The sequence below is a fragment of the Sorex fumeus genome, unplaced genomic scaffold, assembly GCF_029834395.1.
Source record: "Sorex fumeus unplaced genomic scaffold, SorFum_2.1 ptg000044l, whole genome shotgun sequence".
Lineage (NCBI taxonomy): Eukaryota > Metazoa > Chordata > Mammalia > Eulipotyphla > Soricidae > Sorex > Sorex fumeus.
Window position 1 is genome coordinate 50067422 of NW_026606101.1, and position 135070 is coordinate 50202491.

Genomic DNA, 135070 nt, shown 5'->3' on the forward strand with positions numbered 1-135070 from the left:
TTTTGAGATCCACACCTGGCCCTGGCAGTGCCTTACTACAGTTCAACTTTCTCTTTTTGCTTTTAGGCCACACCTGGTGGTGTTCAGGGGCTACTCCTGGTCCCTGGTAAGGTTCCATGGACCATACCTGGCACTGGAGACTGAAACTTGGGTCGGCTGCATGCAACACAAGCGCCTGACCTGCTGTCCTATCTCTCCAGCCTCCTATTACTGTTTGAATATTTATGACAGGGGCAGATTTCTTTTTGGTTTTCCTTTACTTTCTTGTAGCTTTTTAAAAGTTTCCTTATAGAATGAATAGCATAAAATGTCAAGTTACTTACATGGGCCTTGAGGGCTGCATTTCATAAATAAACACTGTAGAGAAGGAATTTTCTTGCAAGAAGCAAAACCAAATTTTAAAAATAGACTTTATGTTTTAGAGCAACAGAGAGGAAAGAACAGATTTCCCCACACCCCCTCCCCTGAACAATCCCCAACTGTCAACATCCACCCAGGCATGGACATTTGGTCCAGGGAGAACTACTTGATTGACTTGACGGACATGTTCTAATGGCCCAAAGTCCACTGGGACATTAGGGTTATCTTGTGTGTTCTTGGGTTTTGGACAAATGAATAATGACATATATCCATATTTCAGGTGTCACACAGAATAGTTTCATAGTCCCGCATGCTCTTCAGGGGCCTGAGAGATAGTACAGGGCTTATGGCATTTATCTTGCATGTGACCAACCTCAGTTTGATCCCCGACACCATATATGGTCTCCCAAGTACAAGCAGAAGTGGTTCCTGAGGACAGAGTCAGGAGTAATCCTGAGCACTGCCAGGTGTGGCTCAAACTTCATCCACCCCCCCAAAAGAAATTATGAGGTGTTTAGGGTCGGAAAGATAGTACAGCAGATAAGGCATTTACCTTGCATAAGACCAACCTGGATTTCATCCTTTGCACAACATATGGTCCCCTGAACATTGCCAGGAGTGATCCCTGAGCATAGAGCCAGGAATGAGTTCTAAGCATTGACTGTGGCCCCCAAACAAAATAAAGCAAAATGTTCTTCGTGTGTGTGTGGTGTATGTGTATATGTGGTGAGTGTGTTTGTGTGTGGTGTGTGGTGTGTACATAGTGTGTGTGGTGTGTGTATGGTTTGTGTGATGTGTGTGGTGTGTGTGGTGTGTATGTGTGGTGTGTGGTATGTTTGTTTTGTGTGTTTGTGTGTGTATGTGTGTGTGTGTGTGTAGGGTGGGACAGCCTTGGTGGTGTTTGGGGGAGTGCTCCCCAGGAGCATGCAGTGCTGGGAGTGGAGCCTAGGTCTCCCACATACAAACTAGCTGTCACTGAACTCTGGGACCAAGTGTGTCAGCACCACAATGTGATATGTGACCCCAGCGAGCGCCGCAACACTGTGCTGACAATAGCATCCAGACAGCCTGCAGATAACACAACAGTTAGGGTGCCTGTGAGACATGTGTCTGCCCTGGATTCAGTCCCCCATGTCCCCACCTGGTGTGACCCTGGTGGTCCCCAGCACCATAGGACCCAAGCACACCACATCCGTGGGTTCTAGCATTTGGGAGAGGGCTTTCAGGGTCACACCCAGTGATGCTAAGGAATACTCCTGGGTCTGCACTTAGGAATTACTTCTGGCGGTGCTCAGGGAACCATATGGGTTGTCAGGGATCCAGCCCAGTTGGCAGCATGCAAGGCAAACGCCCTCCCCGCTGTCTGTCGCTCCAGCTCCGGGTTCTAGCATTAAACTACTAGCTGGGCAAGTACCACAGGGAGGAGCCCCTGGGCCCTGTGAGCAGCACTATGGAGGATTGTCTTCAAAGAAATCAACAACCAGGGGCCTGGAGCAATAGTACGGGAAGGACCTTGCATGCGACGGACCCTAGTTCAATCCCCCAGCACTGCCAGAAATAATTCCTGAGTGCAGAGCCAGGAGTACCCCCTAAGCATCGTCAGATATGGCACCCTCCACCAAAAAATATCGATAACCTAAGAAGAAAGGCCAAAGAGGGGAAAGGATAAAAGAAAAAGAAACAACAAAGGTCACCACATGCACCACCGAGTTGCTTAGAGGAAAAGAAAAATAATCCTCCTAGTGGGAGTGATAGTGCAGATGGTAGAGCCGCTAACTTAGGTTCGATCTCCAGTACCTCATACGGTCCCCAAACCTGCCGGACTGATCTCTGAGCACAGAATCAGGAGCAAGTCCTAAACACTGAAAAAAAAATTCTTCTTTGGTTTAGACACCATGTTGCAAGGCAAACACCCTGCCCCCTGGATTACCACTCCAGTCCCTCTAAATCAGTCTTTATCTTTTATGACCTGAACGAAGACAAAGAGCACAGGCCGTTTAGTCTGTACCATGCCCTTCAGCTGGGCGGGTCTGGAGTTTCCTCCTGATGAGATTCAGGCTGTGCCGGGCCCCTCCCTGACGTCTTCCAGGCTGCCTGATCGCTGGGCTGCGGAGGTGGTGGCTGCCAGGGCTCTGCACTACAAATCGCTGTTTTCCCCGTTGGTAATGAATTAGCAGCATGTGGAAGGGAAATGCTTCATTTTGATGTAATCAGGATCGCCAGTGTTCTGTGACAATTTGTTCTTTCACGGTGTTTAGGTCCTTCCCCAGCCCAAGGTGACTGACACTTTGACTTGGAATTTTCCTACGAGTCGTCCAAGTTTCTCTTTCTTGCTTTCCTTTAGCTTTGTAGGCTTTCTTTTTCTTTTTCTTTTTTTTTTTTTGAGTGGGGGAAGCATACCTGATGATGCTCAGGGGATGCTCTGGGGTATGTGCTCAGGAAAGAATTATTCCTGGGCTGCTCAGGAGAACCCTACGGGATGAACCTGGGGTCAGCGTTGGTGTGCAAAGCAAGTGCCGTATCTGCTGTACTATCTCTCCAGCCCTACATTTTTTTCTTTTGTTTTGGGTTGGGGAACCCTCTCTGGCGGTGCTGGGGTGACCCTCTGAGGTGCCAGGGATAGGGCAGGAGCCCTGTATATGCCCGGTCTCTCTCTGCTTAGACCTCTGAGCCCTCTCCATGGCTTTCCTTTCACTTCTTTACCTTTTATTTTATTTTATTTTTTTATTTTTGGGTCGTATTCAATATGCCAAACACAGTAACAATAGTCACAATGGAGACGTTACTGGGCTTGCTCGAGAAAATCGATGAACAATGGGAGGACAGTGACAGTGAATTTTGGGTCACACCCAGCTATGCTCAGCAGTTACTCCTGGCTCTTCACTCAGGAATTACTCCTGGTGGTATTCGGAGGACCGTATGGGATAGCGGGGATTGAACCCAGGTCGGCCGCGTGCAAGGCAAATGCCCTCCCTGCTGTGCTATTGCTCTGACCACCTCTACAACTCTTTACACTCTTCCCGAATAGTCAGCCCATTCCTCACCTGTACCTTGGGCTGTTTCTTGCTCTTGATTTTTGTTTTGTTTTGCATTTGTAATGCAACCCGGGTTCGATTCCTGCCCCTCCTGAAGAGCCGGAGAGCCCGGCAAGGTACCGAGAGTATCGCGACCGCACAGCAAAGCCTGGGAAACACAGTAACAACAAGTCTCACGATAGAGATGTTACTGGTGCCCACTCAAGCAAATTGATGTACAACTGGAGGACAGTGCAGTGCAGTGCAGTCTTCTGTGACCTTCTTTATTCCACCCTGTCATTCCCTAATTCATAAAAAATTTCTTTGTGTTGGTGGGGGCGATTGCTTCTAAATATTGCTCAGGGAGTCCATGCAAGCACCCGGGGATGTGGTGTTGGGGTTCACTAGGGCAACCCCAACAGTTCTCAGAGGACTCCAGGGTGTCCAATCTCAAACTTGAATTTTCTGTTTTGCTTTCTGGGCCCTACTTGGCAATGCTCAGGGGTTATTCCTGGCTCTGCACTCAGGGATCACTCCTGGCGGTGCTCCGGATGGAATGCTGAAGATCAAACTTGGGTAAGTCACATGCAAGGCAAATGCATGACTCCTCTGTACTACTATCTTTCTGGCCCCGCCTTTTCTTTTTTATATTAAAAAAATACCCACATCCAAAAGACCAAAAGCAACTGGTGTTGGCGCGGATGTGGCGAGATAGGGACTCTCCTTCACTGCTGGAATGCCGACTGGTTCAGCCCTTTTGGAAAACAGTATGGACTATTTTTAAAAAATTAGAAATTGAGGGGCTGGAGAGATAGCACAGCGGGCAGGGCATCTGCCTTGCACACGGCCGACCCGGGTTCGATTCCCAGCATCCCATATGGTCCCCTGAGCACCGCCAGGAGTGATTCCTGAGTGCAGAGCCAGGAGTAACCCCTGTGCATCGCCAGGTGTGACCCAAAAAGCAAAAAAGAAAGAAGGAAAGAAGGAAAGAAAAAAAGAAAGAAAGAAAGAAACAGACAAACAAACAAACTTTGGTATATCTACACAGTGGAGTACTATACAGCTGTTAGAAAAGATGAAGTCATGAAATTTACATACAAGTGGTACTACATGGAAAGTATCATATTAAGTGAAATGAGTCAGAAAGAGAGGGACAGACATAGAAAGATTGCATTCATCTGGAAAACATAAAGTAACAAAATAGGAGACTAACACCCAAGAGTGGTCGAGATTAGTACCAGGAGGTTTGCTCCATGGCGTGGAGACCAGCTGCACACGCTAGGGGAAAAGGCAGCTCAGATAGAGAAGGGAGCACCAAATAAAGGGTGTTGGGAGGTTCCTCCCAGGATGGGAGATGCATGATGAGAGTAGACTATAGACCGAACTTGATTGCCATTCAATGTCTCTTTTGCGAACCACAGCACTCAAAAGGAGAGAGATAACAAAAGGGAATTCCCTGACACAGAGGCAGGGTGGGATGGGGGTGGCTGGGGGGTGGGAGGGATACTGGGATCCGTGGTGGTGGAAAATGGGCACTGGTGGAGGGATGGGTATTCGATCATTGTATAACTGAAACCCAAACACAAAAATTTGTAAGTCTACAACTGTACCTTATGGTGTTTCACTAATAAAAGGTAAAGGTAAAGGCCCTCCCGTTGTTCGTCGATTTTGCTCGAGCGGGCCCAGTAACGTCTCCGTTGGAGACTTTGTTGTTACTGTGTCTGGCATATCGAATACTCTCAGTAGCTTGCCGGGCTCTCCGAGAGGGGCGGAGGAATCGAACTCGGGTCGGCCATGTTGGCTGCGTGCAAGGCAAATGCCTTACCGCTGTGCTATCGCTCCAGCCTTATGGTGTTTCACTAATAAAAATTAAAAAAAAATAAAGGGGGCTGGAGTGATAGCACAGCGGGTAGGGCGTTTGCCTTGCACGCGGCTGACCTGGGTTCAATTCCCAGCATCCCATATGGTCCCCCAAGCCCTGCCAGGAGTGATTCTTGAGTACAGAGCCAGGAGTAACCCCTGTGCAATACCCAGGTGTGACCCAAAAAAGCAAAAAAAAAAAAAAAGCAATATAGTGTTTCATTTTGTTTTCTGGGTTTTTGGACCACACCCCATGGTGCTCAGGGTTTACTCTTGTCTCTGCACTCAGGAATTACTCCTGGCAGTTCTTGGGGGATTATATGGGGTGCCAGGGATCCAACTCGGGTCAGTCACCTGCTAGGTAAATGCCTTACTCCTTGCACTATCTCTCCAGCCCCGAAGCAAAATTATTTTTATTGAATGAAATTTACTTAGAAAGATGTGAATGGAGGAGAAGGAAGGAAATACGTGTTCATGAGAGAACATGAGCTTGAAAGCAAACAAAGCAGTGAGACATGAGGCATAGAAATATACATACGTGTTCAAGGGGGAACATGGACCTGAAGAACAAGCCCACACAGAGGAGAGGCACAGAGACAAGCAAGCGTGTTCAGGAAAGAAGACAAGGCTAAGAGAGCGAGACTCGAACTTGGGTCCTGACAAACGCAGAGCACCCGCCCCTGTGCCCTGAGCTCTCTCTGGGGCCCCTGTGAAGGCGTGCACTAGGGCACACTCCTTGTGCTATCACATCCTTCTCTTCCCATGCTGCTCCTTCCTGACCTGGTACTCCAGGGTCACTCCTGGCGATGCTTGGTGGACTCTGCTATGCCAGGGGTCAAGCTCAGGCCTCCTGCAGGCAAAAGCCGTGCTCTATGGGACTACGGCATAGAGAAAGGACCACTATCACAACGATGGTTTGAAGGAACGGCTCTAGGTGGACATTGCATGCTGAAAATGGGTAAAGGACCAAACGTGATGGCCTCTCAGTACTTGTATTGCAAACCATAACTCCCAAAAATAGAGCGGAAAGAGAGAGAGAGAGAGAGAGAGAGAGAGAGAGAGAGAGAGAGAGAGAGAGAGAGAGAAGGAAAGTGCCAGCCTCTGGGCTGGGAGTAGGGTGGGGATGTGGGGGACGGGAAGGAAACTGGGGACATTGGTGGTAGGAAATGAACACTGGTGGAGGGGTGGGTGCTAGAACATTGTATGACTGAAACAAAAAAAAAGTTATATAGGTTCCCCCTCCCTTAAAAAAAAATCCAGCAACAGCCACCACCAAAAAAATAGCTCTAGGGGGCTGGAACGATAGCACAGCGGGTAGGGCATTTCCCTTGCACGCAGCCAACATGGCCAACCCTGGTTCGATTCCCAGCATCCCATATGGTCCCCCGAGCACCGCCAGAAGTAACCCCTGAACATCGCCGGGTGTGACCACAAAAGAAAAAAAAATAGGAGCTCTAGCAGTTGGATACTCTCTCCCAGGACCTGCACTGTAAAACCTGTGGGTTCTGACAGATGTAAAGTCCTACTGGTATTATTATAGCATCACAGGAAATGCTTCACTGCACCCCAACTCCATGTGGCATCAACTCAGCCTTGCCTGCGTCCTCTCCTCCCCTCAACCTCTGGCACTGCTGTTTTTCCCTTCTCTAAACCTTTGTCTATTCAGGATCTCACTTACAAGTGACACTGCATGGTCAGAGGCTGTTTCAGGTTTTCTTTTTACTGGGCAACATGCATCACTAGGTGTGACCCCAAAAGCAACAAAACAAACAAACAAACAAAAAACAAAGAAAATTTCCTTTTCTTTTAACTGCTCGGTAATGATACAATACAATGAATACAGATTATGTTAGAGAACATAGCTAGTATTTGTAAAGTGCTTTAAACTATGCCCGACACAGTTTTTAGTTCTCTATCCCCTACCTCTTCCCTGTACCTGACAAGAGCAGACCCCCCGGCTCCAGGCCACTCCCCAGCCCTGCCAAGGATCTCCTCCCCTCCTGGAACCTAGATCAGGGGTTTCTGGGGCTGTGTGGTTCATCTCCTGTGATTGGCACCTGTCTCTCCCTAACCCCCAGACCCCTAACTCCTGGGTTTCCCAGGGCCTGCCCTGCACTGCAGGAGTTCCTGAGCCTCTCTGGCCCAGCTGCTGATCTTTCTCCCAGTGACTCAGCTAAGACACCCTCCCCAGAAGGGCCACAGAGCGGTCCAACTTTCAGCTCAGCTCCGTTTCTGTCATCTGGTCTCTGACAGAGTCACCATCTTCCCTCTTCCCTCCAAGGGCTCCTCGGGACCAAAGATGAGGACCAAAGACACCCCTGAGCCCTGAGGACACACAAGGTTGATCCTACAACAAGGGGAGGGATAAAGAACATGTTCTGTGTGTTTGAGGGCCCCTGATGACAGGGGGGACAGAGCATAAATACCCACGAGGGAGTGGGGTACTGCCTAGATTTTTGTGGGGTCAGAACTGGCCCCTCCTGGAGACCTGGACCCCAAATGTGTTCCTTAGGCCACTCACAGCACCCCACTTCTTTCCCCTTACGAATGCTGCCTAGGGGCTGGGGAGGGCTCAAAGAACCCAACACCTGCTTTGTGTGCAGGGGGCCAGGTTCCAGCTCTGGCACTGATGATCCTCAGAGCACTAAACCCAGAGTAGCTGCCCAGTGCTACTGGCTGTGGTCCCCAAACCAAGGAACGTCAACAAGGTTGCCGCTGAGAACCCCAGGGTGCAAGAAGCTCCCCTCCTCTGCCAAGAGACTCTCCTAGGTGTGTAAAACGCCCCCATTTGCAGGAAGGACAGAGCAGGGGAGCTCAGAAGGGAGTGGGGGTTGGAACTGGGGGAGCTCAGGGAGGAGGGAGGGTGGGGCTGGAGCTCCCCTTGGGCTGCATACTTGCAGGCACCTCTGCCTCTGCTCATCATGCACCTCCATCTGTCCATGCTACCTACTGGAAAGCCAAGCTCACTCCTTCATGCTGGTGGGATGGACAAGGAAAGAGTCTGGTGGCGAGCTCAGGGGTTCAAGAATACAGGGGATCCCCTGGGGCTGGGGGAGTGAGGGTAATGGGAGGGGACCCTGGGGACTCCTCTCTCTCAGCTCAGCTCTCCTAAGACTTCTCTCTTCTTTCTCTCTCTCTCTCTCTCTCTCTCTCTCTCTCTCTCTCTCCCCCCCCCCCCTTTGGTTTTTGGGCCACACCCAGCAAAGCTTAGGGCTCACTCCTGGCTCTGTGCTCAGGAATCACTCCTGGCAGGTCTCAGGGGACCATACGCAGTGCCAGAGATCAAACCCTGGTCAGCATATGCAAGGCAAGTGCCTTACCCACAGTACTAGTCCCTAGCCCCTTTTAATGGGGGCTGGTGGGGGGGTGCCCAGGGACACCCTGGGGTACTGGGGATCAAACCTGGCACTTCCCCAAGCAAAGCATTCGCTCCACCCTTTCAGCGTCTCTGTGACCCCCTCAAACAAATCTGTAGAACCAGAGTGTAAGTCAGTAAGATTGCATAGTGACCCCCTAAATACATGGTGCCCACCCAGGCCCTCCTGCAGAGCCCCCCAAAATGGTTTTATGGACTCCTCCCTCATCTTTGCAGCTCAATGGATAAAAGTGCAGGATTCCTGACAACAGCAGGGAGCCTGGTGGCGAAGGGAGGCTTCCTTTTGTGCTGCCCTAAGTGGGGGAGGCAGCTGTGCTGGGGACTTGCAGCCTGGAGGGCCCCTCCAGCGACAGCATGTGTCCCTTCCAAGGCGGTGCAGCACATAGAACAACGGGGAGGGCACTTGCCTTGCTCATAGCTGACCTGAGTTCCATCTGGGCACCCCATAGGGTTCTCTGAGCTTACCAGGAGGGACCCCTGAGTGTGAGCCAGTAGTGAGCTCTGCGCATTCCGAGGCATGGCCCACAAAATCAAGGCTGGTGGGAATGGAGAGCAAGGAGCTGTCACCCGACAGGGTCCCTCCTAGTCTTTTTTTTTTTTTTCAGCAACAAAGCTCATTTATTGGGTCAAAAATACTGCAAGGAAAAAGCAGGAATATCCAGGTAGCTTTCTTTTACACTTTCAAATCTACTAAAAAGGATACAGAAACCCTAGACAATACACAGACACTCATGAAGTTGGCAATGTTTCCAATAAATTGTAATAAGTATATATGGAATGAGGAAATTTTGGGAAGTAGCTTTTCCCATCGGCTTCAATGTACACTGCACCCTAAAAGTGTTACAGCCTCCCTATGGTTCATAGTCATATGCCATACTTTGGCTGCACTGATTTGACATCTTTCTTCCCAACCCCAGAAAAAAGGGGGAGATGGGAAAGCTGGCTATGTGGGGTGGGGCGTCCGTCGTGTCACTGCAGCAAGAAGGGGTCCCTGCTTTGCAGTGGTGCACGGGCACAGGAACTTGGGGTGCCTGCAGGGATTTGGGGGGCGCTGAAGGTGTCTACAGCAATGAAGGGGCACTCTGCGGAGGAGAGGAGCTGGCTTCTGGGCTCAGGGTTCGGGAAAGGGCGCTGGGGCTCGCTGCAGTCCTCCGGCCGGTCGCATGGCAGGGCTGGGAGGGGCGCCGGGCACCGTGACGCCGCGCTAGCGGGGTGGGGGGAGAGGTCCCGCACGGCGGGGGGCTGCAGACGCCGCGGCTCTGTCGCACTAACCCGACGCCTCACTCGCAGGAGGACGGGAAGGGTGGGGCCTCGGGGCCGCCGTCCCGCACTGCGGAGCGCAGCACCGAAGCAGCCGGTGGCGCGGGCAGCAGCGGCGGGCGGAGCCGGGGCGGGTCCCGGGGGAGGTGTGTGTGTGTGTGGGGGGCGGCCTCCGGCAAGGGGCGGACCCGCGCCGCAAGGCCGACGCCCCTGGACCACTCCGAGCCGCCGCGGCGCCAAGCCGGAGCCAGAGCGACCCGCGGCGCCCGCAACCCGCTTGCAGCCTGACCCCGGCGTGGCGACTCCGGCTCCGCAGAGGGCGCGACGGTGAGGCCGGGGCTGTGCGCAGAGGATGGGGGGCCATCGCCCGAACCGCAGCCTCCCTTGGCATCGCTGCAGCCGCCCCCACTCCCAGATCAGCCTGGCCACTGGGGCGTGGGGGTACCCAGGAGGGTCTTTCCGAGGTGGAGGGCGGGAGACTACTTCTCTCTCTCTCTCCTCCATCCCATTTCATCGCACCGGCACCCTTCCCCGTCACCCCCAGGGACTAGGCGGCTGAGGAGGCTGCAGCCCTCGGCCCGCACCCCTGCTGCCCCGGGCTGGGTCGGTGGTCCCCAGGAAGATGCTGGCCCTTTCTTCCCTTTTTCGGCGGCGCTCAGGGCTTACTTCTGGCTCTGCGCTCAGGGCCCACTCCGGGAGGGCTCGGGCGTGGGGAGACCTTCTGGGGAGGGGCGGGGGGTCGAACCCGGGTCCCTGCCTGCTGTTGCATCTCTCAGGCCCCGAGGAGGCTGGCCCTTTAAGCCCGGGCTCCCCACCCCAGCATCCTTCATCGCAGCTTCCGACAGCTGGCAGCCGCGGGGAGCCCCGGGGGGCCGGCAGGTAGGAGGCGGCGGGGGGGGGGGGGTGCCCGGAGGCGGGTATCCGAACAGCTGTGACCCCCACCCCCACCCCCGATCCCCCCAGCAGAGGAGCCGGCGGCGGCGGGACGGGACGGGACGGGCACCCCCCGCAGCGATTAATCATTAACACCCTCCCCAGCCCCCCCCCCCGGGTGCCCGCGCCGCTCGGAGCTTCCGCAGCCTCCGTCCCCGCTTCCCAGGTAACCGGCCCCCCCCCTCCCATCCCCGCCACCTGTCGCCCCCTCCTCCACCTGGCGCCCCCTGCAGGTGAACGTCGGGGTGCGGCGTTGCCTGCTTCCCGCTGGAGGGTGGGGTGCCCCGGGGAGCCTGTCTCCGAGCCCCCGGCCGCGCCCCCTCCGTTCACGGAGCGCCCCCCGCTCCCGCAGGGGCACCATGCCCGGCCTGTACTGCCCCTCCAGCTGGACGCCGCTGCCGCTCACCGACTCGTGGGTCCGAGCTCGCGCCAACGGCCCCTGCCTCAGCCTGCGCGCGCGGCTCACCTACCGCAACCCGCAGCCGCAGCCGGTGGACGGTGAGAGCCGCGGGCGTACGCGGGGACCGGGCGGGCGGGCGTGGGCCGGGGGTGAGGGCGCCAGTGACCCCCCCGGTCCTGTCCCAGGGGTCTTCGTGTACCCGCTGGCCGAGGCCGAAGTGGTGTCTGGCTTCGAGGCGGAGGCTGCGGGCCGGCGCGTGTCCTTCCAGCTGCAGAGCCGGCGCCGATGGCAAGCCGCCTGCTGCCGCGCCCTGGGCCCCAGCGCGGGGGCCCCCACGCCCCGCCGCTGCGCGCAGGGTGAGTCCCCCGCACCCCGCGCCCCCTCGCGCCCTCCCCGAAGCCCGCCGCGCTCGGCTCCCGCACCTGCTCTGGCCGCCCCGCCCCGCTGATTTTATTTTTCCTTCTCCTCATTCATTCATGGATTCATCACTCTTCAGCAGTCGGGGACCGGCCACCTGCTGTGCGCCGGCTGCCGGGGCCGTGTTACCCTGCCCTGAGGTTTGCAGCCGCCAGGACGCTCAGCGGGCAGTCCACCTGCATGTCTGTCCCCTGCAGTCCCACAGACAGCCAGGGGCATTGATCATAGGACCCCCAGCATCTGGCCCAAGAAGGGCCCTGGGAAACAGGGAGAGGAAACCAGTCCTAGTCCTTGTGGCTTGAACTTCATTCTCTGGTTTCTTTATTTGCACATTCGTTTGACTTCCTGGGCATGGAAGTGCCCATTCAGTCAGGAGAGTGACAGACTCTCCTGGGGCTGAGACTTGGCATAAGCCTGACAGGCCGTGTAGACAAGAGGCCGGTGTGCGCTAGGAGCGTTCCTGAAGGCAGTGAAAGCCACTTCTGATGAAAAGGAGAAGGATCTGTTGAAGTGGGGAGAAGGGGACTTGAGTAGGAGCAACGGTGTGAGCAAAAGTTTGGAAGTAAGTTCCATTGGGCGGGGGTGATACAATGCTTCCTACTCAGTGATGTTGCAGGTGACAAAGCCCAGTCACTGTGTCACCTCACTGCATCCAGAGAAGCATGTCGTGTAAGTGTTCTCCTCCCCACTCCCTTCCTTTTTTCGGAGGTGTGTGGGTGCCCACACCTGGTGGCACTCAGGGTTTAGTCTTGGCTCTGAGCTCAGGGATCACTCCTGGTGGGGCTCAGGGGACCATGTGGCGTGGCGGGGTTAGAACCCACATGGGTTCCCTGCAAACCAAGTCCCCTCCCCGCTGTCCTATCACTCCAGTCCCTCCTGTCTTCTTTCACAGGTGATGGGATTAACAGCAACAGTGTCTTGTGCACTGGAGGCTTTGCCTGATCCCGATGCAAGACTCACCACATACCCTGTGGCACACGTGCAGTTGTTTTGACACACACATTACTGCCATCAGGTCTTTCTCAAAGGAATAGATGCCTGAGCCTTGAGGGCAAAGGAGGACAAGCAGGGCTGGACCAGACCACACCGGGGATGGGGGTGGGGGGCTTGATCACCTCCGCACGTACCCGCTCCTTTCCGCTCTGATCGTGGCGATCCCCCTGGCCCCACTGTTCCCCAAACTCTGATCTGAGTGAGGTGCTTCGGGTACTAGTGCTGCCTTATCTCCTCTAGTCTGTTTCTAAGAAGGTGCTTGAGCCTAAGCTCTGCTTGGTGGAAAATTCTAGAAGCACTCTGAATGGGCCATGGGGAGCCCCTGAGTACTGATGAAGCAGAGGACTCAGGAGCAGGGTGGGCCCCAGGCTATAGGAGAGGGCACTGCACAGGGAAGAGGATGTGCAAGGTGGGCAGTGCCAGCAGAAGGGGGCATGGTGCCCAGGGGATCTTGGACAGGAACGCCACCAGCCCCTCTCCTTGGCCTCCAGAAGGAGAGATATCCCTACTGCCTTTTTCCCCATTCCTGGGGATATCCTTTTTTTTTTCTTTTTGGGTCACACCCGGTGATACACAGGGGTTACTCCTGGCTCATGTGCTCGGGGGACCATATGGGATGCTGGGAATCAAACCCGGGTCAGCCGCGTGCAAGGCAAATGCCCAACCTGCTGTGCTATCACTCCAGCCCCCAACGATCCCTTTTTTGAGGAGGGAAGCACTCCTGGCAATGCTCAAGGCTGACTCCTGGCTCTACGCTCAGGGCTTGCTCCCGGTGGGGTTTGGGGGGCTAAATGGGATGCTGGGTCCGAGCACGAGTCAACCGCGTGCAAGGCAAGCACCCCATCTGCTGCACCAACATCCAGCCCACCCTGTCACTCAGCTCATGCTCCATCCGACGTCACCAACACGTTAGCCCGGCACCTTTCCCGTCTCCCAGAGGCCCTGGCTCGGCCCCCTGCCCACTGCCCGCTTGGCTCCCCGCCCCACCCGCATCTCTGCTTGCAGCCACCCTGACCCGGCTCCTTACGCCTCACAGGTCACCTTGTCCTGGACCTGGTGCAGGCCCAGTCGGCACTCGTGCTGCCCACGGGCCTCATCGGCGCGGCCAGCACCATGACGGTGACCCTGCAGAGCAGCCGGGAGCTCCCCTCCAGACCTGACGGGGTACTGCACGTGGCTCTGCCTTCTGTGCTCACCCCGCTGGTCCCGCCAGGCGCGCCGGGGCCCCCCAGGCCCCCGGGGCTCTGTGACGACAGGTTGGGCCTATGGTGATTCTCTTCGTCCCTCCCTCGTCTTCTCTGGGTCTAGTGCGGGTGAGGGGGCTTGGGCAGGGCCCCTCTGGGGATAGGCGGGGTGGGCAGGGGCAGGGGCTGGCCAACCAGAGGGGCTCCTGGCTTTGGGTTTTTGCTTTTTGGGTTCGGGGGCCACTCCCAGCGGTGTTCTGTGGTCACTCCTGTCTCAGACTCAGGGATCACTCCTGGTGGTGCTCAAGGGACCACATGTGATGCCAGGGATTGAACCCGGTCAGCCACATGCAAGGCAAATGCCCTGCCCACTGTACTATCACTCCGACCCCAGGCTCTGAGCTTTGCGAGGTGACTCTCCTTCTGCTCACTTTCAGCCCGACCAGCTGCTTCGGGGTGGGGACGCCCCAGGAGGAAGGACCGGCCTGGGAGGAGCAGGCTGCCCCTCCAGATGTGTTCTCAGGCCCTGCCCGCTGCCCTGCCCCCTACACCTTCTCCTTCGAGATGCTGGTGACCGGGCCATGCCTGCTGGCAGGTGCGAGCCCTCCCCGGGGAGCTGGGTAGGACCTCAAAGCCTGGGGCTGTCACAGGACTAAAGGGAGACAGGCACCTTAGGGCTGTCCAGGTTCCTCGTGGGAGGATGCCCCAGCCGCCTCTAGCCTTGCACACCTCAGGGTCTTTGATTACTGTCCCATTCCGTGGGGACAGAGAGGTAACAGTCTGACATCCCCCCACCCCACCCCAGTGCGGGAGGTGGCGATGGAACTCAGTGGCCGGTGGGCAGTGGCTGACGTGGACGCCCAGAGTCCACAAACTGGCTCAAGCCCACCTCCCGTGTGTCCCACAGGCCTGGAGAGCCCCTCACATGCCCTGCGTGCTGACGCGCCCCCTCACGCCAGCTCGGCAGCCACCATCTGTGTCACGCTGGCGGAGGGCCACCGCTGTGACCGGGCTGTGGAGATCCTGCTCTACCCCAGTGGTGAGAGGTGGGGGCTCGCGGGGGGCTCCCTCAGCAGCTCAGGATGACACTGGACCTCTGGCCCCGGATGGAGTTGTGTGCCCGGGTGTGGGGCCTCAGTCTGCAGGGTCCCCCCTTCGCCGGCCATCCCCCTGCCCTGGGCACTTGGGGCCCAGAGACGAGGGCTGTGTCCCCTCCTGCCCAGAGCCCCACCAGCCCCACCTGATGCTGGAGGCCGGCAGCCTGAGTGCGGCTGAGTATGAGACCTGGGTCAGGGCCCGCCGGGACTTCCAGAGGCTCCAGCGAAGGGACAGCGATGGGGAGCGGCAGGTATGTCTGCCCGGCGGCCTGAGGGGCAGGCAGGCCCAGATGTGGACAGGGTGGGTGGCAGGATTCCCACCCTCAGGAGGCCTCGGGAGCTGCCAGCATCACCCCAGAGGCTGAGGCTTGTCACGAAGGGCTGGTCTGGTCTAGCCTGGCCACAGCCACTTGCCTCTGCCCTGATTTATTCAAATGAGTGTGGAGAGGGTCCCCGAGAGCCAGGAGAGGGCAAGGGGCTTCCCTCGCACATGGCTGGTCCAGGTCCGAGTCCCGGCACTGCGTACGGTCCCTGGTACCACCAGGAGTGGCCTCTGAGCACAGGGGGAGGAGTAAGCCCGGGACACCGCTGGGTGTGGCCCCCAAACTCAAACCCAAAGCCCCCAGTGACTCGGTGTGCTGGGCGTGGATCTGGGTGGGGGGGAGTAAACACGCAGTGGTTTTGCACAGGTGTGGTTCCTGCAGCGCCGTTTCCACAAGGACATCCTGCGGAACCCCGTGCTGCTGCTGAGCTTCTGTCCCGACCTGAGTGCCCGGCCTGGCCACCTGGGCATGGCCACCCGGGAGCTCCTCTTCCTGCTGGACAGCAGCGCTGTAGCACACAAGGCCTGTGGGCACGGGGTGGGCCGGCGGGGGCCAGTACATCTGAGGTGGGCTGGGCAGCAGCCGTCCTAACACACACACACACACACACACACACACACACACACATTTCTTTTGTGTATTCAGACATGCCTGCACCTCTAGGAATCCTCCCGAACACACAACTCACACACACATATTTACAAACACACTTGGAAACAGACATACACACAAACACACTCGCACACATATTCACAACACTCAAACACAGACTTACACACACAGACTTACAAAAACACACATTTATAAACACACAAACACACATGTACAGTCACACAAACATACATGCACCCATACACATACACGTGCACATATGCACACACCTGCTTCTCTTTGTGTACTCACACATGCCTTCACCTCCAGGAATCCTCCCAAACACACAACTTACACCCATACAAACACACACATCCACTCACACACAAACGCACACACTCGCAAACACGCAGGCACATTCACACACACATAGACACGTAGCCACAACTATACACACACGCACACACCCCTGCCTCTTCTCACTTGCACACGTGCCCGCACCTCCCGCAGTTCTCACACACAAACACACACACACACACGCGCGCGTGCCTCTCTCACGTGCCTGCCCTCGGCCTCCCACAGGACGCCATCGTTCTGGCTATCAAGTCCCTCCCGCCCCAGACCCTTGTCAACCTGGCACTGTGTGGCGTGTCCGTGCAGCCAGTCTTCCCGGAGAGCAGGCCCTGCAGTGACGTGAGTGTGGCCGGGGTAGCTGGGGCATCTGGGTGTGGCGCCCAGATCTCTGGCCCAGGACAGCCAGCCCCTCTGCCTCCCCCCAGGACACTATGCGGCTCCTCTGCGAGCATGTGGACACGCTGCAGTTGGCCGGCGGCCCCCTGGATGTGCTGGCTGCCTTGGACTGGGCCCTGGGGCAGCCTCAGCACCGGGCACACCCGCGGCAACTGTTCCTGCTTGCCGCCGCCTCGCCCACGGCCACCGTCACCCAGCGAGTGCTCGGGCTCATGAGGGGACACCGGGGGACCGCCAGGTATGGGGTGAGCAGAGCCGGGGGCCTGAGGGGGCGGCCCCGAGTGGGCCCTGCGGCTGCCACTTGCTTCTTTCTTCCACCAGGTGCTTCGCCTTTGGGCTGGGGTCGTGCTGCCGCCAGCTTCTGCGGGGTCTGGCCACCCTCAGCCGGGGTCAGGCCTTCTTCCTGAGGCCTGGGGACAGGCTGCAGCCCCTGGTGAGCCGGGGGTCAGGGGAAATCTGAGTCGGCCCCCCACCGAGGTCTCCTCCAAATTCCAACCCCAACCTTCCCTCGATGCCCCTCAGGGAGGCTGCCGCGAGTCCCCCAGGGGGCCCGGGGCCTGGCCTCTGACTGTTGTCTGGTCCCACGACCTCTGTCCAGCTCCTTCCCTGATGGAGTGGCCCCCTGCCACCTGGTCCTTCCCCATCCCCAGCCCTGAGTGGCCGCCTGGCACCTCCTCTCCCGTGCTCTCCCTCTGGCCGCCTCACAGCTGGTGCAGGCCCTGCGGAAGGCCCTGGAGCCGGCCCTGAGCGACATCTCCGTGGACTGGTTTGTGCCCGATGCCGTGGAGGCCCTGCTGACGCCCCGGGAGATTCCCGCACTCTACCCCGGGGACCAGCTGCTCGGCTACTGCTCTCTCGTCAGGGTGGATGGCTTCCGGCCTCACCCCCCAGCGGTAGGCCTGGGCTGGGGGGGGAGGGGGCAGGTGGGCTTGGAGGGCTGGTGCCCGCACAGCTCACTCGCTCGCTTCTTACAGTCCTGTCCCCCGAGACTCCTGATCCCCGCTGGGTCCCCCTGAGTGACTGTAATCTCTGTCCCCTCAGCCGTCCCCCACAGGCCTTCTCCTGAGCTATCCTGTCACAGCTGCCCTGGGCTTGGTCACAGAGCACAGCCTGAGCAGCAGCAGCTGCAGGAGGCTCTTGTTGACATCTGCTCACTATGCCCTATGCGCTATGCAGAGCGGAGCGTCCTCTGAAAAGCACCAGCCAGGTCCGGAGGGACAGTTCAGTGGGGAGGGCACTTGCCTTGCACGTGGCCAACCCGGGTTCGATCCCGTATGGTCTCCTGAACACCGCTAGGAGTGATCTCTGAGGGCACAGCCAGGAGCTCTGAGGGCAGAGCCAGGAGCAACCCTCGAGGACCCCCAGGTGTGGCCCCCAAACCAGTTGGGTCTTTTTTTTTTTTCTTTTTTGGGTCACATCCGGCAATGCACAGAGGTTACTCCTGACTCTGCGCTCAGGATTTACCCCTGGCGGTGCTCAGGGGACCATATGGGATGCTGGGACTCGAACCCGGGTTGGCCGTGTGCAAGGCAAACGCCCTACCTGCTGTGCTATCGCTCCAGCCCCCCAGTTGGGTCTTTTGTGCCCCCTTCAGGGCAGTTGGCAAGGACAGCATCGAGAAAACGCTCAACCCTGCCACCTACTGGCCACTTGACTGGGGGAGGGGGGGTGGGGGGGTGGGGGGGGTGGCGTTTTAGTTTCCCTCCCAGGTCCCGTTTCTTACCGTCACTGCGGCGATATCCGCAGTGGGAGTATGGGAAGTGAGTTTGTAGGGTGGCGCGTGGCTCTCTCTAGAAGATCCATGGGTGCCTCCTCCTTCAGGACTCGGGAGATCTGGGAGGGAGGTGGGTGCCCCTTTGCCAGCTGCCAGGAAGCTCAGCTTCTGGGGCTTGGGGTGCTGTGCGTGGCCTGTGCGTGGGTTCCCTCAGCACTGCTCTCTCCTGCCTGCTCCCTGGCCTCGGTGCCGCATGCAGGGCTCGTGCCCGCGAAAAGCCCCTTCTGTGCCAATGCCACCACTAGCCGCTGTGCTTCCTTCTCTAGGCCCCGGAGCCTGGCTGGCAGAGCCTGGGGGGCTCCGTGTTCCCGTCCCCGGAGGAGGCACCATCTGCCACCAGCCCTGGCACGGAGCCCACTGGCACCTCGGAGGCCCTGGGCACGGGCACTGTGTCGGCAGAGCTGTCCAGCCCGTGGGCCGCTGGGGACTCGGAGCAGAGTGAGTGCCCAGGCCCTGCACGGGGCCGCCGGGGGGGGGGGGGTGGGCCGTGGGGAGCCGGGGCTGAAGTCTCTCCACTCCTGCCGCCCAGCAGGCGCGGAGGCCCTGACGGACCCCGTCTCGGACCCGGGGCCCAACCCCTCCGCAGACACGGCCATCTGGCGCCGCATCTTCCAGTCCTCCTACATCCGGGAGCAGTACGTGCTCACTCACTGCTCCGCCAGCCCCGAGCCGGGCCCCGGCTCCACGGGCAGCAGCGAGTCCCCCCACTCCCAGGGCCCCGGCTCCCCGGAGGGCCCCGCCCCCCCGGACCCACCGTCACAGCAGGGCTGCCGCAGCCTGGCCTGGGGAGACCCTGTGGGCTCCCGCTCCTGCCCACTGCCTCCTCCCCCTCTGACCCCCGTCAAGGTGAGCCCTGGGCAGCTGACAATGGCTCGTTTGGGACTGGGGGCCATGGCAGGCGGTGCGCAGGGCTTACTCCTGGCTCTGCGCTCTCTCCTGGTGGGGGGCTCTGGGGACCCTATAGGGTGCTGGGGATCAAACGTGGGTTGACCAGGCCAGTTTCTTAACCCCTGGACCACCTTCGGCCCATGCTCCTTAACCCTGTCACCACTGGCTTGAGGATTCCTGGCCAACCTGAGTGAAGGGAGGGGGGCCCCATCCCAGCTGCACCCTGCACCACACAGGGCGATAGAAGCCCGAGGGCATGGGGCCAGGGGAGGCTGGTTCAGCGTCTGAGCTTCCAGCCAGGAGAGCCAGAGCCATGGTCGGGCAGGGGGCCCCAGCAGGAACCAGCACCCGCCTGGAGTGGAAAGCGGGGGGCTGGGAGGATGAAGGGGGTGACGCGGAGCTCCGCGTTCCCTGACCAGCAGGCAGGTGCCACCCCTCTATGCAGGCTGGCGCCCTGAGCGCCGAGGTGCTGGGTAGGCGACGCAGAGCCGCCCTGGCGGGCCGCAGCCTCTCATCCCCGCCCGGCCGCCCGAACCCTGCCCCGGGCCGGCCCCGACAGCCTTCTCTGGGGGCCGCACCAGACGAGCCGGGCTCAGAGCCAGCACAGCAGCTGGGCCAGGGCCTGGATGACTCAGGTAAGGGTGGGACTGGGGAGCTGGGTCTGCAGACGGAGGGGACCCTCGGGAGGCGGGACCTGGCAACCCCTCGTCATCGTCTCTCTGCAGGGAATCTGCTCTCCCCGGCCCCCATGGACTGGGACATGCTGCTGGACCCGCCTTTCTCATTCTCGGCTCTGCCCCCCAGCAGGGAGTCGGCCCCTCCAGCCGTGCCCTCGCCCCCCCAGGCCCCGCGCTGCCACGTGGTGATCCGGGCCCTGTGCGGGGAGCAGCCCATGTGCTGGGAGGTGGGGGTTGGGCTGGAGAGCCTCTGGGGGCCTCCTAATGGGGGCCCCCTGCCCCCAGCAGCCCCTGAAAGAGAAGGTGCTTGGGACCCAGCGCTCCACCGGCTGACAGCGGCCTCTGTGGTCCGGGACAACGAGCAGCTGGCACTCCGCGGAGGGGCAGAGGCCGTGGCCGACAGCGGTGAGTTGCGGGGGGTCTCTGCTCTGCGTTCGATCCCTTGCTTACAACAGCAGGGGGCTTGCACACAAGACAGAAAAAGCAGGCAGGGCATTGGGGGCAAAAGGGGTCCTCACCAGGGGAAGTGGAGAATGAAGTTCTATGAAAGAGGTCTGCTGTGAGGTCAGGCACTCATATATATATATATACATATATATATATATATAGAGAGAGAGAGAGAGAGAGAGAGAGAAGCCCAAGTTGGCAAGCTTCCTGGCAGTCACCTGACGGAACCTTGATTTGGGTGGTGATTGCAGGCCCCTCCACAGAAGAGCCTGCCTTGGGGCTGGAGTGACAGTACAGTGGCTAGGGCGCTCGCTTTGCATGTGGCCCACCCACGTTCAATCCCCGGCATCTGTTACAGCTCCCTGAGCCCACCAGGAATAAGTCCTGAGCATTTCCAGGTGGGCCCTTCCCCACTCCCCCAAATTTTTTTTTGTTTAAGAAGAGCCGATCTTTCAGGCAGGAAGATTATTCCGATTCAATGAAGTGAACACATCAGCTCTCCAGGTGCTAAGGCTGCAGCTCAAGGGTTTTAATAGTCCTATGTGACCAGGGGCTTTGTACAGGCATACAGGATGGGGCAGAAAGAACATTTCACTCTGTAGAAGATTCTGGTGGACAGAGCTGAAACAAGCAGATGAAGAAAAAAAAAAAAACAACAACCAACCCTGAATCAGTGCTTCCCCGGGTGGTACCCCAGGGGTTCCATCCAGGGGGGCAGAGAGCTCAGCCACCTGTCAGTCAGAGCTGGGGAGTCCTGCTGAGCTCCCCTATTCAGAAGCGGGCGGGCGGGGGCTGGAGAGTCCCAATGGGCCCAGTGCACGCCTGGCATGTGGAAAACCAGGGTCTGGCCCCCTGCACTGCACTACATGCCCCTTTCATGCTGAACAATAGCACAGCGGGTAGGGCGTTCGCCTTACATGCGGCCAACATGGCCGACCCGAGTTCAATTCCTCCGCCCCTCTCGGAGAGCCCGGCAAGCTACCGAGAGTATTCGATATGCCAGACACAGTAACAACAAAGTCTCCAATGGAGACGTTACTGGGCCCGCTCGAGCAAATCGACGATCAACGGGAGGGCCTTTACCTTTACCTTTACCTTTACCATTGAAATGAACCCCACACCACACCCCCAAGGACAGAGCCGGGCTTTAGCTGCTGAGCAGAGCCAGGTGTAGCTAAGAAAACAAGCTGCCCCAGGAGGTGACTCATTGATAGGACACACGTATCTCTCACTTTTGGGTTTTTTCTTTCTTTTTGGGTCACACCCGGCAATGCACAGGGTTACTCCTGGCTTTGTACCCAGGAATTACTCCTGGCGGTGCTCAGGGGACCATATGGGATGCTGGAATTGAACCCGGGTCACCCGAGTGCAAGGCAAACGCCCTACCCGCCCTGCTATCGCTCCAGCCCCTTTTGGATTTTTGGGCCACAGCCAGCATGAGTAAGCTCGGGGCCGCCTCCTGGCTGTGCACTCAGGAATCAGTCCTGGTGGGCTCAGAGGATCATATGGGATGACAGGGATGGAGCCCGGTGCAAGCCATGTGCAAGCCAAGCATCCTATGCGCTGTATTATCAACATCTTCCATGTGTGAGGCCTGGATTCCATCCCTGACTGTCCCCCCAAGCCAACAAGAGTCTAGAGAGAAGTGGCCAGGGGTCCTCAGATCCTTCCAGAAAGCCCTCACTGTCCCTGCAAGCACTCCACCCACTCAGCACTGCTGCCTCTCCGTGCTGCAGGCCCTGCCCGGAGGTCCTGGCTGCGGGCCGTGCAGACCAGCAAGGCCAGCTCTGCCCCTTCTTGCTTCACCTGCCCGGTGGCCGTGGACGCCACCACCCGGGAGGTGCTGTCCTCGGGCCTGCAGGTGCGCAGTGCAGGTAGGGACCCCCGCCCAAGGCCTCCGGGGGCAGGGGGACTCACCGGCCAAGCTCCGGGACAAACTCACTCCTGCTTCCTGCACCCCTGCAGAGCCCATGGAACCCCCGGGCAGCCCTCTGACCTCTCAGGGCCGTCTGTCCACGGCTGTCTACTCCCAAGGTACCGCACCTAAATCTGTGGTCGCCAGGGGGGCCGCAAGCTTGGAGACGGGAGACCGCCACCGCCCGGGGTTCTCTGGCAGGTGGCCCGGACCCGAAGCACAACGGCAGCCCCAAGACTGAGTGGGGGGCCCCCGTGGGCCCCCCGCCCCCGTCGCGGCCCCTCCCGGGCTTGCGCAAGGCGCGCGGCGCGGCGGGCCCGGACTGCCGCGAGCACGACTACCTGGCGCTGGTGAGGACTCGGGAGGTGGAGGGAGGCGCGGCCCGGCGCGGCCCGGCTCAGCGGCTGGTCCCCCCACCTCCTCTCTCCTCAGGTGCGGCTGCAGGAGGCGGCCGGCTCCTTCCGCCTGGACGCGCCTTTCTGCGCCGCCGTGTCCATCCCGCGGGAGCGCCTGGGCCGCGCCTCGCCCTTCGCCGCGCACCGCGCCAGCCTCAGCCCTGCGTCGGCCTCGTCCCCCTGGGCCCTGCTGGGCCCCGGCACGGGCCGGGGCGACGGCACCACGGCCTCGTGCAGCCCGTCCGCCAGCTCGGGCTCCGAGGGGCCGGGCCAGGCGGACAGCGGGCGCGGCTCCGACACGGAGGCCTCGGACGGGGCAGAAGGGCTGGAGGGCAGCGATCTGCGGGGCCGCAGCTGGGCCACCGCGGTGGCCCTGGCCTGGCTGGAGCACCGCTGTGCGGCCGCCTTTGGCGAGTGGGAGCTGGCAGCGGCCAAGGCGGACGGCTGGCTGCGGGCCCAGCGCCTGCCCGACGGCCTGGATCTCGCAGCCCTAAAGGCCGCCGCCCGGGGTCTGTTCCTGCTGCTGCGCCACTGGGACCAGAACCTGCAGCTGCACCTGCTGTGCTACAGCCCAGCCAACGTGTGAGGGGACGCCCATAACCCAGTCACTGCCGCCCAGGGCCGCCAACGAGGCTGGGAAGGGCCACGGCTCCTCACTCCCTCCCGGTGTCCCCGGCTGCCACAGAAAGTGCCTGCCAGTGCTCTCCAGCTCGCCCACCCTGGGCCCGGCCCCAGGGCTCCCAGGCCATGCAGGAGCAGGAGAGACACAGCCCCCAAATCCTATGCAATAAAGTGCCTCTTAGGACTGTCCCCCCCGCGCTGCTGTCTTTGACTCGTTCACTCCTGAGCCTGGCCAGGGCACCCCCATGTAGCCACCCCACGGAAGTGGACTCTGCAAGCGATGGGCGATGGCTCTCCAGGGTCCTGGGGACAGAGCAGCACGGAAGAGATAAGGATCTCCAAAGGTTTTTGTTTATTTTTTTGCTTTTTGGGTCACACTTGGCGAGGCTCAGGAGTTACTCCTGGCCATACTCAGGGACCATTGGGATGCTGGGGATCGAATCCCGGCTGGCAGCATACAGGACAACCACGCCGCTGTCCTATGGCTCCAGCCCTCAGTGGGCCTTCTTGCTGTGCGGGGTGCCCCGGACAGGCGGCTGGGGGCCCAGCCAGAGCTGCAGCAGGATGACGGCGTGGCATGCGTGCAGCGCGGCCGAGCTGTAGGACGTGGACGGGTACGTATTCCAGGAGAGCTCGATGAGCCCCAGCACCAGCAACCTGGAGACGAGACAGGCAGCCCCGCTCTTGTCTGGCCCACCAGCAGGGCCCCAGAGCCCGGCCCACTCCCTGGGGGGCCCAGCCGGTACCTGAGCAGGTGTGTGAGCCAGCGGGCTGGCGTGGCCCACAGGAGGTAGGGCAGTGTGTGGAAATACCAGACGTAGAACTGGTAATGGAGCGAGCGGCTGAAGCAGATTCCAATGAAGTTAGAGGTGAAGAGGGTGGAAACGATCTGTAGGCGGCGGTCAAGGACTAGGCGGGGGCGGTAGGGGCACAAGTGGACAGGCCACAGTTCCAAAGCACGGGCGGAGGTCGGCGGGGAAAGACAGCCCCCTGGCCCGGCCATTCCTAGATAGACCTCCGGCCTCCAAACCTCTTTGGCTCTGTTCCTCACGCTAACTCAGAAGGCCCCAAGGCCTCGTGAGTTTGAACCCCTTCCTTCCCGAGTAGCTTCAGGAAGTCAACCTCTTCCACCCCTAATTTTGCCTTCTACATGAGGAGGAAAACAAAACAAAAAACGCCCCTCTCTTGGCACCCCTTCTGAGCGCTCTCTCTCTCTCTTTCTTGGCCTCACCCAGCAGGGCACAGGGCTTACTCCTGGCTCTGTGCTCAGGGATCACTCCTGGTGGGGTGCAGGGTGGCCTGATGTGCTGGGGATCAAATGCAGTGCGAGGCAAGTGCCCGACTGGCCCTCTTATGAGTGTCCAATATCGGCTCTGTGTGTGAATATCTCAGAACAGAGGCGGAGGCTGAGCACGCTGATTACTTGGTAAGACGGAGAATCAGGGAGCACAGAGGGTCAGTGCTCGCACGTGTCTGCTGTAGGCCGCAGAGCGGGGTCTTGGTGCATGTGCCTGTGTGAGGACCTGGGTCCCTGGCCGTTCCCCTCCCCCAATCTCCCTGCCACCTAGGAGCCCGTCTGCTCGTGGACAAGGCAAGACTCACCTGTCCTTGATTTAAAGGATATGATTGGGCTTGAGGGGTTGGGGTGGAACCTTCCTCTTGGCGGGGTCCTTCAGCAGTGATAGGATACTCTCCCCCGTCCTGCGGAGAAGCCCACGGACATTTATCCAGGCCCCCTCCCGCCCCACCCATCCCTGCCTGCCCCACACCCCGGCCCTCCCCTTTCTCACCGGTGCCACCTGTAGAGGGCGAAGAGCAAGAGCAGGGTGAGGTGGGCGCCCAGGAGCCCCAGGTGGAAGGCGCGGTGCAGGAAAAAGGCCTCGGGCAGGAAGCGCCAGTTCACGGTCCAGCGGAAGAGAAACTGGCGGCCCAGGTCAAAGGAACGGGACAGGTAGCCGACCGGGTTCTCCAGCAGGAAGGGCAGCCCCAGGACCACCTGAGGACAGGGGTGAAGTTAGGGAGCGTCCCGCGCTTACCCGCAGTCTGTGCTAGAAACGGAGGGGAGCGGGAAGAGGTCGTGGGTTCCCTGATCCTGCCACCAGGTAAGCCAGCCCTGTGCCACCTGCCCCAAGCCAGGCCAAGATGCAGAGGAGGCAGCATCTCACTGTACTTTCAGTTTGGATTCATTGAGCTCCTTTGGGCAGAACGAGGAAGGCCGTTTGGAGACCGGCTGGTTCCACAACTTCCTTTACAGCTCAAAAGACTGAATGCCCAGCCCAGAAGTGACCCCTAAATGGTTTCAGCTGGCTTTTTTTTTTTTTTTTTTTTGCTTTTTGGGTCACACCCGCCAATGCACAGGGGTTCCTCCTGGCTCATGCACTCAGGAATTACTCCTGGCGGTGCTTGGGGGATCATATGGGATGCTGGGAATCGAACCTGGGTTGGCCGCGTGCAAGGCAAACGCCCTACCCGCTGTGCTATTGCTCCAGCCCCTCAGCTGGCTTTGAGAGAGCCCAAGGGAAAGGGGACTGGACAGAGAGCACAGTGGGTAGGGCACTTGCCTTGCGTGTGGCCAACCTGGTTCAATTCCTGGAATCCCATGTGTTTCCCCAAACACTGCCGGGAGTGAATTCTGAGCACTGAGCCAGGAGTACACCTGCGCACTGCAGGCTGTGGCCTCAAAACAAACACTAACCAACCCAGGGCGGAGAGATGAGGTACCTGTAGGACAGCACAGATGGCCAGCTTGGGGAGGGCCCCACGGAGGCCAAACTGCACGAGAAGGAGGAAGAGTAACCCGGGGGCGAAGAGGAGGATGTTCATCTTCACGGAGACCGCCAGGCTGCGGTGAGGACAGAGGAGGGACACAGGTCAGCCCCAGGGCCCAGCCAGCAGCCCCGCCCCAAGGCAACTCCACCCCCGAGGCTCCTGGGGAGAGGGTAAGGCAGCTGGAAGGGGGCGAGGGGAGAGGGCAGACACCTCTTCCCGACACCCAGACCCAGGGAGCAACTTCCCCGACTGCTGGGGACTTGCAGCTCGCTGGCAGGAACGGATGGACGGACGGCTGCAGGGGCCAGGCTGAGAAGCGCGACAGAGACTTCCTGCAGCTCCCACCCCAGGGGGCCCCTCCCTGCCTCCCTCCTTCTGTAGGCAGAGGCGTGCAAAGAACACGATGGAAGGAACAGCGGGCACTGGGCCCGCGGGGGTGACCTGAAGCAGCCGCAGCCCCAGCTCCAGCGCTGGGCCAGCAGGAGGTTGATGCTGAGGAAGAGCAGCGCCATGGCCACGGGGTCGTTGAAGAGCCGCAGCACAAAGATGGAGTGGACGCGGTAGGAGGCACAGCACATGAAGAAGAAGACGAAGGGAGGCACCTGCGAGGCGGGCACAGTGGGAGGGTGGGCGCGCGCCCCCCTCCCCCCCAGCCCACTCCAGGTCAAGCACTCCAGGCGGAGCACTCCAGGCCGGGGCTGTGGTCCGGCAGCAAGCACTCACCTTGCATGTCTGGTGGTAGATCAGAAAGACCAGCAGCAAGGTGGCCAGGTAGAGGACAGCAAAGATGTGCTGGGCCATGCGGATGTCAGTGCCCTGGCCAGTGGCGTAATAGAGCCCCATGAAGATGTACACAAAGCCAGCAGGGTACCTGAAGGAGGTGAGGGAAGGTGGACCTGCGTCAGGCTGCCCGGCCTGGCCCCCCGCCCCCCTGGGCCAGCAGGCCATCAGCCCCACAGGCCCCTGCCAAACCTTCTACCCCCACTCACACGAGAGGCCCAGTGTCGCCCTGCAGTTGGGTGTAGTCATAGGTGCCATTGATGACGCCTTCCACCTCGGCCATATAGGCCTTCCAGTCAATCTCTGTATCTGTGAAGGGACCAGACGGGGGTGGTGTCGGGACTTCCGAGTTCAAAACCCTTCTGCCCCCACCACACCTCCAGTTCCTCCAAGCCGAGAGTTCTGGTACACTCCTATTAGGACTTGTCTCACCGCTCCTTACTCTGCTGACCCTTGGCCATTCTTTGGGGTGAAGGGAGGGGTATTCAACCCCTCAAACTCCACGTCTGCGGCTGATTCTTACGTGATCTCCCATTCCAAATCTGTTCGTCTTCCTGGCTCTGTGAAGGGTGTTGTAAGCCCCAGCTACACTGGTCACAAATCTGACAACATCTTTGTTATTTGGGCCACACTTGACATTGGTCAGGGATCACTCCTAGTGGTGCTCAGGGGATTGAAGGAGGGTAGACTGAGTGCAAGGCAAGAACGTTAACCTCTATACTATCTTTGTCATTTCTAGTAAATCTTGAGTACTTCCATTTTCTACTGCCCCAGATAGCAAATCGTGTTTGTTTCATCTAAAATATCTTAATCGTGCCTTCCTTCTCTGATAGTGTACTTGTATACCCATATACAAGTACGGGTATACTAATTAAAGTATATGCCCCATGCTTGAATTTGGGTTGTTTTTTTCTTTTTTGGCTTTGGAACCACTCCCAGTAGTTAACAGGGCTTAGTCCTGGCTCTGTACTCAGGGGTCACTCCTGGTGGGCTCAGGGGACCATATAGGGTATCAGAGATCAAGTCCAGGTCAGCTGTGAGGAAGAGAGTGCTCTACCTGCTGTACTATTACTCCAGCCTCTTAAATTTGGGTTTAATATTCTCTCTGTCACTGTCACTGTCCTCCGTTGTTGATCAATTTGCTCGAGAAGTCCCAGTAACGTCTCCATTGTGACACTTGTTACTGTATTTGGCATATCAAATACGTCATGGGTAGCTTGCCCGGCTTTGCCGTGTGGGTGAGATATTCTCAGTAGCTTGCTGGGCTCTCCAAGAGGGGCAAAAGAATTGAACCTGGGTCGGCTGGGTTGGCCACGTGCAAGGCCAATGCCCTACCTGCTGTGCTATCGCTCCAGCCCAATATTCTCTCTAGACTCAAGTAATTTACAAACTAATTTACAAATTAGTTTACAAAGTAGGTTCCCAGTTTCCATACTCTACCCACAGCCATGTTTTTCATCCTGCAACCAGGGAGTTCGTCCAAAACAAATAAAAACCAGTGAGTTAGGAAAGACAGGACTGAGAATGGAACCGATGGGTTCTAAATCCTAACTAACCACCATGCTTTTTTTTACAAGGCCTAGAGACCCCCTCATGATCTGGTCTCAGTCTCTGTCTTCTCACTTCATTTCTATGTTCTAGCTTTGAAAGGGTTTCTTCAGTTTCTCAAGGGACCAGGCTTTCTCTGGCGTAAGTGCCACATTCCTATACCCTATATAGCACGATGTCTTACTACTAACACCATGAACACCATCCACTTTTTTTTTCTGCTAACTTTTCTTGGTCCAAGCCCACACACCTAATTAGAATATACTTATTTTCTCCTCTACTTCACTCCTAGCACCCAGTACATGAGACATAAGCATGCAATGTATATATATATACACACTCGGGCTGAATTAACTACCTTTAGCAAGAAAGTGTGGTATCTACACTCAGCCTGGAAAGGAACCATGAATAATACCAAAGGACTCAAGTGATGACCAAATGCCCTTGCTTTCTTTTTGTTGTGTTGTTTGTTTGCCTGGATTTTCAGGGAAGGGTCACACCCAGTGGTGTTGAGCAATCACTCCTAAAGGGGGTCCAGAGACTACACCGTGCTGGGGGATAGAACCCTGGTCTGCTTCATGCAAGACAAGCGCCTTCCCTGCTGTACTATCTCCAAAATGCCCCCAAATGGCATTGCCAAGTAGCGACTCTCTAGAGATCTCAGAATTAACCAGATGAAAAAACTGGGACCCTGCCAGGAGGGGACGTGTCAAAAGCCACCGAGAAAGGCAGCTCCTGCAAAACGGCACACTAAGTCCCATGCAGGTCTTCTGCCATTCCGGGATGCTTCGCTTTCTGAGCTCAACAGGTTGTAGATTCGGGAAGAGACGGATGTCCCTCTCTGGGGCCTAGGAGGAGTTAAGAGCTGGTTTGGTGGCGGGGGCTGGAGCGAGAGCATAGCAGTTAGGGTGTGTGCCTTGCACGCGGCCGACCCAAATTCAATCTCCGGCATCCCATCTGGTCCCTTCAGCACCGCCAGGAGTATTTCCTGAGTGCATGAGCCAGGAGTAACCCTGAGCATTGCCAGGTGTGACCCAAAAGCAAAAGAAGGAAAAGAAAAAAGAAAGAAATGGGCGAATGCTGTAAGTCTGAGATGTTTTTTCCCCCCTTCTTTACATGCTGGGGATGGAATGCAAGCTTCACACAGGCCAGGATGAGCTGGACCACTGAATCACACCCCCAAACACCCAGGCCATTTGTGTTTTCTTTCGTCTTGCGGGTAGGGCGTTCGCCTTACAAGCGGCCAACCTGGCCAACCGGAGTTCGATTCCTCCGCCCCTCTCGGAGAGCCCAGCAAGCTACCGAGAGTATTCGATATGCCAGACACAGTAACAACAAAGTCTCCAATGGAGACGTTACTGGGCCCGCTCGAGCAAATCGACGATCAACGGGAGGGCCTTTACCTTACCTTTACCAAAGTCCCCTCGAGGGCAGGAGCAATAGTACGGCGTAGGTAGGACACTTGCTTTGCAAGCGGCTGACCTGGGTTCAATAATTACATCCCTAGGGGTTGGAGTGATAGCAGAGCGGGTAGGGTGTGTGCCTTGCACGCGGCAGACCCGGGTTCGATTCCCAGCATCCCATCTGGTCCCCCGAGCACCGCCAGGAGTAATTCCTGATGCAAAGCCAGGAGGAACCCGAGCATCGCTGGGTGTGACCCGGAAAAAAAAAGAAAAAACCTGGTTTCGTTTTCTGCAGAGCAGATGCCAGTAAATGACTACAATCTGCAACTAACTGATGGCTCGCTGGGCCCGCGCCCCCCGAATCTCGGTGCCCGTTCAGGCGGCGGGGGGCGACGAGCTCCCCTCCCTCCGCCCTCCGCCCGCCCCCCGCACCCCTTGCCCCACGGCGCACTCACATGCCACCCTGTGAATGACCCAGAAGGTGATGCCCACCTCCGCCAGGCAGAGGCAGGCGGCCACCAGCAGCGTGTAGCGCGGCTCCAGCAGCAGGCGGCGCCGCTCCTGCCAGGCGCGGCGCAGCCACTGTCCGCAGCGCCCGGCCGCGCGGGACGCGGGCCCCGCGCGGGTGCGTTTCCGCACGCCCGCCGCCATCTTGACGGTGCGCCGCGCGGGAGGGGCCGCCTGCCCGGAAGCGCGGCCCCACAGCACTTGGGTTCCGCCCCAGCCGCGGGCGGCCAGCCCGCCGAGCCCCCGCTGCGTTTCGCGCCTCCGCGTGTGCCCCCACACGAACGGCACTAGCGGTCCGCCTGGGGACACGCTCAGCCCAGGCTGGACACGCAGTGCTCCTGTCGGTGCACGTTTACCCGGCCAAGCAGCCTCCCCCTTCCTGCTCCCCTCCCCGATTTCTGCATAGTATTCCTCGGGTGCCGAGATGATGCGTTCAGGTCAGTGTCTCCTGGAGAGCAGACCTGTCCGAGCCCCTCCCGCCTCCCCATCGGCCTGACCGGGTTAGTTTAAACCAGAGAATTAGAGAATCATTCATCTTCAGACTTCTAATGGAAAAAAAAATCAAAAAAATACGAGAGGGGCCGCGATGGACCCGAATGAGTTCGACCCCGAGACCGTGGCGTTCAGAAAGAAACAAGGCCGACAAGCGTAGGGTTCACGGGCAGGACCGCAGGGTCTTCCCACCCGGAAGCTTCTTCCGAGAGCGCCGAGGGGGGACGGAAGTTCCACGTGTTCGTGTTGAGCAACTGCAGGCGGTGGGCGGAGCCAGGGAGGCCGCGTCTCCCGCTTCCGATTGGCTGGGACCGCTAAGCCCCGCCCACAGGTGCTGACCCGCCTCCTGCGCGCTCCGCCGCTGCGAGCATGTCCTCTCCCCGGGGTCTCGCGCCCTCGCCGGAGTTGCCAGAGCAGAACCGCGGGTACCGCGAGGTTCAGTACTGGGACAGGCGCTACCAGGGCGCGGCAGACGCCGCCCCCTACGAGTGGTTCGGAGACTTTTCTTCCTTCCGTGCCCTCCTCGAGCCGGAGCTGCGGCCCAAGGACCGTATCCTCGTGCTAGGTGGGTAGTTCCGGAGCTGCCCGGTCCAGGTGGAGCCGGGTCCGCTGTCCTTCCAGGCTGTCAGTATCTCTCCCAGGACTCTCCTGCAGGGAGCCGGGATCCCTACTTTCCCAATCTCGGTAGATGCTGAGGCAGGGTAGACGGGAGGCCAGGGAGGGTTAGTCTGGTGCCCCCGCCCCCCACCCCTGGAGGGACAGCCTCTGAGTCTGTCCGAAAGTGGGGGGTGACGGCAACACCCCTTTCCCGATCTGCGGGAGGCAGCCTCCAGCCCGGGGGAGCCCAGTGCGCCCGGTTCAGCGAACGATTGCTGTAAGACTTAAAGACGAGACGCGAGCCCGTCCAGAGCTTCAGATGCGCTCCTGGGAACAGGACTGCGAGCTCAAGTGACATCCTTAAGGTATCTGCAGACACCTGGAGCACAATTGCTGGCGCTTTTTTTTTTTTTTTTGCTTTGCGCCGATGGGTTTCAGGAGCGAGTGTCAGAGCAAATGATGTCATTGCGCTCTCAGCCCTAAGTGAAACGGGTGTCCCACGCGGGACGATGCGGGACAGCGCCCTCTAATGTCAGAGCGGTAGACTGCAGCCGAGGTTGAGGAGGGGCTCTGCAAATGAGTCAGTGCTGGGGAGCTGGGTGCAAAGTCTGTGCAGCTGAGCCGCCCTCTGGGGGTTCTCGCCCTCTGTCAGCCTGGATGGCTCAGTGCTCAGTTTGGAACTGAGCAACAGATTCCTTCCAGACAGAATTTGAATGTGGTATTTGTAAAAACATACATATGCTTAAGTAAAATATTTCCTATGCATAAGACATCTGTCAGACAGTGCATATATGAGGTAAAATTAATAACTGCATTAATAAGGCTAATGTATATGTATAACCTGCTCGGTTTGAAAAATTAGAAATATTTTTATCCTTGTCTTCTTTTAATCTTAGGTTTTTAGTGTATAAGTGCCAACAGGCAAAAATCAGGGGAATAATTCCAGCACCCTGATAAACTCTTTAGATTCTTTGGAGCAAAACAGGCTCTCAGTATAGAAATTTTTCTGAGTTGCCTGCACTCCTTGTTTCTCTCCTGTATTTTCTCACTCAGTCTGGGCTGCCATCAGCAGATGGAAAACACTAGGACACTTTTTTCTTGCATCTGTGGCAGAATCCTTAGCAGTACGCAGGCAACTGTTGCTGAGACACAGAACATTTTTGTTTGTTTGTTTTTATTCTGGGGCCACACCTGGCAGTGCGTTGGGTCTCCTCTTAGCTCTTGCTCTGTGGTGCTTGGGAGACCATATGCAGTAACAGGGATCAAACCCAGTTCTCCTGCATATCAAGCATGCACTCAGACCATTGAGCTCTCTCTTGTTGAGCTCTGCACCCTTGAACATTTTTAAAGTCTTAGAACTAGTGAACTGGAGAGACAGATTGCAGGGAGGATGCTTGTCTTGCATGCGGATGACCAGGGTTGGTCCCTGGCACCCCGTATGATCCCCTGAACGATGCCGGGAGTGATTTCTGAGTGCAGAGCCAGGAGGAACTGTGAACATCGCCAGGTTTGGCCCCTCGGAAGGAAAACATTTAAGATTAAGACTTAAATTAGAATTTAAGAAGTAAGACTCTGGAGTCAGTTTAATTACGTTGAAGTATTGGTTAGTGTAATCTTGGTTGTGAAATCATGGACAAATTCATGGAATCTTAGTTATGGTATCCTGGATAAAATGTATTTCAGAGCCTCCACTTTTCTGTCTTAAAATACTTATTTTTGAGCTTTTAAGATGACAGCATGAAAGATACCTATAGCAATGCCTAACAAAATGAAAAGCGCTATGTAGGGCTAGAGAGACACCACAGGGGGTGAGGTGTTTGCCTTGCATGTGGCCAATCCTGGTTTGATCTCTGGCATGCAGTTTCCCAAGTGCTGCTGGATATGACTCCATCCACCGCCACCCCACCCCTCAATAGCCCCATATACAGTCAAAATTTTCCATTTGCTCCCCCAAGGTTAAACAAAAAATATGTTAGACTTTATCCTTTTAAGCCATTGCGTTTATGTTTATATTTATCATAGATATATGCATTGGGTGTAACGGGGTACACCTGGTGGCTCTGAAGACCATGTGGTACTCAAGATTGAACCCAGGGCTCTTTAACATGAAGCATGCAGTCTAGCCCTGGGAGCCATCTCCTAACCCCTCCTAAATGTACCTTTGCAAGTTTTAGTGCGCATCAAAATCATCAGGAAGGAAAGCTGGAGCCCATCCTTAAGCCAGGGGTGGTTCTGATTTCAGGGATGGTCTAAGTTAGTCCCAGGAGTTGCGTTTTCAGCAAGCTCATCACTGGTGTTCATGATGCTGCCAAGCAAAGGAACACTGCCTTCCAATCAGCTTGAGGGGCTGGAGTGATAGTACAGACGGTGAGCCGACCAGCCTTGCATGGGACTGACCTAGATTCAACTCCCAGACCTCAAGTAGTCCTCCAAGAGCCCCACCAGGAGTGATCCCTGAGATCAGAGCCAGGAATAAGCCCTGAGCACTGCTACATGTGGCTCCCTACTGCCATAAAAAAAAAAAAATCTGCTTGGGAGTTAGTCTTATCTGGGTAGAGGAAAGGAAAATCTGAAAATCAAAAAGGAAGGGCTGGAGAACTAGTACGGGGGTAAGGTGCTTGCCCTGCATGTGGCCGACCACTGCACCAGCCAGGCACAGCCGGGAGTGGTCCCTAAAGTGTAGGCAGATGTGGCCCCCAAGCCCAAAAGTAAAAATAGAAAAGGAAAATCTTCCAGCTAGGATTACTGAGCTCCAAGAACAGAATCTACAATTTGGGGAGTACCCTCTATTTCATTCATCTCAACAGACACATTGGAACACCTTACAGATGCTTGGGACTGTTCTGGGCCTTTTCTTTCTTCCTTTCTTTTTCTTTTGCCTTTTTGGGCCACACCCAGAGGTGCTCAGGGCTTACCTTTGGCTCTCAGGAATTACTCGTGATGGTGCTCAGGGGACCATTTGGGAAGTGAGGATTTGAACCCGGATTGGCTACATGCAAGGCAAATGCCCTACCCGCTGTACTATCACTCTGGGCCCTGTGCTGGGCCTTTTCTAAGTTATTTAATCCTGGGACAATCCTCAGAGGTGTCACTATCACTGTCCTCCCCTTATTCATCAATTTGCTCAAGTGGGCCTGTAACCTCTCCATTTTGAGACTTGTTGTTACTGTGTTTGCCTCATGCTAGGCAAACACCCTACCCACTGTGCTATAGCTCCAGCCCTGATAAGTATACTTGAGTCTCCTTGAGGAGTCAGTGAGCCTTTTCTGAAAAAGACTCAGATAGTAACTGTTTCAAGTTTTGAGAACTCTGCTCTTTCTATCACTGCTACTTAGTTCTGTTAATACCAGAAAGCAGCCTCTGACCATAATCACAAGTCGGTGAAAACAGCTATGTTCCAATACAACAGAACTAGTCAGCGACATAGATTTTGTGACCCCTAGTCAGGGTCATTGTTCCAGATTGGGTTCCCCAAAAGCTCATCCGGAGATGGAAATTCCTGTCTCTGTCATTGAGTGATTCTGTTTTGGAGGCCACACTGGGCAGTGCTGAGGGTTGGGGAGCTACCTCACACTCAGAGGTCCACGTCATGTCAGGGACTGTACCCAGATCCTTGGCTCTGAGCTCTCACCCCGCCTCTGTTTCCCCATACGTTAGGGAAGTGCTCCCAGGGGAAACTGACAGAGAATGGGGACAGGGGCACTGCCAGCACAGGCCAAGATTCCCTGCAGGTAGTCTCTGCCTTGAGTCACCAAAGCAGACCCCGGGGCCACCGCAGTGGACCATGTCAGTCCTGGCTGCCCACTGCTGTCCAGCAGTGGGAGGCAAGTCTGGCCACCTGCCACATCTGCAGCTTCTGTTTCTGCAGCTGCATCGTGAAGAGGGGCATGCCCCGCACCAAGAACTCTGCCAGCTGGTGGAAGTGCGGGGCAGATGCGGCCTGGTGTCACGTCGTGAGCACCAAAGATGGACTGTGCCTCTTGAGAACGGGGAGAGAGGTCAGCCTGGTGACCAAGGGGCAACGGCTCTGGCGGGACACATCCAGGTCCTGGCTGCACCCCAGACCTGGCCAGGTGACTTTGGGAAGCTCCTTCTCTGCTCCAAGCTGACCCATCTTCCTCTCACACAATGCATGACAACACCAGGATCTTCCATCTAGGGCCACCACGATGATAAGCTGGGATATCTGATAAAGTTCTTAGCTTGGGATGGGTGTTCAGGGTAGGTTAGCTGAAACCATTATAATTGTTCAGTTTTGTTTGGGTGCCACACTGGCAGTGCTCAAGGCTTACTTCTTTTTTTTTTTTATTTTTTGCTTTTTGGGTCACAGCCAGCAGTGCTCAAGGGTTACTCCTGGCAGTGCTTGGGGGACCATATGGGATGCTGGGGATCGAATCTGAGTCGGCTGCATGCAAGGCAAACGCCCTACCCGCTGTGCTATCACTCCAGCAAGGGCTTACTTCCTGGCTCAGGAATCACTTTCTGGCAAGACTTGGGACCATACGGAGTGCCAGGGATAGAACCCAAAACCCCAGGGGCTTGCGGCTGTGTGCAAGGCTGTTTTCTCTCTTCAGCCCCCTGCACGACTGTAATTGAAAATAGAAGTCGGAGAGACACTTGCCCCAGAGCTGGTCAGAGGACGGAGTGAGTGCCTGGCCTGGGGCCCAGTGTCTGGTGGCCAAGTATCCCATCACTCACCTGGCTGTGCTGTGGTACTTACCGGATGCCATGGGCCGCAAGGATCTTCTCAGCCTCCTCAGGCCTCCCAATCCGTGCCCATATAGAGGGGAGCACTGGGCTACACCTCTGACCACTCAGTCCCACGATGGTGCCTTTCTCTGTCATGCTGCCTGGGGGCTCCCACCTCAGTCTTATGCTATTGGGACAGCGCCTGCCTCACTCTGCTTTCCCAAGGGTGGCCTAGGGTTCTTGACTGAGACCCGCTGGTCCAGGGCTCTGCTACAGAACGCCCCCAAGCCACCCTCTCAGTGGTTAGCGCCCAACCGTGGAGGCGGTCAGCTTAGAAACTGTGGTCTTATAAGCTCAGCGGGGTGGGGGGGGGAGGCCCGGGTTTGCTCACCCGTCATCCTTGGTAAAGCTCTCTTTATACACGAAGGAGAACCAAGGAGGGAAATTGGATTTGACCCCCAAGAGCCCAACATTTAAGGTGTAGGGGTGAAGGGCCAGGGAGCCCCTGGGGTTTTGGCGCCTGAGGCAGGGACACCAGGTCAGCCACTGTTGCCTCCTGCTCCCTGCTGTGGGTCCCCAGGAGCTTGTCATGGCTCCGGGCCGGGGTAGCACACGCTGGATATTTCCAGAGAGGGAGCTCAGGAAGGAACTGAGGACCAGCCTGCAGCCCCCGCATGTCCCCTGCGAGTGCCAAGCTCTGCTAGATCAGGGCTACCCCGACAACTGATCTGCTGATCCCCTTAAGAGAGGGAAATGGGGATTAAAGGCCACCTAATCCCCAAAGCATGGGCCCCTCACGCCCGTGGATCCATCATGAGCTGTCACGTGTCCCAGGCCCAGACTGAAACTGAGCACAGAATGTCTGCCAGGGGCCAGATCTTCAAAGGGTATGTGAGTCACTTCTCCAGCCCTCCGCCCCTCGCCCACCCTGCAGCGCCCAGCCCTGGTCTCTTTGGCACGGAGCCCCAGGCATTCCCTATCAGGCGCTTGTGATTCTTCAAGGCTCTGCTCATCGGCTTCCCCAGGACCCCCAGGCAAACTCCCCAAGGGAAAGTGAGGACCCATCCTCTGCGCTCCCACCAGCTGCATTATGGAGCAGTTGCCTGGTGAAACCTCTGTCCCTTTCACGGGGGCATCCAAGGGTGAGGACTCGGGTTCAGCAGCTGCACCCAGCAGGGCCACGCTCAGTAGGGACATGAAGGCATTCCCAGGGATCCACTCCATTCTGCCCTTAGTTTCTTTCTCCCTGACGCTCTCAGTGGGCCTTAGGAACGGACCCAAGGCGGGGGGCAGCCCTGGTGCGGGTCTCCCGGTGCTCATCACATCCCAGGCTGGCTGAGCGCTTCCCTTCACTGCTCCCCTCCTCAGGCCAGTACGGTCCTCATGGTGGCCACCTGATCCCCTTTCCCGGTCTAAGGAGGCTGGCGACGCTCAGAGACGCATGCTTTGCCTTAGCCGGGTGCCGGGTTAGCAGAGCCTGTGCCTCTGAATTAGACTCGGGGCACCCTCAGTTCTCTGCCATGTGGCTTCTGCTTGCACACGCCCCATGTCACATCCTGCGTGGAGGCCGGGGTGCGGTCATCCTCGTTCTTCTACACCGGGAAGCACGGTTTTGGGGAAAGCACCACGAGACCAGCGGAGCTGGGCTCTGTGCCCAGGCCCGTACGGGCCGGAGTTGGTGGTGCCCCACTGCTCCTCTTGGCGCGGGAGGGTGGGGATGGTGGAAACGTCGACCAGGAAGGGGAGAGGGATTGAATAACTGGGGTGGTGGGACTCTCGGCTAAGCTGGCCCTTTTGCTGCCACCCCAGGCTGTGGGAACAGTGCCCTGAGCTACGAGCTGTTCCTTGGGGGCTTCCCTGATGTGACCAGTGTGGACTACTCCTCCGTGGTGGTGGACGCCATGCGTGCCCGCTATGCCCACGTGCCCAGTCTGCGCTGGGAGACCATGGATGTGCGCGCCCTGGATTTCCCCTCCAGCTCCTTCGACGTGGTGCTCGAGAAGGGCACGCTGGACGCCCTGCTGGCCGGAGAACAGGACCCCTGGGCCGTGTCCTCGGAAGGAGCCCACACCGTGGATCTGGTGCTGAGCGAGGTGAGGGAGCCCACGAGAGAAGTGGGACCCAGAGGTAGCGAGAGGCGGGGAGCGGAGGAGGCAGAGAGGGCTGCCCTCGGGACAGGGTCCCTGTGGGACAGGAAGCCAGGGTAGATGACAGAGAGGACTGGAGTGACGATGGGACACTAGGTTGACATACCAGCAAGGCAGCACACGGGTACCACTGTGTCTGCCACCCCCCAGCTGTGCCCATGCAGTGACCAAGGGCAGCAGAGCCGGGACGTAGGGGAGTCCCTGCCGTTTCACTGGTGGGGCAGCCACAGCAATACTGACCTTTGAGAGCCCCAGGATAGATGCCTCACTGGGGCTTCTTTGTCTGCCTTGCAGGTGAGCCGGGTGCTGGTCCCTGAGGGCCTGTTTGTCTCGCTGACCTCTGCCGCACCTCACTTTCGGAGCAAACACTATGCCCAAGCCCGCTACGGCTGGTCCCTGAGACACACAACCTACGGTGACGGTTTCCACTTCCACCTCTACCTCATGCGCAAGGGCGGAGAGCTCAGCGGGGCCCAGCTGGCGCTGGGGGCCCAGCTACTCTCACCCCCCAGGCCCCCCGCCTCGCCGGGCCTTCTCCAGGACTCAGACCATGAGGACTTCCTCGGTGCCATCCAGCTGTGAGGCAGAATATCGGTCCTCCAGAACCCACCCTGCCCTGAGCACCTGACTCACCTTACTCTAAGTCCTGACTCAGAGCGGCCAGTTGGATCCAAGGTGCTCACACCCCGGGGGGTTGGGGGGGCGTCCATGCAGAGCTGGAACGGGCAACTGCACCTCAAAACACTGCAGCCTAGGCTCTGATCTGTCTCTGATGCCAGCTTCCTCCCCACTCCCCCCCATGAGGACTGCCGGGGAGCAGCTGGTGGTAGGGAAAGGCTCTGCAAGCCCGGCAGGCTTGGAGGTGAGGGGGAAGAGAAAGGACCCTGCACCCCCCCTCGGCCGTCCCATCCCCGACCCACTACCAGCCTGGAGTTTCCCCACCGGAGGTCTAGAAAATCTGCACTGATGACAGCTTCAGACCCCAGCACAGCCCACTGATCTCCTCTGCATACATTGTTGTACGTTTCCCAGAGGAGGCCCCTGGCAGTGAGCTTCCCGGGGCCAGGCCAGCCTTACCACACTGTCCAGGGAGCTTGTCCCTGGCAGCAGCGGGCACCTGAGATTCCCAAACACCTGCCTTGCCCTTCCCCCAAGGAACTGGAGCCATTTTGGCCTGGCTGCCGAGCGGAGTGACGCAGTGGCCACACACATCACACACACGCACACACACAGAGGGAGGTCTGTGTTTATTCACACACTCCTGGTACAGTGAGGATGGAGGAACATTTACAAAGGACACCCCTGGGTTGAGAACATCTCCAGGGCCACAGGTGTCGACTGAGGTGCTGGAACGGTCCCCGTTTGGGTTTCCGGGGGGGCAAAATATAGGGGTCCCAGGTAAAATCAGACCGGGACCCTTTTGGAAGGTGGGATCTCTGGAGGGGAAGCGTCTGCCCTAAAGCCGACTGGGGTCGGGCTTGGGCAGACTGGCCGTGTAGGTTGGTTACCGTGTTGGGGGTTTGTCCCATCCCAGACTCAAGGCCCAACCCATCTGCCAGGCGCAGAAGAGGCGGCCGAGGCCATGGGGGAGGGCGCGAACCGTGAAGGGAGCCAGTAAACAAAGAATCGGATATAAAAATACAAATGTGCTGCGGTAGTCCCTTAGAAAGAGGCTGAGGCCGGAGGGGGGGGGGGGTCACGTCAGACAGGGGCAGGGGAGGGGAGGGGCGGCCGAGTGGGGGGGCCGGGCTCGGATGGGTGGGAAGCTCATGCAAATACGCAGCCACACATCCCTGGCCGCCGAGCGCGCGCGCGCGGGCGCTTGGGCCGACACCGCGCCGGGTCCGCAGACCAGAGGGGCGGGGCGGGGGGGGAGGGCCGTGCGGGACGGGGCGGGCCGGGGGCGGAGGGCCGCGGGTCTCCGTGTCCGTTCCGTTGTGCGGGGTGGGGCTGCGGCCCGAGGCGCTAAAGTGCATGAGCGCGGCGGCGGGCTCCGGGCGGGTCCGCGCCGCTGCAGCCGCCGCCGCCGCCGTGGTGCTGAAGCGGACAGCTCCGGAGTGGCCGGCGGCGGCGGCGGCGGTGGCGGCGACTCTCACCCGGAGGCGGCGCGGCCCTGCAGCCCCCGCCCGCGGGCGCCGGGGCCGGGGCGGGGGGCGCCGGCCGCCGCATCGCCGGCCCCGCGCTCCTGGCCGCTGCGGGGCTGGGCCCGGAGCCCGCCGCCCGAGCCGGCGCGTCTACACTCCGGCCGGCGGCTTCTCCCCCATCCCCTTCAGCACGTCGTCTATCCGGTCATCCTCGATCACCACTGCGCGGGGAGAAAGCGCGTCAGGCGCACGGCCTCGGGGGGCGCAGTGAGAACGGTCCCGGCGCCGCGCTCGGCTCCCCGCCCGCGGCGTCCGGTGCCGCGGCTGCCCTCCGGCCCACCCGCGTTCTCCGACACACTCAGCTTCCCACGGGCCCCCTCCCATCCCGCCGGAGGAACGCCCCCTCTCCAGGGCAGCGCTGCCCGCGCGCGCTCCTCCAGCCCCGCAGCGCCGAAACCCCTGGTTCTAGGGACCGCTCTCCCTCGTCCAGCCCTTCCTCGCAGCCTCCGAAGCGGGTGAGACCCGGTCTCTGCCCGCTCGAACCCCACTTCTGAGCCGAGCACCAAACACCCACCTACCTCCAGGCCAACAAACCACCGGGACTGACCGAACCCTGGGGACCCGCTGCCCTCCCGCCTCCAATCGGGGTGTCCCTTCCCGCTCCAAAATCGGGGCGTCCCTCCCCTCTCCAAGGCTCCTCCGCAGCGTCCTCCGACTCCTTCCGATCTTCAAGGGGGCGACCGTCGCCCCGAGCTGCCACTTGCGGGCAGCCCCCAAGCGCCCCGACGGCCCCTCCCCCTCGCCGGGCGCCACTTTGCAGAGGTGGCGAGCATGGAATCCGGGGCACCGCGCTCCCAGGAGTGGGGAAGAGGAGGACACCACACTGCGGCAGGGAACACCCCCCTCCCGCCTCCCGCCCCCCGCCCCCCAAACAAAAAGCCCCGCCGGAGCCGCGGGCGCTCGGCGGGGGCTCCCGGCCCGGGGTTTTCTGGGTCAGCCACAACTCCGGGCCCCGACCGCGTAATACCTCTCTTGGCGCGGCCGATCTGGCCCAGTTTGGGGGGTCGCTTGGCCTGGTTGCCCGCGAAGAAGGAGTTGGTGTCCTGCAGGCGGCAGCTGAAGGAGAGGTCGGAGCCCTCGGAGTCGGCGCCGAAGCGGCCCATCTTGTCCTCGCTGTAGGGCAGGATCTCGGACATGGCGGGCGCGGGGTGGGCGCGGGAGACTGCGGCGGGGCGCGGGCGGCGGGCGAGCTGCCGGACCGGCCCTAGCTCAGCAGGGGAGCCGGCGGAAGGATGAAGTCATGCAGCATCCGGGGCTGCGGAGCCAAGCGGGGCCTCCTCCCCCGCGCCTCCGCCTCCCGGGCCGCTGGGCAGGCGGCGGCGGCGGCGGTGGCGGCGGGGACCGGGCGGGGGCGGGGGGCGGGGGTGGCGGCGGCGGCGAGAGCGGAATGACGATGAGCGCCCCGAGTGCCGCAGCGCGCGGCGGGCGGGGCGCGGGGGAGGCGGGGCGGGCTCCGGCCAGGGGCGGGGGGCGGGGCGCACGGGCGCGCGCGCCCCACTGTCGGGGCGGGCCGGCCCCGGCGCTCCGAGGGTCCCGCGCACCGGGCGGGAGTGGCGGCCGGGCGGGGACGGCGGGAGCGAGCCCGCGGCCGCGGTGGGGGCGAGAGAGTTTGGCCGCCGAGCGAAGCGGCGCGATCAGGAGTGGGGGTGGGGGGCGCCGACCCCAGGTGACCGGGGACGCGGGCCGCGCGGCGAGCTCGGGCCGCGGCGGGGCGGGAGCGCGAGACGGCGCGAAGCCGCAGGACGCGGGAACGGCTCCTCGGGCCGGAGGCGGTGTCCCGGCCTTGGGCGCGCTCCTCGCCTCGCTGATCGCGCTGCACTTCTGATCTGAAAGCGCCCCTCCGGAGTCCGCGTCTGTCCCTGCGCGTCTCAGGGTCAGTCCATCTTTGGGGCTGCCCTCCCGTGGCCCCGTCTCCGTGTCGCTCTGCGCACGGCCCCCGTCTGCGTCTGAGCGCTTTTCCCCCCCGCGTCTCCAGTCCCCGGCCTGACTCTGGGGCCAAGTGCCGCCGCGTCTCCATCCATCTCTTGAGCCTTTGTGCATCTCCGTGTCTCCCGGAGAGCGAAAATCTCCGTAACTGGGTCGTTGCGCGCGCGCCCCAGGGCAGACCCCCCCACTGCTCCCCACCGCAACACACACACGCCCGAGTCGGCTGCTGTCGCCCGAAACTCGGGGTTCGTGGTTCCCGCCGCACCCTGCGGTTCCCCGGAAGCCCGCGCCGCGCCAGCCGAGCGGGAGGGAATGAATGGATGGCGGCGGCGGCGCGGGGGGCGCTCCGGCTGCAGGTGACGCGGGGAAGCCCGGAGCGCCTGAGGACGCCGAGTGTCTGATGGGAAGTGGGGGGGGGGTGGACGAGGGGCGCCCCTCTGCCCTGGTTTCGGGAGTCACGTGTCTGCTCTCGCCCACCCCGACGGGAACACGCCCTCCTCTCGGCGCGGGCTCCCGCGGGCCGCCGGTGGTCAGCGCCCGCGTCACCAGCTCGCTGGCGCGATCGCTGGCCCGGGGGTGTGCGTCTCACACTGGGCGGCGTGACGACAGCACCGACAGCAGTAACGATCGTCGGTCGGTTCCGTGCCTGCCGCTGACGGAGGTGTCCCCGCGGGCGCTCCGACACTGACTTCCCCGCCTCGACAGATCGCAGCCTCGGCGCGGGCTCTCCCTACCATCCCGCCCCACGAGCGCGCGTGGAGCGCAGTGGTGGCTGGCTCTCAGGGCCCAAGGAGCGGGCGTGTGCTCGGTGCATGCCGCCCTCCTCGAGCCCCCCTCCCTCATCTGGGAGTGAGCGTTGGCCAGACTTCATGAGGTCTGTCCTCGTCGCTGGGGAGAAAGCAGTGCTGGCCCAACTCCAAGACCTGCGTGGACAAGACAAACTGGAGCTCGGGGGGGACACCGGGAGAGAGTCCGGGAAATCCCACACACCCACCCACGATGGTCTCTCAAGTGGGTTCCAATTCTGGCGCTGCCACTTTCTGGGTCACCTTCAACTGGAGTTCCTAGCCTTATAGTTTGTTTTCTTTGGGGTCACGCTCGGCTGTGTCCAGGCCCCCTCCTGGCTCTGAGTTCAGCATCACTCCAGGCGGGGCTCTGGAGACCATATGGGATGTCCGGATGGAATATAGTCAGCAGCATGCAAGCCAGGCAAGCACCTTACCTACCCTACGTACCACTCCAGCCACCAGATACAGGTTTCTTTCTTTCTTTGTTTTTAATTTGTACTTGTAACTTTTGAGGAAATATGGAAAGCCACACTATATATTTTTCAAGTCCTTTTCCGTGTGCATTTACATAATATGCATGCTTCTCAGAATAGCGCCCTGGCAGAACCTCAGACAGTTTCACCCATGAAAGCCTTGTCCTGAGCTGAAGGGGTTATGTCAGGGAATGATGAAATGCCTCCCACCAGAAAGTGCAAGAGGGGCCCAGAAAGTTCTTGCCGAGGGTATTTGTAGGAGCAAGTGAAATAATTCTTTCTTCTTCCCACAATTAGAAACATTAGAGGTATAACACTTTAGGGTTCATTTGGGTTACCTCCTTTTTTGTGTGGTACTTAGCCAAGCAGCCTGTGATTCAGGCTAGGGCCTGAGGAGGAAGTGTCAGTCCAGTGCTGGGGACCACCAGGTCTCTCTTGTGTTTGGGGGTGGGGGGAAGTAGGCCATTCCCAGTCAAGCTGCAGAGGTCATGGGGTGTCAGGGATCAAACACAGGTCAGCGATTTCCTCGCTCTTTCTTCCTCACTTCCTTTTTTCCCCTTTCTCCCTCCCTCCCTTCCTTTTCTTTCTTTCTATGCCGTTTTATTAAGTTTCTAAAGCAAAACATTCCCCCAGAAGAACAAAATGATGATGATTAAGTTCTTTACTCAGCTACCATTTAAACAGGAAGGGCTTTTTTTTTCTTTCTGGATTTTTTTTTTTCCCACACTGGCTTACTCCTGACTCTGCTTTCCAGAGATCAATCCTGGTGGGCTCATGGGACCAAACAGGGTACCACAGATCGAAGCCAGGTCAGTCACATGCAAGGCGAGCACCTTACCTGCTGTGCTATCTCTCCAGCCCCCTAAGAAAGGTATTTTCTATTATCATCCTGTCAGAACAGGAAAAACAATTCTTTTTCCGATGGGAATGAATCTGCTGGATCTGTAAAGTGTATGTTTATTGTTTTTGTTTGGGAGGCATGCCTGGCTGTGTACAGGGCTTACTCCTGGCTCTGTGCTCAGGGACCATTCTTGGTAGGGGTCCGGGGACTGTATGTGCTGCTGATGATCAAGCTAGGGTTAGCCACATGCAACGCAAGGGTCTTACCCATCGTATGATCTTTCTGCCCTGAAAGCTTTGAATTTTCTGATTAAAGGTTCCCCAAACTAGAGCTGAAGAGATAGTACAGTGGGTAAGGTGCTTGTTTTGCATGCATCTACCTGGGTTTGATCCTCGACATTCCTGAGTAATTCCAGGAGTAATTTCTGAGAACAGAGCCGGGAGAAACCCCCGAGCACTGCTGTGTGTGGCAAACAATGAAGTTTCCCAAACGATTCTGTGCCTAATAGAATAATAAGCCTTTTGAAAATTGATTACTGAAGGCACTTTTAGGACCAGGGAGATAGGCATTGTGTGTGGACAGACCTGGGTTTTCTGCCAGTTCACCTGATCTGATCACTTGAGTACCTCTGGGAATAACAACTATGCACCAACAGGAAGTAACTACAGAGCACCGCTGGGTGTAGCTGGAAAATAAAATTAAATTAAGACACTTGGATTTCAAATGGAAACAGGCGAATTATGTTAAACCATTTTCTGACTGGCCAGAGAGGTAGCATAGGGCTTAAAGTACTTACATTGGAGCCTACCCCAGTTCAACCCTTGGTACCATGTTTCCATGTGTTTCCCCTAAGTTCTTTCTGGAGCAAGCCCTTAGCACAGAGCCAGGAGTAGCCCCTGAGCACTTCTGGGTGTGGTTCAAGTATCTCTTTTCCCCCAAAAAGAAGAAAACAATTTCAACATTCATATCTAACTGTGACCCCAGAATGTGACCTTATTTGGGGAGGCCAGAGAGATAGTACAGAGAGTAGGATACTTGCCTTGCACAGAGCTGACCTGGGTTCAATCCCTGGCACCACATACGGTCACCTGAGCCTCTTCAAACATGATCTCTGAGCACAGTGCTGGGATTAAGTCCTGAGAACAACTGAGTGTGGTCTCTAAAAACCAAAATGTAAATAATGTGACCTTATTTGGGAGGAAAAAGGTGCTTTCAGATGAAATTAGTTAAATTAAGATGAATTCAGGCCAATCTCTGGTGTCCTTATAGGAATAGGACAGACACAAAGACAGTTACATAGAAAAGCCGAGGACCCCCAGGGATCATTCTTGATGAGCCACAAGAACTAGAAGAGACAAACATTCTTCCCTGCCACGCTCGCAGGGAGAATGTGCTTTTGGACTTCTAACCCTTCAATGTGAGACAATGGATTTACTAACTCATCTACTTTACGATCCTTTTTTATTGCAACTCTAGGAAAAAGACAGAACCTGCTATAGGTACTGCTTTTTGTTCTTTCTTTCACTCCTGGCTGGGCTCTGGGGACTCCATGGGGTGCCAGGGATCAAACCCAGGTTGGCCACATGCAAGACAAACACATGGCTATACTATCTCTCCAGCCCTAGACCTGAGATTTTGTAACTCTTACTCCCCCACTTTACTGTATATGAGAATTATTTCTGTGTAAGGGTAATTCTTTGAGGGGGAGGGGGCACACACAGCAGTGCTCAGGGGTGGCTCCCAGCAGGGTTGGCCGATCATGCAGTGCTGTGGATTGAGGAATCCAACCTGAGCCTGCAGCATGGGAAGTATCTCACACTAGTCCTTCGTTTTCATGGTTTGTAAATGTTGCACTGTCTCCCATCAGACACATATTTGATTCACTCGACAAATCCTCCTTCGCTCCTAGACATTGAAGCCCTTCTCTCATTTTTTCCCTCTTCTTGTCAGTGCAATGACAAGAAAATGTTGCCAGGGAAAAATAGCCTTGATTTTGTTTCGTTTTGGGGCCACACTTAACTGTGCTCAGAGCTTTATCCTGGCTCTGCTAGGATAACTCAGGGATCACTCCTAGTGGGACTTGGGGGACTACATGAGGTGCCAGGGATCCAACACGGCTTGGCAGCGTGCAAGGCAAGTGCCCTACCTGCTGTGCTGTGTTTTAAGCCTCTAACCTTAATGTTTTGGTCTCCTCCAAATCAAGAAGTCGAGTCTGTTTCTCTATCTCTGAATCTGAACTTAATCTCTAGCTTAGCTCAATAGGAACATTAGTAAATGGGTAACAAACAGAGGTTTGAAAAGTATTTATGTAAATGTTAACACTATTGGAATCATATTACCTAAACTACAATTTTAAAAACTGGGAAGGGGGCTGGAGCAATAGTATAGTGGGTAGGGCATTTGCCTTGCACACGGCTGACCTGGGTTCAATCCCCAGCATCCCATAAGGTCCCCCAGCACCACCCAGAGTGATTTCTGAGTTCAGAGCTAGGAGTAATTCCTGAGCATTGCTGGGTGTGACCCAAAAAGCCAAGAAAAACAACAACAAAAAACTGGGAAGGCTGGAGTGATACTAAAGCAGGTAGGGTGCTTGCTTGTATGTGGCTGATCCAAGTTTGATCTTCAGTATCTATATGGTCATTCAAGTCCCTCCAAGAGTGATCTCTGAGCACACAGCCAGAAATAAGCCCTGAGCACTGCTAGGTATGGCCACAAACAAACAAACAAACAAACAAAAAATTGAGGGGTCTATGGACCACACCTGGCAATGTTCAGGGGTTTATTCCTCACCCTGTACTCAGGATCACTCCTAGTCTTGCTGGGGGATTATATGTGGTTCTGAGGATTGAACCTCTGTCCACTGTGCATCAACTAAGCACTTTAATCCCTATTCTATCTCTCCAGTCCAAGTAAATTTTTTTCTTTTTCTCTTTTTTATTTCTAAAGCCACACCCATTGGTGCTCAGGACTTACTCCTGTCTCTGTGCTCAGGGATCACTCCTGACAAGCTCAGGGGGCCCATGTGGTACCACGGATCAAACCCAGGTTAACCACATATAGGACAAGTGCCACTGTATGAACTCTTCAGCCCAGGTAAATTATTTCCTTTATATATAAATATATATATTTAGGAACTGGAGCAATAATACAGTGGGCAGAGAACTTGCCTGGCATGCAGCCAATGCAGCCAACCCAGGTTTGATCCCTGGCATCCCCTTGAGCTGAGTGCAGAGCCAGGAGTTAGCTCTGAGCACCACCTGATAAATAAATAAAAATATATTTATTCTGGGGCTTGCCCTGTTTTTTATTGTGGGGAATCCTGAGACCTCTGTAAACAGAAGCCTGGGCTGGCTTACTGAGGAGCGCTGCCGTCTCAGCTTGGAAACAAACCCATTGACTAGAACCTTGTTTCTACTGAGCTCACCCTGCTCTGGCTCTGAGAATGACCCAGTCAGAATAGGGTACCGCTGGTAAGAGAAGTTGTACACAGGGAATTCAGAACTGATATATAAAAAATTCCTGTGTATCTGTAAAACATACGACTAAAGCATATTAAATGATACCCAGAGGTGAAAAGCTTGGACAAAGATGACACAGAAAGAAAAGTGAGCATAGCCTGTTTCCAATGTTCCCAATCTCTATCCTCTGCAGTTGGGAAAGTGGCTTGCCCCCAATTTTAACCTTCACTTGATCACTTGATATCCCATTACTCATCAATTTGCTCGAGCGGGCGCTAGTAACGTCTCCATTCATCCCTGTTACGTGCTAGCGTAGCCCAATGGCATCTGCTCATTCTAGGAACACAAAGAGCCTCAAACCTATCATTCAGGTTCTTGACAAAGAACCTGACCATCTCGTAGGTGGGCAGCCACGTGATCTTTTGACGTTCCATGGAATCTGGTCAGTAATGGTTCTAGTCTAGCAGTCGTCTCTAAATCTCATTACGTGTCCAGCCCATCTGATTTTCGATGCCTTGGCAAACGAGACAGTGTCCCTGATTCTTGAGCGTTGATGGAGGTCGGAACTCTGGATTCTTTCTCTCATTTGAGTGAAGTGTGATAGTCCAAGCATAGCTCTTTCGATTCCTCTTTGAGAGGCCCGAATACCATTCTCATCCTGTTTTTGTAGGGCCCAGGTCTCTGAGGCGTATGTTAATGCAGGAAGAACAGTGGAATCGAAGAGACGTGCTCGGAGCTGGAGGTTTTTCGTCCTCTTAGCTATTTCTTCGAGGCTCTTGAAGGCATTCCAAGTTGCTCTCTTCCTCCTGCGCAACTCAGGTGCCAGGTCATTCGTCATGTTGACTTCTCGACCTAGGTACACATAACTGTTGCATTCGGAGATGGTCGTTCCGTTGAAAGCGAATGGAACATCAGGAACAAGACTGTTTCTCATGAACATTGTCTTTGTGAGATTCAGCTATAATCCAACCTTTCCACACTCATGGTCGAAGTAGGTCAGCATTTGTGCTGCTTGGCTGATGTTTGGTGTTATTAGAACGATGTCATCAGCAAAGCAGAGGTGGTGTAGTTGCCGACCATCTAGCTTCACTACTATTCCTTCCCATTCCAGTCGTCACATGACGTTCTCGAGGAAGAGTTTTGGTGAAATGGTATCACCCTGCCGAACCCCTCTCTTGACATGGATGATCTCTTCTTTGTAGAATGGTGAGATCCTGGTAGTGAATCTGTAATACAGCTCACGGAGGATCCTGATGTATTGAGTTTGAACGCCCTGTTTGGCTAGGGCTTCGATGACCACTTCCATCTCAACAGAATCAAAGGCCTTCTTTAAATCAATGAATGTTATAGCAGCATCTTGAACTCCCGAGAAACCTCAATGAGCTTGATTATTATTGTGGGTATGGTCAATGGTGCTGAATCCTTTGCAGAACCCCGCTTGCTCGCGTGGTTTTCCTTCATCTAGTGTTCTGCCAATCCTATTCAGGATGACTCGAGTGAACAGCTTGTAGATGACAGACAATAGGCAGATTGGGCAATAGTTTCCAATGTCGTGGATGTCTCCCTTCTTGTATAGTAGTACAGTCCTGCTGGTTTTCCATTGGGATGGAAACTTGCATTCAGACAGGCAGTGTGTGAAGAGCCGAGCCAGTGTATTGATGAGGAGTGACGGTAGGTTCTTCAGTTGTTCAGGTCTGACCTTGGCTGGTCCAGGTGCTCTTTGTTTCTTTACTGACAAGATGGCGTGTCGGATTTCAGAAGGGAAAACGTTGGGAACAACATATCCATCCTGAGGAATTTGGTATGTGGGCAGGTGGACGTGGCTATTAAAGAGATCTGAGTAGAAGTCATGAATAATCTTCTCCATTGCCCTTCTGGAAGATGTGATAAATCCATCAGGACATCGGAGGGCAGTCATCTTGGTCTTGTAGTTGGTGAAGGACAGGCGGGCATTATGAATGCTTTTTCCAGCTTCTGCCACATCTACCAGCACTGCTGCTCTTCTCTGAGGTCTTCCTTGATCGCATCTCTGCACTGCTTTGCGAGCTCGGACGTTCGCTTGCGGTTGCCTGAGGCATGCGCCAAACCATGTTGGCGAATAAGCTCAAGAATAAGCTCGAAGACAGGTGTTTTTTTGTGGCTATCTCTCTCGGAGTTCCTCACAAAATCATGGAGGTGCTGAACCAGTCGATCGTATTCCTTGTCAATGTTGTCAACGACAGCATCTTCCCATATTGCAGCAATAGTGCCAAAGAGCTCCCAGTTGGTGGTCGTTGTGGGAGTTCTCTTCTTAAACTTTGCAGCCCTTTCTCCCTGCTCTGTGAAGTAGAATTTTGCATGAAGGAGATGGTGGTTCGATCCTGTTTGGAATTTTGGGACAACAGTGACATCGGTCAGGCAAAACCGTCGATTGAATATGATGTGGTCTATTTCATTGTGGAACCGTCTACCGGGAGACTCCCATGTCCAACGTTTAGATTCGGCCTTCTGGAACTGTGAGTTACCATGGATGGTCTTGGTCGACATGATGAACTCAGACAGTCTGTCACCCTGTTCGTTTCATTCTAGGCCACGGGTCCTGATGTGGAGTTCTTCAGCTGATCTTCTCGGTCCTATCTTGGCATAAAATCACCAACAATGATCTTGTAGAAGGTGTGGTCTTCTTTATAGAACTTCTCCAGCTCCATGTAGAATTTCTCAATTTCTCCTTCATCATAATTGGATGTTGGTGCGTAGACAACAAAGACAGAAACTGCCGGCAGTGAGCCACATCTCTCCAAGTATAATCGTCCAATTCGGGTTGTTAGGAATTCGAATGAATCTATGCTCATGGCTAAGTTCGTGTTGACAAGGACACCAACACCACCGATGCCTCTTTTGTCACATGTTCCAAGGAACAGTTCTTCTCCAGTGTCGAAAACGGCGTGATGTGATTGATGCCTTCTCCTCTTGGTCAGACCAATGATGTCATACTTGATCTTTCACGCTTGTACCATCAGGTCCTCTATGGATGCATCAGATGCCAGCGTACGTGCATTGAAAGTACAGTCACTTTTGTCTTTCATTTTGGAAGCCTAGTTCAGCCTTGAGATTTTATCAGCCTCTCCTTCCACATCTTTCTCAACGCTGTCATATTCAGAGTCAGGGGAATGAGACCCATTAATTTTAACCAAGAACAGTATTTTTTAGAAGTTAGTTTTGATGTCAGATGACTTATTGTTTCCCTAAACTGCCTAAAGGCTGAATTACCAATCCAATTCTTCTCACCCTAAATGAAAAAGATCCCATTCTTCCCTGATTTAAAGGAAGTTCCTCTGGGGGGGAAGGGACAATGGGACAGTGGTGGAGGGTGAGTAACTCTCTGGTGGTGAGGCGGTGAAATCGCATTACAAGAATAAAGCAACAATTTGGGGATCAGGGAGATACTACAGTGGTATCATGTTGATTTATAATGATGCATGCATGAAACATAAAGTTGTAATGCAGAGTTATTTCAATAAAAGTTCTTAATTGAGATTCTGTGGTTTACAATACTACTATACCAGTGTAGCGTCTCCCTCTCCCAAGGCCCCAAAAGCCCTCAATAAAAATATTTTTAAAAAAGAGCTTCCCAGGGAACGATCATACTGAACAAGATCTGAGTGTTAAAAGTAGGTAAAAGGATATTCTTGCTAACCTTTCAGTATCAATATTGCAAACCACAATGTCCAAAGAGAGAGAGAGAGAGAGAGAGAGAGAGAGAGAGAAACAGAGACAAAGAGAGAGACAGAGACAGAAGAAAAGCGCCTGCCAAAGAGGCAGGCTGGGGGGTGGGGGATGGGAGATGATGAGAGGGAACCTGGGGACATTGGTACTGGGAAGTGGAGGGATGGGTGTTGGGACACTGTACGACTGAAACCTGTATGACTGAAATCATGAACAGCATTGTAAGGGTCTATCTCACAGTGATTCAATTTTTTTTTCTGTTTGGGTCATACCCAGTGATGCTCAGAAGTTACTTCTGGCTCTGCACTCAAGAATTACTCCTGGCGGTGCTGGGGGACCATATGGGAGGCTGGGAATCGAACCTGGATTGGCCACTTGCAAGACAAATGCCCTACTCACTGTGCTATTGCTCTAGCCCCCTGATTCTTTTTTTTTAAAGAAGGGAAAAAATAAGAGCATCCCAACCAGGGTCAGGGTGGGAAAGGGCTGGAAAGAATGCATGAGCTCTGAATGAGCTTCATCTGTAATTGAAACTGCAGAAAAATCCAGGTATGGGAGACTTGTGACTGAAAACTCCAGGCTCAATGGAGTCAGGAATAGGTGACCTTCCTCTATGTCCCTCTGTTTCCTGCAGGTTGGCAGTCATGCCCACAAACTGCCTCTGGTGCCATGTAATCTCATGAAGGGCCATGATCTAGAGACTCAACAATGAATCTCTCGGAAAAGAGCGCAGAGCAACATGCCATAGAGATGCCTCCAGACCCCATGTCAGGCTGTTTCATTCAGGGCAACCCCAGAGGGCTGTGGGTGAGGCCCCTCCCCGCCCCAACGAAGGCATCCCTGGCAGCCGAAAACCTTCAGAACTCAACCGCTGCCATGCTTGTAGCTGTCTCCACACCCTCGGATGAGCCTCACCCATGAGTGAACCTACTCCTGGACATCTTATGCTTTACACCACCAATATACCAAGAGCAGCACACCACATTTGATGGGATTTAAAGTAGAAGGCAACCAATCTTAGGGAAAAGTATATTTATACAGATACAGATATAAGCACACAGGGCTCAACCTTCAACAACATGTTACTAATCTCTTATAGAAAGGCTTACTGGCTCCTGTGTAAAATACAACAATCTTCACACACATTCCTCTAAGAAAAATTTTGGGATAATTTTAAGCGAATTATTCATAACAAGCAAAACAAAATAAATTACTTCACTTCTGCCTTGGGGGCAGAGTTTGGGGTTCGGGATGGAAACATTCAAAAAGTGGTGGTGGGAAGGTGTAATGGTGATGGGATTGGTGTTCTAATAGTAAATGTAAGGCTGGAGTGATAGCACAGTGGGTAGGGCGTTTGCCTTGCAAGCGGCCAACATGGCTGACCTGAGTTCGATTCCTCCGCCCCTCTCAGAGAGCTCGGCAAGCTACCGAGAGGATCCCGCCTGCTCGGCAAAGCCTGGCAAGCTACCGGAGACGTAGTCAATATGCCAAACACAGTAACAATAAGTCTCACAATGCATACGTTACTGGACCCACTTGAGCAAATCGATGAACAACAGGAGGACAGTGACAGTGATATATATATATATATATATATATATATATATATATATATATCATAGCAGTAGGGCATTTGCTTTGCATACAGCCATATATATATTTGTTTCTCTCTATATATATTTCTCTCTATAATTTGTTGCCTACTGTCTGAACTCCATCAAACATACATGGTGTGATAATTATGAAAAATGGGTAGGAAGCGGCTGCACAGTACGGAATGCAGCCTGTAGCGTGGTTGGGTAGTGGAGGTCAGCTGCCGGGGCTGGGTACCCTGGGGTGAAGAGGGCTCTCGTCCACCCACCCTCTGGGACGACCCAAGTGAAAACAGCCCAGTGCAAAGTCTGGTGGCATGGTTATGGGGGCCTCATTTTATATTCCCATCTGGGAGGAGCAGCTGTGAGTTCTGGAGGGTGGTCGATTATCTGGTGCCGGCAGAGGAGTGGCTTATGGGTGTGACCCCTGGGTCACCGGAGACTGGGGGAAGCAGGCAGAGGATCTCTGCTCCCAGGTCCAATGAATCCAGAGTCCAAGGTCACAAAGTTCTGCATTACCTGGGTTCCGTGAGACTTCACTCCTGCGTGAGGCTCGACCCGAGCATCCGGAAAGTGACCTGGAGCATGGCGGCAGTTGGGTGGTTTTATTTCTATACATTTATTTATTTTATTTATTTTGGTTTCTTGAGTCATACCTAGCAATGCTCAGGGATTATTATTGACTCTGCACTCAGGAATTACTCCTGAAGGTATTCAGGGTACCATATGGGATGCCAGGAATTGAAACCTGGTCAGCCACATGCAAGGCAAATGCTCTACCTGCTGTACTGTTACTCCAGACCCAGGAAAAAGCAATTAAACCCAAGACCAGGCAAGTGACTCAGTAGTATAATACTTGCGTATTTATGTGAAGCCCTAAGTTTGTTTTTGTTTTTTTTATGTGCTTTATTCTTTTTTTTAATGTATCAGTGTGAGGTACAGTTACAGACTTACAAACTTCCCTGCTTATGTTTCAGTCATACAATGATCGAGTACCCATCCCTCCACCAGTGCCCATTCTCCACCACCAATGCTCCCAGTATCCCTCCACCACCCCTACCCTATCTCCCCTTCCCCCGCCTCTGTGGCAGGCACATTCCCTCTCTCTCTCTCTCTCTCTCTCTCTCTCTCTCTCTCTCTCTCTCTCTCTCTCTCTTTCTCCTTTTGGGTATTGTGGTCTGCAATGCAGGTATTAAGTGGCCATCATGTTTGGTCTATAGTTTACTTTCAGCATACATCTCCCATCTCCCAGCATCCTTTACTTGGTGGTCCCTTCTCTATCTGAGCTGCCTTTTCCCCAGCATTTGAGGTCAACTTCCAAGCTGTGGAGCAATCTTCCTGGTCTTTATCTCTACTATCCTTGGGTGTTAGTCTCCCCTTCTATTAATTTATATTCCACAAATGAGTGCAATCCTTCTATGTCTTTCCCTCTTTTTCTGACTCATTTCACTTAGCATGATACTCTCGACTTTGATCCACTTATATGCAAATTTCTTAACTTCATCTTTTTTTAAGAGCTGCATAGTACTCCACTGTGTAGATGTACCAAAGTTTCTTTAACCAGAGAGGCCCTGAGTTTTATTCCCGGCAAAAGAAAATAAAATTTTGAGGTCAGGTTTTCTGGTCTTTTATTTTTTGGGGGGGTCACACCCAGCTATGCTCAGGGGTTACTCCTGGCTCTGCACTCTGAAATTTCTCCTGGCGGCACTTGGGAGACCATATGGGATGCCGGGGATTGAACCCAGATTGGCCGCTTACAAGGCAAATGCCCTACCCACTGTACTATCGCTCCAGCCCAGATTGATCTGGTCTTAAAACTAGTATTTCCCTAGGGTAGGAGAGATAGCACAGCATGTAAGGCACTTGATTTGCATATATATGGCTGACCCGGGTTAGATCTCTGGCACCATATGGTCCCCTGAGCACCTCCAGGAGTGATTACTGAGAACAGATGCAGGAGTGAGCCCTGACCATGTCTGGGTGTGGCCCAAGAAAGAGAACAAAAAAACTGATGTTTCCCCTTGTATGCTGTTAGGGCACACCTCCCAAGCAATGCTCAGGGGACGCAGTGTCATTCCCAGTGAGATTTGGCTAGCAGCAGTGGGAAAGAGACCTGTGGTGCTGGGAACCAAAGCTGGGACCTCGTGTGCATCGAGGGCATGTGCTCCAGCCCTTTGCACTCTGTCCCCAGGTTCCCCTTATTCTTCTAGAGAGGCTTGGTAGAGCAGTGGTCACTGACCTTAGAACACCGAGGACCTTCTCATCCCTATTGCCAAACTGCTCTCCGGCAGACATTGCCGGCTTGTGTCTAAATCCCAGCTCTGCTATGAACTAGCTGTGTGACCCTCAGCCACTCGACGCCTCAGTTTTCTCATCTGTGAAGTGGCTTCCTGAATGCCAGGAGTGGGGACCAGATCAGGTCAGGTACTTGCCTTGCACATGTCCAACCTGGCTTTGATCCTCAGCACCCCAGATGGTCTCCCAAGCCGGCTAGGAGTGATCTCAGAGCACAGAGCCGGGGTGATCCCTGAGCACAGCTACTTGTGCCTCCCCTGCCCCCCAAACGCCAGGAGTGCATATGAGTGTGTCCACGTAAAGGTCTTAGAAGAGCAAGGAGCGGACAGGAAAGGGCTGACTTAGCTAGGTCTTCCCCGATGGCATTTCAGCAGCCCTGGGACTTCTGCAAATAAGACTGTTGCCAGGAGCTGTGTAAGCAGATTTTTTTTTTTTTTGAGGAGAGGGGAGGCCAGGTGGCTTTAACACCTGGCAATGCTCAGGGGTCACTTCCTGCAGTGCTATGGGGACAATGCAGTGCAGGGGGTCATCAAACCCAGGTCTCCTGTTCTCTCTCATGTGTATGCAACCCCTATGCATGTTGTTGGGTTTTGTTGTTTCTGTTGTTGGTTTGGTTTGGGGACCATATCTGGTGGTGCTCAGGGCTTACTGCAGGCTCTGCGCTCAGGTATCTCTCCTGGTGGACTTCAGGTACCATATAAAGTATGGGGGATGGCACTCCCTAGGTTGGCCATATCTCTCCAGGGTTCCCGCACCCAGCAGTATTTTTTTTAGTTAAACAATAATTTTATTGCTTAAATACACAATTTATGCGACCAAGGTAGAGGCTGTTGATGATTCATATTTCCAATTGGGGGGGAGGACCAATATTACAATTTGGTCTTGTAATAGCGGAAAAAATAATGGAACGCTTCACGAATTTGCGTATCATCCTTGCGCAAGGGCCATGCTAATCTTCTCTGTATTGTTCCAATTTTAGTATATGTGCTGCCGAAGCGAGCACCCAGCAGTATTTTAGACCCTATTTACATGGCTCCATTGGGTGAAACCCACCCCAGGGCAGGAATCACCCTGCGGTGTGCTTCCTTTCATCCATGCTTGGAGGCAGAGGGGCAGAGGTGCATGCTATGGTGCTGCACGGCCATCAGCATGACCATGAACTGCCTCAGAGTCGTGTCTTAAGTGGACGTCCTGAGACCCTGATATGGCTGAATAGGAAGCGTGTGATGGAACCTTGGTTGAACATAGAAGTCCTCTGCCCACCCTACCATTGGACAGAGTCAATTTTCACAGTTCTCAACTCTACAGAGAGAATTTGAACCAGTTCCTCATGTAACAATAATATGCCCCGCACTGTCTCAAGCACTTTGCATATATTATCCATGGAATGGCTTTATCATTATTATTATTATTTATTTATTTTGCTTTTTGGGTCATACCTGGCGATGCACAGGGGGGGTTACTCCTGACTCTGCTCTCAGGAATTACTCCTGGTGGTGCTCAGGGGACCACATGGGACGCTGGGAATCGAACCCGGGTCGGCCACGTGCTAGGCAAATGCCCTACCCGCTGTGCTATGGCTCCAGCCCGCAATGGAATGCTTTTGAAAGAGGCACTCTTGAGGCTGAAGAGGTAGTGCAGGGTTGAAGACTCTTGCCTTGCAGGCAATTGACCCTGGCACCCCATATGGTACCTCAAGCCCTGCCAGGAGTGATCCAAGGAGAAAGTCCTAAGCACTGCTGGGTGTGGCCCCCAAACCAAACAAATGAGAGAGGGAGGGAGGGAGGGAGAGAGAGAGAGAGAGAGAGAGAGAGAGAGAGAGAGAGAGATTCTTCTGATTTCCATTTCCCCAGGGAAGAAAATATGAATCAGAATCTGGAATCTCCTATGTGAGAACAGGCAGCTTTGGGGTGAGAAATGCCATCCAACAATCTCACCTCGCTCCCCCTTTGCCAGATGGAGAACAAGCATCCCCTCAGAACCCCTGGCAGCCGGCTGTCTGAGAGCTGGGGTGAGAACCAAGAGAGAGATTACGGATTGGTCCCCAAACCTCAGCCTTCCCTGGGTCAAAATCTTGTACTGTTGAGGAGGGCAGGGGAAAGGGCGGCAGCACCCCCATTCCAGGAGGCAGTTCACAAGACAGCCGACTGGAAGCCCAGGAGGCCTGAGTGAGGAGTGACGGAGGCAGATGGCAGCTGCCTGCATCCACGCTGCTGCCTTTCGGATCATTCTGCTTGGGTGTGTGAGTGTGTGTTTCTGGTAAACCTCCCAAATAAAACGGTTTGCTTTCCTCAAGTTAGAAGTGTTAGCACATCTTTTCTTTAAATATCTGTGCATGGCTGTTTTTTTCCCTGCCAATTTGTCACCATCTGTAACCCTCCCTTTAGGAGATGCTCCGATGACAACAATTATCTCGAGAGTAAAAGTGCAATCTGGAAGCAGTGCGAGCCGCGTTCAGGAGGTGCGAGGCCGCCTGGGGGCCTCTGGGGCGCGGCCTGAAGGTGTGGGGTCTGTGGGGACCCCCGCGCGGTCCTTCGCGCGTGGGCGCAGCGGCGCACCCCTGCCCGTGGGAGTCCGCAGTCTGGCCGCTGGGCCGGGCGCCCGCTGCGTCCTTTGGGTCCTGTCCGGCGCTGAGCGTGGACCGCCAAGACGTGGGCCCCCGTCTGGTGCCCCGCTGCGGGCACCTTCTCCTCCTCCTCCACCTCAGGGCCCGGGTGCAGGGAGCGATTTCCCCAGAGGGTCTGGGGAAGGCCGGCGCTTTGGGGTCCAGGGCCAAGAAATTGCGAGGTCTGAGCCTAGGCACGGGGAGGTAAATGAGGGGGTGTCTGCGGCTGGGGCTGGGGTGGGGGTGGCAGAGGGCGAAGGGGAGGATGCGCCGGCCCGCGGAGCCGGTGGGGTGCAGGGCTGCGGCGCGCTCCTCCCCTCCCCCACCCCACCCCGGGGCGCGGCGCCGCGGCGGCGGCGGCGGCGGCGGCGGCGGGGCCGGGCCGGGGGGCCGAGGCCGAGGCGGCCGGGGACGGGGCCGGCGGCCCGCGCGACCACCATGAACGTGGCCCTGCAGGAGCTGGGCGGCGGCGGCGTGAGTGCGGCGGGGACGGGCGCGGGGCGCGGGGCGGGGGCGCGGGCGCGGCGGGCCCCCCGCGGCCTGAGCCCCCCGCTCCGCCTGTGCGGCAGATGGTGGAGTACAAACGCGCCACGCTGCGGGACGAAGACGCGCCCGAGACCCCCGTGGAGGGCGGGGCCTCCCCGGACGCCGTGGAGGTGGGCAGAGGGCTCCCCCTTCCTCGCCAGCCCCCCGCCCCCACCCCGGCCTGGCCTGACGCGCCCGGCCTCCCCCGGAACGCGGGGCTGCCCTGGAGGTACCTGGTCCCCCTCCCCCCAGCCCGGCTCCCGCACCTCCGGCTCTGCGGCCGGGACTCACTGGGGAGCCGCATCCAAGCCATGACGTTGCACAAAACCTGCGAGGGCGCCCCTGTTCCTGCTCGCGTGTCCTGGGGGCCTCATCCCCAGGGCCGCATCCCTGCTCCCATACTCTCGGGACCCCCGCCCTGATCCCATACCGCGGGGACCTCACCCCTGGTCCCAATACCCTGGGGACCCCATCCCTGCCCTCATACTCTGGGGATCCCATCCCTGTCCCCATACTCTCGGGACCCCATCCCTGGTCCCATACCCTGGGGACCCCATCTCTGCCCTCATACCCCGAGGGCCCCATCCCTGCTCCCCAGCCCCAGGGCTCCATCTCTTCCTTCTGCCTGGGGTCTCCATCCCTCCTCCTATGCCCCAGGATTCTGATCCCTGCTCCCATACTATGTGGTTGCCCCCTTGCCCTGGGGTCTCCATCCCTGCTCCCATCCACTGGGGTTCCCCCCACCCCGTCCTTGCTCACATCCCCTGGGGGCCCCACCCTGCTCCCATCCCTGCTCCCACCCCCTGGGGCCCTGTCTCTGCTCCCTCAGGGCCCAGTTTTGTTCCAGGCTTCTGGAAACTGCCCATGGGTGCCCCCTCCCTGCTCCCCAGTGCTCCTGGGCCCGCGCCTGCCCCTGGCCAGCTCTAACCCCCCCTGTGTCCCACAGGTGGGGTTCCGTGAGAGGACCCATGGGCGCTGCGGCCTGCGCACGGCCCTGGAGCGCAGCCTGGCGGCGCTTGCTCTCCTGCTGGCTGCGCTGCTGCTCGGCTGCTTCATGGCGCTCGGCCTCCAGTACCACAGGGGTAGGTGGGCCGCCAGGCACCAGCCCTCCCTCAGAGGGTGGAGGGGCTTGAAGAGCTTTTCTGCTTAACACCAGCCTTCCTGGGTCTCGAGAGATAGGACCGCGGGTAGGGCGCTTGCCTTGCATGAGACAGACCCAGTTTAATCCCCGGCACCACCCTGAGCCCGACCAGGAGTGATCTCTGAGTGCAGAGACCGGAGTCGACCCTGAGCACAGCAAGGTGTGGCCAACACCACTCCCCCAGTAGCACTGTCGCACTGTCCTTCTGTTGTTCATCGATTTGCTCAAGCGGGACCAGTAACGTCTCCATCGTGAGACTTGTTGTTACCGTGTTTGGCATATCGAATACGCCGCGGGAAGCTTGCCAGGCTTTGCCGCACGGACGAATACTCTCGGTAGCTTGCCGGGCTCTCCGAGAGGGGCGGAGGAATCGAACCCCGCTCTGCCGGACTAGGCTGGGCTCAAGGCAAACACCCTACTGCTGTGCTATCGCTCTAGCCCTCCATAATAAAGAAGTCAACCATTAAATACCAACATTTAGCCTTCCCCCGCTGGAGATAGTACAAGAGTTAAGGCATGCGCCTTGCACACGTGCAACCCCAGTTTCATCCCCAGCATTGCCTTAGGGCCCCCCAAGCACCACCAGGAGTGATCGCTGAGCACAGGGCCAGGGTGTGGCCCCAAAACCAACTCCCCACAAGAGATCAGCCCTCCCCCAGCTCTCCTCCCACCTCCGGCTTTCCTGCTGTCGTGACCCCGCCCAAGGTATTTGCTGCCCCCAGAGTGATGGAGTTCCCGCGCCCCACCCGCCCACAGACCCTTCCCACAGCACCTGCCTCACAGAAGCCTGCATTCGCGTGGCGGGGAAAATCCTGGAGTCCCTGGACCGTGGTGTGAGCCCCTGTGAGGACTTTTACCAGTTCTCCTGTGGGGGCTGGATCCGGAGAAATCCTTTGCCTGACGGGCGTTCTCGGTGGAACACCTTCAACAGCCTCTGGGAGCAGAACCAGGCCATCCTGAAGCACGTCCTGGGTGAGCACCTTCAGGGCCGTGATCTGGAGGGGTGCCATGCAGAGCACTGTCTGGATCTCCCGAGAAGCGGAGGTGGGCGGAGATGACTGTGAGGGGCCCCAGGGCAGGGGAGAAGCCCCACTTTGCTACTTACTTCCTGGGTCTCTGTGGGGAGCACTGCCGCTTGAGAAGCAGTACAGTGGGGAGGGTACTTGCCTTGCACGTGACCCACCATGCTCAAGTCCTGTTACCCCATATAGCCCCCCCCCCCCGAACACTGCCAGGAGTGATCCTGGAGCAAGAGCCAGGAGTAAGCCCTGAGCACTGCTGGGTGTGGCCCAAAGACCCCAAAAAAGAGATGGTGAGGAGAGAGGGAAAAGGGGAGAAGGGAGGGGGCTGGAGAAATAGCACAGTGGGTAGGGCATTTGCCTTGCACGCAGCTGACCCAGGTTCGATTCCCAGCATCCCATATGGTCCCCTGAGCACCACTATGGGTAATTCCTGAGTGCAGAGCCAGGAGTAAACCCTGTGCATTGCCGGGTGTGACCCAAAAAAACCAAAAAAAAAAAAAAGAGGAGAGAAGGGAGAGGGGAGAGGGGAAGGGAGAAGAGGAGTGGGAGGAGGGAAGGGGAGGGAGGAAAGATGCCAGCAAGGGCCTGTCCCTTCCCCGGAAGTCAACATAGTGGCCCCTGGACCTTACTGTCTGGATTTGGGGCCTCATTTGCTTGTTGCCCCATCCCTAGCGGTGCTCAGAGCTCCCCAGGCTCTCCCCAGTGGCGCTCAGGAGGTGCTGGAGACTTGAGCCCAGCTCCCAGTGCATGCTGGCTTTGACTCCCTTTGAGCTCTCCCTTTGAGCCCCTGTCTTCTTCCCGCCCCACAGAAAACACCACCTTCAACTCCAGCAGCGAAGCTGAGCGCAAGACCCAGCGCTTCTACCTCTCCTGTCTGCAAGTGGAGCGCATCGAGGAGCTGGGGGCGCAGCCGCTGCGGGAGCTCATCGATAAGGCAGGGAGGGTCCTTGGTGGGCTGTGGGGCAGGGCAGGCCTCAATGAGGTGGTGGCCTGAGAAATTGCTGGGGCAGGGCCAGAGCAGTAGCACAGCGGCTAGGGCGTTTGCCTTGCCTTGCCTTGCCGACCTGGGTTCAATCCCCAGCATCCCATATGATGCCCCAAGCATCTCCAGAGCCAGGAGTAGCCCCTGAAGATTACTGGGTGTGCCCCCCCCCCAAAAAAAAACAATGCTGAGGGCCCCTGGAGCAAGCTTCTCTTTCTGGTCTGGACTCAGATTGGTGGCTGGAACATCACGGGGCCCTGGGACCAGAACAACTTCATGGAGGTGCTAAAGGCCGTGGCCGGGACCTACCGAGCCTCTCCGTTCTTCACGGTCTACGTCAGTGCCGACTTGAAGAGTTCCAACAACAACGTTATTCAGGTAGAGCGGGAGGCATGAAGGGAAAGATCACCCATGGCTAAGTCCATCCTAGCTCCCCCTGGGTCGGGCAGGCTGGGATCTCCCCCTCCCCATTCAACCCAAACCGTTAAGGAGGTCCGGAGCGAGAGAACATTGGGTAAGGCATTTGCCTGGCACAAAGCTGACCTGGCTTCTGTCACTGGCACCCAAGTCCATTGGGAATGATCCCTGAGTTCAGAACCAGGAGTAAACCCTGAGCACACCGATGGTGGCTTGGAAACCAAAAAACACAGGTGATGGTCTTAGGTGAGGAAGACTCACGCTCGTTCCTTTCTGTCGCAGGTGGACCAGTCTGGGCTCTTCTTGCCATCTCGAGATTACTACCTGAATAGAACTGCCAACGAGAAAGTAAGGAGCATGCCCAGAACATGAGCCTGCCAGGGCTGGGCCTCGTTCACGCTCCCCTTTCTCCTCTTTCCCCCTCTCTCCCTCCCCTCTTTATCTTCCCTTCCTTCTTTCCCCTTTTCCCCCCAGGGGAACATTTTATAGGCTTCTTTTGTGTGCCAGGCACAGGGATCATTCTGAAAACAGAGTTTCAGGACTGTGGTCATAGGAAGCTCTCAGGGTACCTGGAACCAGGTTCAAAAGAGGGTCTTGGTGGAGTTCATGCACAATTCAATCAGCTAATCAATGGCTGAATAAATAGTAGTACTCCTACATAAAAAAAAAAAGGGGGGGGAGAGAGAGAGAGAGTCTTGGGACTCAGGAGACACTTTGGTCACTGAAGATTTCCTAAGGAGATTGCATTGAAGCTGGACTCTGAAAATGTCCAGGCTTGGGGGACTGGAGCAATAGTACAGTGGGTAGGGAAATTGTCTTTCATGCAGCTGACTTGAGTTCTATCCCTAGCATCCCACATGGTCCCTTGAGCACCAGTAGCCCCTGAGCATCTTTTGAGTGGCTCCCAAACAAACAACAGCAACAAAAGAATTTCTAGGCTTAAAGAGACAGAACAGTGGTCGGTAAGGTGCTTGCCTTGCACGTGTCTAAACTGGGGTTTGATCCCTGGCACCACATATTGTTTCCTGGGTGCAGAACCAGTCGTGATCACTGAGTGCAGAGCCAGGAGAAAGCCCTGACTCTCAAAAAAATAAGTAAGTAAATAAATAAAAACAAAACCTCCAAAACACTGCAAAAGTGCGGAGGGCTGGAGTGATAGTACAGCAGGTCAGGCATCACATGTGTGACTCCTTCATATCATCTCCAGCACTGCAAAAAAAATGTGTTTTTTGAGACCGAACAAAAGTCTAATCTAAGTAAAAAATAAAATGTTCACAAATGCATGGAAGGAGGAGAAGCTAAGGCATATTTGAACCAGGGGAAGGAGTCCAGGTTGGCAAAATGGAGAGTGTACTGCAGAGAAGCCAGAGAGGTCGGTAGGGGCTAATTCTGGGGGTGATCGTGAATGTTCCCTTGTGGAGCAGAAAGTCGGCAGCCCTTGGCTGCCAGCTGCAGATGTGTTGGTCTCTGCAGTGCTCTGGCCTCTGAGTCTGCGGGACCGAGTGGAAGGGGCAGCAAGGGAATGCCCGGAAGAGAAGGACAGACGTGATCAGCCAGACCCGTCCTGACTGGAGGCTGAGGGGCTTAGGAGCGGCTGGAGAAGAGCTAAGGAGAGCAGCGACCTCAGCCTGAGAGACCTGTGAACGGGAGGGAAGGGTCCTGGGGGATGCAGCCATGGCTAAAGACAGATTTCATCCCGGCCTGGCTGCCAGGCGCTGCCTTCCTCTGCCCACAGGGCTCAGAGCAGCCGCTGTGGGGCCGGCTGTGGGGCCGCTGAGCTGGCAGGGGGCAGACACTCGGGGTGACCTGCTGGTGTTGGACAGGGGCCGTGGGGCCACTGTGGAAGCAAGAATGGAGAGAATTCTGCAGAGATGGGGGTGTCGCCTTAAAAACACAAAGGCTTAGCAGAGGTGAGAAAGGGGGAGAAGAGAGAAAGGAGGCAAGGCAGCCCAATGGGGGTTGATTTTGTTTATTGGCTTAGGTTGGTTTGGGAGCCCCATGGGCAGTACTCAGGGCTTCCACCTGGCTCTATGCTCAGAAGTGACCCCCTGAGGTTCTCTGAGAACCACCTACAGTGCTGGGGATCAAACCCAAACCCAGGTCAGCCATATGCACGGTAAGCACCTTGAACCCCTGTCTGACTCCATTGTAATAGCATAGGGAGGACTGGAGCTGTAGCACAGCAGGGAGGGCATTTGCCTTACACACAGCCAACCTGGGTTCAATTCCCAGCATCCCATAGGGTCCCCTGAGCACCACCAGGAGTAATTCCTGAGAGCAGAGCCAGGAGTAACTCCTGAGCATCACCGGGTGTGACCCAAAAAGAAAAAAATAATAACAGCAGCATAGGTTTTTTTTTGGGGGGGGGGGATAACTAACAGTGCTCAGGATCACTCTTGGTGTTGCCCAGAAGACCTTGTGTGCTGGAAACCAAAACTGGGCCACACGCAGCAAAGCAGGGAACTAGCCCTTTGAGCCATCTTCCTGGCCCTGGTCATTGTAATTTATTTATAATGATTATTTTGTTGTTTTGTTTATTGGGGACCCACACTGGACAGTGCTCAGGGCTCTGACTCCTGACTCTGTGCTCAGGGATCACTTCTGCTGGACTGGGGGGGACCTTATAGGATACCAGGGATCAAATCCGGGTCATCTGGGGCTGGAGCAATAGCACAGCAGGGAGGGCGTTTGCCTTGCACACGGCCGACCTGGGTTCGAGTCCCAGCATCCCATATGGTCCCCTGAGCACTGCCAGGGGTAAATCCTGAGCGCAGAGCCAGGAGTAACCTCTGTGCATTGCCAGGTGTGACCCAAAAAGCAAAAAAAAAAAAAAAAAGAAAAAAAAGAAAAAAACCCGGGTCAGCTACAGACAAGCAAGGGCCTTCCCCCTCTGTACTACCTCCCCAGCCAAGTTCTCCTGTGTTAAGTTCTGCGAGAGAAAGAGCTAGTGACAGCCATTGCTAAGGCAAGGATATCTGGGACAGGCTCTGTCCTCTCATTAGTCACAGACACCTGGAAGGAGGTGCCACGTGCCATTGAAGTTGGGGAGTAGACGTGAGATGCTGGACACACTGGTATCCTGCCTGCAGGAATTCACACTGCTCTAGAGAAGTGTGACTTCCAGGAGTGAGTGGAACAGGGACCCAGCCTGCTCCCAGCAGGCTCTGAGAAGGCAGAGGGGCTTTGGCAATGGAACAGCGGTGGTGGTGGTGGTGGGGTGCATATAACCAATTGATGGAGCAGAGGGGAGAGCGGCGTGGTACCTGGACAGATATGGACCAGTACCTATGCTAAGCTTATGGGTCAAGCTTCACATTTATCCCCCAAGAACTGAAAAGGGCCACTCAGGGCGACAGGACAGCGGGCAGGGTATTTGCCCATGGCTGACCTGGGCTCATTCTCCAGCATCCCATATAGTCAGTCCCCTGAGCCCCACCAGGAGTAACTTCTGAGCTCAGAACCAGGAATAACACCTGAGCATCGCCGGGTGTGACCCAAAAACAAAAACAGAAACAAAGCAGAAAGAAGTGGCGAGTGTAGTATGGACAGCCCCTGGGTCATGGGGGTGTGGGGAGAGACCTTGAGAATGCGGGAGAAAAGCACGGTACTCCCAGCTGCGGAACGGCGGGGAATCGCGGGATCTGGCTCTCGCCTGTCTGTGCTCCTCCCAAGGTGGGTGATACACGGCCCCGCCCGCGGGGGTGCTGGGTCGATTCGGGAAAGGGGGAGCAGCAGCAGGTGCGGTTGGGGGTGCCTTCTTTTTACTTGCTTAAAGAGCGGGGGCTTAAAGGGCTGAGCTCTGCCTAGCATCTAGAAGACCTGAGTTCCCTCGTTGGCACTCTCTGGTCCCCGGAGTGCCACCAGGTGTGGCTCAAATGCCAAAAACTACAGCAAGACAAAAATGAGACAAACAACCCAACAGCCACAACAGAGGCATCCCATGTGCAGTCTATGCAAAGGGAGTCAGATGTGATGGATTTGGGAACCCTGTCCGGTGCAGACAGAGGGACAGAGATGGATAAAGTGAAGGAAATAGGAGAAGTTTTTTGGGGTGCTCTCCCGGGCAGACTCTACGAACCAGAAGTGAGGCTGGGGCAGAGCGTGCCCTGGGAGAGACGAAGTGGGATTTTTTAAGTTGTCTTCGGGGGGGGAAAGGGAAGACTAGTAAACAGGTATGTTTGGTCTGGCTCCCGTTATCTTGTGGGGAAGGGGCTGGGGGTCGATGGTGAGGAAGCATGGAAGGCAGCCTGGTGGCCTCCTGGCACCCAGGTGGGTCATAAGTCCTGTCTTCCCTGCTGGGGGCACCGTGATCTCCAGTTCCAGGAATGTTGCTGTCTCCTCAGCCAGTCCTCATCTGGTCCCAGTTGCCATTTTGTCCAGCAAACCTCACAAGAAACAGTTGTGTAATGTTGCCATTAAATTCTTCCTCACTGCACTTTTCTCCCCCTGGGAGGCCCCTGGGAGGGGAAAGCAGCAGACAGGAGATGTGGGGAGTGGGGGGTGGGGAGGTGGGAGAGAATCGAAGCCACAGGATGGCAATTCCCCCCCACCCCCACTCCATCCCCACCTGTGGTCCTGATGGGCTAGGAGCCGAGACAGCAGAGCAGGAATGAGGGGCAGCCCCTGCACCAGTGAAATGCTTGCAGGAACTTCTTCTAGGCCAGGCTCCAGGGGTGGGGCAGAGAGTTCTGGAATGCTCCTTGCCTTGGGGGAAAGAGATGAGAAAGCCCTGAGAGCTAGCCCAGGAGACACGGCGCTTGGCTTGCACGCATGCCCAATACCGCTTATGATCCCCCAAGCATAAAGAAAGACAAGGGTAGCTAGGCCCTGATCGCTGCTGGCTCTCTCCCAAATAACCTTCCCCCCCCCCAAAAAATGTAGAGACAATGGGGCTGGAGTGATAGCACAGCGGGGAGGGTGTTTGCCTTGTATGTGACTGACTCAGGTTCGATTCCCAGCATCCCATATAGTCCCCTGAGCACCACCAGGATTAATTGCTGACTGAAGAGCCAGGAGTAACCCCTGTGCATCGCCGGGTGTGACCCAAAAAGTTAATATATATATATATGTGTGTGTGTATATATATATATATATATATATATATATATGTACACCCCAATAGAGACACGCTCGCCACAGCTGGTAGTGGACCCAGCAGGGAGTCGGTGAGGCTGACCCTGGGGACGTAGAGGAGGGAGGATGCTGATGCATGGGGCTCCCTGCCAGGTGCTCACCGCCTACCTGGACTACATGGAGGAGCTGGGGCTGCTGCTGGGCGGCCGGGCCGCCGCCACGCGGGAGCAGATGCAGAAGGTGCTGGAGCTGGAGGTGCAGCTGGCCCACATCACGGTGCCCCAGGACGAGCGGCGTGACGAGGAGAAGCTCTACCACAAGATGAGCGTGGCCGAGCTGCAGGTGGGCCGGGGGGTTTTCCTCTCTGCCCAGGGAAGGCTGAGGGGCACCCCCGTCGGGCTGCAGTCCTGGAGGGAGATGCCACAGCACCCTCAGGCAAGGAAGGGAGGGAGGGAAGAAGGAAGGAAGGAAGGAGGGAGGGAAGGAAGGAAGGAAGGAAGGAAGGAAGGAAGGAAGGAAGGAAGGGAGGAAGGAAGCCTCTTCCTTTGGCCCTCTAGGGAGTCGGTGCTGGTGCTTGGTGGGGAGGGTCTGTGGGCGGCCGTGTCCCCGCAGGCAGGGAGACGAGTGTCTGGCTTTGCCCACAGGCCCTGGCCCCCTCCGTGGACTGGCTGGAGTTCCTGTCTTTCTTGCTGTCGCCCCTGGAGCTCAGTGACTCGGAGCCCGTTGTGGTGTACGGGACGGATTATCTGCAGCAGATGTCAGAGCTCATCAACCGCACAGAGCCAAGGTGTGGGGGTGCAGCTGTGAGGGAACAGGATTCCGACAGGTGCTGGGCAGAGGGCACAGGTGTGACTGAGAGACAGCACGGTGGGCTGGGCACTCGCCTTGCACGTAGCCGACCCAGGTTCAATCCCCGGTATTCCCAGTGGTTCCCTGAACCCCACCAGGAGGGATCCCTGAGCACAGAACCCAGAATACCACTAGGTGTGGCCCAAGAACAAAAATGAAAGCAAGAGGGGCTGGAGGGGGCTGGAGCAATAGGACAGCAAGGAGGCGCTTGCCTTGCACCTGGCTTGATCCCTGACATCCCATACGGTCCCCCGGCCACTGCCTGGAGTAATTCCTGATGCAGAGCCAAGAGTGGCCCCTGAGCATTGCCAGATGTGCTCCCAAAACAGAGAGAGAGAGAGAGAGAGAAAGGCAGAGAGGGAGGGAGGGAGGGAGGGAAAGAGAGAGAGAGAGAGAGAGAGAGAGAGAGAGAGAGAGAGAGAGAGAGAGAGAGAGAGCACTGTCATGGCTAGATACAGTGGTGTTTGGAAAGGCCTGAAGCCTTGCAAGCATGGAAACAATGCTTCGAGTCCGGGGCTGCAGGGGCCAGCTGTGGGCTCTAGCCCTACTTCGGACTCTCCCTAGACTGCTTCAGGTAGCTGTGTGGTCCCGGTGGCAAGGGAGCTTCTGGGAAACCCCACCAGGCTGCTGGCACACCCCTGCAGCAGCTTGGGGTGGAAACGTTCCCTTCCTTCCCTCTTCCTCTGTGCTGGCCCGGACACCAGCATCCTCAACAACTACCTGATCTGGAACCTGGTGCAGAAGACGACCTCCAGCCTGGACCGGCGCTTTGAGTCAGCGCAAGAGAAGCTGCTGGAGACCCTCTACGGCACCAAGAAGGTGGGCTCTGACCCTACCCCCTCCTCGCTTGCCCACATCAGATCTCAGGCGCTGTTTGCCCCCGGAGGATCTAGTGGTTTGGGTTCCAATACCAATTCCTCCTCATATTTCTGGGAACTGGGGGTACATCTCCCGGTTCCTTTTACACTCTGTTCTCAACATTCCCGTTTGGGGGAGGGGGACCACAACCCAATAGTGCTCAGTGGCTACTCCTGCCTCTGCATTCATATATTACTCCTGGTGGGGTTTCAGGGGACCATCTGGGATGCTGGAGATCGAACCCGGGTTGGTCACATGCAAGGCAAACACCCTCCCCACTGCCCTATGGCTATACTAGCCTCTTGACCTGCTGCTCCGTTTCAGACCTGGGTCAGTTCACCCCTCCTTAGGCAACCTGGAGTCCTTCGCTCCTGGGGGAGGAGGGGGTCATCATATTGATGCTGAACTTAGTGTAGACACCAAATTGGCACAGCGCCCTGCAGCCCACAACTCCGGCCACAGTCTCCTGAGTACCTGGGACTCCAGGCACGCGTCATCACACCGGCTGTGTGCAGACGCTTTTTTCTCTCTGTGAGGCAGAACTAGGGGCCAGGGAAGCCTTGAAAACCACTGGAGGGCACGTAAGTTTGCCGGGCTGCAGTCGGTACTCAGCCCTGCCAGAGGAGTGATGAAGAATGTGCTCTTGGTCTCAAGGTGCTGTCAGGTAGGAGAGGTGGGTGCACAGCCAGAATGCGTCAGGTTTCTGGGGGTTGTGTGCACACTATGCCTGAGGGATCTTTGTATTCTAGAACAGAGGAGGGGACAGTGCTTTCCACCTGGGGATGGCAGGTGAGGGGCCGGGAGTCCTCAGGAAAGTCTTCTTTGAACAGGTGGCATTAAAAGAACACATTTCGGGCCGGAGCGATAGCACAGTGGGTAGAGCGTTTGCCTTGCACGTGGCCGACCTAGGTTTAATCCCCAGCATCCCATATGGTCCCTCAAGCACCGCCAGGAGTAATTCCTGAGTGCAGAGCCAGGAAAAATCCCTGAGCATAGCTGGGTGTGACCCCAAAAGCAAAAAAACAAAACAAAAAAAAAAACAGAAAAAAAAACAAACACATTTCCCGAGATTTCAGAAAGAAAGAATCACGATGTGCAAATGCCAGAGGCCAGGAGAGTGCCACAGGTTTGCACATTTTCTGGCTGGTGCTTAAAAACAGGCAGCTGAGGGGCTGGAGTGATAGCACAGCAGGTAGGGAGTTTACCTTGCATGCAGCTGACCTGGGTTCAATCCCCAGCATCCCATGTGGTCCCCTGAGCACCACCAGGAGTAATTCCTGAGTGCAGAGCCAGGAGTAACCCCTGAGCATCTCCGGGTGTGACCACACACACACACACACACAAAAGGCAGCTAAGGGGCTGGAGAGACAATAGAGGGAGGAGGGTGCTTGTCTTGTACGTGGCCAACCCGGGCTCAATCCCCTGCACCACGTATGATCCCCTGAACCCCACCAAGAGTGATCCCTGAGTGAAGAGTCAGAAATAGGCCTTGAGCTCTGCCAGTCTGCCAGTTGTGTCCCTCACTCCTTGTCAAAAATAAGATAAAATAAAATAAAGCAATGCCCCTGTATAGCTTGCCTTGCACACAGCCATGGCAAACCCTGTTTCAAATCCCGGGCTCTGCATAGGGTCCCTCCAGCCCTGCCAGGAGTGATCCCTGAGCACAGAGCCAAGAATAATTCCTGAGCACTGCCGGGTGTGACCCCCAAACAAAACACCAACAAAATAGGGGATGTCCCTGATGGATCAGAGAGTGCAACAGGCTGTGGGCAGGCTCTGCGTGCAGGGGACCTGGGTTCGATCCCCAGGCATAGAGCTGAGAAAACAACCCCTGCACCCTAGCAGGTGTGACCTCAAGATGAATCCTTTTTCGTAGGGGGTGTTTGGGTCACTCTGGCGCTTGTAAGACAAGTGTTGTACATCCTCTACTATCATTTCTTAAGCCTCCAAACGGGTTGGAGTGATAGCACAGCGGGCAGGGCATTTGCCTTGCATGCGGCTGACCCGGGTTCAATTCCCAGCATCCGGTATGGTCCCCTGAGCACCGCCAGGAGTAAGTCCTGAGTGCACGAGCCAGGAGTAACCCCTGTGCATCACCAGGTGTGACCCAAAAAGGAAAAAAAAAAAGGATTAAGCCTCCAAACAAGATTTTTTTTTTGAGATGGAAACAGCGGGTGGCTTTCTGAGAAGTAGCACTGTAGCACTGTCCTCCCATTGTTCATCGATTTGCTCGAGAGGGCCCAGTAACGTCTCCATCATGAGACTTGTTGTTACTGTGTTTGGCATATCGAATACATCACAGGTATCTTGTAAGACAGTTAAATTCATGATTAGTTCCTCTTAGTTCTTCCTTCTGGCTGTTAAGTGGAAGACAGCGTGATGTGGGGTTGCGAATGGAGTTAGAGGCAGAGAGGAAGCCAGGGCAATTTTCAGACAGATGGGGATGTTGTAGGCTGGAGGGGAGAAGGTGAAATGCAGCGGACAGAAGAGATGTGGAGGCAGAGCACAAGGTCCGGGGTGGGACTCAAGCAGTAGCTCGTGGCTGGCTTGTGAACTGTCGCATCCTAAGGCCCCTGAGCACTGCCGGCTGTGTTCCTCACAGCCCCAGAGTGTGGCCACTCCAGACAACTAACAAGAAAGTGGACTTCATTGGAATGGAATGGCTCCAGGGTGCCTCTGGAGCTGGGGTGATGGGTCAGTGGGGTTGCCCACTCACAGGGCATAGGGACACACCAGGGTTAGGAGGGGGACATGGAACCACACCAAGAGAAGCCTGGGAGGAGGCGGCAGCTGGGGCTGGCACACATGGGGACTTGCCCTTCATTTTCCCCGGAGAGAGAGACGGAACCCCAGGCCCAGCCCTGCTGTCAGGCTCTAGCTCGGAGCGGTTCCTGGGAGGCCTCTCTGTCCCCTGACAGTCCTGCACGCCCCGGTGGCAAACCTGCATCTCCAACACGGATGACGCTCTCGGCTTTGCGCTGGGCTCCCTCTTTGTGAAGGCCACGTTTGACCGGCAAAGCAAGGAAATTGTGAGTCACCCTCAAAGTCCTACTGCCTGCCCTGGTTTTGGTTACAATTCACTCTTGGGAGGAGGGGCAGAGAGATAGGCCAGGGGTTAAGGTGCTCGCCTTGCACTTGGCTGAGCGGGTTTGGTACCTTGGGCGCCCCCAAGCAGTGCCAGGGAGGATCCTTGAGCACAGAACCCAGAGTATATCCTGATACCACTGAATGTGGCCCTCCTGCCAAAATATCACAATCAAAACTGAGCGATAGTGCAGTGTGTCGGCAGTTTCCCTTGCACACAACCAATCCAGGTTCAATCCCTGGAACCCGATATGGTCCCCCAAGCACTGCCAGGAATCAGCCCTGAGCATGGCCAAGAATGGCCGAAAAACAAAATAAATAAATAACAGGGGTTTGGAGAGGGCTCAGTGGACTGAAGCAGTTGTTTTGGATGTAGGAGGCCCAGCTGTTAGCTCTGACACCCTATGGTACCCTGAGCACTGCCAGGAGTGACTCCCAAGCACTGGCTAAGAGCAGCCTCTAGCCTCAGCACTGTGTGTGTGGCACCAAAATAAGAGTTAAGAGGAGTGAGGGGCCGGAGTGATAGGACAGTGGGTAGGGCTCTTGCCTTGCACGTGGCTGACTTGGGTTCCACCCCTGGCATCCCATATGAGCACCACCAGGAGTGATTCCCAAGTGGACATCCAGGAGTAACCCCTGGGTGTTGCCAAGTGTGGCCCCAAAGCCAAATGATTAAGAATTAAGAGGAGCGAGCCAGGGAGACGGCTAGAAGGGCTGGAACACATCCCTGACATGTAAGGATGCTGCCTTCAGTCCAGCACTGCACAGTACCCTCCCACCCAGCACCTAGCACCTTGGAAAGGGCTCAGAATAAAAAACAAGGGGCTGGAGGAATAGCACAGTGGGTAGGGCGTTTGCCTTGCATGCGGCCAGCCCGGGTTCGATTCCCAGCATCCCATATGGTCCCCTGAGCACTGCCAGGGGTAATTCCTGAGCACAGAGCCAGGAGTAACCCCTGAGCATCGCTGGGTGGGACCCAAAAAGCAAAATAAAATAAAATAAAAATAAATAAAAACCAATATAAATAGCTAAAGGGAGTGATCTTTGAGTGTTAGGGCCGATTGGGAGTCGCCTCTTTACTTCTCTGGCTCTTAGGTTTTGCATTTGCGGTTGATGCATTCTGCTAACTATAATATTAATTGAATTGACTCACGAACTTGCATGGGGTTCTGTTTATTTTGTTTTGGGGTCACCCACGCAGTGATGCTCAGGGGTTACTCCTGGCTCTGCACTCAGGGATCCCTCCTGGTGGTGCTCAGGAAACCAGATAGGGTACTGGGGATCGAACCCGGGTTGGCTGCGTGCAAGGCAAATGGCCCTATCACTGTACTGTCTCTCCAGCCCTTCAACTTTCGTTTTTGATTAATTAGAAAGAAACGGTCACCCATAACTCCAGCACCTTCACAGACCCTATTTCCACCCCACCCTCCTAAAAATGCCCAATCTCGTCCCAAGAGCCTGGACACTCATGGATGCTCCTTATACAAGACAGGCTTGGGGCCGGGGGCACGGGACGGACAGCAAGAAAGGAAACATGCCTGAGCAGACCAGGCTGACTTGTGCCCCTCGCTCCCAGGCAGAGGGAATGATTAGTGAGATCCGGATGGCTTTTGAGGAGGCGCTCGGACAGCTGGTTTGGATGGATGAGCAAACCCGCCTGGCAGCTAAGGAGAAAGTGAGCCGTTGCCAGGGCTGGGGCGCCACCTGGAGGTGGGGATGGGGAGTACAGAGTTTTCCGGTGTTCGCTGGGTGCCTGGGGAATGAAACCCCGAAACGGGTCTTTTCAGGCAGATGCTATCTATGACATGATTGGTTTCCCAGACTTCATCCTGGAGCCCAAAGAGCTGGATGATGTTTACGACGGGGTGAGTACCCATGTGAACTGCAGCCCGAGGAGGGGCTCTTCTCGGGCTCTGTGATGGGACTCAAGCTCTCAGAGGGAAGGACGCGGTTGATGCTTCCTTTCAAAGGCAGGTGAGTGCAGGCCAGGGGCACCTGGGCCCCGCTGCAGGCCAGACAGCAGCGGAAAGCCGTGCTAGCAAATACGGGGGTGCAGTAAAAGCCCCCTTCCTACTCCTAACCGCAGACACTTAGAGAAATCAGTCTCCTCCTGGGACTTCAGTTTGGGGGCAGTTTGCTTCTTTGGGGGCGAGGGGTGGCCTCGGTTTCCTCATCTGTAAAATGGGGATCCCATTAATTCATACCTTCCTCACTGCTGCAAGACTAGAAGGAAATTAATCAAAAACGAAAGTTGAAGGACTGAAGAGATAGTACAGTGATAGGGCCGTTTGCCTTGCTTGCAGCCAACCCGGGCTCGATCCCCAGTACCCTATCCTGGTGGTGCTCTGGTCCTCTGAGCACCACCAGGAGTGATCCCTGAGTGCAGAGCTGGGAGTAACCCCTGAGCATCGCAGTGTGGGTGACCCCAAAACAAAGCACCACACCCTAAATCTATAAATCTGGGCTATTTACAAGAAAAAAATAGCCTCATGGAGGGCTGGAGAGATAGAACAGCAGGGAGGGAACTTGCATTGCACGTGGCTGTCTCAGGTTCTATCCTTGACAGCCCATAGGGTCCCCTGAGCACCACCAGGAGTGGTCTCTGAGTGCAGAGCCAGGAGTGAGCCCTGAGCATCGCCGGGTGTGGCCCCCAAACCAAGACTGAAACAAAACCAACAACCAAAAAAATAGCATCCTGGAGTTGGTGGCAACTTGGATGGAACTGGAGGGTGTCGTGATAAGTGAACTAAGCCAGAGGTGGAAGGACCAATACGGGGGATCAAACTCATCTGTGGTGTGTAGAGAAACAAATTAAGGGCATGGACCAAATCAACCGGTAATTAGCCCTGGGCAGTGGGTTATAGATCGGGAACACCAGGCTGGGAGTGGAGTAGAGCGGGTAGCGGTGAAGTGGGCCAGAGGGGGCATAGATGGAGCATGTGGTGGCGGTTAAGGGAGGCGACGGCACGACCCAAATCAGAACAGCGGGGGATGGGTGGGGGAAAGAAGGTCTGTCCAGAGGTGACTTAAGGGACGGGGCTGGAGGGTCCCAGGCACTTTGGGGCAGGGGTGTGCAATGACCGTATACATCAGTTCCATAAACTCCAGCACTATTGTAACCCTCTGACTGAACAAGACTAATAATCAATAAATATTGGCCCTTTAACTAGGTATTTAATTCCCATTTTATAGTTGAGGAAACTGAGGCTCAGAGAGGCTAGCCAGGACCGACTGTCCTTGCTAACACGTTCTCTTGCTTGCTTCCTACTTCCCATCATCCCCCTGGCCCCGCAGTACGAAGTCTCTGAAGATTCCTTCTTCCAGAACATGCTGAATCTGTACAACTTCTCCGCTAAGGTGATGGCTGACCAGCTCCGAAAGCCTCCCAGCCGGGACCAGTGAGAATAGGGGCCGGACTCGCTTGGGGCAGCCGGAGAGGTAGGGGGAGGTTTCCAGAGGGGACGGGGCGGGCCAGACCTAACCCAGACCAAAAGCCCATGGTCCTGGCAGGAGGTAGGTCAGGGCTGAGGCTGGGGGTGGGCGGGCAGGAGGGGCAGCACCCGCAGGGTGGGGAGCCTCAGCCCTGCCCTCGCCTCCCCCAGGTGGAGCATGACGCCCCAGACGGTGAACGCCTACTACCTGCCCACCAAGAATGAGATCGTCTTCCCCGCCGGCATTCTGCAGGCCCCCTTCTATGCCCGCAACCACCCCAAGTGGGTCTGGGGAGGGAGGACCCGGGCCCGTGTGCGAGCTGGGAGGGGACTGGATGGGGGAGCCGGAAGTGTCACCACGGCGGGCGTCCTCACCCTTCGCTCCTCATCTGTCTCCTAGGGCCCTGAACTTCGGTGGCATCGGTGTGGTGATGGGCCACGAGTTAACACATGCCTTTGATGACCAAGGTAGAGTCACCCTCCACCGCCCCCTCCCCCCACGCTTCGTGAGCCAGGGGCTTCCTCCCGCGGGGCTCTTGTGAGCTGCAGCTTCCCAGGACCCTGGCGGCTACAGGATGGGGCCGAGGGGGCGCTCCTGCCCCCTGTCCCCAGGGTGGGTTGCAGCGATCAGGTTCTCAACCTCAGGGCGAGAGTACGACAAGGAAGGAAACCTGCGGCCGTGGTGGCAGAACGCGTCCCTGGCTGCCTTCCGCAACCACACGGCGTGTGTGGAGGAGCAGTACAGCCGGTACCGGGTCAACGGGGAGAAGCTCAACGGCCGCCAGACGCTGGGGGAGAACATCGCCGACAACGGCGGGCTGAAGGCGGCCTATAATGTGCGTGAGGAGCAGGAGGTGGGGAGGGCTGGGGGGGGAGGCCCAACTGACGTCCCTCCCCTGGGCCCCCCCACCCCCACCAGGCCTACAAAGCGTGGCTGAGGAAGCACGGCGAGGAGCAGACGCTGCCGGCCGTGGGGCTCACCAACCACCAGCTCTTCTTTGTAGGATTTGCGCAGGTACTGGCCCCCCCGGGAGCCCTGGGGCCTGCCCCCCTCCCCAGCACCACCGCCCCCACCTGGCCCCCGCAACACCCTGTCATTATAAACCTGGGGCACTCAGGCCCGCAGCTGGGGTGCAGGAGGCAGAATTCCCCCCCCCCCCCCCGAAGCGGGTGCAGACCTCACAGGGCAGATGGAGCTGCCCTGCTTGCAGGGGGCGCTGGGCTGGGGCTGGGGGTGCGGGATGGGTTCGTGCGAGGCTCTGGTGAGGCTGTGGAGGAGAAAACTGAGCTCGGGGACCAAGGGGCTCACCCAGGAATGAAGTAAGTGGCAGAGCGCGACTTAGCCTCTCCTCCCGGCTCTTCGTGCTTCTCCCCCAGACCCCCACACACCTACCTGGGCCCCCCACGCTCCAGGACAGCGGCCCCGAGAGGCCTGCTAGGGACTGGGGAGGGCGGAGTCCATGCTGCCCCCCTGGTCTGACAGCAAGAGGCGGGCCGTGCTGCTGCAGCCCCCCTCGGCGCGGGGGCAGTGGACGTGTCCCCCGTGCCTGCCTGCACGAGACACCCTCCGTCCCCGTGTCTGTCCTGGCCTGCAGGTGTGGTGCTCGGTGCGCACCCCCGAGAGCTCTCACGAGGGGCTGGTGACCGACCCCCACAGTCCTGCTCGGTACCGCGTGCTGGGCACTCTCTCCAACTCCCGGGACTTTCTGCGCCACTTCGGCTGCCCGCTCGGCTCACCCATGAACCCCGGGCGGCTGTGTGAGGTGTGGTAGAGCCCCGGGTGGGGGTGGGGGCGGCCGGGGCCGGGGAGAAGACATCTATCCAGCCGCTAGAGGCCACAGGTGACATGCACCCCCCCCCTTCTCAACCACCGTGCTGTGCCTCTGCTCTGGGGGCGCCTCCAGCAGAGGTCCCGCCATTCACTGTGACTTCCTTCCGTGTCCCCCTGCCTGGAGGAGGCCTGGCCGGGGAGGGCACTGGTCTCCCCCCGCAGACGGAGTCCACCAGATCCAGCTGGATCTGAGTTCACTTTTCTGGGGGGCCTCCGGGTCTGCCCCGCCTGCGGCTCTGAGCACACAGGCCTGGGCCAGGGCCTCTCACGCTTGTTGGGAGGGTGGATGTGGCTCATTTTTCTGGCCCACCTTGGGGGGCGTTGCCCTACCCCCCACCCCTAGCTCCTCATGCTGTTCGCTGCCCCTCACCCGTCCATGCTGCTGCCAACCCACTCACGGTCAGAGCAAGGCCCTTCCCAAGCCTCCCTGCTGCCTCCTGCCTGCCGTGGGCTCAGAGGGCCAATGTGTGCATGGAGGGCGGGCCAGGGCCTGTGTCACGGGCACCAGCCTAAGCGGGGACAGCTGCTGTTCAACGCAGCAGGAAAGCAGAGAGAGGGGGGAGAGGGCTTATTTTCTACAGAAAGGCGGTGGGGCCAGTGGGCTCGGTTCTGTAGGACTCTGTGCCAATAAATAGACCCGCATTAGCCAGCCTGTCTCTCTCATGGATCATTCATGGACTCATTCCACCTGTATTTATTGAGCACCTAGTGTTTGCCAAGTTTGGTTTTTGATTTGGGGGGCCGGGGGAAGCATGGAGAGGCTTCCCCACTGGTGCCAGGTGGCACCTGGACTTTACCCAGGGGTTCTCTGCAGACCACGTGGTGCTGGGGACCCAGCCCCCGCTCTGTGCATGCCGGCAGCCCTGTGCGCTTTCTCCCTGGACATACTTCTCTACACTCATGGGCTCTCTCATCGGACACAGGGAGAGATTGGGAGCCCCAAGGGGTTCGAAAGGGACTCAAGAGGGAAGAAGCGCGTAGGCCGAGTCTGGCCGGGCTGAACACAGCCGGCGTTCACCAGATCCCTTTGGTGGCTGTGCCCCGGCTGCTATGACTGGCCAGCGTCCAGTGGTGCACAGAGCTGGAACTGACGCTGAGTTTGCTGGCTAGGGGGCCGGGGCAGCGGGGAAGAAGACTCCCCACAACAGTGCTCCATGAAGGGAAGCGTGGTAGCGGCTGTTCCCCAGAGGGTCTCCTGGCAGCTGCCAAAGCTCAGAGCTCTGCTGGCTCGGTCTCCATTCAGTGAGACCCAGCCAGGTGCCAGACATGGCAGCCCCGTGGCCCCTCCACAGCCAGAGGGAAGGGGCGTTTCTGAACACGGCTCCTGGTGCGGGCACCTCGGAGGGTGCTCCTTCTTTACTGCATTCTTTTATTAACTGACATGGTTACGGGTTGGCTGTGAGTCAGCTGTGTGAAGGCAAGCACCTTAGCACCTGTAATCCCTCTCTTCTGCAACCTCTTTCTGTTGTTTTTGTTTGGGGGCCACAGCTGGCTGTACTCTGGGCTTACTCCTGGCTCTGTGCTCAGGGATAATTCCTGGTGGTGATGCAGGGACCATAAGTGGTGTCAAAGGGGCGTTGCCTTGCATGCAGCTAACCCGGGTTCGATTCCCAGCATCCCATATGGTAAGAGTAATTCCTGAGTGCAGAGCCAGGAGTAACCCCTGTGCATCACTGGGTGTGACCAAAAAAAACAAAACAAAACAAAACAAAAGTGGTGTCAAAGATCAAACCACGGTAGGCCTAAGGCAAGCACCTAAAACCCCTGTACTGTCTCTCCACCCCCTTCTTTTTTTGGGGGGGGAGAGGAGGAGGGACACAGGGAAGAAATTAATTTCCTGAAGGGTGGATAGTGCAGCTTCCCAGAGCGATGATGCTAAACTGGGGTGCAAAGATGGGAGAACCTGCCAGCTGCAACCCGTGAAGGACATTTCAGTCAGGAGGAATAGCACTGTGAAAGGCTCATTAGCTTGCAGGGCCATGTTCGGAAATTGGGAAGCACTGGGGGTTCAGTCATAGTACAGTGGGTAGGGCAATTCCTGAGCGCCGAGCCAGGAGTAACCCGTGAGCATCGTTGACTGTGGTCCAAAAACAAAAACAAAAATTGGGGAGGTATTTAGGATGATCCTGAGGGGCAGGTGGAAAAGACCTACAGAGGGAAGGGAATTTGTAACAGTAGCTATGGAAAGGAGGGAGCTTGCAACACCTGCTGTCAGCCCTGGGCATTAGCAGTCAAATCCCACAAAGTAGCAACCTGGGGTAGGGGGGGAACAATCCTTAGGGTGGTGAACTCTGCAGCCCAGCTTGGGGCCAAAATGAGATTTGTGTGGCTATCATTTGACAGAAGGAGGTAGGAGGGGCGGGGCCTTGAGGCAGCTTCTGGGAAGGGAGGGAGAGGGGGGTGTTATCACACTTCCTGGAAAACATCTACCATCTTCCAGAGGCCTCCTGGAAGATAATACAGCAGGAAGGGTGCTTGCCTTGCGCTGGGCCACCCGAGTTTGATCCATATTATCCCCCGACCCCGGCTTCAGTGATACCAGAGCTCAGAGCCAGAAATAAGCCCTGAGCACCAGCAGGTGTAGAAAACCAACCAACCAACCAACCCAAAAAACCCAAAAGCCAAAAAAACAAACAAAAAATCGCCCAAAATATCAAAACCATCAATCAGGCATTTACACTTGGGTAGAGAGGCTTGGGGGTTGGGGGATAGAATGGGGAGCCGGGGACTAGAAGATCTGGGAACTTCCTGCCATAATAGTTGCGCTCCTGCTTTTTCTGTTAAGCTTCGCAGAGCAGTTGTATTCCACTCTTGAAACCATCAATAGGCGTAGAAGCTGCACCCGTGGTGCTGTGCAATACTGTCCTTCGGCTCTGCAAAGTTGAGGAAGCTGGAAAAAATGACAGGTGTCTCCTCTCGAGTTGCCAGGCTCCTGGCGAGGTGCTGTGCACACACTGTCCCTTCATTTGCAGAGCAACTTGCCAGGGAGGTGGTTCAGTACCTACATTTCTCAGAGGGAGGAATCAGGCTGAACACTGAGAAGTGTGCCCACATATCACAGCTGGCAGATGGCGGGCTTTGGCTCTAAACACCAGGTCTATCACTCTTCGAAGCTGTTCTCCCGCCTACCGCAGTTGCATTTACCTTTGTGTTTGGGGTTTGTTTGAGGGTCATACCTGGTGGGGACGGGGGTTGTATGATACTCCCAGCAGTGCTTTTGCGGAAAACATGCAATACCGGAGATCAAACAAACACATGCAAAGCACGGGCTCAAATATTGAGCTCTTTCAAGCACATTTATTTGGAATATAATGATATTTGGGGGCCATGCCCAGCACTGCTCAGGGCTTACTCCTGGTTCTGTACTTAGGGATCATTCCTGGTGGGGCTCAGAGGGACCATATGGGGTTCCGGGAATTGAACACAGCTTGACTGTGTGTATGGCAAGCACCCTATCCACTGTAATATTTCTCCAGCCCCTAGAAATATTTTAATCTTCTGAGGGGGCCACATGCTGAGATGCTCAGGGACTACTCCTGGTGGTGCTTGAGTGATCAACCATATGGCATGCCAAGGATCAAACCCTGCCTCCCTGAAAATGTATTTTTAAAACGTGTGTGAGTGTGTGTATATGGTACTGGGGACCACCAGGACCACATCTAGCAGCACTCAGGGGCTATGGGGTTTTGGAGATTGCACTCTGGTCTCCATACGTGCAAGGCATACCCTCCAATCACCTAGCTATCCCCCTTTATAATCTGAAGTACTTTTAAACCCACAGAAAAGTTGGAATAGTGGAACCGAGGTTCAAAAACCCTTCTCCTAGAGTCACCAATGATCAATAGTCTGTGTTTTATGCTACACCAACACTCCATCTTCTTAAAGGGGGCTGGTTGGGATGTGACTGGTATAAAAGACAAAATCTGAGGTATAATAGAACGATGTCACAGAGAGACTTAGGAGAAACCTGCCTACAAATGACTGAAGAAGAGCATGACAGTATAAGGACATTCAAGCTGAAGATAGAATAGGCAGGGCACTGACAGAACCTGCAATTTCCACCAGCAAACCAGGTCTAGGAAGGAACTGGCTACAGAAATGGAAGTCATTCCCAGAATTCACGCACTGAATGGAAAAGAACTCAGGTGCGTGTGTGTGTGTGTGTGTTTTAAAAAGTTAATAAAAACTTTCTTCCTGGGGGCTGTAGCGATAGCACAGCGGGTAGGATGTTTGTCTTGCATGCAGCCAATATGGCCGATACAGGTTCGATTCCCAGCATCCCATATGGTCCCCCGAGCACCGCCAGGAGTGATTCCTGAGTGCAAAGCCAGGAGTAACCCCTGAGCATCGCCAGGTGTGACCCAAAAAGCAAAAAAACAAAACAAAAAACTTTCTTCCTTTCAATAAGAAAGACATTGAGAAACATAAAAAGAAAGAAATAGAGAAATATATACTCAAGAGAGAACACAGGCTTCTCCAGAGTGGAAAAAGCAGAAAAAGTTTTAAAAACGGGTTTCAGGGGCCGGAGCAATAGCACAGCGGGTAGGGTGTTTGCCTTGCACGCAGCCAACCCAGGTTTGATTCCCGGCATCCCATATGGTCCCCCGAGCATCACCAGGAGTAATTCCTGAGTGCAAAGCCAGGAATAACCCCTGAGCATCCCCCCCCCCAAAAAAATGGTTTCAGAGGAGTCACAGGGCAATGTGCCTTGCACGCGGTTGACCTGGGCTCTATTCTCCAAATGGCCTCCCAAGTCTGCCAGGAGTAATTCCTGAATGCAAAGCAAGGAGTAACCCCTGAGCATCGCCAGGTGTGTCCCTCCCCCACAAGCAAAAAAACAGAATATGTACCATTTAAATCAACCAAGAGATAAAGAATGTAGTTCACACCTCCAGGAACCCTTTTCAGGGTAAGAACTAAAGACAAACTGACTGCAAAGATTTGTTTTTGAGAGGTGTGGGGGGAGGCGGTGGTGGAAGACTGGGAGACACCCGGTGATAACTCGGGTTACCGGGTTAGTCCCGGCTTCGCACTCAGGGATCACTCCCGGAGGCGCTCGAGGGACCCTATGGGTTGCGGGGGATGGAACTAGGGTGGGCCAGGTGCAAGGCAAGGGCCTTACCCGCTGAACCATCTCTCCACCCTGGGGACGGGATTTTATGTCCTCGTGTAGACTCCAGGAGCCAGGTGGACTGAAGGACCATAGCCGCATCCTCACCCTCCCTAGGGGGAAATGCTGCGGTTCATCATTTACAGCGGTGTGGAGCTGGACACAGAAGACGCAGTCTTGGGGCTGGAGAGATAGCACAGCGGGTGGGGGGGTTCGCCTTGCACGCGGCCGACCCGGGTTCGATTCCCAACATCCCATATGGTCCCCTGAGCACCGCCAGGGGTAATTCCTGAGTGCAGAGCCAGGAGTAACCCCTGTGCATCGCCGGGTGTGACCCCAAAAGCCAAAAAAAAAAGAAGACGCAGTCTTTTGGCTCGGACAACAAAGCGAGGCGGATGTCGAGAGTGCCGTCCACGTGTCCCGCCTCGCCGCCGACAGCCTCGCAGCCCACAGGGGTGTTGCCGCGGGTACGCTTTGCACCGCCATCAGGAAATCTGAGAGCAGCGCCTGGACGCCACCAGACCACGAGCTTGCCTTGCACGCGGCCCAACCCGGGTTCGATTTCCAGCATCCCATATGGTCCCCCGAGGACCGCCAGGAGTAATTCCGGAGTGCATCTCCGGGGTGTGACCCAAAAAGCAAAAAAAAAAGAAAAAGAAAAAGAAAAGACCGCCTGTGCCACCGAAGGCCACTTAGCAGACGGCGGGTAGGGCCGGACGGGACGACCCGGAAACTCCCGGTCGGGGCGGGGGCGGGGCCTGTGGCGCGCGCGGACGTCTGGGAAATGTAGTTTTTCGCGCGACTTCCGCGGGCGGGGGGCGGGCAACTCCCAGGCCGCGGAAGTGGCGGCGAGGCGGGGGCGTTTCCGGCGGCGGGCAGGTTGGGCCCGGGTCGAGGCCCCGCCTCGCCCCGCCCCGCGCGCGAGGCCCCCTGGGAAACGGGGCGGGGCGAGCGGTGCGCGCGCACCTGACGGCAGCGGCGGCGGCGGCGATGGAGGACGGTGGCCGGGATCCGGTGCCCGCGCAGCCCCAGCAGCCCCCGGCCACGGCCCCCGGCGGCGCGGATGACAAGCCGGGCGGCAAGGAGCGGCGGGATGCCGGCGACAAGGACAAGGAGCAGGAGCTGGTGAGGCGGGAGGCCGGGAGGCGCGCCGGCGGCGGGGGCTGAGTCACGGCGGTCCCCGCAGGCCCCGAACTCGCGTCGCCACGGCCCGGCCGCGCGGGGGGCCACGGGGGCTGCGCGGGGCGGCCCTCGGGGCTTCCTGCACCCCGCCTCCGGCCCGCAGCCTCGCCTCGTGGGTGCACCCAGGGTGCGGGGGGGGGCTGTCCACCCCGGTTCCCGACCTGGCCTTCCAGTCCCGCGCCCAGTTCCTGGCCCAGGGTAGAGGGGAGGGGGCGGTGCCGGCTCTTTCTGAACTGCGTCTTTTTCTGGACCTGCCCAGTCCGAGGAGGACAAACAGCTGCAAGATGAGTTGGAGATGCTCGTGGAACGTCTGGGGGTGAGTCGCAGCGACGCCAGGGCCAGGGGTGGGCTCCTGTCTGGTCTCCCCGGGGCCTCGTCCCCAGTGGGTGGGGACGCCTCTGCGGGGTGGCAGTGGGAGCGGTGGATCGCATTTTCCTGCGAGTGTCTTAGGGTGATCACGTCCAGAAGGGGGGAGAGTTAGAAGGGATTTTTGCAACGTGAGCTAGAGCAGAAGCCCACCTTGAACTCTTTAGCCCTGGTGGTTTGTCATCCTGGGAGGAATCCCAAGTGAATGAAAACAAAGTTACCAAGTTACTGATTCGGTGCTTGGGACTTGAGACCTCAAAGAAATCAAAGAAGTGTGAGGGGAGGGTGTCCAATGCCACGCTCTGAGTCCTCACATCTTTCCCATCAGGAGAAGGACACATCCCTGTACAGACCCGCGTTGGAGGAGCTGCGGAGACAGATTCGGTCCTCCACCACATCCATGACCTCGGTCCCCAAGCCTCTCAAGTTCCTGCGTCCTCATTATGGCAAGCTGAAGGAAATCTATGACAACATGGCTCCGGGGGAGAATAAGGTGAAAGGATTTCTGGTGCCGCGGGAGGTCTCCTTGGGGGATGTCTTCCTCCCGAGATGACCTGGGGCTGGGGGGCAGGTGGGTCACAGGAGGCTTGGTGGAACTGTGATCTGAGCTTGTTGAGCAGAGCTCATCGCTGTCAAAATACCTAAGCGGTAGAACTGCCTTCTCAGAAGGCACTGTCTATATGTTGGACCTTCAATTTTTTTTTGTTTGTTTTGTTTTCTTTCTGGTTTTTGGGCCACACCTGCCAGTGCTCAGGGCTTACTCCGGGCTTTGCACTCACACATCACTCCTGGAGGGTTCAGGGCACCATACCCAGGATCGAACCTGGGTTTGCTGCGTGCAAGGCAAGCACTTTACCTCCTGTGCTTTGGCTCCAGACCCTAGAATTTAGACTGAGTTTTATTTGTTTTGGGGCCACACCTGGGCAATGCTCAGGGGCTACTCCTGGCTTTGCACTCAGGAATCACTCTTGGTGGTGCTCAGGAGACCATACGGATGCCGGGGATTGAATCCAGGGTTTCCATGTTCAAGACAGGTGCCCTATCCGCTGTACTGTCTCTCCGGCCTCAGAATTTAGGCTGAGTTTTTAATTTTTTCCTTCTGTCTCACATGTGTTAATTCATTTAATGTATTTCACTTTTTTTGTTGTTTGTTTTTTGTTTTGGGAGCTACCTCTAGCGGTGCTTACTCCTTGCTTTGCACACAAGTATGACTTCTTAGGGTTCAGGGGACCATGTGGGGTGCCAGGGATTGAACCTTGGTCAGCCACCTGCAAGATAAGTACCCTGCTTGTTGTACTATCTCTCTGGCCCCAATTTTCCTCCCCTCCTTTTTTTTTTTCGGTTGTAATGGGGGTGTGGAGGTGGGCACTGTTTGCCATTTGGTTGCTTGTGGTGCTCGCTGTGATGTGGCACGTTTATTTGGGGGAAGTTTTTGGTTTTTAAGAGGTGTTGGGGAATATCTAACAGTTCCTCAGGGGTTACTACTCCTAGCTCTGCTCAGGGGTCACTTTTTTTTTGCTTTTTGGGTCACACCCAGCGATGCTTGGAGGTTACTCCTGGCTCTGTACTCAGGAATTATTCCTGGCAGTGCTTGGGGGACCATATGGGATGCCGAGGATTGAATCCAGGTTGACTGCATGCAAGACAAACGTCCTTACCTGCTGTAATATCGCTCCGGCCCCTCAGGGGTCACTCTTGATGTTAATCCAGGGACCATGTGGTGCCGGGTATCAAGATTGGGCCTCCAATGTGCAAAATGTGTGCTCAGACCATTGCACTGTCTCTCTCGGGAGGTTGCTCCATTTAGATGCAGTACCCACGCCTGTTGGTTGTGGTATGCTAGAGACCCCACACGTCTGCAGTTGCCAAGGATCCCATGCAGCTGGGGTCACACTGGACACCCACGCCAGACCTGAGAACAGAACTGTGCCCTTGTGCCTGTAAGGTAGATGCTCTCTCACCGAACCATCCGCAGGTCCCCACTGGTTGGTTTGACCTCTAAAATATGACCCCCAGTTCAACCTCTTATTCTATTTGCTATAACTTTAATTCAGGAAGTCGTCTTCAGTTCTCACCTGCACTGCGGCACCAGCCTCCTAACGTGCCTTTTTGGTTTTGTCCTTGACCACTACCATTTGTCAAATGGAAGGTGTCAAAAGTCTTTCTAGGTTGTGAGTTTTTTCGTCTTAAGGTCTTTTACTAGGTGGCTGGAATGATAGTACAACAGGGCATTAGCCTTGCACATGGCTGACCTGGGTTTGATCCTCGACATCCCATATGGTCCCCCAAACACTGTCAGAAATAATTCCTGAGTGCAGAGTCAGGAGTAATCCCTGAGTATCACTGGTGGGACCCCAAAAAGCAAAAAATAATAAAGTGATAAATAAAACCGTTTACTACTAGTTCATTGGACTGGAGTGATAGCACAGCGGGTAGAGCATTTGCCTTGCACGCGGCCAACCTGGGTTCGATTCCTCTGCCCCTCTCAGAGAGCCCGACAAGCTACCAAGAGTATTCTGCCCGCACGGCAGAGCCTGGCAAGCTCCCTGTGGTGTATTCGATATGCCAAAAATGGTAACAAGAAGTCTCACAATGGAGATGTTACTGGTGCCTGCTCGAGCAAATCGATGAACAGCGGGCGGACAGTGCTACAGTGCTTCTGGTTCATTACTGTGATCAGAGTGAAATTCTGAGTCTCAGTCTTTCTCGCTCTCCGCTGGTCGTCACCCTTCTGCTGTCTGGGTTTAAAGTAGAGGGGGAGATGGCGTTACTGAGGGGTGTCATGGGCCTCTGAAGTAGCCCATGTGCTGGTGTATGGTGAACATTCAGTTTAGGGGGAGGGCGTGAGTGTGACACCACTGCCTTTGCTTTGAATTGGATTCCAACCAGCTGGTTCTTTGTAGCGTTTCGCAGCTGACATCATTTCTGTCCTGGCCATGACCATGAGTGGGGAGCGTGAGTGCCTCAAGTACCGGCTCCTGGGCTCCCAAGAGGAATTGGCCTCGTGGGGTCATGAGTATGTCAGGTGAGACCTTTCCTTTCTTCCTGAGGGTCTGGAGGCAGGGCGGGTATGATGCCGGCTCCGAGGTGCAGGTGGAGGCCATTTCCCAGACTGAGTTTCTTCCCGGCAGAGCCGCACTTCTCTTGACACTCTGCGCCTTTCTGCAGGCATCTGGCAGGAGAAGTGGCCAAGGAGTGGCAGGAGCTAGACGATGCCGAGAAGACACAGCGGGAGCCGCTGCTAACGCTGGTGAAGGAGATCGTCCCCTACAACATGGCCCACAACGCGGAGCACGAGGCCTGTGACCTGCTCATGGAAATCGAGCAGGTGGACATGCTGGAGAAGGACATCGATGAGAACGCCTACGCGAAGGTCTGCCTCTATCTCACCAGGTAGGTGAGCGCGGCACCAGGCCTCCCCGCCCACAAGGACCACGTCTGTCTCCCAGAGCGTCGTTTCAGCATTCAGTCTGGTGGTTGCTACTGTCTTGTGACGCAGCTTGTGAGGACAGACGTTGTGTTCTCTGAGTAGATCCAGCATCTACCCTGGTGCTTGGTACATGGACATTGAGTATTTATTTGGTTGTTTTTTTGTTTTTGGGTTTTTTTTTTTTTTTTTTGGTTTTTGGGTCACACCCAGCGATGCTCAGGGGTTACTCCTGGCAGTGCTCGGGGACCATATGGGATGCTGGGAATCGAACCTGGGTCGGCCATGTTGGCTGCGTGCAAGGCAAACGCCCTACCCTCTGTGTTATTGCTCCAGCCCCTTATTTGGGGTTTTTGTTTTGTTTGTTTTTGCCTTTGGGGGTCACACCCGACAATGCACAGGGGTTACTCTTGGCTCTGCACTCAGGAATTACTCCTGGCGGTGCTCGGGGGACCATATGGGATGCCAGGGATTGAACTTGGGTCGGCTGCATACATGGCAAACGCCCTACCCGCTGTACTATTGCTCCGGTTCCTGAATATTTATTTTTGGGTAAATGGGGGTAAGTGACTGGAATTTTCTAACCTTTTTCTTTTTCTTTTTTTTTGGGGGGGGGGAGTGCTGGGGCCACGCCCAGCTGTACTGCAGCCTTACTCCCCTGCTCAGGCAGCAGTCCTGGGGCTTGGGAACCATCTGCGGTGCTGGGGGTTGAGCCAGGTCAGCTGTCTGCCAGGCAGACGCCTTACCTTCTCTCGTCCTGTGTCCTTGGGCCTTCGGTGACCTGCTCTCCTCCTTGCAGTTGCGTGAACTACGTGCCGGAGCCAGAGAACTCGGCCCTGCTGCGTTGTGCCCTTGGTGTGTTCCGAAAGTTCAGTCGCTTCCCTGAGGCTCTGCGCTTGGCCCTGATGCTCAACGACATGGAGCTGGTGGAAGATATCTTCACCTCCTGCAAGGACGTGTGCGTGGGTGGATGGCGGAGGGAGCGGGGAGACCGGGAGTCGCCAGGCCTGGTCCTGGCGTGGGTTTCTGTGCACTCGGTGCTGGGGGCCTGAGCGGACGGGCCGGCTCTCCCCGCAGAGTGGTACAGAAGCAGATGGCGTTCATGCTCGGCCGCCACGGAGTGTTCCTCGAGCTGAGTGAGGACGTGGAGGAGTATGAGGACCTGACAGAGATCATGTCCAATGTGCAGCTCAACAGTAACTTCTTGGCCTTAGCTCGGGAGGTGAGACTCTCCATTGCCATCAGGACTCTGGGCTGTCGGGGCAGGAGCAGTAGTACAGCGGGAGGGCATTTTCCTTGCGTGCGGCTGACCTGGGTTCGATCCCCGTCATTCTCTGTAAGGTCCCCTGAGCACCGCCAGGAGTGATTCCTGAGTGCAGAGCCAGGAGGGGAACCCCTGAGCATCGCTAGGTGTGACTCAAACAACAACAACGAAAAGACTCTGGGTTGTAATCGTACCTAGCATTTTACCTTCTCCAGAGGACACCTCTGTCTGGATTCTCCTGTTTTTTTTTTTCTTTTTTTTAAAAAACGGTCCAGGACCAGAGAGGTGGTATGGGGAGGAGGGTGCTCACTGGGGTTCCATCCCCAGAACCAAAATGCTTGCCAGGGTAATCCCTGAGCGCAGAATAAGGGGTAAGCCTTGAACACAGCCAGATGTGACCCCAAAAGAAAGTTTTAGACTCCTCTGGTTATTCAGGGCCACGGAGATAAACTCAAAGGGCTGGACCACCTTTTTTGAGGTGTTGATATTAAAGACCCAGGTTCAGTTTCCACTACTGCATGGTCCCCTGAGCACTGCCAGGAGTAGTAGTTCCTGAGTACCCAAATAGGTGTGGGTCCCAAAATAAGTATGTTGGGCTTGCGTGATAGTATAGCAAGTAGATGTTCGCCTGGCACACAGATTTGATCCCCGGCATCCCGTATGGTTCCCTGAGCACTGCTTAGAGTAATTTCTGAGTGCAGAGCCAGAGTAACGCCTGATCATCACTTGGTATGACTCCCCAAAAAACCAAAAAAAATCTGAAGTAGGTGTATTAAAGAGTTTCCATTCAGGCGCCAGAGCAAAAGTCCAGTGGGTAGGGCGTTTGCCTTTCACACAGGTGACCCAGGTTCCATCCCTGCTACCACATGGTCCCCTGCGCACAGGCGAGAGTGATTACTGAACTCAGACCCAGTAGTATAGTAAGCCCCGAGCCTTGCTGAGCCTGCCCTCCCCGCCCCTCCCCCCCACACAAATGCTTGCATTCAGCCGGGTAGTGAGGGACAGCTAGGAGCGAACTGGGAGCAGATGTGACCGTCTGACTTGTCTGCAGCTGGACATCATGGAGCCTAAGGTGCCCGATGACATCTACAAGACCCACCTGGAGAACAACAGTGAGTGGAAGGGAGGGACTCCCGAGGGGCCCCTGGGGTGGGCCCAGCCCTCCACCCTCCTCCCTTCCCTCCCCCACAGGGTTTGGGGGCAGTGGCTCGCAGGTGGACTCTGCGCGCATGAACCTGGCCTCCTCCTTCGTCAATGGCTTTGTGAACGCGGCCTTCGGCCAGGACAAGCTGCTCACCGACGACGGCAACAAGTGGCTGTACAAGAACAAGGACCACGGTCAGTTCTGGGCCTGCCCAACTGGGTGCTGTCCCGGTCCTCACTGTCTTTACTGGGGCACGGCCTGGGACGTGCCCGTTTTTGAGGCGGGTGACAGATGAGACCTCCTACTCGCCAGGGAGTCCCCCCGTCACAGAGCTGAGCTACCTCCCCGACCCCACAGGGTGTTAGTTCTTTGTGTTTGGGCACTGCTCAGGGCTTACTCCTGACTCTGCCCAGGACTCACTCCTGCTGTGCATGGGGGTCTGTTGGGTGCAGGGACGTAGCTAGCGCCTGCCAGGCAAACGCCGTGCCTGCTGTGCTGCTGTACTAGGGCTCCGGCCCCATTGCTCGAGCTGTCTTACAGTTTTCCTGGGGGAGGGCTCCGAAGGCTGACGGGGTTTCTGTGCACAGGGATGCTGAGTGCAGCCGCGTCCCTTGGCATGATTCTGCTGTGGGATGTGGACGGAGGCCTCACCCAGATCGACAAGTACCTCTACTCGTCTGAGGACTACATCAAGGTTGGTGCGGGCCTTCCCCGAGGCCTCCCCCAGCTTTCCCGTGGGCCCTGTGTTGTGGCCCAGTGCGAGGGGGTACGGCGAGGCCGGCCGGCGACCCCAGCGCTGAGCAGGGCGGTGCTTTGCAGTCGGGAGCCCTGCTGGCCTGTGGCATCGTGAACTCGGGCGTGCGGAACGAGTGTGACCCGGCTCTGGCGCTGCTCTCAGACTATGTGCTCCACAACAGCAATACCATGAGGCTCGGCTCCATCTTCGGGTATGCGGCGCCAGGCCCCTTGGCTTGGCTCTGCGCGGGTGGGCTCCGGGCCTTTGGGGACCTGTGCTGGGGAGGGCTGGCGTGGCTGTGGAGCCGAGCTTCCCGCTCCCTCCCTCACCTCGGCTTGGCGTGTGTGGGAAACTGTGTCTGCCTCTACAGGCTGGGCCTGGCCTATGCTGGCTCCAATCGCGAAGATGTTCTGACGCTGCTCTTGCCTGTGATGGGCGACTCCAAGTCCAGCATGGAGGTGAGTCAGGGCTGTTGGTCCCGAGAGAGAGCTGGGAAGGTGTTCTGCATCCTGCCGTTCTCCGAGGGAAGTAGTGGAAAGAGGAGGGGGGAGGGTGGAAGAGATTTCAGTGGGTAGGCGCTTATCTAGCCTATGGCTCACCCCGGTTTGATCCCCGGCCCTGCAGGTGGTCCCTTGAGCTCTGCCCCGAGTGATCTTTTTCTTGTTTTGTTTCGTTTTGTTGCTTCATTTTGGGGCCACACTCAGAGGTCTTGAGTATTGCTCCTGGCTCTGTGCTCAGGGATTGTTCCTGGGGGTCTCAGGAGACCATGTGGGATGCCAGGGACTGAACTGAGGTCTGCTGCATACTAGGCAAGCACGTAACCTTCTGTACTATTGCGCTGGCCCCAGGAGTCGTCCTTGTTGGTCGAGTTGTTTCAGTGATGCACACAAATCGAACGTGGGGGCCGGGGCGGGGCTTTCTGTTGTGGAGGCCACACCTGGTGTTGCACCAGAACCACTTTCAGCCTGGCCCTAGTGTGGGGCAGGGCTTCTGCAGCGGGAGCCTGGACTCGGCATCCCACCTTATGTCAGGGCCTAGGTCTGTGTGAGTCTGATGTTAGTTTAGAGTTGCCACCTCTGCTCTCCAGGGAGAGACCCTGGCCACCTTTAGTCACCGCAAGCTTTGGGGGGTTGTGGGAGCGAAAGGGTAACAGCATGCAAAGCGGCGGGCACGGCAGGAACTGGGTAAGTGGCTGTGAATGGCCACGGCTTCTGGCCTTGGGCTGCGGGTACCGACTGCCTGGCGCCAGGAGCGGTGAGTGCGTGCTAGTCGCCTGCTTCTCTCGTCTACAGGTGGCAGGGGTGACGGCCCTGGCCTGCGGAATGATCGCGGTGGGGTCTTGCAACGGCGACGTCACTTCCACGATCCTTCAGACCATCATGGAGAAGTCGGAGACTGAGCTCAAGGACACTTACGCCCGGTGGCTCCCTCTGGGGCTGGGCCTCAACCACCTGGGTCAGGCGCGGCACGCTCTCGGGTGGGAGGCTGGGGGCTGAGCTGGACGCCGGTGGATGTCCTCTGACCCCTCCAACGAACCTGTCCTTTAGGGAAGGGCGAGGCTATTGAGGCCATCCTGGCCGCACTGGAGGTGGTGTCGGAACCGTTTCGCAGTTTCGCCAACACGCTGGTGGACGTGTGCGCCTATGCAGGTCTGTGTCCTGCTCCCTCCTGCTTCCCAGCCCCTCCCTGTTCCTCGCTGGCCTTATTTCCGACGCTTTAGAGTCTCTGGTTTCCGAGAGAAGGAGCGATAGTGCAGGGAGAACTTTGACTTGCGGCTTGCCCGGGTTCGATCCCCGGCACCCCATCTGGTCCCCCAAGCACGGCCGGGAGTAACTCCTGAGCACCGCTGGTTGTGGCCTAAAAACAAAACACGCACGACAAGCTGTTAGTGTCCCCTGTGCAGCGGTGACTTGGCCGTCTCGTGTCTTAGCCTCTCCCCGTCCCGACCCACCACAGGCTCCGGGAACGTCCTGAAGGTGCAGCAGCTGCTCCACATCTGCAGCGAGCACTTCGACTCCAAGGAGAAGGAGGAGGACAAAGACAAGAAGGAGAAGAAGGACAAGGACAAGAAGGAAGCCCCGGCCGACATGGGGGCACACCAGGTGCCGTGGGCAGCTGGCTGGGCATCTGGGCGGGCGCGGCTGGCACACCCTGTCTGTGCCAGGCTCCCTCCACAGGGGCTTTCTGCTGGCAGCGGTTCCTCAGACAGAGCTGGAGCTGGGGGCTTGGGGGACCCACTCATGGGGCCCTGCTGTTCCCTGCAGGGCGTGGCTGTGCTGGGCATTGCCCTGATCGCCATGGGGGAGGAGATCGGTGCGGAGATGGCGCTGCGGACCTTCGGCCACCTGGTGAGTGTGGCGTGGGGAGGATTGGGGAACGCGGCGTGCGGCCTGGGCGTTTCCAGAGCACATGTTCCCTCTGGGGTGTCTGGGAGAGGCCCACTGCTGTGCTCTGCCCGTGTTCATTGTAAAGTTGGTGAAAACTCTCACCCCCAGCAGCTGGAGCGATAGCACAGCGGATAGGGCGTTTGCCTTGCACGTGGCCAACATGGGTTCGATTCCCAGCATCCCATGTGGTCCCCTGCACACTGCCAGGAGAAATTCCTGAGCATCGCCAAGTGAAGGAGCGATAGTGCAGGGAGAACTTTGACTTGCGGCTTGCCCGGGTCAAAAGGGGGATAAACCCCAAACCTCTCCCCCCCCCCCCCCCAGTCTGTTCTGTAAGGGAGCCTGCTTCTGCTGCATTCTGTGATCACCTTGTCCTTTGCCGGCAGGGGCTAGGGAGGAGCTTGGGCTGCACGCGAGGTGTTTGAGGGCCGTTCCAGCTCTGCTCTGGAGTGACTCCTGGTGGTGCTCAGGGACCGTGCGCAGGGCGGTCGCCTGTGATACCGCCTCTCTCACCCTGCTGCCCTGACAACGTTTTCTGTTTGCCCCAGCTGCGTTACGGCGAGCCTACACTCCGACGGGCTGTGCCGTTAGCACTGGCCCTGATCTCAGTTTCAAATCCACGGCTCAACATCCTGGACACCCTGAGCAAGTTCTCTCACGACGCTGACCCGGAAGTCTCCTATAACTCCATCTTTGCCATGGGCATGGTGGGCAGTGGTGAGTAGAGGTCTGCATCTTGGGAGGGGGCTGGGGGTCCCTGCAAGCCCCTGCAATGCCTGCCCTTCTCCAGGCACCAACAATGCCCGGCTAGCTGCCATGCTGCGACAGCTGGCCCAGTATCATGCCAAGGACCCCAACAACCTTTTTATGGTGCGCCTAGCACAGGTAAGGAGAGATGCTTCTTCCTTGGGTGTGCCCAGGTGTGATACGAGAGATGAGGCGATGTGAAGGGCATGGCGGGGTCGGCCAGCAGGGAGGCAGAGCTGGGGGCGGGCAGGGCAGGGGGGTGGTGTGTGTGTGTGTGTGTGTGTGTGTGTGTGTGTGTGTCGGTACCCCTCAGAGGCCACCCTCACTTCCACTCTGCCCTGTCCTCCCCAGGGCCTGACACATTTGGGCAAGGGCACCCTCACCCTCTGCCCTTACCACAGTGACCGGCAGCTCATGAGTCAGGTCGCAGTGGCGGGGCTGCTCACCGTGCTAGTCTCTTTCCTGGACGTTCGCAACAGTAAGTTTCTTTCAGAAATACTCTGTCACCGTGCGCCCGGCCCGCGTCCTGGCCTTACCAGGGCCCCGGTGGTCACCGAGGAGCACAGCTCCGGCTCCGTGGGCCCTCCACCCCCCACCCCACGGCCTCCTGAGGTCCTGTGGGGCAGAGGGGAGCTGGAGGGGGCGCAGAATCCTTACTTGCCTCTCATGCTTTTCAGTCTGGGTCAGAGAGATTGTCTCCGGAGCGCGAGGACCCGAGTCCGGAGTCTGCTCCTGAGAGACTGGGGCAGTGATGGGCAGGGCAGGGCAGGACAGGGGTCTCTGGGTGCGGGATCTGGCCTGGGGGAGGAGTGGGCTTGGCGTGCGAGGCTGGAGGCCGGCCAGGGTTGGGTCTGGCGGCCTCACATACTGCTCTTCCCCGCAGTCATTCTGGGCAAATCCCACTACGTCCTGTACGGGCTGGTGGCCGCCATGCAGCCCCGCATGCTGGTAACCTTCGACGAGGAGCTGCGACCCCTGCCAGTGTCCGTCCGCGTGGGCCAGGTGAGGGGCTGCAGCCCGGACCTTGGGGGAGGCCCATCCGCCGGCTCTGCGGAGCTGCAGGGCCGCTGGCTGTCGCTGTCCCCCGCCAGAGCCCCTCCATTTCCACTCTCTCCCCCTGCAGGCGGTGGACGTGGTGGGCCAGGCCGGCAAGCCCAAGACCATCACGGGGTTCCAGACACACACCACTCCGGTGCTACTGGCTCACGGGGAACGGGCAGAGCTGGCCACTGAGGAGTTTCTTCCCGTCACCCCCATCCTGGAAGGTTTTGTCATCCTGCGGAAGAACCCCAACTATGACCTCTGAGTGGCCACCAGGGACTCTGAACTGCGGCTCTTGTGTCAGGCCAGGCTTCTGGCTGCCCGGAGTGGAGGCTGCTCCACACCTTTGGGGAAATGGTTCTCTTTTCATTCTTTTGTTACTGAGCGAGGAAGGTTGCTGAATAAAGGCCTTTATCCCCGAGGCTCCTCTGTGTCTGGTTTTTTGGGTGTCCTTCTGTGAGACCAGGCCGAGTGTGTCGGGGGGTGAAGGAGTGGCAGGTGGTGGTCCCAAGCCTGGGCCAGCAGGGAGGTGGCCTCCCCAGCTGCGGAAGCCTGCCGGGCATGAGCTTGTGCCCACGGACCAGTAGAGCGGGCCTTCTCTCAGGAGACGCAGACACACGTGCTACTTTTTGTTTGGAGAGGGGAGCTACACCCAGTGATGCTCGGGGGATCAGAGGGGATGCTGGGGATCAAACTCGGGTCAGCCGTGTGCCAAAGCAAGTGCCTTACCCCGGTAACTTCACTTCGGTTCCACGTTACACTTTTTGATTTGATTTTGGGGGTACATCCCCTAGCAGTGCTCGGGCTATACCTGGCTCTGTGCTCAGGTATGATCCCTGTCGGTGCTTAAAGGACCATATGTGGTGCTGGGGGTCCACACTCAGGTCTGCTGGGTTGTGTGCAAGCTAGCTCCCCACCTCCCACATTTCTCTGGCCCTGTATTTATACACCTTTACACAAACTCTTAGAAAAATAGCTTTTTAGGGGCCGGAACCATAGCACAGTGAGTAGAGTGCTTGACTTATACAAATCTGACCTGGGTTGATTCCCAGTGCTCCGTATGGCTCCCTGAGCACCGCTGGCTGTGGGCCCCCCTCCCCCCTCAAAAAAAAGACTTTTCAGGGACTGCGGACATGGTTCAAAGGGCTGGAGCACATGCTGGATGGCGGAGATCAGGTTCTAGCCCTGCTATCACCTGGAGTGACCCCAAGCGTCAAACCAGGAACAATCTCTGGGCACTGACAGGTGTCACCCTCCCAAACAATAAAGGTTTTGAAGGTCCCGTGGATCCTTCACCCACACCAACCGACTGGACCTCACACCACCATTTCCCGACTGGGTAAAGGACCAGCTCTCTTGAGTCAGTGGCATTTGCTCTAGCTCACCTTCCGTGCTGCCTGTTGGCAGGAATATCTATGAGGGAACATGGTGCTGGACAGACTGGTTCCCAGCGGCACACAAGGGACTGAACCCAGGGCTCTTGCATTTACAGGTGCCTTTCAGTCCTTTGAACCTTCCTCCCAGCCCCAGGGAAAAAAGTCTTCACCTGTGTTTACCTCCGTTGGGGAGGCTGCTTCAGGAGAGACTAGACTTCTGCTGGGCTGTCTCTGTCGCCTTCCTCCTAGCACAGCAGTGGGGAGAGGCCTGACCCTTATGGGACTGCTGCTGTGACCATGCTAGGCCTGGCCTGGGTGAATACAGTGGACAGTAAGTGGCCCCCACCAGCTAACTGGGTTTCACCTCCCAGCACTGCCCCCACTTGATGGATCTCTATAAAGGCTGGAAGTGTAATTGTTTTGCATGTTTTGAGACGCCTCCCCACAATAACGGGTTATTGTTTTGGGGGGTTTGGGTTTTGATTATTTGGCCACACCTGGCTGTGCTCAGAGCTCACTCCCGGCTCTGTCCTCAGGGATCACTTCTGTTAGGGCTGAAGGGGACCAAGTCTGGTGCCGAGGATCAAACCTGGGTTGTCTGCACCTTACCCACTGTATTATTTCCCGGGCCCAAGATATAGGCAGGTATTTCTATGTTTTGGTCAAGAATGTACGGTTTAGGGACTGGAGCGATAGTACAGTGGGTAGGGCATTTCCCTTGCACTTGGCAGACCTGGGTTTGATCCCTGGTATCCCATATGATCCTCCAAGCACCGCCAGCAATGATTCCTGACTGCAGAGCCAGGAATAACTCCTGAGCAATGTTGGTTGTGCCTCTGACACACACACACACCCCCACATCCCCCAAAGAAGAATGTAGAGTTTAGGGCTGGAGAGATAGTATAGCAGGTAGGGCATTTGCTAGCACTTGGCTGACCTGGGTTTGATCCCCAGCCATTCAAATGATCTCCCAAGCCCTCTGAGGAGTGATCTCTGAGTGTATAGTCAGGAGTAAGTCCTGAGCACTGCTGGGTATGCCCCCCCGATATATAGATAGATAGATAGATAGATAGATAGATAGATAGATAGATATCACTGTAGCACTGTCCTCCCATTCATTGATTTGCTCAAGCGGGCCCAGTAATGTCTCCATTGTGAGACTTCTACTGTGTTTAGCATATCGAATACGTCACGGGTAGCTTGCCAGGCTTTGCCATGCGGCCAAGATACTCTCAGTAGCTTGCCAGGCTCTCTGAGAGGGACGAAGAAATCGAACCTGGCTTGGCTGGGCCGGCTGCAAGCAAGGCAAATGCCCTACTGCTGTGCTATCGCTCCGGCTAAATATATATATATATATATATATATATATATATACACACATACATATATTCATATAAGTATGTATATATTACTTTTATTTAGTTAAAGTCATTTAGACTTAGTGTCGTTTAGGGCCTGGAGCAATCATGCATGGTGGAGTCAACATTGAAGTCTCAGGTGGATCTGACTCAAACCTCTGTATTTATTCTCACTTTTCTAGTCTGTGTCTGTCCTTGGGTACTTTCTGTACTCTCCCTCTGGCCCCTGACAAATACAAATTTAAAGTACCTCTTAACCTTTCATATTCAGGCAATTATTTAGTCACTGATTTGGGGTTTGGGCCACACTCAGAAGTGTTCAGCGGCTATTCCTGACTCTGTGCTCATGAGTGACCCCTGGTGGGGATGGAGAGATAGCACAGCGGGTAGGGTGTTTGCCTTGCACATGGCTGACCCGGGTTTGATCCCCGGCATCACATATGGTTTCCCAAGAACCACCAGGAGTAATTCCTGAGTTCAGAACCAGGAGTAAGCCCTGAGCATCGCTGGGTGTCCAAAAAGGAAAAAAAAGTGACCCCTGGTGGTTCTTGGAGGGACAGCATGTGGTGATGGGAATTTAAATCAGCTTGGGCCCCACCTTACCCCTCTCCAGGCAAGCACTGGATATTAATTCTAGTTTGGGGAGGTGCAAAGATACAGGCGGAATATCCTATCTTCAGAATTATTTATTTATGGGTTTTGGGGCCAGACCCAGCTGTGCTCAGAGCTTACTCCTGGCTCTGCAATCAGGAATCACTGCTGGTGGGCTTGGGGGACAATACAGGGCTGGGTCCACAGCATGCAAGGCAAGCATCTTACCACTCTACTATCTGTCTGATTCATAATTCTCTTGTGCTTGTCCTATGTGCGTTACTAGCTCTCCAGCCCCCAGTTCATAATTCTTATGTAACGGATCAGAACAATAGTACAGCGAGGAAGGATTTTGCCTTGCATGCAGCCCACCCAGTTTGATTCCCAGCACCTCAATAGTACCTCGAGTCCCACTAGGAGTGATCTTGAGTGCAGAGCTGAGAGTGAGCCCCAGTGTGCTATAAAACAAACAAACAAAGAAAACCAACTTATGTAATGGGAAAGAAAACAATTGTTGTACTGTATTGTACTGGAATGTGAACAAAGTATCAGAGTGTCATTGAGATACAGAATCTAAATGCTTGGATAAGTCAGGGGAAATAGACTTGGAGGATGATAAGGAATTTGTCCAGGAAAAAGCTGTATCCAAGGAAGTAGCAAGTACAGGAAGTTTAAAAAGCTATTTGCTTTCAGAAACCAGGTTTGGCTGTGTGTATAAGGTAAGGCCTGGGTGTGGTAGGAGATACTGTTAGAGACATAGGCCCAGAGCAGGTTTCAGGAAGCTCTGTTGTGGGGCCAGAGTAATAGTACAGTGGAGAGGGCACTTGCCTTGCACACTGCCGACCAACAGGGGTTTGATCCCTGCATCCCTGAACACTGCCAGGAGTGATTCCTGAGTGAAGAGCCAGGGCTAAATCCTGAGCATTGTTGAGTGTGGCCCCAAAACCAGAAAAAAAAATTAAAAAAAGCTTTATTGTGCTGAGAAATTAACAGGGCGTTTTAGTAGGACTCCTGAGACAGGAAAGAAATCAACCGTGGGTTTTTGTTATTTTTTATTTTATTTTATTTCATTTTTTTGCTTTTTGGGTCATAGCTGGTGATGCACAGGGGTTACTCCTGGCTCAAGTATTACTCCTGGTGGTGCTTGGGGGACCATATGGGATGCTGAAAATTGAACCCGGGTCTGCCGAGTGCAAGGTAAATGCCCTACCCACTGTGCTATCGCTCCAGCCCCTTGTTTGTTATTTTTGCATTCAGGAGTTACTCCTGGAGGTGCTTGGGGGACCATATAGGATGCCAGGAATCAAACTCAGTGGGTTTCATGGAAGGCAAACACCCAAGCCACTGTCCTATTGCTCTGGCCCCAAGAGATTAACCAGCGGAAGACAACCCACAGAGGAGTGGCAAGGGAAATGAATGCCCGGACAGAGGCAGTAGTTAAGAGGAAAGGCAAGAGAAGGAATTCCTTGGTGCCACACCCAGTGACCCTTGGGGGCCTCTCCCACCTGTCCTGTGACCAGGCTCTGCGGGTGATCCAAACCCAGGCCTCCCATTTGCATGTGCCCCAGCACTTTGTGCTCCCTCCAGGAGTCCAGGAAGAACTGTTGAAAGATAAAAATTCGTAGGACTTGATCTTGATCTAAATACCAGTAGGACCTGGTACCAGAGAAGATGTGGCTGGGAAGGAATGTAGGAGAAATCCCAGATGTTCAGCATGTGCAGTGTTGAAAGAGAATGTGAGCAGGCCTGTGGAGGAAGTATGTGACCTGTATGCAGGCCTGGGTGGACCCCCACCAAGCACTCCCAGGAGTGCCCAAGTGTCCAGCCAGTGAGCAGGGACTAGCCCCTGAGCACTGCTGGGTGTGGCTCCCTAAACAGTCCAAAACAAAACAAGCATATGTGAGCAATCTGGCGGAAGACGATTGAAGAGGGACAGATGACAAAGTGTATATGAAGTTTAGGGCATACCAAAGGTAAGGACCTATGGGTCAAGTCAAGATGTCTCTTAGATACTATCTTGTTTGGATGAGTTTGTCACCGCGGTTTCTGAGTCAGGAACTGATGGGCATTTAGGCAATAATAGAATAGATTCTTGTTTGTTAATTTGCTTAATAATGTGAGGCCAGAGCGATAGTGGAGCATGGGAGGGATGCTTCCCTTGCACACGGCCTTCCTGGGTTTGATCCCTGGCATCCTCTTTGGAGCAGCACCAGGAACAAGCCCTCAGCACTGCTGGGTGTGGCCCCAGAACAAAACAAACAAACATAAAAAACAACAAACAAGATTAGGGAAGGGTAGAGAAAGTAGCTTTAAGTGATGGTCACAATATCTACTCTGCTCTCTTTCTGTGTTTAGTTTTTGAGCCATGCCTGGAGTTGTTCAGGGGTTATACCTGGCTCTGTATTCAGTAATCACTCCTGGTGGGCTCAGGGGACCATCTGGGATGCTGGGGATTGAACCTGGGTCGGCCATGTGCAAGTCAAGTTTCCTATCCATTGCACCTATCTCTCTGTGCCCCTCATCTGCTCTCCATTTTTTGCATTTATTGCAGTTTCTCATATACAGTGGGGATAATGCAATCTATTTGTAAGAAACTGTGAAGATTAAATTATATCATATATAGAGTACAGTGTATATATATGTATGTATATATTTATGTGAACAGAGAAGGGATGGAGGAAGAGATAGAGAGAGAAGTGTCTGCCACAGAGGAAGGCAGGGTGGGGGTGGGAGGGAAACTGGGAACATTATAGTAGGAGATGTACACTGGTAAAGGGATGAGTGTTGGAACATTATATGACTGAAACCCAAACATGAACAACTTTGTAACTGTGTATGTTACTACCATTCATTAAAAAAGTTAATAAATGGGGGCTGGAGAGATAGCACAGCAGGTAGGGCGTTTGCCTTGCACGCGGCTGACTCGGGTTCAATTCCCAGCATCCCATATGGTCCCCTGAGCACCGCCAGGAGTAACTCCTGAGGGCAGAGCCAGGAGTAACCCCTGTGCATTTCTGGGTGTGACCCAAAAAGCAAAAAAAAAAAAAAAGGTATCATATAGGTTACATATGACCAGTTTCTGGCTGCTGAGGGTATTTGTTTTATTTGGGGGCCACACTGATGGCTTCTCCAGCTCAGCGCTTAAGAGGTAGCTCTCTCTGCACTTTGGATCGCATCTAGGCCCCACATATGAAAGCCTGTGCTCCAGCTTTATGCCATCTCCCCAGCCTCTGAGGAAATACATTCTTAGCTTGTGAGAGTACATATGTGTGTGTACAACAGAGTTGGGGGGGGTTGTAGAGAGAGAGGGCCTGAGTCGTTGCTAATAACTTAGTTTTAATAAGCACTTTCACGTATTAACTTCACCCTCACTGGATGTTTTATTCTGAGAATTTCTATCATTAATAGAGAAAATGTGATTTTTTCGCTCATAATGATAGAAATTGGGGCAAGACTTAGGGCCAGAGAGATTATACAGCAGGCAAGGCGCTTGCCTTCGTCCCGGTGACTTTCCCAGCAACATACATGGTCCCTGAGCCCACCAAGAGCCAGGAGTAAGCCCTGAGCACCGCTGGGTGTGACCTAAAACCAAAAACTGAAAACAAAAAAGTTCAGGCTTGAGCTGCACTGGTTTCCGCTAGTTTCAAATCGTCCTCATTTTCCTACGGGTAAACGAAGTAGGTAGTAAGTATATTGTCAGGGAGTTGAGTGCTGAGTTGGGTGACACACCCAGCAATGCTCAGGGCTTACACCTGGCTCTGTGCTCAGGAATTTCTCAGGGCCCATATGAATTTTTTGAAGACCTGAATTTGTCTCTAGGCCGTCTCTTCTGGGGTCAAAAGTCTTTTGGGAGGGCAGGTCAAGATAATAAACGCAGGTTACTTGCCTTGCACGCAGCCACCCCGGGAACGAAACATAATCCCAGAACATCACCAGAAGCGACCCAGAGCCTAGAGCCAGGAGTAAGCCCGAGGCAAGGAAGGGTGCGTGGCATCAGGACGAACCACCGCCACCGCTTCAAATCAGTCTTGTGACCGCGAGCAGGGGGTCTCTGGATTTCTCAAGTGTTCGACTTTTCCCGGGAGGGGGGCCCGGGTCCCCAGGGGAAGCGTCTGTGTGATGCTTGCAAAACACGAATCCACCAACCCTTCCCCACCCCACGACTTTCCCGGTTCGAATGTCTGCAACCCGTTTCGAGGGGCGCCCGCGCGACCGCGACCTCCAAAGGCCTCCAGCTCGGCCCCCTCCTTGCCTCGGGAGCCCCCCTAGAGGCAGGAGGGGAGGCGCCGCCGCCAAGTTCGGGAGGGGACACGGGGGCGGGCGGGGCCGGGCGGGGCCCGGAGGGCGGTCACGTGACGGGGCGGGGCCCGGCCCATGTGCGCGGCGGCGGCGTCGACTCCGCCCCCCGCGCGCCGGCGGCTCCGCCCCCCGCGCCGGTCACGTGGGGGCGCCGGCTGCGCCTGCGGAGAAGCGGCGGCCGCCGAGCGGGAGCCGTGCGGGGAGCCGGAAATGGTCGTGGACTGCGTCTGTGCGGCTGCGTGGGGCTCGGCCGCGCGGACTGAAGGAGACTGAAGGTAAAGCCGCCATGTCCGGGCCCGACCCGGCCCGCCCGCCCCCGCCCCCCGCATCCGCCGCCATCCGCGCCGGCCGCGGCCCCCGCGCGCCCGCCGGCCCGGCGCCCCGGCCCCGCGCCCCGCCAGGCCGCGATCGGCGGGCCCACGTGTGCGCGGCGCGGCGCGGCGCGGGGCGGCGCGGCCGGGTGGGGGCGGGGAGCGCGGCGCGGGCCCGGGGCCGCCCGCCCGCCTGCTCGCCCGCCGGGCCGCCGGGAAGTGACACGTCGTGCTCTGGCACTGGCCGGCGGCGCCGCGCGGGGCGGGCGCGGGCGGCGGCGGCGGCGGCGGCGGCGGCGGCCAGGGAGGAGCCCCCGCCCCGCCCGGCCCGGCCCGGCCTCGCCCCCGGGGACCCCCGCCCGGCGCCCAGGCCCCGCACCCGGCGTCCCCGGGCGGGGGGTGGGGGGGACGCGCACGGGGCCCGCGAGGCCGCTCCTGCCCCGGGTGCGTGCGTGCGAGTGTGTGTGTGTGCCAGTGCGAGTGTGAGTGCGCGTGTGCGCGTGTGCGCGTGCGAGCCGGGCGCCGGGTGCCAGCGAGACCTGGAATTTCCGGTCGGGTCGGTCCGGGGCCCCGCGGAGCCAGCTTGATAGCCCCTCGCCTCCCCAACCCCAGGCCCTCGGATGCCCAGAACCTGTAGGCCGCACCGTGGACTTATTCTTAACCAAGGGGGTGAGTCAGGGGGCTGCGGGGTGCTTTGGCCGTGCTGCTGCTGCTGCTGCCACCGCCGGGTTTTTGGGTTTTTTTTCTTTTTTTTTTTTGACAAATGCCTTGGGGGGGTGGGGGACGGAGACAGAAGCGACGTCGCTTCCTGCTCCCTTCTGTACCCCCGTGCTGCGCCTGCTCCTCTTCCTCCTCCTCCTCCTGTTCCTCCTCCTCCTCCTCCTAGGCCCCGGGTGGGGGGCTGCTCGCGCGGGACCCGGCCCCTCGCTTCGCCCCTAGGCCCCTTCCCCCTTGCCGAGCCCCACTCTTTCCCAACAGGTGCTGGGGGGACCCTGATGTGGCACCAAATGAAATGAACAAACCTCCACAGCCCACAGGCCCCCCACCCGCCCCGTCCCCTGGACTCCCACAGGTAATTAGGGGGAGGAATCGCCAGGCAGAGGCCCGGGTGGGGGTGGGGGCCGCCAGCCAGCCAGCCAGTCAGCAAACAGGCTCCAACCTCTGGATTTTTCCCACCCCCATCGGTGTCAGGGCAAAGTGCAGCTTCCTGCTGCCAAATTGAGACAGGGCCCCTGGGCTGTTCCCAGGGGCTGGCCCGGCCGGGGAGGGGGCATGTGGACAGCAGGAGAGGCAGGCCCCGGCCAGAGACCTCCGCCCCCTGCCTCACCGCCTTGGGTTTCTGCCCCACCCTGGTTTCTCCCGCTGAACTCTGGTCTCCCCCCTCCCCTTCAGCCAGCGTTTCCCCCGGGGCAGACAGCACCGGTGGTGTTCAGTACGCCACAAGCGACACAAATGAACACGCCTTCTCAGCCCCGCCAGGTGAGGGGCTGCGGGGAGGGGAGTAGGGGGCCTGGGTGGGAGCCCTGGAAAGCCAAGGCCACTTGGGCCCCTAGGATGGAAACCATGGAGGCCCTGGTACCCGGTGCCCCATTTCCCCTCTGTGGATTGCTTACTTCTGCTGGCCCCGTGGGGCAGTGTGTCATCGAGGGGGGTGGCGTGACTAGGGGTCCCGATGCTCGGAGAGTTGGGAGCAGTGTTTTGGGGTCCTGCCAGCTCCTACTCTCTCCTGATCTCTCCTTTCACTGGGAGCTCGCCGTTGCTCCGTTTCCCATACTGTCTTTTTTCCCTCCGGAGTGGGGCAAGATCGACGCTCTCTAGCTGGTTCTTGCTTTTCTCTGTTCCCTCCGTTCTTCCTCACTGAGTGGGAGGTTTCTTGCCCTACTTCCGTGTGTGCGTGCGTGCGCGCATGTGTGTGCGTGTGCGCTCGCGTGCGCCTGTCTGCGTGGGGCCCCTCATCACCTTGGGGATAATTCTTTTCTCTCCTGTCCCATGTGCTCTCAGGGAGGATTCAGGTCTCTGCAGGTAATGCTCCTTCGCTCATCCTGGACCTTGTCCTGGTCTCACTCTGACCTTCCACCCTTGTCAGGTGCTAGGCGCAGGGACTGGGGGACTTCAGGGTGGGGACTTGCTTGTTGTCCAGGTCCTCAGTCTGAGGGTGACCGATGCATGAGGGCCTCGGTCTTAAAGCCCTGCATCCGGGCCCCGGGACATGGTTGCATGTCAGTGGTGAGCGCCTTGGGTGTGGGGGGGGCGTGCATGCTGGGATGTGCAGTGCCCGACTGGCTGTACTTAGGCACCGTGCATCTGGCCGTTAGGAGGCCTCCGCGGCAGGATAGCTGGCGGGGGCCCCCCGAAGATGCATGGCGGTCCGGGGGTCAGTGTGTACCCCGAGTGCCAAGGCTGGACTCGGAGTTTGCAGGGCCTCTGTGAGTCCAGCGGCCGCCTAACCCATCAGCTGGTCGAGGGGGTCTCGGAGGGGCTGCCCTTGTGCTCCCCAGCAGCAGTTCTCTCTGGGCCGGAGACCCTGTGGAGTTGCCATTCTGCTCGACTTCCTCCCCTGGCCAAGCCAACCGCCTTCCTCCCTCCCTGACAGCACTTCTACACTAGCCGGGCCCAGCCCCCGAGCAGTGCAGCCTCCCGAGTGCAGAGTGCAGCCCCCGCCCGCCCTGGCCCAGCTGCCCATGTCTACCCTGCCGGATCCCAAGTAATGATGATCCCTTCCCAGATCTCCTACCCAGGCTCCCAGGGGGCCTACTACATCCCTGGACAGGTGAGGCTGGAAACCTGGGGGCTGAAAGCCGCAGAAACTTGTCTCCCGACCCTTTCCTCCCTGGCCCTCACCTCTGCTCCCGAGTCTTCTTCCCAGAGGTCGGCCTTCCTTCTGGACCTTGCCAAGTGTTGGCTTGTCCTGTCTTGCCCTGCATTCTCTTGGCGTCTGAGAAAGCGCCTCCTAGCGCCCTCAACTCCGTGTCTCCCTTCGTCCTCTTCCCCAGGGGCGATCTACTTATGTTGTCCCGACACAGCAGTATCCCGTGCAACCAGGAGCCCCAAGCTTTTATCCGGGTGCAAGCCCTACCGAGTTTGGGACTTACGGTAAGGCTGGGGAGTGCCGGGGAGAATGAGTTCAGGGAGCATCTAAACTCACCTGTGAGCTCCTAAGACCTTTCCCAGGCTTGTGTTGGTTAAAAAATGATAGGGTTCGTCAGTGGTAGGGATCAGTTGGTACTTGACCTGTGTCTGGCGGTGGCTTGGGGATGGGGGAAGGAGGTGGCATCCTCTCCTCGGAGCTCGAGTCCCCGAGGTCGCGGAATCCAGGCGCGGGCACCCCCAGTCAGGGCCTGCCAGTCAGCGTTCATTCCCTGTGGCCCGCACTCCCCGGCTGCGGGGAGCTCAGGTCGCGTGGATTTGAGAAGCGTCTGTAGCCGTGTCCTCCTTCACATTCTAGGAAAGGATCAGTCTGTTCTTTATGGCAGTCGTTTCCAAAATTTCTTGATCGTCAGGAGAAATTTTGAGTGTGTACCCCAATACCTGTACGTTTTTGTTCGTTCATCCACATCCATAACTCGGACGAGTAAATGAGAGTTGCTAGTCAATCATATGTGGATATCGAAGAGTGCATCCCATTTCGGAGACTGTTGCTTTAAAGGCTTTCGCTTTCCTTCACCCTGGGTCTGCTAGTACATAATGTTGCATTTTGTTTCCTTGCCCCTTAGCAGAGGGCTGGAGACGGGACTGGACCCAGTTGAGAGCAGCAGGGTTGGCAAATCAGTTTTTCTCATTCCCAGCCAAAGCCCTGATTGCGTTTCAGGCTAAGGAGCAGTCGCGGCTCCCCGGGAGTCCGCGCGTGCTGCGGGGGGTGGGCTGCTTGCCTGCTCACTCAGCTAGTAGAGGAGGAACAGGCCCGAGTGCAGGTAGCTGGTACCCAGTGGCTAAGGAAGGCTTTGCCCACGAGGCGTGTGTCAGGAATCCTTGTAAACGCAGCAGTTCGGACTGGTTTCCCAGCTCTGACAGACACCTCATTCCCTTGGGGAGGAGGGTGGAGCAGGGCAAGGGGCTGGCTGAGGGTGATGAGAGGCTCTGGGGGCGGGAGGTTTGCACGGAGGCATTTGTGTCTGGCTGGGCCCTGACGCTGCCACCGCTCTTCCCTTCCCCTGTGTCCGTCTTCTCCCGCCCCCTCCAAGCTGGCGCCTACTATCCAGCCCAGGGTGTGCAGCAGTTTCCCACTGGAGTGGCCCCCGCTCCGGTTTTGATGAACCAGCCCCCCCATATTGCTCCCAAGAGAGAGCGGAAGACGGTGAGTAGCAGCAAGGGGCTCCAGGACGCCTGGAAAGGGATCATCAAGGTCAGGCGCATGTGGGTCAGGGAGCAGGAAGTTGAGGAAGCAGATCTGAGGCTGAGAGTGGGCAGAGCATGGGGACTTGGGAAGCGCTTGGGCTCTTTGTCAGGGACCGAGGTGGCAGCGTGGAGGCCGCTCCCGGGCAGGCAAAGGGCCGCGCGCGGGTGGAGTCCCCCGGTGCCCCGGCCTTGGGGGTCCCTCACATCTGCATTTGATTCCTCGCGTCTGGTGCCTTGCCTTGCTGTGGCAAAGGTTTGCTTTCTGTGCCCCCGCCCCCCACCTCCCTCCCCGGTCCTGGAAGCTCTTGAGGCCTCCGCCTCTGCTCAGTCCTCAAGCCCTGGGCGTGGTGCCCAGAATAGGGTGCCAGGGCTGGGGAAGCCGCTGAGTCACCCTGGCTCCACCCACCGGGTCTGGGCCCTGCCCCCAGAGATCAGGCCGACCAGCCACAAGTGAGCCGGCCGGGAGCTGGCTGGGGGTCCTGGGCCCGCGGGCCGGCCGGGAGCTGGGGGAGAGCATTATGATGCCCGGGACTGCTCTGTGAGGTCAGGCCTCTCCTCGGGTGGCGGCCAGCGCAGGGCTCAGCAGCACAGCCGGATGGATTGACAGTAGAACTCATGGGCTTCCTGGCGCCCACCCACCTGCTTCCCGGTGGGGGGTGGGAGCTTGGCCTGGAGTCTTAGGCGTGGGGCAGGGTGGAGAGGTGGCTCCTCCTGCTGTCCACTCACCCCCCGGCTTTCTTTCCCCAGATCCGAATTCGAGATCCAAACCAAGGCGGGAAGGATATCACAGAGGAGATCATGTCTGGGGCCCGCACCGCCTCCACCCCCACCCCTCCCCAGGTACGTGGGTCCCGGGGCGTCTCGTCACAGTGGAGCTGGCGGGCGGGCTGAGGCGAGCAGGGCTGTGGGGTTCTCGGGGGCGAACCCGGTAACCCTTTGTGCTCTGCAGACGGGAGGCGGTCTGGAGCCTCAGGCTAATGGGGAGACTCCCCAGGTGGCTGTCGTCGTCCGGCCAGGTAAGGCGACAGGTGGGGCAGAGGAGGGTGGCACCCAAAGACGCTGAGGAGGTGGCTTGGCACGAGCCGCCGGCTAGAGAGGAATCACCGGGATGCGAAAAGGACAGATCGCGTTGTGGGGGCGAAGGGGAGAGAACTTAGGTCGCCGAGGGGTGTGTGTCTGTGTGTCTGGGGTGGGGGCACCGCGTTCCAGGTGCTTGAGCCGGGAGGAGGAGGGGCGCCAGGACTGGAGACCTGGTCTTCAGTTTCGCTGTTCATTTTCTGGGGTGCAGATGACCGGTCGCAGGCAGCGATCATCGGGGGCCGGCCCGGGCTGCCGGGCCCAGAGCACAGTCCTTCCGAATCCCAGCCATCGTCACCTTCTCCGACCCCGTCACCACCCCCGATCCTGGAGCCGGGGTCTGAGCCCAACCTCACCGTCCTCTCTCTTCCCGGGGACACGATGACGACGGGGATGATCCAGATGTCTGTAGAAGACTCCAGCCCTGTGGCGCATGAAGCCGGGGAGCCGTACTGCCTCTCTCCAGAGCCCCCTCCCCTCGCTGAACCTATCCTGGAAGTCGAAGTGACGCTGAGCAAACCGATCCCAGAGTCTGAGTTCTCTTCCAGCCCTCTCCAGGTGCCCGCTCCCCTGGCATCTCACCCGGTGGAAATTCTTCCTGAGCCCAATGGCATTGACGCATCGGAGGACCGGGAGCCGGAGGTGGACTCCGCCGCCGAGCTTGCTCCGCTCTCTCCTCCAGCTGGTCCCTCAGAGCCGCCCTTGCCCGCGGCTCCGACTGCCCAACCAGAGGAACTGCTCAACGGAGCCCCCTCGCCACCAGCTGCGGACTTGAGCCCCGTCAGTGAGCCCAAGGAGCTGGCCAAGGAGGCCCCGGCCCCGGCCCCAGCCCCGGCGGCTCCACCCGCTGCCGCCCCCTCTGCCCCGCCAGCGGCCGTCCCTGCTCAGGAGGAGGAAATGGAGGAAGAGGAGGAAGAGGAAGAAGAAGGAGACCCAGGAGAAGCCGAGAGTGAGAAGGGAGGGGAGGAAGTGCTCCCCGCAGAGAGCGCCCCTGCCCCCGTGCACCCGTCCCAGAACTCGGAGGCGTCCACAGCGACCCAAGGTAAAAGGCATGTTGGCGGCCGGCGCGGGGCTCTCTTCGCGGGTGCCACTGTGCACCTGTGCCTGGCGGTGAGGGGGCGTGTGGTCGGGTGGTTGGGTCACGGAGACGGGTGGAACCTGGGAGCTAGACTTTTCCTTAGGAAGGTGCGGTGCAGAGACAGCCGTGCACCGGATGCTACTGGTTTTCCCTGGGAATTCTCAGGTCAGTCCCACTGCTTTTCTCTTCCCCTGGAACAGTGGCAGTGTTTGTGCCAAAGAGGAGACGGAAAATGAAGGATCTCAATAAGAAGGAAGCTGTCGGAGACCTACTGGATGCCTTCAAGGAGGTAAGGGAGCGGCCGGGAGCTGAGGGCGAAGGCAGGTTTGGGGGGGAAGCCACGACCCCAGCACCGTGTCCTCCGGTCACAGGCGAACCCGGGAGTGCCAGAGGCGGAGAACCAGCCGCCACCCACGGGCAGCAATCCCGGCCCAGAGCCAGAGGGCAGCGGCGCCCCGGCTCGGTCTGAGGAGACGGAGGAGACGTGGGACTCCAAGGAAGACAAAATCCAGAATGCCGAGAACATCCAGCCCGGGGAGCAGAAGTATGAGTACAAGTCAGGTATGCTGCGGAGGGGCCGGGCGGGGGACAGGCCCGGGGCGCCCCTTGGGCCCCTGGTGGGCGCCGGCTGAGCACGACCTTTGTTCTTCCTTCCAGACCAGTGGAAGCCTCTCAACCTGGAGGAAAAGAAGCGCTATGACCGAGACTTCCTGCTTGGCTTCCAGTTCATCTTCGCCAGCATGCAGAAGCCAGAGGGCTTGCCCCATATCAGCGATGTGGTGCTGGACAAGGTGGGTAGGCTGGCGTGGGCGTCGCTGAGCCGGGCAGCCTGGCCTGTCCCCGCCCTTCATGCTCACTGTGCCGACGCCTTACTCTCTTCCCAGGCCAATAAAACGCCACTGCGGCCGCTGGATCCCACTCGGCTCTCGGGCATCAATTGTGGCCCAGACTTTACTCCGCCCTTTGCCAACCTTGGCCGACCAGCTGTCAGCACCCGAGGGCCCCCAAGGGGTGGGCCAGGTGGGGAGCTGCCCCGCGGGCCGGTGAGTGGCCGAGGGGCCAGGCGGTGTGGGGGTGGTTCTCTGGGCACTGGAAGCCATCTGCCCTTGACCGGTGTGGGAGGCGGTGGGGGTTCCCGGCTTGCTCTGACTCTCTCCCTTCTCTTGTCCTGGCCCCCGGCTTAGGCTGGTCTGGGACCCCGGCGCTCCCAGCCGGGCCCCCGGAAGGAACCACGCAAGATCATTGCCACGGTGTTAATGACTGAAGACATCAAACTGAACAAAGCCGAGAAGGCCTGGAAACCCAGCAGCAAGAGGACGGCGGCCGACAAGGACCGTGGGGAGGAAGACGCTGACGGCAGCAAGACCCAGGTATGGGCAGGTTTGCTGCGGGCCCCAGCCCCCTGCGGACCCCGCCCGCCACGTGGCCGCTGTTGTTCTGAGGTTCTGTGTCTTCTCTCCCCCACCACCAGGACCTGTTCCGCAGGGTGCGCTCCATCCTGAATAAGCTCACGCCCCAGATGTTCCAGCAGCTGATGAAGCAGGTGACCCAGCTGGCCATCGACACGGAGGAGCGCCTCAAAGGGGTCATCGACCTCATCTTCGAGAAGGCCATCTCAGAGCCCAACTTCTCTGTGGCCTATGCCAACATGTGCCGCTGCCTCATGGCGGTGAGTGTCCCGTCCCATGTCCGTCGTCGTCGTCCCCCCCCCCCCCCCATTTGCCTCGGTGAGGGTCTGGCTCGGAAGGTGCCCGAGTCCAGCTTGCTGGTGGGCCATGCTGGCGAGGACAGCCGAAAGCAGGCCGCGCTGGGGTGGGGGCGTTCGGGTCAGGTGGTGGGAGACTCAGGGCTGGCCCCACCCTGGCCTGGCCTGAGTGGACGCTTCTCTCCGACCCCCAGCTGAAAGTGCCCACTACAGAAAAGCCAACGGTGACTGTGAATTTCCGAAAGCTGTTGTTGAATCGGTGTCAGAAGGAGTTTGAAAAAGACAAAGATGACGACGAGGTGTTTGAGAAGAAGCAGAAGGAGATGGACGAAGCCGCTACGGTGAGAGGAAACCCAGCAGAGCCACTGCCCGTCCTCGGGGCACCCTGGTGCTGCCCACCCCCTGCAGAGTGTGGCTGAGTGACCGAGTGGCATTTCTCTGCCTTGGGGCGTGAGTGATTACTGCCTGTGTGTGTGCACGCAGCTTTGGACTCAGAAATGGTACAGCGTTAGGGCAGTTGTACTGGCTGGCCCAGATTCTATCCCTGGCATCCCATATATTGGCCTACGGGGTATGGGGGTGCCCCACCCCACAGTCCCCCACCCCCCAGATGAAAAGGACCCGTTGCCGGGGATGGAGAGAGAGTGGTGCATGAGTAAGGCACTTGTCCTGCTTGCAGCTAACCTGGGTTTGATCCTGGGCACTCCATAAGGTCCCCCGAGCACTGCCAGGGGTGACCCCTGAGAGCAGCGCCAGGACAGGAGTTAGCCCTGAGCCTCTCTAGGCCATGCAGTCATCTCGCAGCACCGTTGGGTGTGGTCTGGACCTCCCATTAGACCCCCCCAAAGTATGCAGGTTGTAGGGGAGTGAGGCTTCTGCTGAGGGTTGTTTCGATGCACTCCTATTTCCTGGTGGCAGGCAGAGGAACGGGGGCGGCTGAAGGAAGAGCTGGAAGAGGCTCGAGATATAGCCCGCCGGCGCTCATTAGGGAATATCAAGTTTATTGGGGAGCTGTTCAAGCTGAAGATGCTGACGGAAGCCATCATGCACGACTGCGTGGTTAAGCTCCTTAAGAACCACGATGAGGAGTCCCTCGAATGCCTTTGCCGTCTGCTCACTACCATTGGCAAAGACTTGGACTTTGAAAAGGCGAAGGTAGGAGGGCGTGCAGGGCAGCACAGGCTTGCTCTGTCGAGCTGTTGCCTGGGCCACAAAGGCCCAGGGTCACTGTCGGTGGAACCAGGGCCTGCTCTGGGTGGGGAGAATGAGGAAGGGCTGCCCTGGGCTCACCAGATGATGCGAGGGTTGCAGCCCAGGTTTGGCCCCTGACCCTGCGTGGTCCCCTGAGCAGCACCTGCCTAGGGCTCGCCTTCAGGCACTGCTGAGGGTCATTCCAAAAACCAGAGAGGGGCCAGAGATCTAATACAGTGGGAAGGGTACTTGCCTTGTGTGTCCCTGACCCAGACTCCATCTCCAGCACCCCATATGGTCCCCGAGCATCACCAGGAGAAAGCCCTGAGCACTGCTGGGTGTGGGGGCCCCCTGGGGAGTGGTTGGAATACCAAAGAGAAATGAATGACCTCATCCTGTCGCTTCTAGCCCCGGATGGATCAGTATTTCCAGCAGATGGAAAAAATCATCAAAGAAAAGAAGACTTCTTCCCGAATCCGCTTCATGCTGCAGGACGTGCTGGACCTGCGGCGGGTAGGGACCCTGCTCCCTCTGCTGGGCTGTTTTCTGACCAGCCCCACGGTGTGGCCTGGCCCGGCCCGCTCTGGCGGACGTTCTCTGACTGACCCCCTGTTCTCACAGAGCAACTGGGTGCCGCGCCGAGGAGACCAGGGTCCGAAGACCATCGACCAGATCCACAAGGAGGCTGAGATGGAGGAGCACCGGGAGCACATCAAAGTGCAGCAGCTCATGGCCAAGGGCGGCGACAAGCGCCGGGGAGGCCCCCCAGGTCCACCTATCAGTGAGTCCCGGGGGCTGGGCTGGAGGCGCCACCTGGGGGGGGGGTCTCCTTTCCACTGATGACTTCTGTGTTAGTGCCACGTGTCTGGGCCACTGAGACCTCCTGATGGAACTGAGGATCTGAGGAAGGGAGATGTGGGCTGTGCAGGGGGCGGGGGCCAGGGAGGGCTGGCGGGGGCTGACCCTCGCGCTGTGCTCTCCTTTCCACCCCAGGCCGCGGGCTGCCTCTTGTGGACGATGGTGGCTGGAACACGGTCCCCATCAGTAAAGGTAGCCGTCCCATTGACACGTCACGACTCACCAAGATCACAAAGGTGAGTGTGTGTGGGGCGCCTGCAGAGAGGGATTGGGCCCAGGTCTGCGTCTCCTGTTCTTGGGGACATACTCCATTTGGGCCATGGTCAGCAGCCACGCACGCCAAATCTCGTCCGCTCCCTCTGGCTAAGAGTTTCGGCTCAGAAATGGAGCATGGTGAAGTGGTGCAGGCAGGATGAGTGTCCACGTCCCTGGCCTGCTCGGGCATAGCCACACTCCTGCCTTGCGTGCCACTAGTGGCTTCCGTGCTGCTGTAACGGAGTCGGGTTGATGTGCTCAGCTGTAAAGTGCGGCTGACAGCTCAAAAGGCCACCTTAAGGGGTGCAAAAGAAAACGGGGGCTACCTGTGGTTTTCTGTCTGTTGGTTTGGGGACCACACTCTGTTTGGAGGACCACAGGGGCTGGGGATCAGTTGGGGTTTCTGCACGCGGAGTATGTTCACCAAGCCTTGAAGCTGTCCACTTGTCCTTGGGGCATTTCTGTTGTTACTGTCTGTGGACATGGGCCACACTGGCCACTGTTGCCTCGGCGTTGGGGTCTGCTCACAGCTGTCCTGGGTGTGGAACCCGGGCCTCCAGGTGCAAAGCCTGCACGCAGGCCCTTGGAGCTTTCCCCAGTCCTCTGTAGAAATGTTTGCTCGGCTCCAGGTTGGGTCATTCAGATCCTGCGTGGCTGTGTGTGGTGGTGGGCTGGGGACTCGCTGGACCATCCCCCTGACGCTGCACCCCTTTCCTCCCTCAGCCTGGTTCCATCGACTCCAACAACCAGCTCTTCGCGCCTGGAGGCCGAATGAGCTGGGGCAAGGGCAGCAGCGGAGGCTCCACGGCTAAGCCCTCAGACGCAGGTAGGGTTGTCTGCAGGGCGGGCTGAGCACAGTGGCTGGGGGCGGCGGGACAGTGGCGTGTGCCTGGATCCTTACATCCAGCTCCTGGGCTGCGTCAGTACCAGAATGAGAACCAGGTGTTGTGTATCTGTTGGCAGGTGATGGGCTGTAGGAAAGCAGAAAGGTATGGGTGGAGGGGTGTTGGGTCTCACCCAGGAATGCTCGGGGTTGACTCCGCCTCTGCATTCAGGAATTAACTCTGGCGGGAGCACACACGAAGAAATGGGATGCCGGGACCGAACCTGGGTTGGTCGGTCAGACCCTGAAAGTAGAACGTCTGTAACGCGTGTTTTGTCTCCCAGCATCAGAAGCTGCCCGATCGACTACCAGTACCCTGAATCGCTTCTCAGCCCTTCAGCAAGCAGTGCCCACAGAGAGCACAGACACCAGGAGGGTGGTGCAGAGGTGAGCTCCCCAGCCCAGGCTGTTGCCGTGGAGATCCTCGCCTGGGCTGCACGCAGCCCCTGGCTGAGACTGGGACCTCCTCCTTCTGCTGGGAACTGGACTCCGCAGGGCCTGGTGAGGACACCTGCTGAGCCGATGTGCCTGTCTCTTTCCCAGGAGTAGCTTGAGCCGGGAACGGGGTGAGAAAGCCGGGGACCGAGGAGACCGCCTTGAGCGGAGTGAGCGAGGAGGTGACCGGGGGGACCGCCTCGATCGCGCACGGACGCCGGCCACCAAGCGGAGCTTCAGCAAGGAAGTGGAGGAGCGGAGTCGAGAGCGGCCCTCCCAGCCCGAGGGCCTGCGTAAGGCGGCTAGCCTCACGGAGGACCGGGACCGCGGGCGGGATGCTGGTATGGGCCGGCCTGGGACGGGAGGGCTGGCCCAGCTGGGCCCGGGACAGGCTCCACGGGAGGTGCACTGCTCTGAACTGGGGCTCTGGCTCCATCTTCTCCTCAGCCAAGCGAGAAGCCGCTCTGCCCCCGGCCAGTCCCCCGAAGGCGGCGCTCTCTGAGGAGGAGCTGGAGAAGAAGTCCAAGGCCATCATTGAGGAGTATCTCCATCTCAATGACATGAAGGTAGGCTGGGGGGTGGGAGGAGCGCGTGGACTGCGGCGGGGGCGCGGAGGCCTGCCTGCATGACCGCACTGTTGGCCCTGCAGGAGGCAGTGCAGTGTGTGCAGGAGCTGGCCTCGCCCTCGCTGCTCTTCATCTTCGTGCGACACGGCGTCGAGTCCACGCTGGAGCGCAGTTCCGTGGCCCGGGAGCACATGGGGCGGCTGCTGCACCAGCTCATCTGTGCTGGCCACCTCTCCACGGCGCAGTACTACCGAGGGTATGCTGGGCTCTCGGGGCCTGCCGCCCGCACTCGCCTAATGACCCCCGGCCAGCACCCCGGTTTGATCCCCGGCACTGCCAGAAGCGATCCCAGACCACTAGGGGTGGCCCAGCGTAAGAAGAACATAGGCTTCTGAACGGCCACGTTTCTGTACCAGGAGTGGGGGAGGTGGCTTCATGGGGCTAGTAGGGAGGGCGTTTGCCTTGCACACACTGACCTGGCTTTAGTCTGCGGTGCCACACTCGCCTGAATACTGCCAGGAGTGATTCTGCTGGGTATGGTCCCAAAACAAACCCAGAGGAATCAAATGGGAAAGGAAGCGGCCTTAGCTCGAGGGCTAGGGCAAGGGATGTAGCTCGGGGTGGAGTACCCACCGCACAGGTGTCGAGGTCCTGGCTTTCATCCCCAGCAACCACAGGAGAGATGTCCCGAGCTTGAGGTAGTGGCCTCACTCGAGTTCCCTTTGCAGGCTGTATGAAATCCTAGAATTGGCTGAAGATATGGAGATTGACATCCCCCACGTGTGGCTCTACCTGGCGGAACTAGTGACCCCCATCCTGCAGGAGGGTGGGGTGCCTATGGGCGAGCTGTTCAGGTAAGTGTTCGGGGTGGGAGGGGGGCAGGTGTGGGACGGTGGGGCCGTGCGTGGAGCCTTCTGGGTAGGGGCTCGACGTGTGTGGCCTTGGCTTTTGTAGGGAGATCACAAAGCCGCTGAGACCCCTGGGAAAAGCTGCCTCGCTGCTGCTGGAGATCCTGGGGCTCCTGAGCAAGAGCTTGGTGAGTGGTGCCCCTGTGTGGGTCGGCCGGTCCCTCAGGACCCCGGGGGGACACTGTGGCCGACAGCTAAGTTGTTGTCCCGAGGAGAAGCGCTGGGCTGTGGGCACCTTGCCTCGACCAGAATTAGAGTCCCAGGCCCGTTTGGCATCACCAAGAGGCCGACTTGTTCCTTCTTCAAACTAGTTTCTTTTCTCCCATGGGAGGTTCACACTTGGGGGATCTCAGGGACTGTGCAGCCTCGGGGTCAGTGCCCACGGCCCTGCGCACACAGTGCTATCGCCCCTTGGAACTGTCTCCTCTAGCTTTTTGTAGGTTTTATTTAGGTGGGGGCACACCCAGCGCTGCTTAGGGCTATGGCTCTGTGCTTGGGATTCTGGGGTCCTGGGGATCTAACCCTTAGTCAGCCCCCTACAAGGCAGATGCCCTACCCACTGTATGTACTAGCACTCTGGCCCTGCTGTCTCTTAGCGTTAAAAGAAAAAAAATTACCACGTACTAGGCACTGGGAATAAAGCACAGGAAACAAGTTGGGCGGGGGGCGGGGATGACAACTTAATGAAAACAAGTGTGAAGGAAAGCGTGAAATAGTTGAAGTTGAGTGCCGTGAGCACTGCGAGGCTGCAGGCGTGTGCTGGGTAATGTTCAGTCTGGGAAGCTTTTCTGGAAGGGCAGTGGCTTGGACACTAGAGGGTGGAATGGTGAAAAGTTGGGAAAAGGCAAGTTCGGGTTGTGGTACTTAATGGTAGTGAGAGGCCCCCAGAGTTCAGCTGCCTTCGACCCGGAGAAGTGAGACTTTGAATGGGAAAGAACTATTTTCAGTGGTGTAGTAATCCTTTCAGTGGAGACATCTTGGCATAGTTTGTTTCTAAAAGCATTGAGGGGGAGGGCTCTTCCTTAACCTTGCATGCAGCCAACCCAGGTTCAATCCCTGACATCCCATATCATCCCCTGAGCTCGCCAGGAGAAGGCCATGAGCACCACCAGATGTGGTCCCCAAACCAAAAATTAAAATAGAAAAGCTTTGAGTTACTCTTGTGTTTTCCCGCACCTACCAATTCTTACTTGTAGCACCTGTTTAGGCACTTTCGAGACGTGAGATCATAGCGATTTTGTTTCATTTCTGGTTTTGAGCCACACCCAAGGATGTTCAGGGGTTACTTCTGTCTCTGCTCGGGAATCACTCCTGGCACTGCAAGGGTTCCGTGCAGGATGCGGGGGATCAAACCCAGGTTGGCTGCATGCAAGGCAAGTGCCCTAGCTGTCATGCTATGTCGCTAGTGCCAGCTGTCATATTCTTGAAATGCTGTTTATCAACTGTGGGACAGTTTTTTTTTCTTTCTTTTTGGGTCACACCCAGTGATACACAAGGGTTTCTCCTGGCTCATGCACTCAGTAATTACTCCTGGTGGCGCTCAGGGTACCACGGGATGTTGGGAATCAAACCTGGGTCAGCCGCGTGCAAGGCAAATGCCTCACCTGCTGTGCTGTCTCTCCAGCCCCGAGTTGTGAGATAACTTTTTAAAAATAAGTTTTGTTGTTGGGGCTGGAGTTATAGCACAGCGGGTAGGGTGTTTGCCTTGCACACGGCCGACCCGGGTTCGATTCCCAGCATCCAGGAGTAATTCCTGAGTGCAGAGCCAGGAGTAACCCTTGCGTATCACCAGGTGTGACCCAAAAAGAAAGGGAAAAAAAAGAAATCTTTTTGGCCATACCCATCAGTGCTCAGGGATTGCTCCTGGTGGTGTTTGGGGGCCATATGTGATGCCGGGGATACCTGAGTCTACTGTGCAAGGCCAGAACCTTATCTGCTGTACCGTACTATTGATCTAGCTCCCCCAACAATTTATTTTTTAATCTGTTAAAATGTAAAACAAAATGGGCCTTTTTTTTAAAATTTTTATTAGTGAAACACCATAAGGTATAGTTGTAGACTTACAAATTTTTGTGCTTGGGTTTCAGTTATACAATGATTGAGTACCCATCTCTCCACCAGTGCCCACTCTCCACCACCACTGATCCCAGTATCCCTCCCACCCACCATTCCCCCAACCCTCCCTGCCTCTGTGGCAGGGCATTCCCTTTTGTTCTCTCTCTCCTTTTGGGTGCTGTGGTTTGCGAAAGAGGCATTGAGTGGCAATCATGTTCGGTCTAGAGTCTACTTTCAGCATGCATCTCCCATCCTGGGTGGATCTTCCCAACACCCTTTATTTGGTGCTCCCTTCTCTATCTGAGCTGCCTTTACCCCTGGAGTGTGCGGCTGGCCTCCAAGCCATGGAGTAAACCTCCTGGTACTTACCTCCGCTATCCTTGGGTGTTAGTCTCCTATTTTGTTACTTTATGTTCCAAAATGGGCCTTTTTAAATGCGTAAACTGTTAAGAATTTTGTTGGGTTGGCAGTGGCCATTAGTAAGTGAAGCTGCAGGTCTCATAGTGCAGGTTGCTGTTAGTGTGAGGATCGGGCTCGTCAGGGTGTGGCACGTACCTGCAGCTGTCAGCCGTGAGTGCTGACTGCGGCGTGTATGCCCATAAACGTCCTTACTTGGCATAGTGTAATGAAAGGAGAGCTGGAGGCGAGCGTGGAAGGCTAGGGCGAGGTGCTGGGATTTGGTGGGCCTTTGAGAAATCCTCTGTGAAGTCTAATAAACATCTTTCCTGAGGCGCGTAGGCCTCCAGTCTGTCCCCTCACCCTCTGCCCGGCCTCACAGCTGTTTGGCAGATGAGTTTGTTTATTGGGGGTTTGCTGATATCTGGACTGTGTAAGAGGCCTATTCTTGTTTGGGGAATCTGGTATTCTTCGCCCCTGTTTGGTGCATCTCTAGCATCCTTAGCCAGTAGTAGGTAGTTTGAGGTCTTTTCTATGAATACCATTTTACTCTTCAGTTAGCTTGTTTTATTTTGTGGTCTGGGGCTATGTCTGGCAGTGCTCAGGGCCTGCTCCTAGCTCTGCTCAGGCATGACTTCTGGCGGGATTTGAGACTAGATCGGGTGCTGGGAGTGAACCTGGGTTGACTTTGTGCAAGGCAAATGCCTTAACCCTTGTGCTTCCTCCCCAAAATTTTGCTTTCTCCTTGTAAATTTTGGGGCTTTCGGGGTGGGGAGGGTGACTCTTGTGGCACTGTTAGATTGTTGTGGGGGTGGTGCTTAGTGGATCTTGTGTGTTTTTCAGGGTCCCAAAAAGGTAGGGATGCTGTGGCGAGAGGCTGGCCTCAGTTGGAAGGAATTCCTGCCTGACGGCCAGGATGTTGGTGCCTTCGTTGCTGAACAGGTGGGCAGTTAGCGTGGGGTTGAGTGGCAGGGGGTTGAAGGCGGACCCCTTCCTCACTGCGGGTGCTGGACCTCCTCTGGGCCTTTGTCTGCAGAAGGTGGAGTACACCCTGGGCGAGGAGCCTGAAGCCCCTGGCCAGCGGTCGCTGCCCCCCGAGGAGCTGAGAAGTCAGCTGGAGAAGCTGCTGAAGGAGGGCAGCAGTAACCAGCGGGTGTTTGAGTGGATCGAGGTACGTGGGGGGCCGGGGAGCGCCGCAGCGAGCCTGCACCTCGGGCCACGGTCCAGGACTTACACTCCGTCTGTTTCCCCCGACCAGGCCAACCTGAGCGAGCAGCAGGTCGCATCCAACACGTTAGTCCGCGCCCTCATGACGACGGTCTGCTACTCCGCGATCCTCTGTAAGGGGGGCCTGGCGCGCCTGGGCAGGGAGGGGGATCTGGGGCGCCCCTGCCGGCCGAGGACACGCCCGCTGACCCTGTCTTTCCTCCCACAGTTGAGACGCCCCTCAAAATCGATGTCTCGGTGCTGAAGATGCGAGCGAAACTACTACAGAAGTACCTGTGTGACGAGCAGAAGGAGCTGCAGGCGCTCTATGCCCTCCAGGCCCTTGTAGTGACCTTAGAACAGCCTGCCAGTAAGAACAGGGCTGGGGGAGGGGAGGCGTCGTGGAAGGTGCCACCTCAAAGGGGGGTGGCCCCTGGAGAAGCACGGCTCCCTTATTCGGTGACTGGTCGGCTCTCTGCTGCCGGGAGCGCAGGGGTGGTAGTCGCTGACTCCTTCCGGGTGTGGACTGCCCCACTTGGGCCCAGATGCTCTCCTTCCCTGGCCTCATGGGGCCCATTTTCGTGTTCCTGCGGGTCACTGCGGTTATCCCTTTCCCAGAACGGGGACAGAGACGTGGGTTACCTGTTCCTGAGATGCGCCTTCAGGGCACTAAGGGAAATGTTGAGCGCTGATCCCCTCTTGGGTGTGGAGCAGGGATGGAGGGAACACGGGTGGCCTGGTGGGTGCTCTCCAGAAGGTCGTGCACGGCGGGAGTTCTGTGGCACTGGAGGGGGAGGGGGGCGTTGGAAGCAGCCTGCGTCCAGGAGGGCCTGTGGCAGAGCACGGCTGAGGGAGGTGGGCTGGGTAGCAGAGTTGCATCTTAAGCCCGGAGTTTAAAAATTGTACGTTTAGTTCATCCTGGCCTTTGCACGCACTGCATCAGGCAGGCCTGGGAGCGAGAGTAGGTCCGCCCCTTCCATGTGAAGGGGATGTGTCATCCCTAGGGAACCTCATGGGGCGGGGGCTGGTTGGGGTTTTGTTTCCTTAGTTTGTGAATGTATTTTGGGGGTGGGTGAACGGGAATATTCAGGGTCAGCAGATGAGGGTGGGGTTGGGAATGGGAGCAGCTCTGCTGCTGGCTCTGGAGGTGGGAGAGGAGGCGGCGGATCACAGACGCTGGTCTGGGGGTAGCGGTGGGGGAACAGAAGCCGTGGGTGTCCGGGACGAGTGTGCGGCAGACAGGGTGGCTGTGCGGTGCCATCTCTGGGTGGAAGCCACTCTGCGTTAAGCTGCACCGTGGGCATTTTGTGTTCGCATTCCCCGGCGGAGGCAACAGGGAATGCCAGGTCGCTGCTGGGCGTCTAGGTTCATTTAGAGGTCAGAGGTTGGAGACCGGTCGGCCTAGCTGGCACAGGTAGCGCATCACAAGGGGACCTGGGATTGCCTCGGGGGTGCTGGAGGTAGAGACCAAAATGAATGGCGGGCTGTGGCGCCTCAGCCAGGGTAGTAGCCGTTCACACAAGACTGCCTGGGAGTGCCTGGAGAACAGATCGGAGTGTTTCCAAGCGTGGAGGTCGGGCGGGAGGACGTGGTAGGCATGCTGAGGGCCTGGGTTCAGTCTCCGGCGCAGCTGTGGTGGGTATGACCCAAAAAATGGAGGCACCCCTCTCCTTCAGCAGACCAACTGTCTGGTGGGGCACGGGGCAGAATCTGGATTGGAAAGGACTAAGTAGTAATACTGAGACAGGAAGAAAGAAGAACAGTAAGTGGAGACAAAAATCTTTGAGTTCAATTAATCTCTTGTCGAAAGACAAAAATCTTTTGTTTGGCTATAAATAATAGTGGTTGTAATAAGGCCTTTTGTGTTTGGATGAGAGAAACTCGAGCTTGAAAATAGAAGGCAGAGTGGATGATGGATTGCTCAGGGTCCCCAAAGCAGCCGTGGCCGTGGGATTTTGGTGTTAATGAGCACAGGCTTAGTGGAAACCCCGGCGAGTTTGGTGTAAACCCCAACATTGTGGGCTGGGGCTGAGAGACCTCTTAAAAGCGACTGTGAATTTGAGGGCGTGCCCTGAGGAACATTGTGGCTTATTCCTGCCCGGAGACATCCCCGAGTGTGTCCCCCTGGCCTGGATTCCACATTCACTCCCCGTGTTTAGTACGAGCCTTTGCTTTTGGGAGGACCCACAGTGCTGTGTGGGCAGTGGCGTGGGTTTGGCTCAGAGGCTCAGGGGACAAGTGCTCAGGAAGACTGCTGGGCAGCCAGGAAGGCAGGGGTGGGCAACACAGGGGCAGAGTGGGGGGTGGTGTGAAGGATGTTCCTGCCACTGGGATAGGGCTCGAGGCGGGGTGGGTGAGGACCCTGGGACCAGGGCTTGTCAGGATCTGCAGGGGGGTCAGAGGATGTGGCAAGCTGGTCCACCGTGACGTCTGTGTGACAAGCTGCGATTTCTGGAGTGCTCGAGCCCTAACGCAGCAGGTGCTGCCTGTCACTGGCCCCTTCCGATTCATAATATCACGTTGTCATCTGAAGCTGCTGAGGCGCGAGCCTTGGGGTGGGCGTGAGGGTTGACCAGATGACTCACCCCTGCACACCAGCCTCTGGGATCATGAGGTTGGCTTCCTGTTGGAGATCTGGGAACTGGAATGGTCAGGCGCTGGGATGCTGGCCTGGTGTTTGCAGCGGGACCTGGGGGAGGGGGGCCCTGGGGCATGTGCCCGCCCGGCCTCTTAACTGCCGTCCTTTGCAGACCTGCTTCGGATGTTCTTCGACGCGCTATATGACGAGGATGTGGTGAAGGAGGACGCCTTCTACAGCTGGGAGAGCAGCAAGGACCCTGCTGAGCAGCAGGGCAAGGGCGTGGCCCTTAAATCTGTCACAGCCTTCTTCAAGTGGCTTCGTGAGGCAGATGAGGAGGAGTCTGACCACAACTGAGGGCGGGTGGGGCCGGGGCCCGGCGCCCCATGGACACTCGATGGCCCGGCCAGCCGCCTGGACTGCAGGGGGTGGGGGTGGCAGCAGCGGCGGCGGCGGCGGCAGTGGGTGCCTGTAGTGGAATGTGTCTGAGCTAATAAAGTGGCTGAAGAGGCAGGATGGCTTGGGCTGCCAGGTGTCCCCCTCCTCCCCCGGGGCACAGAGATATATTATATATAAAGTCTTGAAATTTGGTGTGTCTTGGGGGGCAGGGGGGCACCACCGCCTGCCCCTGGGGTCCTTTTTTATTTTCTGAAAATCACTCATGGGACTGCCGTCCTCGCTGCTGGGGGCATATGCCCCAGCCCCTGCACCCCCCCTGCTGCCTGGGCAGGGGGAAGGGGGGGCACGGTGCCTGTAATTATTAAACATGAATTCAATTAAGCTCACTGCCTCGTGCTTGCTTCGTGGCTGATCCCTCTGGAGGAAGGGGCTTGTCTGGGCGGGCGGGAGGGCGTCCTTACAGACCCCTGCACTCTGGGAGGGACCCGGACTTGCTTCGAACTGAATGACCATGACTTCAGAGGCCTGGGGCCTTTTCCCGGGAGGTTTGGGGCCTGGAACTGGGTCAAAGGGGGTGACCTACAGGACTGCCCTGTAGTTGGGTGTGGAGGAGGAGACCGGCTTGCACCTGCGGAGAGCTGGCCGGGCCCCTGCTGGAGGAGGAGGAGAAGCATCCCCGAGGAGCCCCGGCCGGGTCCGGGCCCCCCCGCCCAGCCGGGGGAGCCTTCTCCGAGCCACCCTGCTGGGTGACGTGGCCGGCCCCGCCCGCCGCGGGTGGTGACGCGGTGGCCACGCCCCGCGCTGACGTCACCGGCCCGGTTCCCTCTCCGGGGAGCGGAGGCGGAGGCGGACGCGGCGCGCACCCCCTCCTCCCCGCGGGCGGGCTCTCCCCTCCCCGCCGGTGGCCGTGGCCCGACCCTCTGCGAGACGATGGCCCGGGCCTCGTGGCCCAGCGCGGGCTAGCGCCCCTGGCCATGGGCTGCGTCGGCTCGCGGAGCCCGGCGGGTCAGGGTAAGAAGCGGAGGCCGGGCACGGGCTGGGCAGTCGGGCCGCGGGAGCCCGGCCGGAGCGCGGGCCGCGGCGGGCGGGGGGCCTTGAGGCAGGGGCCGGTGTCGAGAGGGAGGAGCCTGCGCCGGGGAGGCGGGCCAGGCCCGAGCCGGGCGCGGCGGGCGCGAGGAGGGGGCTAGACCCGCTCGGTTTCGCTCCCGGGGCCTGCTTGCTGCTGCGGGTGCGCGCCGTGGGCTGGGCCGCCCGCATCGCCACCGCCGAGGGTGGCAAGAGGCGCACAGGCCGGGAGGGGCCCTCTCCGCGCTCCCGCCCACGGCCGGTGGCCTTGCATGCCCCCCCCACCCCCCCCAGCTCCCTCTTCCTGCACCTCTGCCAGTCCGGGAAGTGGCCCTGCGCTCGCAACCTGCCAGCCCCGGGCTGTGTGTGTCTCAACCCCGGTCAAGGGGGGTAGCCTGCAAACCGGCTAAGCACCACCGCGGAGTTGCCGCCTAACACAACCCCCTTCAGAGTCAGCTGCCTGCTGGAGAGGGAGGGAGGCCACTTTTGGGGCACCTGTGAGTCTCTGAGTTTCTCACCTCTTACGACTCTTAAGTGTCCCTCCCCTAACCCAGACAAATCCCCCACCCCACCCCTGGCCCCCTGGAGACAGACCTAGTGGGAAGCCAGGGGATGATGCCCAGGGATGGTGCTGTATGCTAGGCCTGGCCTCTGGCCACGCATCTGAAGGCCAGCAGCTAGCTCTCCCTTCATGTCAGGAAATTCGGCAAGCCCGAGTAAGGCCATCCAGGGGCTTGTGATGGCGAAGTGTGGGCTGGCGATGTTTTCAGGACACGAGGTCAGCCACACAGGACTTAGTGCCATTAGTACTTGAGGTTCTTGGAGTTCAGAGTCCAGCTGAGAGCTGTACTTTTCCTAGGGCTCCCATGAGGAACTCTGGGATGTCTAGTGTAGTTTTTAAATTAACCTCACAGTTTTTTTGGTGGTTTTTTTTGTTTGCGCCCCCCCCCTTCGCCGGTTTTGGGGTCACACCTGGTGGTGCTCAGGGGTTACTCCTGGCTCTGCTCTCTAGGATAACTCCTGGTGGGGCTCAGGACACTATGGGATTTTGGGGATTGAACCCAGGTCGGTCACTTGCAAGTCAAATGCCCTGCCTGCTTGGCTTTTTTTTTTCTTTTTTTTGGGTCACATCTGGCGATGCGCAGGGGTTACTCCTGGCTCTGCACTCAAGAATTACTCCTGGCGGTGCTCAGGGGACCATATGGGATGCTGGGAATCAAACCCGGGTTGGCCAGGTGCAAGGCAAACAAACACCCTACCCGCTGTGCTATTGCTCCAGCCCATTGGTGTTTTTCTTTGTTTGCCCCACCCAACCCCCCCGCCCTGGTTTTGGGTCCACACCTGGTAGTGCTCAGGGGTTACTCCTGGCTCTGCACTCTAGGATTACTCCTGGTGGGGCTCAGGGCACTATGGGATTTTGGGGATTGAACCCAGGTCGGTCACGTGCAAGTCAACAGCCCTGCCTGCTTGGCTTTTGTGTTTTTCTTTTTTTTGGGTCACACCCGGCGATGCACAGGGGTTACTCCTGGCTCTGCACTCAAGAATTACTCCTGGTGGTGCTCAGGGACCATATATATATATATTGGGGATCGAACCTGGGTCGGCCGCATGCAAGACACATGCCCTACCCGCTTTACTATCGCTTCAGCCCGTCATTAACTTCTTTTTTTTTTCTTTTTGGGTTCCATCCAGCGATGCACAGGGGTTCCTCCTGGCTCATGCACTCAGGAATTACCCCTGGCGGTGCTCGGGGGACCATATGGGATGCTGGGAATCGGACCCGGGCCGGCCGTGTGCAAGGCAAACTCCCTACCTGCTGTGCTATCGCTCCAGCCCTCCCTCATTGGCATTTTTTTTTTTTTTTTGCTTTTTTGGTTACACCTGGAGATGTACAGGGGTTCCTCCTGGCTCATGCACTCAGGAATTTCCCCTGATGGTGCTTGGGGGACCATATGGGATGCTGGGAATCGAACCCGGGCCCTCCGCGTGCAAGGCAAACTCCCTACCTGCTGTGCTATTGCACCAGCCCTCCCTCATTGGCTTTTGAAGCTGAGAGTCCCCGTGGGTGGTGTTGATCCCTCTGGCCTTGCTAAAGCTTGGAGTTGTGGGAGTCATTCCCTCCTGTGGTCAGCAGAGAGTTAGGCTGACCTCAGGATTGGCTTCAGGAGCCTTGGTTAGGTGCTCGCTGGGAGCCCGGGATGGCCCGTAACCTCGTGTCTTCCTTCTGGCCGGTAGCATTTCTGGGGACCACCAACTGGCCGCGGCTCTGGGACAGAGACGGCTGCTCCAGCTAAAGGTCAGTTGTGTTATACCTACCCGTCAGCACGTCTAGCAGCCAGGGCCTCAGCTTCCTGCGCTGCAGAGAGCTGGCTGCGCCTCTTGGTGCTCCCACCTCCTCAAAGCCATGAGGCAAGAGTGTTCTCCTTCTGTGACTAGGCACGGGTTCCAAGTGGGGAGGGGACTGGCTCAGCATCCGGAGCCAAAATAGGAATAGAACTGGGAGCTGAGCCGGGAGCAGTGCTGGGCTTTTGGTTCTCCGCATCGACGCAGCCAGCATGCCTATGATTTCTGTGCTGGGCAAAATGTTTCTGTGGCAGCGCGAAGGGCCCGGAGGACGATGGACTTGTCAGACAAGTCGTCGAGGTGAGACCAGGCACGGTGGATGCTGTCTGGGAGGTGTTGGGAAGCTGAGGGGGAAGGATGTTTAGGGGGTCAAGAGGAAAATTACCCGGTTGGCTCTCGGGCACCGGACTGGAACTGGGCAGGGGACCCAAAATCAGCCTTAGGAGTTGGGATGCGGGTGGTGGTGGTAGAAGCAGGAGAAATCATGGGTTTGTGGGAAAAGAAAGGAGAAGTGTGGGCTGGGAGTAGAGACCCCGGAGAAAGCAGACAGCGATTCTGCCTGAGGGTGCTGAGGGCATAGTACTGTCTGTGCCCGCCCAGCGGAAAGGGGAGACAGCCCCGTGGGAGACCAGAACTGCACCCACTTTGATGTTTCATCCCCAGAGTTTTGTTGAGCAAATGTGTCCAGAGGGGAAACGGTGGCCACCGCTGGGGAGGCCACCAGTGACCCCCCAGGAGCCGGAAGGTCAGGGCAGGAGTCTGGAGGGACTTTGCCAGGCGTGGAGCACCAGGTGGTCGCTATTAGCCTGGGCGGAGGGGCCGGTGACAGGGGCCGTTGTCGAGTCGGGAGGCGCAGCTGAAACCACCTTTCCCCCCACCCCTCAGTGGCCGCGGACCCCGCGTGGGCTGTGGAGTGGATCGAACTTCCTCGGGGCATTTCCCTCTCCTCCTTGGGATCCGCTCGGACCCTGCGAGGCTGGAGCAGCTCCTCCCGCCCTTCCTCCGTGGACAGCCAAGACTTGCCAGAGGTGCGGGACTCCGGGTGTCGGCAGGGGGCCGGTGTGTGTGTGGTGGGGGGGAAGCAGAGGCAGGGAGAGGGGGTCGGCCGCCCCTACCCCCGCGCCTGTTCCTGCGGGAGCGGAGGCGCTATCCGGACGCGGGCCCGCACAGGGCCGCCCCCGCGCCGGTCTGCTCCGCTCGGCGCCGCGCCAGCGGGCGGGCGGGCTCGCGCCTCGGGCGCTGACGTCAGCGCATCCCGGGCCGTATCCCGGGAGACCCTGTTGCATGGTGATGGGTTGCCAGGGAGACATACACCTTTTTCTCTGGGTCTGGGCCGCAGCTGCGCGGAGCGCGCCCGCACGGATGGCGGTGGGGGGGAGCCTGGAAACACCCAGCAGGGGCTCCTCCCCCCAGGCCCGGCCCGGAAGCTTCCCGCGCCACCCTGGGGGCCCCGTTAGCCAGGTACGGGGGGGTGGGGGGGGACCGCGGGTGGGCTGGCTGGCGGAGGGTGAGGACGGGAAGGATGCAGGCGAGCGATGCCATGGAGCATCCGCGCGGCGCCGGGCGGACGGGGCCGGCGGGTGCATCCTCCCGCTTCATTCATTCCCGCAGAGAAGCGCAGCCCGGCCACCCCAGCAGGGGGGCGTGGAGAGGCCCCCAGGCGAGGCCCACTCAGGCCTGCCTGGAAGCGAACCCTTGGAGGGCCCCCTGAGTCAGGCCTGAAGCGGCCGGGCGCGTTTGGTTGGGCTGAGATGGCCTGCTTAGCCCAAGGGGAATCCGGGTGCCTTTGCTGACCGGGAGGAGGAGAGGGGCTTGATTGGCAGTGGGGGCTGGCGGGGCGGGGGGCGTCCAGGCCCGCGGGAGAGGAGGCAGAGCTTTGCTGTTCCCAACTCATTGGAGAGCCAAGGAGCCCCCGGCCAGATTTCCACCCGGGGATGTTGCGAGCAGCCGCTGCACTCCAGGAAAATTATTTGTTTACATTCCGACCTTCACCTCCCTTGGGCCGCCAATGTGTTTGGGGAGATTAGTGGGGATTCGGCGCTGTACTCCACATTGGGGAGCAGTGGTGACCAAAAAAAAAAGAAAGAAAATTCTCCAAGAGCTAAAAGCCTGGTAAGAGAGAAGGAAACAGGACAGAGGCCTTCCCCACACATGGGGTCCAGAGGGGGCCGGCAGCAGCTGACATGAGGGCAGCAGGGGATAGGATGGATGCCTGGGAGGGGGGCCAGAGAGCCTCCTTGGAGGGACCAATCTCTCAGCCCAGACCCCCAAGATGACAGAGAGCCTCGGGGGAGAGAAAAGGGCCCAGGGCCTTGAGGAAGGACAGGGCAGTGGACACAGAAAGAAAGCGGATGGGAGGCCTTTGGGGGTGGGGTTATTAGGTCTTTTTGTTTATTTGGCGGTTTGGGCCACACCTGGTACTGCCTAGGGGCCCTACTCCTGGCTCAGTGTTTGGGGGTCACTCCCAGTGGGGCTCAGGGTGGCCACAGGCCTCCTGCTATGGACCCTCCGCCCCTTAGCGCTCCATTCAGCCTGGTCTCCATGGCTCTGGGCGAGCCAAGCGCTTCAGGGGAGCGGGTGGTGGTGTTGGAGTTTGGAGTCAGGCTACCTGGGAGAAGTCCGGGAGATGCAGAGGGAGGAGGGAGGGCGGGAAGAGGTGGTGGTCTGGGCTGTCACCCTGGCTCTTGATGCCACTAGAGGGTGGTTATGAGCCCCCAGAGGAGAGTGGCCACAGAGGCCAAACCCTCCCTCGCCCTGCCTTATCCCCTCCTCATCCTTCCTCCTCTCCTCTCCTCTCCTCTCCTCTCCTCTCCTCTCCTCTCCCCTCCCCTCCCCTCCCCTTCCCTCCCCTCCCCTCCCCTCCCCTCTCAGCCTGGTGCTTGGTCCTTTGCCCTCTCACCAGTCCCTTTCCCTCGGGGTGGGGAGGTGGTAGGTCAGCATAGCCCATTTCGGGGCTCCTTCCCCTGGTCTGGATAAGGGGACCCACCCTGGCCACACACACAAATCCCCGCCCCCCATCCCCGCTGTTTCATCACTGGCTGGGTGCGGTGGTCTGGGGCACTGCTTGAAGCCCTGATGCCGTCGCCTAGGTGAATGTTGGAGACAGAGTCGCGATGCTGCCCAAGTCACGGAGGGCCTTGACTATCCAGGAGATCGCTGCGCTGGCCAGATCCTCCCTGCACGGTACGCGCTGCCCTGCGCACGGCCCCTGGCGGTCGGGGCCAGGCCCTTGTCTTTTTCTTTCCTTTTGCGGCTCTTGATGGCAGTTGTTCCAGGGCTCTGCTGGCCGCCGGGTGGGGGTTAGTTGTCTCCTGGACCGCGCGCTTCCGGGAATGATGGAATCCAGCCTTCAAGCATGCAGATCCTGGGCTCGGCACTGAGCCGCCAGCCCCCCCCCCCCCCCCCCCCCCCCCGCCCCGCATTTCCCTTTTCTTGCTTTTCTCAGATGGCCCCCGTTGGTCTCCTCCTGGGAGCCGCGGGTGGGCGCCTGTGGCTCCCTCCTGCCACCTTCCCTTGCTCTCAGATGCCCCCTGGCCCGCCGTGTTCTCACCTGGCTTCCTCCCTCGCCCCTCCCCCAGGTATTTCCCAGGTGGTGAAGGACCACGTGACCAAGCCCACCGCCATGGCGCAGGGCCGAGTGGCGCATCTTATTGAGTGGAAGGGCTGGAGCAAGCCCAGCGACTCCCCCGGCTGCCCTGGAGTCGGCGTTTTCCTCCTACTCGGACCTGAGCGAGGGGGAGCAGGAGGCCCGCTTTGCGGCAGGTGGGTGGGTGGGGGTTTAGCGTGATGCCCCTCAATTTGGGCCTAAAGCAGTGGGGCTGGGGGTGCTGTCTCCCTCCTGGCTGACGCATCCCGTGCCCTCTCTTGACAGGGGTAGCTGAGCAATTTGCCATCGCAGAAGCCAAGCTCCGGGCCTGGTCTTCGGTGGATGGTGAGGACTCCACCGACGAGTCCTACGATGAAGATTACGCTGGAACTGACTCAGGTGAGGGGCCTTCCGGTGAGGGCCCAGCCTCTGGCAGGGGAACTCCAGGCCAGCCATGGGGGCCAGCGCATAGCTCAGCAGGAGGATGAGTTTTTGGAATTAGATCTCCGGCACTCTAGCAAACACAAGTGGACTCGGGGCTGGAGCGATAGTACAGCCTTGCACGTGGCCGGCCCAGGTTCCATCCCAGTCATCCCATAGAGTCCCCCGAGCACTGCCAGGAGTAATCCCTGAGCATCACTGGGTGTGGCAAAACCAAATGGACCAGAGAGTGAGTCCAGGGGTTAAGGTACTTGTCTTACAGTCAACTCACCCCGTTCCATCCCCAGCACTGCCTATGGTCCTCTGAGCACCTCTGGGGTTCACTCCTGAGTGCAGCGCTAGGAGTAGCCCACGAGCACTCCTGGGTGTGACCTCCAAATACAGAACAAAGCAGAATGTCCTCAGCCTTTGGAAAGACAGGTGAGGGACCAGTCTTGCCTGAGGTGGGTGTAAGGGTTCAGAGAGCTCCTACATCAGGGCACTTGCCTTGCACACAGCCAACTCAGGCTCTATCCTCATCATCCCATATGGTCCTCTGAGCCCTGCCTGGAGCCATCGCTGAATGCAGAGCCAGGAGTCAGCCTTGAGCACTCCCTGTTATGGCCCACAAACAAACAAAATTTTTTTTTTTTTTTTGCTTTTTGGGTCACACCCGGCAATGCACAGGGGTTACTCTCCTGGCTCTACACTCAGGAATTACTCCTGGCGGTGCTCAGGGGACCATACGGGATGCTGGGAATTGAACCTGCGTAGACCACGTGCAAGGCAAACACCCTACCCGCTGTGCTATCGCTCCAGCTCCCCAAAAATATATTTTAAAGGAAAAGAAGTTGGAGAGATAGTACAACAGGAAGGGTGCTTGCCTTGCATGCGGCCAACTTGGGCTCCATCCCAGACATCCTGTATAGCCCCCGGAGCACCACCAGGAGTATTTCCTGAGCTTCGCCGATGTGGCCCCAAAACAAAAAGAAAAAGAAAAAAGAAAAGGAAGAAGCCCCTAAATGGGTAATATGCCCCTGAGGGGCAACTGGAATGATGGGGGGATAAGGTGGTCGTAGCCCTAAGTGCCCTCGCAGGGTCCTTTGTTGGTTGGCTCAGAGAAGGTCGATTTTAGCAGGAGGAGAGGCCAAGGGTTGGAGCGTAGCCTTTGCATGCAGAAGCCTGGGTTGACTCTGATCAGTGAGCCAGGAGGAGCCCTCAGGTACTGAAGGTGCTGAGTGATTTTCTTTCTCTTTTTCGGAAAAGGAGGTAGGAGAGGGGGCTGGAGAGATAGCACAGCGGGTAGGGCGTTTGCCTTGCTTGCGGCCAACCCGGGTTCGATTCCCAGCATCCCATATGGTCCCCTGAGCACCGCCAGGAGTAACTCCTGAGTGCAGAGCCAGGAGTAACCCCTGAGCATTGCCGAGTGTGACCCATAAAGCAAAAAAACAAAAACAAAAACAAAAAAACAACAAAAAAAAAGGAGGTAGGAGAATAAGTTTAGGAACCTGTGCTTTAAGATAAACAAAAAAAACTCAACACCCCCCCCCCCCCCCAAAAAAAAAACACCAAAAAACCTCCAGAAAAGGTCCAACAGCCACTCCTGCCTCCGGTGCACTCCGGTGGGGCCGGCCTGGCCTTACCCTGCAGGATAAGCGCCCCACTCCGTGCAGCTGTGTACGCAGCGCGCGCGCGCCCGTGGCCCCCAGGTGCGCGGGCTCCCACCACGCAGCTTTGCGGCGCAGCCAAGACCCTCCTGTGGGCCGCCTGGGCCGAGCGCGCAGCTGTGCTCGGCGCCTTTCATCTCCCTTCCCCGACCCCAGGCCTGACTTTCTCTGCAGGTTCCGGGCTCCGCCCCCGCAGGCTTTCATCCTTTCCGCCCCCCCACATATGACGACGGCTCTCCAGGGCCCTCCCACCCCTGCCCGCCCTTCCAGCCAGTTAACAAGTTCTCCAAGGTGGGCGATGCTTTCTCACACGTGGGAGACGCCAGCTGTGGTCTCGAGGGGCCAGATTATTGGGGGTGCCAGCGCTCCGGATCGCAATGTTCCTGTCTGATTGCGTTCCAGGCCCGTACTGACCCCTGGGCTCGTAGTAACAGCTAACATTTCTCGGAAGGCCGCCGCTAGTGGAACTCCGTGCCAGGGAGGGAGAGGCGCCCCTTGCTAGGACAGGCGACTGGAGGTGGTGGAGAGGGCGAGAGAGAGGGCTAAGGGCACTCCCGCTCCTTCCCTTGGGCAGCAGAGAACTGGGCCACGAGTTGGACCACCTCCGCATTTGCTTCCTTTTGGGAGGGAGGGAGGGGCACACCCGCCTGGGCTCCGGGCTTACTCCTGGCTCTGTGCTCGGGAATCACTCCTGATAGGGCTCTGGGGACCACTTGGGATTCCAGGGATTGAACCAGGTCAGCCGCGCAGAAGGCAAGCGTCCTGCCTGCTGTACTATGTCTCTGGCCCAGCTGCCTTTTTTTTTTTTGTGTGTGTGTGTGTGGGGGGGGGGTCATACCCGATGATGCACAGGGGTTCCTCCTGGCTCATGCACTCAGGAATCACTCCTGGCGGTGCTCGGGGGACCCTATTGGATGCTGGGAATCGAACCAGGGTCTGCCGCGTGCAAGGCAAATGCCCTCCCCGCTGTGCTATTACTCCAGCCCCTTGTTTTCGCCTTTTTTATTCCACACCTGGCAGAGCTGAGGGTTTACTCCTGCTTCTGTGCGCGGTGATCACTCCTGGTGGTGCTCAAGGGACTGTGGGGGGTTCCGGGGATCGAAGCCGGGTCAGCCCTTCCTGCAGTCCGGTCCCTCCGGTCCTAGCTTGTCTTCTTTTGTGACGGGGAGGGGGAACTCCGCGTGGTGCTCAGGGGGCCTCGTGGCCTCGTGCATGCATGCGCGGCTGCCCTGGGCGTGACTTGCCCACCTCCTCACCCTTGAGGGACCCTTTCCAGGCCACCAGCTTCAACTCCCAGTGCGGCACCCGCGAGGAAACAAACGGAGCACAGAGGCTGCTCCTCTCCGCTGGGCCGAGGGACCCGGCTTCTGGCCGGCCAGCAGAGATGGCGCTAAAGGACCTCCCCTCTCCCCCACAGAGCTGGCGGGGCAGCTGCCGCTGGGTGCCCACCTCCAGGACCTCTTCAGTGGCCACCGGTTCTCCCGGCCTCTGCGCCAGGGCTCGGTGGAGCCCGAGAGCGACTGCTCGCAGACCGTGTCCCCGGACACCCTGTGCTCGAGTCTCTGCAGCCTGGAGGACGGGTTGCTGGGCTCCCCGGCCCGGCTGGCCTCTCAGCTGCTGGGCCAAGAGCTGCTCCTCGCCCAGCTGCCCCCAAGCCGGGAAAGTGCCTTCCGCAACCTGGGTCCCCTGGAGGCCCAGGACTCCCTCTACGGTTCCCCGCCCATGGAGTCCTGCCTGTCCCCTGCAGAGGAGGAGGAGGAGGCAGCGGCGGCGGCCGCCCCCTGCGAGGACTGCGGGCCACTGCGCCCTGCGTGGGAACGGCAGCGGCAAACCTCCGATGTGGCTTCTTCCGGGGTGGTGTCCTTGAATGAGGATGAGGCGGAGCCGGACCAACAGTGACCCTCGCCCCGCCCGCCCGGTGACGGGACGGCCTCAGCCCCTGCTGGGGGCAGAGCCTCCGTGGCCAGGGTGGCCGACACGGGCGACGGGGCCGCCAGCAGAGGTCCCAAGCCTGGAGGCTCCCGGGAGCACTCACTCTTCTGTTGTGTGTCTTTGCATGATCGTGTCGCGGGAGGAGGCCGGGGGCCGGGCTGGGGGCGCATGTCCTGCCCCCAACTCCAGGGCTTTGCTGGAGCTCGCCCGGGGGCCCCGGAGCAGAGATGGCGCCAGCTGTGGCAGACGGCAGTGATGTTCATGTTCCTAAATCAAGAATCGTCACAGACACGGTTTCTTCCTCGGACGATGTGAATCCCGGAAGGGCGGCGGTGATGGCCTGGGGCTGTGTGTGTGGGAGGGGCAGGGGGTGTTTGGGGAGAGGGAACCCGACCCCCCTGTGCCCACCCCACGCCCCTCTCCTCTGCTGCTCTCACCTCCCATCTGTCCGTGTGCAGTGATTGATCTCACCCCTCACCCCAGCCCCCTGCCCAGCCAGGCTTGTGCTGTGCGTCCCCTCACCATCATCTCTAAATCTTTTCTTTTTCCGAAAGAAAGAGGGGGTTTGGGTCTGTTCTTCCAGTCGCATCTTCCCTGGCAGGCATCGGCATGACAGAAATCTGTGCCCTGCACCCTTTCCCTGGCCCCGCTGGAGGGAGGGGAGGGGGGCGGGGGTGTGTGTGGGGGGCTGGGTCCTTCCCCAGTCCCCTGGTCCTGTATCTCCAGGGTGGACCCAGAAATTGCTGCAGAGCTGGGGCTTGGGTGTGCTGCTCGAGACGGCCACTAGGGGGCCCTCCTGGGCTGCTGCTGTCCCACTCGGGGCAGGAATGGTGCCAATGAGTGAGTCCAGAGGGAGGAACTCTCTGGGGAGGAAAGAGGTTAGTGCCTTTCTCGGCTGAACAAAAAGGCCAAAGCTACCGTCCTGGGGCGGGGCAGGGGGAGGGGGGAGCCTCCGCCCCAGGCAGGGTGTTGGTGATGAATCAGTGGAGGCCTCCGCAGATTCAAAGTTTTTCTGGAACCCCCGGGACCCCGGAGTTGTAGGGCTGGGGGTGGCCCCGAGGGTAGCTGCAGGATTCGGAGCCCTGTAGACTTTGGCAGGTAAGAACAAGAGCTGATGGGCACAGACATTCTATATATAAGTGGCTCATTAGGTGTTTATTTTGTTCTATTTAAGAATTTGTTTTATTAAATTAATATAAAAATCTTTGTAAATCTCTATATACATCTGCTCATTGGAGGTTCCAGTATAAACCCATCCTAGTTCTCTCCCCGCCCCCCTCAAAGTGGAGGGCAGGGGGGTGGTCCGGTCACCCCACCCCTCCCAGCTAGGACACTTGATTTCCTGCCGCTGGGGTGCTGCGGTGGGTTCCAGGCAGAGTGAACTGGGAGGAGCAGCATCCCCTGGTCTGGACGGGCGCGGTGGGCAGTGGGGGGGGCTCAGCCTCCGAGAGCTGCATGCCCTTGGCAGAGGGGCCCGTGGTGTGGCACGGCGGGGCTGCTCACTGGCACTTGTCGTCGCTGTCAGAGGGGCTGCCTTCCCGGGGGA

The 135070-nt window shown here is 57.5% G+C and overlaps 8 protein-coding genes and 2 non-coding genes across 15 annotated transcripts in view; 6 read left to right on the forward strand and 4 right to left on the reverse strand.

Annotated features, from left to right (window-relative positions):
- Nucleotides 1–10892: 10892 nt before the first annotated feature.
- Nucleotides 10893–23268, forward strand: VWA5B2 (von Willebrand factor A domain containing 5B2). The gene is made up of 20 exons (XM_056122032.1): nt 10893–10969; nt 11156–11301; nt 11389–11559; nt 13650–13869; nt 14235–14392; nt 14705–14836; nt 15021–15145; nt 15584–15739; nt 16391–16501; nt 16588–16796; nt 16880–16991; nt 17266–17451; nt 18599–18770; nt 18865–19178; nt 19666–19855; nt 19946–20302; nt 22081–22218; nt 22310–22378; nt 22461–22553; nt 22615–23268. Exons 2-20 carry the CDS (start codon nt 11163–11165, stop codon nt 23238–23240), a joined length of 3678 nt encoding a protein of 1225 aa, XP_055978007.1. The 5' UTR covers nt 10893–10969; nt 11156–11162; the 3' UTR covers nt 23241–23268.
- Nucleotides 23269–23664: 396 nt separating this feature from the next.
- On the reverse strand, nt 23665–30440 carry ALG3 (ALG3 alpha-1,3- mannosyltransferase). Its single transcript, XM_056121375.1, has 9 exons — nt 30231–30440; nt 27034–27133; nt 26768–26915; nt 26486–26646; nt 25997–26117; nt 25066–25271; nt 24899–24976; nt 24022–24165; nt 23665–23932 (listed from the first exon to the last, which is right to left on the reverse strand). The coding sequence occupies exons 1-9, from the start codon at nt 30424–30426 to the stop codon at nt 23770–23772; spliced, it is 1317 nt and encodes a 438-aa protein (XP_055977350.1). The 5' UTR covers nt 30427–30440; the 3' UTR covers nt 23665–23769.
- A 688-nt stretch (nt 30441–31128) lies between these two features.
- On the forward strand, nt 31129–77398 carry ECE2 (endothelin converting enzyme 2). Of its 4 annotated transcripts, XM_056121369.1 has the most exons (20): nt 31129–31339; nt 37870–38153; nt 58604–58690; nt 59506–59641; nt 60457–60672; nt 61532–61656; nt 61936–62082; nt 62404–62469; nt 67348–67536; nt 67839–67981; nt 68748–68862; nt 71820–71930; nt 73562–73660; nt 73773–73850; nt 75280–75383; nt 75588–75698; nt 75817–75884; nt 76062–76252; nt 76336–76431; nt 77012–77398. In XM_056121369.1, the coding sequence occupies exons 1-20, from the start codon at nt 31144–31146 to the stop codon at nt 77186–77188; spliced, it is 2739 nt and encodes a 912-aa protein (XP_055977344.1). In that variant the 5' UTR covers nt 31129–31143; the 3' UTR covers nt 77189–77398. The 4 variants fall into 4 exon arrangements, with proteins under 4 accessions (XP_055977344.1, XP_055977343.1, XP_055977342.1 ...); XM_056121367.1 differs by lacking the exons at nt 31129–31339; nt 37870–38153 and adding an exon at nt 58086–58238; XM_056121366.1 differs by lacking the exons at nt 31129–31339; nt 37870–38153 and adding an exon at nt 58368–58508.
- CAMK2N2 (calcium/calmodulin dependent protein kinase II inhibitor 2) lies at nt 39691–41727 on the reverse strand. Its single transcript, XM_056121377.1, has 2 exons — nt 41319–41727; nt 39691–40512 (listed from the first exon to the last, which is right to left on the reverse strand). The coding sequence occupies exons 1-2, from the start codon at nt 41485–41487 to the stop codon at nt 40442–40444; spliced, it is 240 nt and encodes a 79-aa protein (XP_055977352.1). The 5' UTR covers nt 41488–41727; the 3' UTR covers nt 39691–40441.
- LOC130030948 (U6 spliceosomal RNA) lies at nt 56326–56432 on the reverse strand. Its single transcript, XR_008793593.1, has one exon. It is a non-coding gene; the product is annotated as a U6 spliceosomal RNA (small nuclear RNA).
- A 5940-nt stretch (nt 77399–83338) lies between the features above and the next one.
- On the forward strand, nt 83339–95072 carry PSMD2 (proteasome 26S subunit ubiquitin receptor, non-ATPase 2). Its single transcript, XM_056121219.1, has 21 exons — nt 83339–83482; nt 83799–83855; nt 84234–84398; nt 86809–86930; nt 87074–87298; nt 88132–88290; nt 88410–88554; nt 89648–89708; nt 89788–89934; nt 90328–90434; nt 90560–90687; nt 90847–90934; nt 91769–91931; nt 92024–92125; nt 92433–92578; nt 92741–92824; nt 93412–93580; nt 93654–93748; nt 93962–94088; nt 94494–94612; nt 94734–95072. The coding sequence occupies exons 1-21, from the start codon at nt 83348–83350 to the stop codon at nt 94914–94916; spliced, it is 2727 nt and encodes a 908-aa protein (XP_055977194.1). The 5' UTR covers nt 83339–83347; the 3' UTR covers nt 94917–95072.
- Nucleotides 95073–102416: 7344 nt separating this feature from the next.
- On the forward strand, nt 102417–122893 carry EIF4G1 (eukaryotic translation initiation factor 4 gamma 1). Of its 2 annotated transcripts, XM_056121148.1 has the most exons (34): nt 102417–102550; nt 103199–103255; nt 103565–103658; nt 103979–104065; nt 104588–104608; nt 105180–105356; nt 105580–105679; nt 106768–106880; nt 107669–107761; nt 107871–107937; nt 108210–109040; nt 109277–109365; nt 109448–109637; nt 109734–109867; nt 109961–110119; nt 110261–110446; nt 110548–110745; nt 110976–111122; nt 111700–111936; nt 112381–112485; nt 112594–112753; nt 112966–113066; nt 113809–113911; nt 114253–114355; nt 114512–114744; nt 114851–114969; nt 115053–115225; nt 115698–115823; nt 115924–116005; nt 119172–119270; nt 119365–119499; nt 119587–119668; nt 119764–119904; nt 122285–122893. In XM_056121148.1, exons 3-34 carry the CDS (start codon nt 103599–103601, stop codon nt 122467–122469), a joined length of 4836 nt encoding a protein of 1611 aa, XP_055977123.1. In that variant the 5' UTR covers nt 102417–102550; nt 103199–103255; nt 103565–103598; the 3' UTR covers nt 122470–122893. The 2 variants fall into 2 exon arrangements, with proteins under 2 accessions (XP_055977123.1, XP_055977124.1); XM_056121149.1 differs by lacking the exon at nt 104588–104608.
- On the forward strand, nt 112804–112880 carry LOC130030897 (small nucleolar RNA SNORD66). Its single transcript, XR_008793557.1, has one exon. It is a non-coding gene; the product is annotated as a small nucleolar RNA SNORD66 (small nucleolar RNA).
- Nucleotides 122894–125977: 3084 nt separating the features above from the next.
- On the forward strand, nt 125978–134742 carry FAM131A (family with sequence similarity 131 member A). Its single transcript, XM_056121398.1, is given in 7 exon segments — nt 125978–126219; nt 126805–126947; nt 129009–129102; nt 129498–129604; nt 129606–129681; nt 129791–129904; nt 133010–134742. Coding segments are annotated over 7 exon segments (1104 nt in total). The 5' UTR covers nt 125978–126131; the 3' UTR covers nt 133492–134742.
- Nucleotides 134743–134942: 200 nt separating this feature from the next.
- CLCN2 (chloride voltage-gated channel 2) overlaps nt 134943–135070 on the reverse strand; it is a 16198-nt gene continuing 16070 nt past the window's right edge. For both annotated transcript variants that reach the window (XM_056121396.1, XM_056121395.1), the window contains one exon: nt 134943–135070. This exon is cut by the window's right edge and continues 148 nt beyond it. In XM_056121396.1, the coding sequence (XP_055977371.1) occupies nt 135024–135070 (47 nt within the window). In that variant the 3' untranslated portion in view covers nt 134943–135023.

Excerpts from the sequence above, each read along its gene's own strand:
- ECE2 (XM_056121369.1), top strand. The coding sequence starts at position 31,144 with ATGTCCTCTCCCCGGGGTCTCGCGCCCTCGCCGGAGTTGCCAGAGCAG. Across the intron at positions 31,340-37,869 it reads GGACCGTATCCTCGTGCTAG|GCTGTGGGAACAGTGCCCTG; the intron begins GTGGGTAGTTCC and ends CTGCCACCCCAG. Across the intron at positions 67,982-68,747 it reads ATCAACCGCACAGAGCCAAG|CATCCTCAACAACTACCTGA; the intron begins GTGTGGGGGTGC and ends CCCGGACACCAG.
- EIF4G1 (XM_056121148.1), top strand. The coding sequence starts at position 103,599 with ATGAACAAACCTCCACAGCCCACAGGCCCCCCACCCGCCCCGTCCCCT. Across the intron at positions 107,938-108,209 it reads GGCTGTCGTCGTCCGGCCAG|ATGACCGGTCGCAGGCAGCG; the intron begins GTAAGGCGACAG and ends TCTGGGGTGCAG. Across the intron at positions 109,868-109,960 it reads GCGATGTGGTGCTGGACAAG|GCCAATAAAACGCCACTGCG; the intron begins GTGGGTAGGCTG and ends CTCTCTTCCCAG.
- PSMD2 (XM_056121219.1), top strand. The coding sequence starts at position 83,348 with ATGGAGGACGGTGGCCGGGATCCGGTGCCCGCGCAGCCCCAGCAGCCC. Across the intron at positions 92,579-92,740 it reads CCGACATGGGGGCACACCAG|GGCGTGGCTGTGCTGGGCAT; the intron begins GTGCCGTGGGCA and ends TGTTCCCTGCAG. Across the intron at positions 94,089-94,493 it reads TTTCCTGGACGTTCGCAACA|TCATTCTGGGCAAATCCCAC; the intron begins GTAAGTTTCTTT and ends TCTTCCCCGCAG.
- ALG3 (XM_056121375.1), bottom strand. The coding sequence starts at position 30,426 with ATGGCGGCGGGCGTGCGGAAACGCACCCGCGCGGGGCCCGCGTCCCGC. Across the intron at positions 26,916-27,033 it reads GGCGACACTGGGCCTCTCGT|GTACCCTGCTGGCTTTGTGT; the intron begins GTGAGTGGGGGT and ends CACCTCCTTCAG. Across the intron at positions 23,933-24,021 it reads TGGCTCACACACCTGCTCAG|GTTGCTGGTGCTGGGGCTCA; the intron begins GTACCGGCTGGG and ends TCTCGTCTCCAG.
- VWA5B2 (XM_056122032.1), top strand. The coding sequence starts at position 11,163 with ATGCCCGGCCTGTACTGCCCCTCCAGCTGGACGCCGCTGCCGCTCACC. Across the intron at positions 13,870-14,234 it reads CCGGGGCTCTGTGACGACAG|CCCGACCAGCTGCTTCGGGG; the intron begins GTTGGGCCTATG and ends GCTCACTTTCAG. Across the intron at positions 14,837-15,020 it reads GATCCTGCTCTACCCCAGTG|AGCCCCACCAGCCCCACCTG; the intron begins GTGAGAGGTGGG and ends CCTCCTGCCCAG.
- CAMK2N2 (XM_056121377.1), bottom strand. The coding sequence starts at position 41,487 with ATGTCCGAGATCCTGCCCTACAGCGAGGACAAGATGGGCCGCTTCGGC. Across the intron at positions 40,513-41,318 it reads GATCGGCCGCGCCAAGAGAG|TGGTGATCGAGGATGACCGG; the intron begins GTATTACGCGGT and ends CTCCCCGCGCAG.